General features: G+C 41.3%; 2 protein-coding genes across 4 annotated transcripts; one reads left to right on the plus strand and one right to left on the minus strand.

Annotated features, from left to right (window-relative positions):
• Positions 1-2,634: 2,634 nt before the first annotated feature.
• On the minus strand, positions 2,635-26,969 carry GEN1 (GEN1 structure-specific endonuclease). The gene is made up of 13 exons (XM_077811548.1): positions 26,809-26,969; positions 26,155-26,341; positions 22,530-22,706; positions 20,414-20,524; positions 13,422-13,495; positions 12,723-12,814; positions 9,369-9,519; positions 9,216-9,252; positions 9,040-9,120; positions 6,924-7,054; positions 5,155-5,216; positions 4,416-4,559; positions 2,635-4,137 (listed from the first exon to the last, which is right to left on the minus strand). Exons 1-13 carry the CDS (start codon positions 26,967-26,969, stop codon positions 2,696-2,698), a joined length of 2,850 nt encoding a protein of 949 aa, XP_077667674.1. The 3' UTR covers positions 2,635-2,695.
• A 6,870-nt stretch (positions 26,970-33,839) lies between these two features.
• On the plus strand, positions 33,840-117,624 carry SMC6 (structural maintenance of chromosomes 6). Of its 3 annotated transcripts, XM_077812499.1 has the most exons (28): positions 33,849-33,951; positions 37,842-37,876; positions 38,659-38,807; positions 40,693-40,810; positions 42,165-42,270; positions 43,241-43,377; positions 44,170-44,231; positions 45,745-45,825; positions 46,405-46,506; positions 46,760-46,879; positions 46,991-47,089; positions 50,285-50,431; positions 51,480-51,568; positions 58,011-58,175; positions 59,343-59,521; positions 61,163-61,364; positions 61,539-61,653; positions 66,863-67,023; positions 69,243-69,378; positions 72,239-72,319; positions 75,026-75,196; positions 80,600-80,737; positions 87,595-87,740; positions 95,727-95,852; positions 106,958-107,063; positions 108,667-108,819; positions 110,487-110,584; positions 114,351-117,624. In XM_077812499.1, exons 3-28 carry the CDS (start codon positions 38,664-38,666, stop codon positions 114,457-114,459), a joined length of 3,291 nt encoding a protein of 1,096 aa, XP_077668625.1. In that variant the 5' UTR covers positions 33,849-33,951; positions 37,842-37,876; positions 38,659-38,663; the 3' UTR covers positions 114,460-117,624. The 3 variants fall into 3 exon arrangements, with proteins under 3 accessions (XP_077668624.1, XP_077668626.1, XP_077668625.1); XM_077812498.1 differs by lacking the exon at positions 37,842-37,876 and having other exon boundaries at positions 33,840-33,951; XM_077812500.1 differs by lacking the exons at positions 37,842-37,876; positions 95,727-95,852 and having other exon boundaries at positions 33,840-33,951.
• The last annotated feature ends 9,314 nt before the right edge of the window (positions 117,625-126,938 follow it).

Below are 126,938 nucleotides of genomic sequence, written 5' to 3' on the forward strand. Positions count from 1 at the left end.
CTATATGGTCTGTGCCAACTCATTGCAAGGGTGAGCTGAACTGTCTTAGGATTATTTTCCTCTCACATTGGTGTATATCTTCACCAAAGTTGCTCCTGATAATGGAGTTACACAGGTGCAAAGCTTGTGAAAAGTAGAGATGAATCAGGCATTAGAAATCATATATTTCCTGTCTGTTTCACATGCCTGGACCTGAGCTGTAGGACTGAATGTGGCTCTTACAGGGATTCCAAGAATACACTGATTCCCAGCAGTGCTGGAATCTTTAATAGATATACTTTACATATCTGACCTCAATCAGCCAAGGAAGAGTGGGTTCAAATCTGAATCCTGACAAAATACTTACAAGGTATCATCCATCTATGCAGTTACAAAGGCCAAGCAAAATTCATGACTGTAGTGGAACATCCTCTGAGAACACCTCTAATGTCTAATAATCATCAGGCCCCATATTCCAAGAGGGAAAAATAGGAAAATGGTCACAAAATGGAGAGGACACTCATTTTAAATGCTTAATAATTCCAAATCTTATTCCATCAAAGCAAAAGAGTAGGAGCTGCATCTTTCTTGTTTTTCTAGGTAAAGAAAGTACAGTTCTTCTTCCAACATTCATTCAGTCTCCAAAATCAACGGGCAATTTTAAAAACAATACCTTCAAAAGATAAAATCATGACCAAGTAAAAAGATGACAGACAACCACACAGACAATTCTGTAAGTTACTTATAGCATTGGTCTCTCAAAATGTATTAGTCCTGACCTAGTCAACCACTGATCCCTACTCACATTTTCTAGTAACTGCATTTCATGATCACCTTTTCATATGTATACTAATGATTCTTTTGCTTCCTTCCTTTATGTAGCTAGAATAAATGCTATCATTTTCAGAAGTAGTTTTAATCACTTTCTCTTGCCACCTGGCTGGACCAAGGCTTGACCCTCCTAAAAAGTTACCGATCTTGAGTTTTCTGTTTAAATGTCTCTCTTTTCCATTCTATTTTATGTACTTATCACCTCCATTACTGTAGTATCTAAACATCTCACACTACTTAAATATTTTTACCTTCACAAACCCCTGTGAGGTAAGGAAATACTATTTCCCTCATTTTGGAGAAGAGGAACTCATGGAAAATTACTGTAAAGGAGCCATTTCTCCCCTTTCCTGGGAAATATATTGAAGGGAACTGTCCTGCAAGAGGGAAGGGGATTGATTAGTTGAGATCAGAGGTTTTTCTTCTAATTTCTACAAATTCTCTAAACCTGACATTATTCCTTCTTGATCAAAAAGTTTTCTTCATTGACTGCTAGCTATGATGAAGTCATGCATAACTTCATCTACCGCAGCAGTTCTCAAACATTTTGTATTGTGACCCCCTTCACACAGCAAGCCTCTGAATGTGACCCCCCCAAATTAAAAATAGGAGTGTGTGTTAATTTACTATTAAATTAATTTAACAGGGGCTCAGGCCTGTCAGTCCTGCCCATTGCCAAACCCCTACATGGGCTGACAGCTCGTGACCCCCACGTAACCACCTCATGACCCCCTAAGGGGTCACAACCTCCAGTTTGAGGGGTCATAACACCCAGTTTGAGAACCCCTGACCTACAGCCAATGGGGAATTCACTGGTGATCTGTGGGAATTTGTATTGTATTTTGGGATATGTAGTCCCATTGAGCTGTATCTCTGTATTAATGGATGAGAACTATTGTGTTGCTTTTTTGTTTTAAGTCTAATTTCAAGGCTCCTTTTACAATGATTTAAAATATGTCATGCTTGTAAATGAAGTTGCAATAACAAATTTAATTTTAGGTTTCCTATAATTTAACCTCTTCTCTGCTATTACCTAAAGGCAAGTCAAATCTTGCAGAGATTTCATGCTTCTTGTTCTGTAGCAAAAAAATGCCACCAGCTACAAACATTAATTTAATTCAATTACATTTAAATAAAAGTTTAGAGATAGCAATTACAGAAATAGAAAGCACCTAAAATACTCACTTTGAGTCCACTCAGCTGGCACTGATTCAAGTGGTTATTAATCCTTTTCTGGAACATGCATGTGTTCTAGCAGTTTATTACAGGACATGTCAGACAAATAAATTCAGCCACGCTGGACAAGCTCAACTGCTGAATTTATCTGGTCATTTATTTTAAAAATGCTCAACACCACTGGTAACCAAGTATTTGTAAGCCTGTTTTAAAGTTAACACCCGATCAAGAGAGTGGAGTACAATGGGGAATTTCAGTTACACAAAAGCTGTATCAGTTTGTCTTGCTGAGGACACCTGGTAGCAGCATAGCACACTGTAACTATATTATGAGTCTATCTTTACAAGCCGAAAGGCTAATTCTTCATTAAATAAACCTTACCCCCTTTGGAATAAAATATCAGTGTTGTATATTATATCCATGGCTATGGTGCTTATGGCAAGAAAACACTATACAGTCGTAAATGGATATCAGTGCATGTCAGCTGTACTCCAGGGACTGCATAATTTTGACAATGTTTACATTTCAAATTTCAGTACCAAGTAAGCAGGACTTCACAATGCTTTTTATTAATTAGGACTATGTCAACTTAGCAACACAGTGTCTCTTGAGCTTGCATATACCAATGCTATAAATATGAGGAGAGGAACTATGTAGGAGTTTTAGACACCAAGTTAACTGATTAGCATAATGTATTTTTTATGAAGTACTAATTGCTTTTGAGTCTTAGTTTAAGCCTTTCAGACAGAGGCAGGGGACTACCTACCCATACATCACAGTCGTCATTTTTGCTTTGTTGCAGAGAAGAACAGGAATCTAATCTTTTAAATGATAGTTCCCCAAGCCCAATACTGTTAGCTTCCACTACCGAGGCAGGTTTTGGAGATGCTTCCATTGACAAATTATTGCTAGTTATTTTTAAATTTGCCGCTTTCTCTCTCCGTTTAGTTGGAAGACTTGATCCCCCGTTACCCCTCTCTTTAGTGGTGTTTTCCTTCATCTGAGCTGGATTCGGTTGCCTCTGCTGTTTAATTCTATAAGTCTGATTTTTATCCATCATATTCCCATCATCACTGTCCTCACTAGAAGAAGGTCTCTCATGGCAAACACTCTTTTTAATGGAAGTTTTCCAAGTAGCTTGAGCAGAGAATTTTCTAATGTGACAGTTATCTGTGGCCTTTGCTAACTTCAGTGATTCACCTTTGGAGTGCAAAGGCTCTGCTGCTTGACTGCTCAAACCCACAGACTTTGAACAGTTTTGTTTGGGGTGTTTTTGCTCCATTTGTAGCAGATTGCCAGGTTTTTTGTACTGTTCCTGGTAATTTTGTATACTAGAGACCCTCAAATATTTTTCTGATAACATTTTGATTTTCTTTGTGGAGTCACTTAATTGAATTGAAGGATAAGTGGAAACAGTCTCAGGAATTGATGTTTCTTTCATTTGTTTCAACAACTGTAAAGGTTTTGGTTGCACTATGTTTAGAGACAGTGAAGTATCCTTCTGCACAGACGTCTTCAGAAATATTCGTTCTCTTAAAGGCAACTTCTGAAGCTGTCCTACCAGATCAGTAGGGGTAGGAACCAAATACTCTGCTCTGCTGCAAGGATCATCGGATTGTGTAGCACCAGAATATTTTGTGTTTTCTCTTGTTTTGTGCTGAAGTATACATGGTTGGCTTATACAATTATTAGATGCACCAAGCTCAGACACTGAACAACAGGCAGAATCAGCATGTGCTGGTGAAATACTGAAGGAGGTTCCTTCCCAATCAATGCCACTCAATTGTAGATCAGCTATTATACAGGAAACATAAGAGGATGATGCCTCAGGGAGTTGAGTAAACTGTGCTGCTGAAGTAAGAGAGTCATCTAAAACACTCTGATATTGAGTGTTGGGTGAAGCAGTTAGAGGAAGGGTAGATACTGGGTTTTGTAACTGCGCAATTACAGTGGAGAAATCTGCAGCTAAAAGGGAATCATTAGATTTGGAGACAATTTTCTGCTGCATTTGATTATCAGGAAAAGTTTTTAAATCTGACTTGCAATTCTGCTCAGGAAAGCTTTCACGTGTAGATTGCAAATTCATCAGAGACAGAAGATCAGTAACTTTACCATCGATATTTGAGTGTTCTTTTTCTTTATTTTTCTTACCTGAAAAGACAAAAAGACTATATATAAACAATAGGTGTTTCTTTGCTGTCAAAGTAAAAAACAAAAATTAACCTCAGCTGTTCAGAATTTATAATGCTAGCAGATGAAAAAGAGCAGGGTGAGAGAAGGAGATGGGATCTTGCTAGGGCCATAATCTTCCACTGAATATGATGTATAAACAGCTATGGAAGAGCTGATGCAGTCCTGAAAATATCTTTATTATTTGTGTTATGGCAGTACTCACAGAGTGCTAAGCACTAGTCAGCTTTCAAACTTACTTCTCTGTTTTTTTTCCAAAACTTCCAACTTTTCCACTTTATAGATGCCAACTATGTCAGGATAGGCAGACTGAAACAAAGATTCTTCCTCTACTGTAACCACAAAGGACTCTGTGGGCTGATCATCTGCTGTAACATAATGCTCTAGAAAATTAACAAAGGCACATTAGGGCTGAGGGCATGGAGAAAGGGAAAGGACCAAAGCAAGAACAATGCAGTTTCCTTGTCCTTACCTACAATTTTCAATATAAATGTCAGTAGCAGAAGATTACAGGCCAGACCCTGGTCATGCTAAGGCCCCTTTGCACCAGTCTGATGCGGGCAGTTGAGATTCTCCTATCCTGGGGGATTTTTTCATTTGAAGTAGTGCCACCATAATACAGGGGATATGCTGGGGCCAAGAAGAAATAAAACTGGAGTCCAATGTGCTGTCGTGATCCCCAAGCCAGTGTAAGGGGCATCTTTGCTCTCCTCCAACTGTGCACCAAGTGCTGCTCTGACACGCCTAAAGACTGCCACAGACAACTCCTCCCCCACCAAGGGTTCATTGTTTGCACTGTCAATCTGTTTGATTTTAAAAGTGTGTGTTTTCTGCATACATTCATAGAACAGTTGTCCAATCTGTACTACAGGTCACTTGTGCACATTGCGGGCTGCCCACTTCCTTTAAAGGCGATTTTTGTCCACTGTTTTTAGTTACATTACAGAATAACCCATGTGTTTACAAGACAGCACCAACCTGGTTTTTGCCATTCAATTTCAAAACAAGGAATTCCATTTTTAACACGTGTCTTGACTATCCTGTGAAACAAAAGCAGACATGGTACCAACTTCACTAAGTGATTTTGCTAAAGCAAGAAATATGAAAAATCACAAACCTATTGCAAAATTTTAATTTTATAATCCATGCAAATTAATCAGAGGGAAAAAAAAATCCTATTCCTCTATCAGTAGATTTAGTACAGATTCTAAAAATCAGAAAGATTTTCTTTTAAGATTGTAATTTTTTCTTTGGTGCGGGTAAATAATAAACTTCAGTTCTTGACTTTGAACATTTAAACAGACCATTAGTGAACGTAGAGGTCATAAACAGGTACCAGATGAGCATCACTGGAGAGCGAAGTCCCCTTCTCAAAAGAGATACAAAGGCAGTGATACTGAAAAACTTCCTCATACTGCCCTGCCTATCGCCATCAACCCTAGCATGTGGACGATCTGACACAGTAGTTGTGACTCAGTTCATTCACTTCTTGTGTCTCTTTGCTCAGACTGGAGAGTTTTGAGCCAGAGAGATATTGCTTGGGGGGCAATATTCATTTTATCTGCATTGTGCAGTTTATTTAGGGGTGGGTGTGTGTGTGTGTACATACGCTGCCGATGCTTTTTTGTTACACTGACAGTTGCAACTGAGCAGCCATCAGATGATCACTGCCAATAGCAAAATTAAGTTGATTTGAACCAGCAACTTAGAGGTTAAAAAGTTCCACATCCTACTAACACTCCTACAAACCACTCAGTCCCTGCTTCCAATATTTCTTTGGGACAGAATTCTGAATAACCACGACTGATCCTGCAAAAACTCACCTTACCGCTTGTGCTATTTCACATCTGTGAGCAGTCCCACTGAAATCAATGGAACTACTCACAATAAAGTAAAAATGGGTAAATGTGTGCTGAATCAGGTTTTAGGCACTAATCCTGCATATATGGAAACTGGATGTGCTACACAGAAGCAGAAAGGGAAATTACTATGCTATGTAGTAGGCATAACTCTGCTCAGTGGTGGCTTTGCACCCATGCAGGAAAGGAGAAGTGTAATCAGATGTGTTTGGGTATCCATGAGGGTGCAAGATTGGTGATGAGATTGTCACAGGTACATACTGGCAATGTGTGTGGGTATATCATCTAAGCAGTGCATAGCCTCTCTGCATCCCCTTTTTTGCTGAATTGGTACTAGAATTTGATGGTAATACTGAACTGAAAGTTTAACAAGAGTTAGACAATAATGATATTCGTTCTTGACAAGAAAGTATAGTAAAATTCAACAGCAAGACCATTCACTATTAGCCATAACAAGAGAAAAGCCAGTAGGTATGACAAGAACTTCAGCTCCCCAGCTGCAAACTGTTACCCACTAAGATTTATAGACCACAGGCCTGATTGTGCATGGACTTCAATGAGCAAAGACTCATGCCCATAGTGTGGTATCTCATGTATAGTCCCATTGAAGTTGAGGAGACTATGGCTAAAAGTGAAGAATCATGATCTATAAACTAGCATTAAAGAAACTTTTGTACACATTTTACTTTACACTTTACTTTTGTGTAGCAGCAATGACAGAAATGTGACACTGCATTAAGCTTTTACCATTTTCAAAAGGCAGCACATAACTTAAGGATGAGGTAAAAGGGGGAAGTAAATTTTACTTCATAAGTAATAAGATTTTCTCCAGCAACAAAAGTGAACAGAAATATGGAGTGAATTCAAAAACTTCACAGATTACGTTACCGTATTGCCTGCAGTTGCTCTGTATCTGTCTGACCAGACTTTCTTTTGATCATGTCATAGCGTGTCAACAGTGACAACAGTTTCTTGCATGCATAGTGTTTGGTCCATTCCATCTTCTCAAAAGCAAATCTCTGTTAAGAAACACAACCTTAACACCTTCTTACTTTGTTGTTACAGTGTCCTTAACAGTTATTTCAATGGACACTTTAAATATCTATTATGTTTTATACATCGGTTCAATACCCACCTTATGGTAAGACACTAATGACCTCTCAGTGCAAGATGGCAGAATAATGGACATCCATAAGAGGATAGATATAGCAGCCTGCTCATCTGAGAGTTAAGGGAGCAGTTGTATAGTAGCAGCAGGAGGAATGGGAAGGCCACATTGAAAGCTAAAAATTTTCTCATCAGATTCTGATAACGTATCTCTCCCATGCATGCACCCCCACAGATTTTTATCACATTCCACTAGAGTACTCATTAATGGTCCATTGTCTATACATCATTCTTGTAAACTCTGCCAGTAGTCTGAGAAGGTGGAACATCGAAACAGATCTTCTGCCCTGCCAGGAAAGGTGAGCCTTAACATTAGCCTTGGAGATGACCTAACCAAGAAGGGTATAGTTTCCAACTTCTGTACATCAGCCCCAAAACAAAATTCAGATGGATAGTTCTCTTTTATGCCACAAGAATCCACTTGATAAGATTGCACATTTATGTTGCTGGGTAGTCTGTAAGTCAATCTAGAAGAGTCATTGTCCCAATGGACACTGAGATCACCCGGCACAATAAACCAGGGAGAATTCTTTTCTGGGCACAAGAACATAATCACTCACTCAAGGCATAAAGGGCTGGCATATTTCTGTGATTAGCACTAAATGGCATCACCAATCTTTGCATTGTAAATATCAGTCTCAAATTTTATCTACAGACTTATAGACAAAGCTGTTCTACTGTAAGGTGACCTCTTCAACTGTGTTGATTAAATATAATTTCATGTATATATTTCAATCATGTGTCCTTTTGTATTGATAAGAGTACAACTAAAACACATCTTAGAGTTTGATTAAATGTATAAATGCAGAGTTCTCACTGGTAGGCTACTGGTAGTCAGCCTAGTTCAACAGCACAATGAAGGCATCATTTATAGCACTAATGCTTAGAAGAACAATATAACATCAATATCGAAACAGATTTCTTGAAAGAAGAGACCAGCGGTTCACTTTTTTTTTTTTAAATAATATATGATGCAGCTCTCTTTGCTACAGATTAGCAAATGGACATTACAATGTGTCCTTTTTACCAACCCATGACAGTTGCCACCAAATTCTCTTTTATTCTGTCCAGTTTCTCTCATGTGTTCTCTGCCCGCTCTCTCCCTTGCATGCTTTCCTTCTCTCTGTAGGGATGTTATTTTCAGGTATTTCCTGGCCCCCCATTATTTTCTTGTTTAATAGATCATCCTCCTCCTTTCCCACTAGGCAGAAAGCTACATTCTGCTCACTCCTATGGAGCTATCTATTAATGGTCCAGATCTGTAACTACTGTAAGTCATACTAGTTACACTGAAGACAGTTGTGCTGTGCTGTTTTACACCAGATGAGGATCTCACCCATTGTACTGGAAAACAGTGTTAATGATACATTGATCTCTCTCTCTCACGCACACTGTAGGCTGATAAAAATCTACATCCACTCACATAACCTCAGGGGAGCATGCCAGGGCAGATCTTTGAATTTTTGGGATGATGGACTGTCACCGAAAAGCCTTCAAATTTGGTAGGTGGCAATTCAGAACTGGTAAGTGAGGACCAGCTGCCATAACTCAACTATTCAGGACAGGATGTGAAAAGGAAATTCATATCTAGCTAAAGCTGCAGTAGTTGTGAGTGACCCTGTTTTCCTGTTTCTCTCACTACATTGTCCCCTTCTACAGCTATTCTAAGGCCTTAATTTCAGATTTCCAAACAAATATGTATATTAAGGTTGTAGCAAGGTTCTTTCATTCTTCCCACTAATAAAAGTTACTAATTAACATTAATATTCTCAAGTGCATTGCATACTAACAAATATAACATGTCAAAGAGCTGGATTCTCTATGTATCATTCTGTACCTGAAAGGACAATAAATTTGGCCTCTGGCACTCCATTATCCTGACCAGCTTGTTTTTGTTTACAAGAAATTCTTCAATAACCTTGAAATAAAGCAAAAAGAGAACACTTAGAAGAAAGTTAGCTGAAAATCCAATTCACTAATTCAAAATGAACCTTTAGCAGGCTTTTTAGTTACCTCAGAAAATGGAAAGCCCTCACAACCTCTAGCTTTTCTGCAAGTAAAACATACACATTAGGAATAGGATAGAAATGTGTGTGATGCAGGACTTGCATGCTCAACCTGCACCTGAAAGCAATGAGGAGCAGTTCATTTTGAAGACATTCCTACTTTCTGATATTGTCCTCCACTGCATTTGTCTGTTTCGCTCGCTCTGAACAATGCCACTCACAAGGGCAGCAGTATGGGTAGTCATGGGGTTCACAGTACTTAATACTTCCACACAGTTTACATCCACTGAGCTTATGGTCCTTACAAGAGCCTACAGAAAAAGGAAGAAAGAGAACGATATGAACCATGTTTCTCAAACTACACTAGTGTTTCATAAAGTTGAAAGAAAAGGATTACTTGTGGCACCTTAGAAACTAACAAATTTATTTGAGCATAAGCTTTTGTGAGCTACAGATCACTTCATCGGATGCATTCAGTGGAAAATACAGTGGGGAGATTTATTTACACAAAAAACATGAAACAATGGGTGTTACCATACACACTGTAACGAGAGCGATCAGGTAAGGTGTGGGGTGGGGGGGGGGAACCTTTTGTAGTGATAATCAAGGTGGGCCATTTCCAGCAGTTGACAAGAATGTCTGAGGAACGGAAAGGGGGGGGGGGGGCAGGAACAAACTTGGGGAAATAGTTTTACTTTGTGTAATGTGACACATCCACTCCCAGTCTTTATTCAAGCCTAAGTTAATTGTATCCAGTTTTCAAATTAATTCCAATTCAGCAGTCTCTCGTTGGAGTCTGTTTTTGAAGTTTTTTTGTTGAAGTATTGCCACTTTTAGGTCTGTAATTGAGTGACCAAAGAGACTGAAGGGTTCTCCGACTGGTTTTTGAATGTTATAATTCTTGACATCTGATTTGTGTCCATTTATTCTTTTACGTAGAGACTGTCCAGTCTGGCCAATGTACATGGCAGAGGGGCATTGCTGGCACATGATGGCATATATCACATTGGTAGATGTACAGTTGAATGAGCCTCTGATAGTGTGGCTGATGTGATTAGGCCCTATGATGGTGTCCCCTGAATAGATATGTGGACAGTTGGCAACAGGCTTTGTTGCAAGGATAGGTTCCTGGGTTAGTGGTTCTGTTGTGTGGTGTGTGGTTGCTGGTGAGTATTTGGGGGGCTGTCTGTAAGCAAGGACTGGTCTGTCTCCCAAGATCTGTGAGAGTGATGGGTCATCCTTCAGGATAGGTTGTAGATCCTTGATGATGCGTTGGAGAGGTTTTAGTTGGGGGCTGAAGGTGATGGCTAGTGGCATTCTGTTATTTTCTTTGTTGGGCCTGTCCTGTAGTAGGTAACTTCTGGGTACTCTTCTGGCTCTGTCAATCTGTTTCTTCACTTCAGCAGGTGGGTATTGTAGTTGTAAGAACACTTGATAGACAGAGACAAACACCTACAAGATCTCTGAGGGGTTGGAGCAAATGCCGTTGTATCGTAGAGCTTGGCTGTAGACAATGGATCGTGTGGTGTGGTCTGGATGAAAGTTGGAAGCATGTAGGTAGGAATAGCGGTCAGTAGCTTTCCGGTATAGGGTGGTGTTTATGTGACCATCGCTTATTAGCACCGTAGTGTCCAGGAAGTGGATCTCTTGTGCGGACTGGTCCAGGCTGAGGTTGATGGTGGGATGGAAATTGTTGAAATCAGGGTGGAATTCCTCAAGGGCTTCTTTTCCATGGGTCCAGATGATGAAGAGGTCATCAATATAGCGCAAGTAGAGTAGGGGCATTAGGGGACGAGAGCTGAGGAAGCGTTGTTCTAAGTCAGCCATAAAAATGTTGGCATACTGTGGGGCCATGCGGGTACTCATAGCAGTGCCGCTGACTTGAAGGTATACATTGTCCCCAAATGTGAAATAGTTATGGGTGAGGACAAAGTCATAAAGTTCAGCCACCAGGTTTGCCATGACATTATCGGGGATACTGTTCCTGATGGCTTGTAGTCCATCTCTGTGTGGAATGTTGGTGTAGAGGGCTTCTACATCCAGAGTGGCTAGGATGGTGTTTTCAGGAAGATCACCGATGGACTGTAGTTTCCTTAGGAAGTCAGTGGTGTCTCGAAGATAGCTGGGAGTGCTGGTAGCGTAGGGCCTGAGGAGGGAGTCTACATAGCCAGACAATCCTGCTGTCAGGGTGCCAATGCCTGAGATGATGGGGCGTCCAGGATTTCCAGGTTTATGGATCTTGGGTAGCAGTTAGAATACCCCTGGTCGGGGATCCAGGGGTGTGTCTGTGCGGATTTGTTTTTGTGCTTTTTCAGGGAGTTCCTTGAGCAAATGGTGTAGTTTCTTTAGGAAATGGCCCACCTTGATTATCACTGCAAAAGGTTTCCCCCGCCCCCGCTCTCCTGCTGGTAGTAGCTCACCTTACCTGATCACTCTGGTTACAGTGTGTATGGTAACACCCATTGTTTCACGTTCTCTGTGTATATAAATCTCCCCATTGTATTTTCCACTGAATGCATCCGATGAAGTGAGCTGTAGCTCACGAAAGCTTATGCTCAAATAAATTGGTTAGTCTCTAAGGTGCCACAAGTACTTCTTTTCTTTTTGCAGATACAGATGAACACGGCTGCTACCCTAAAACCTGTCATATACCCATATACATGGGTATATCACCAAAAGCTGCTGTATACAGAGCTAAGCACACTAGCAATACCAAGTAATAGTTACAATAAAAATCAGATTTTTCTTGTTAGTTCAAATGTTGCAGAATGTTATTCTGGAAAATTCTCTCTCTAAAGGCCCACAAACATCATGCATACGTGAGATAGTGACAAAACTGTGGAATGAAAGACTCTCTCTCTCTCTCTCTCTATCCCCTCCAAAAAAAAAATATTCTTGCTGTAAGCAGCATTGGGTTTGAACAGAGTCCTTGAGACTGAATGCCACTTTAAAAATAAAATCCAGATAGTGAGAGGAATAGCAATGCAAATCTTCTCTGCTAATATATCTCAATCCTGTCAATGGAGGGCCTGCCAGCATGAATGACTGAGCCGTTCAGTCTCAATGTCAGTTCAGTCTTTGCCCTCTTTCTTGACACTGCCAAAAAGGTACCAACTATGATGGCAGTTTGTGATGTATACACCTGCCCAAACTAGACCTACACCGCCTAACAGCAATTCACTGTTAACAACTTCTGCACACAACAGGGCCTAGGCTTGTACCAGTGGCCTGCCGGTTAAAAAAAATAAAAAAGTTCTTACTCCATCACCAATCCGCAAGAGAGACCTTTTATACTTTTTAAAGAAACATAATCCAGAAGTTGAGACCTACATAAAAAGCAATTTTTAATGCAAGTGATTTAAAATATTTTAAAGGGCATTATCCTTTTTAAAAAGGTATTATACTTATAAGGCTCCAGAATGCAGGGCAGCATCATTACCCAGGGGCGCTGGTTGGGGGAGCAAATAAAATGTATCTCAAATTAAAACAAAAATCTACCCCTTTTCATACTGACCTGGATGATGGCACACAGAATAATGAGTCATCTTGTTAACTGTTAGAGCAGATGCATTACCACATTGAAGCTGTCCTTTCCATTGATCAAACCTAAAATTATATTAGAAATGTTAATGTAATGCAATCCCATAGCTTATTCATGCAAATTCTACCACTTAAGTTAAATATGAGGGAAAAAAATCATACCATCTAATTCATCCTCTTAAAACTATCCAGTTTTCCATTACACAATTTGTTTGCAGTAAATGTACTTTTGAGTATGTACTATGGATTATTGGGATGTCTAGCTTTAAGACTCATTGGGGCAACAGGGCAAGTCATACCAGACAACATTAGGATCTAAAGCCCATTAAAGTCAACGAGAGTCTTTCCAAATTGCTTTTGTGGTCTTGGGATCAGGATCTACCTGCTCTGATCCTGCAAACATGTATACGTGTGTTGTTGTTTGCAAGAATAGGGACTAGGAGTTTATGCAATTTTAAGCAATAATTAACTTTAAAAAGATAGTTTGCCTGGCAGAATGTATTGTTTGAATACACAGCTGATCATCATGTAAGTAATTTAATATTTTGTTTCCTTAAAAATTAAAACATGAGTAGTGTAGACTCAGGTTCAAACTGCATCATAATACTGCCTTTCAATAAGATAATTTAAAACCCCGAAATATTTTAGGAGACAAGACAAACTTTAACTTTACCTCTGGAGTAAACTTTGACCTCGCAAAGTCTCAATTAACTTTAAAGCCTGTTCTTTTCCAACTCCTGGCACTCCCTTTTAGAGAGAGAGAGGGAAACATGGCACATATTAAAGTTTAAACTAATGTAAAACATTGATATCTGTTAGGTGTAATCTAACACGATTTTGTAGTCTTTCACACAAACTGCATCCCAAACGCTTTACAGAATCCATGCATTAAAAAAGAAAAAAAGAAAGAAATTCAGAGGTATGGGTGGGGGTACAAAAATTGGTTTTGACTAAGATTTGAAATGACCAATAAGACAGACACAAACAGGAAGGTAGTTTTAAATGACAGGAGCTGCAGAAGAGGGTCTTGCACTAACAGAAGAAGAGAGAGATGGTACCAGTATTAGATGACAGGAAAGTAAAGTAGAGAAAAAACATAGTGACAGACAGGAGCAATTTCAAGAAGGGTTGTGTAAACCAGGAGGGTAATTTTCAACTGTGTGTCTTGATGTGACTGGAAAGACAATCAAAAGAGAAGGTCACATTTGTTTACATGTCTCAGTAGTGGAATAACATTCTCATCAGCAGAGGTCTGAGAAGCTGGGACTTTGAGGAGTTCCACGGAGAAGGGAGCTTCTATTGTCTTGATAAAAAGAGATAAAGGCATGGGTTTGGATTTCAGAGAGACAGTACACACCATAATTTATTCACAATATTGTGGAAGGGGTGGAAGACAGGCTAGCAGAGAGGCAACGGAGGGAGCTGACAGCCCGGGCTCTCAACTCTGCTCCTTGTCGGGAGCCCAGCTGCACCGTGGGCTTCCAGCTACCTGCCAGAGCTCCTGCTTCTCCGTCAGGAATGGGGCAGCCACCTGGGCTCTGAGTGGGGAGCCCAGGCAGCCGGCAGCAGCCCAGCTGGGAGTGGGGAAGACTTTCTTGTCAATTTCATAGCTCCAGCAGGGAGCTATGAAATTGACAAGAATGACAGCCAACAGCCAATGTAAGTAAACCAGTGTCTACATGGACACCGTCACCCTAACTACACTGACATAAGCCCTACGTCTCTCAGGGAGGTGGAGTTATTATGTCGGTGTAGTAGGGCACTTACATGAGTGGGAGCAAGGCTGTAGTGTGTACAATAACATAGTTATGTCGATGTAAGCTACCTTATGTTGACCTAACTAACTGTGTAGCGTAGACCAGGGCTTAGAGGCATTATGCCATTGATTTACAAGCAGAATTCCACATTATTTTTTTAAGCACTGAAACCAATGGCATGATGTGGCCCTTAAACAGTCAAATGGCCAAAACAGAGTTGTTTTGAAATCATGCTAAAGCAGAGATTTACGTCCTGATTCACCCAAGCACTTTAAAAACACACTTAAGTGCTTTGTTGTATTGGAGACTTAGATGAGAAGACAACTCAAAAAATTAAAGTGAGGGGCCTATAAGAAAAAAAAATAGTTTGGTAAAAAAATGTTTGGAATCTTTGAAGAGTAAGGCCAGAGTGCAAAATGTTTGGATATTGGGAAATCCAAGGCAACAGAATGAGAATCAGCTTGTGTTAATGGAGAACTGAATTCCTGAACTCCTGACAAACTTGAGTTTGAGAGAGTTTAAAGACAGAAGGATTATCTAGTCTGACCTCCTGTATACCACAGGCCATTACATTTTCAGCTATATTAATCCCAATGACTTTAGACCAAAACATCCAATCTCTATCACATGGGATGATGATCTACTAACCAAACAGTTTTGTTTTAATAGTTTAACTCTACTGTCGCTCCCTCCATCCCCTTCCCCCAATTCCTAATTTGATAATGACTGCCCATGTATTGGGTAAAAGTAGTTACTGAAAAATTGTGTGTGGCAATAAAATGTATACATCTTATTAAATTAAGTAGCTAGTTGGTACTACACTGACATAAACTTAAGGGCCTTATGTTTGTATGACAGAAGTGTGTCCTATCAAATATTTTTGTATAGGTAAGAGCAACTGATCACTTCAGATAAGCTTAATGCATGTTAATTAAGGCTTTAAACAAAATAAAGACAATTTACAAAAATGGTAACTCAAATTGTTCATGCCATATATGAGCAAACAGTAGTCCCAAGAGCTCTACTATGGAGGCATTTACTGACAAAGTAAATGAAACAATGATTGCTACTTTAATTTTGATTTTTTATAATCCATTGTTCCTGTGGAACCACTGGCGTGCATGACTTTTTACAAAGTCCTTACTCCGAGGAGCTTACAGTTTACAGAGTACTGCTAAATTACATGGCTTGAATTTGCAGCACAAACATAGGTTATATCATTAGCATAATGAATAAATTGATAATTCAAGAGGACTGGGGAGCTGTAGAGTTGCAGCTGAATAAACTGGATACATAACTGTATAGCTTGAATACACATTTAAAAATCAATTAAAAGTTTGTCACTGGACTGTGGCCAGCTGCTTAGGCATCTAATTACAGCATGTCAATCTCCAACTACTTCTAAGGAATGTATCATTTCAGAGTAACTAACTACGAATATGGAAATAAATGGTTATAGTCAAAGTAGAATGAACCACCTCTTATTTCCTTTTAATACTACAGTTATCAGGAAGCCACTCCAGAAGATAACCAGTTACAACTTCTTGAGGTTTAGAAGCTTCCTCTGAGAAACTAAACAATACTCTTCAATGGCTAAGGACAACATGAATGAGATAGTCAGGTTAAATTTATTTTTGATCTGTATTAGGACTCTGGTATCTAATTAGTGCATCTCAGGTTTGGCCTTGAAGGATCTAGTTGTGCTTGGCTCTCAGTAGAGGTATAGTTTTGTCTCTGTTGAGGTTACCAGATCAGGCTTGTCCTATCTAGCTCTTTCTTCCTATGTCTGGTCATACAGTACTGGCACAGCTGGTCTTTAAAGTACAGATTGCTTCTCAAGTACTCTGGTCAGCATCTCTGGCCTATGTAGTCTCTGGCTCTTCACAAGCCTTTCATTAGGTTTTCTGACACCTTTATATCAATACATCTTTCCTGATCTATCATATATTAATGATTTGCGGTCTCTCAGGTACATTTGGTCTATAAAGTGCCAAACACTCTCATGATGCTTCAGAAATACCACCACCACAACAGCTGCCTCAGAAGAAGACTGGTAAATATCAATTCTGATCACAGCAACTTAGCTAAAAAGCTGTTGTACATAAGAATTGGGTGGTGTTGCTAGTCCCCGGCCCCTCCCTGGCTGTTCCCCCTCCCCCGTAGCCAGGCCGCTGCACGGACACTGCTCTGGCCCGCTGCTCCTACCAGGCAGCGTGGGAAGCACAGCTGGCTCCGGCTGGGCGGCGGGGTTGCGAGCTCCTGCTGCTCTGAGCAGCATGGTAAGGGGGTGGGGAGCAGTCAGGGAGCAGTTGGATGAGGCGAAGGTTCGGGGAGGGGGGCGTGGTCAGGGGATGGGGAACAGGGAGGGTTGGGAGTCCCGGTGGGGCCCGTCAGGGGGTGGGGGTGTGGGATTCTGGGGGGCAGTTAGGGGCGGGGGGTCCCGGGAGGGGGCAGTCAGGGGACAAGGAGCAGAGGGCGGTTGGATAGGGAGTGGGCGTCCGGGGGGGATGGGGGGTAGTCAGGGGCAGGTGTCCTAGGAGGGGGTAGTCAGGGGACAAGAAGCACGGTGGGTTGGATGGGTTGGGAGTTCTGAGGGGGGCAGTTGGGGGCAGGAAGTGTGGGGGGGAAACAGGCTGTTTGGGGAGGCACAGCCTTCCATACCCAGCCTTTCGTACAGTTTTGCAGCCCTTGCGCCAAAAGGTTTGCCCACCCCTGCTTTAGATAGTTTGTGAGGCGTTTAAAAGCCCTTACTGCTTTCTATGTTTTCAAAGCCATCAGAACCCTGCAAGGTGCATGTTGCATATAAATAGTACACATGGCTATTTGGACCCCACTGTGAATGTGGCTCCTTAATATTATGTTTCTTCACCTAATTATTTGGTTTACGTTTTAAAATAATAAAGACAGAAGCTGCTATATGGACTCACTCCCTTCCTCACGCCCTTCATTCTAGTCTTCACTCTGGAGGTTTACTTCTTTTCTGACTTCTGTTTCATTCTGTGGTTCTGCCATCTTTTTCTCAGAGATTTTTTCAAATTGTAGATGACTGTGCCTCCCTTATCCTATCAAAATTATCATCATCTACATCAGGTCAGAGCAAATAACTGGTGGAACGCAAGCAGAGCCAAGTAGAGTTGGTTCACAAGCCTTTCATTAGGTTTTCTGACACCTTTACAAGGCTAAAAGATGTACTTTCTTAATCCTGTTATGAAAAACATTAAATGCTAATCTTGCCCTGACAAGCCCTAACCTTCATAATTTTGCTATTTAACTCTCAGCTCCAGAATCAGAGCAATTCTTCCCAAATATGATTTTATATTTTCACGTTTCCTGACACTGAAAATAAAGTTAAGAACCCTACAATACATTGAAAACACAGGCTAAGTTCCTCAAAAGACTGATACCTGTGTTTTCAGAGGAGGATACAAATTCTCTCTCTATTGACAAATGTGATGTGTACAGCACAGATCAGTTACATAATTTGTTTTCAGATTTCTTTTCTTTGCATATTAGAAATATCTCTTGCAGAGATAACCAAAGTAATATGAGTATGAGCGAGCAAGCACACGTGTAGGAAAAAAGAGGAGTTGTGATTGCTTTTCTGCAAAGCCTTTTGGCTGACAACTCAAGATGTTCAGTCATAAGAAGCCAGCCAGAGAGAGACTGCAGAAAGAAAAGTGAGACCTTTTCTGGAATGGTGCAGTTTTCTGCTTAGCTCTTTTTTGATATTTCACCCAAAACCTATTCCCTCAGGTTTCTAAGTTAAGATTTCAGCAGTAGTAGCTAAGGGTCAGTAGTATAACTCTTTCTGGGAGGTCCTGTCTTCATTCACTTTTACTGAGCTGCAATACTTCTAGAGCCTTTTTGACTATTACATAGCCAACTCACTTCAGAACCACATAAGAACCCAGTATTTCAGAAGCTCCCAGTCCATTGTACTATTTATTAAATCAGAGGTTCTGTTTTTTCTTTGGTTTTCTTTTTGCCTACAAAGCACTTCATTAAGAAAAGGAAATCCTCTCCTGGATAGTCCCTTCCAAAAACACAAATGTCCACTGCTTGATTCTCAAATTCTTCGTTTGATTCCCATAACTTAATCTTGGTCTTTGCATACTATACACCAGTACATATAGCAGAATTGTTTGTTATTCATTGTGAGACAATTAAATTATTTTTTAAAAAAAAAAGTCAGAATTGTCTACCAAAGAGGTCCCACAGACGACTGATGCTCCATGATCCAAAGCAGAGGTTCTCAGGCAGGGTGTGAGGTATGTCAAAGTTTCTAGGGAGGGCAAAACAAGTCTTCTGATAATGCAATAAGTAAAGTAAAAGCGTGTGAGACACCCAAGCACCAGAGGTCATAATGCCACTTACTCAAATATGGCCTGTCTTGACAGAGGGGTGGCGGGACCAAATTTGAGTGAGTGGTGTTGCAACTTGTGGTGCTTGACCCCCCTAATCTGAACAAACAATGCCATCTAAACACTGAGTGCTAGGTGGCAGTACCTTCTCGCTATTTTGGGGAGAAGGGGCTCCAAGCTTTTTTTTAAAAAAAGGAGCTCAGGTGGGGTGATTCAAAAAAGTTTTTAAACACCTGATTTACAGACACCATCAACTTGAAACAAAAGTCATTTTCTTTTGGAAATTTTATAAGTTATTCCTGAGCCTTGGTCTAGAGTAGAAAGTAGTACCCGAAACACTTGCCTTTAAAAAAAAAAAAATTGCAGGAACATTACAGGGGAGGGAGAGAATCTCTCTATTTGAGTTTTTGTTCTGGAATTAATCCTGAGCCTCAGATGTCAATGGCAAATTTCCCAATGACTTTGTTAGAGTGAGATTAGTGAATATGTGCAAATTAAACTAAACAGATAGTGTAGGACATGTTACACCTCCCTGTTTGAATGATATGCCTCTGCCATGTAACTCAGTACATTCTAATCTGCAATGAGCTTCAGCTCTCAAAAGGATAATCTTGCATATTTGAGAGACTAGGGTTTAGCACAACTCAAGAGCCATTCTTGGTTGAGTGGAAGTGGCAGACACAAATGAGGTTTTAGTCTGGTAAACTGGATTTGGGATCACTGCACTTCACCTGGAATGAAGAAGCAGTTGGATAGACTAAACATCATAACAGCTTCATAATGAGGTGCTCATTGCCATAGTTTGCAAAGAGTAGTGCACATCAATCTTACTGGCAGCTTTCATTTCAGCTCATCTTTTTCTAGTCAAGAGCAGCAGTACTTACAAACTGAGACTATTATTTCCTCTCAACTTCCTCTGCATGCATTCAAGAAGCAGTTTCCAATGAAATGTCAGGATATGCAGTATCAGGCTGGTCTGGTCACACCAGACAAATGCATTCATTAGACATTTCTTTAAGCCCTGCAGCAGAAGTGGTTAACTCCCCAATTTCTAAACGTAGCCATGCTTTTTGGACACATCCACGGTGTCTAGAAAAGTCTACCAGCAATCACATTGGAAACTGTGCTTTCCATAAATGTACTGTAGACTACCCCATTTTCAAATATGCTTATTACTAGCATAGTTACAGCCACAATGTGGACAGACAGCATAATCTAATGGCTTAACTGTGGGAGTGGGAGCTCAAAGTTTTAATAGGCTTCTACTTTCCTATGCCAGCTCATCCACATATTTGTTGCATGCCAGCTAAACGTCTGTAAATGATAATACTTACCTATCTCACAGAGTTGCCAACATTAATCTTCAGTACAAAGTATTATGAAAATGCCTTTACAGTATGAGTTAAAGTACTTTCTTCAGCTAGAAGTCTGTAGTCTACCATGCATTTCATATGTTTTAATACATGCTCAAACCTTAATTGGTACTGTATGTTCTGAAAATAGAAGTCACAGGAACATGGTAAATAATTAGTTTGCAGGTTACTCACCTTCGGAAGATAATCACAACCGAGAAGAATTGCTAGCCCAATCAGAGACTCTCTGTCACAACACAGTTTCTCCTTAATAGAGGACATTGTATAGCAGTCAACATGTGGGTCCTACAAGAAAAATATTACAGCTGGGAATAGTGTAGGCAGGACCACAAGTGACTAGCAAATTGGCTTGTTGCTGACACAGGTTAACAACAATTTGGCCTACTGTTGTTCAATGGCTAGCATAGAAGAGACCAAGCCATTTGTCATTGCTACACAAAGTATGATTGACAAAAATATCATCCTATATCGAAGACTGACCACATGATTTTAAGAATTGCAGATTCCAAAATCTACATACAAATGTAACTGTATTTAAGTAAAATAATTAATCAAGGATTAGAAATTTAACCAACATCCTAGGCTTATAGAATTACAAAAGAACACTCTGAAGCTGCAAAGGATGAATGAACAGGAGGAAGTCAGGATTGACCTCTATCAAAGTATCTGAACTAAAAAAATATAAAAAATTATAACCCAATTTTCAAACTTTTTAGGCACCTCGACAGATTTTTAGACAACTACAGTAAATACCCATTTTAATGCTGATTTGAACACCTAATTTAGGGCATCCCACTTTGAAAACTGGGCTCTAGTTTACTCTGTACACATGTATAGCCAAATGAACACAAGCAAATTGCCCTACACCATTTTATTTTTTTAAATTATGTGCTCCCAGCTCTGCCTCTCTTTGTTCCATTAGTTCTCACAAAGATACAAGCACTTTTTTTTAGCTAAAAAACAGTTTCTCACACCAGGATACCTTTAGAACTCCCATCTTTACTCCATTTGCTACCGCACTTGCTTGATGCCTTAGACTTAGCATTCATCTCTCTGCATGCTATAGAAGAGTGCACAATGAAGTTATATGTTCTGTCTTCTCCAAGGGTGGTATCAAACTACATTCCTAATGTATCCATAATTTTAATCAGGTGGTCTGTTTTATTGGCATCATCAGTGCTTGATTTGAGGAGCAGCAGCCATTATCATGTGTGAAAGTGTTACACATTTTAATTTAATGTAAGATGCAAACAAGTGAATTTGCATTTATTTAACCCCATAGACCTGTTGCTCCTATAGGCACACAACTGTCACTGCAGGGCTGTGTCCTGTATAAAATTTACAGCTTTAAGTCACATAAGAATTCATGTAATAGAAAAGCTAAACAGACTGCAGATAATTTCATGTTTGTTATTCAACTCAGCTGTTTTTCTCATTCATTCAGTTCTTGAACACTAATGAATCAAGCAAAGAAAGTCTGCTGTGTGAAAACAGATTTTAAACAAGACCAAATACAGGAATACAAAAGTATGATACTGTTAGTGACGTTAATATAGTATTTAGGCCTGTATATTTGCCTGAAATAAAATTTTGGGTTTTGTTTGCCTGTTTGACTTTTGATATTTTTACCAACATGTGTGAACAAAGACACTGTGTTGCATTTGCCCACAACCAGATGGGGTTTATAGCACAATGAAAAAAGATAAGGAAGTGAGTTAAAGTGTTGCTGGCTTTGGTGGGAGTTTAGTATGTACAACTACCTCAACTCCTATCGCAAGGTAAGGTCAAGCGACCAGTTGGGAGGGGCAAGGAGGGGTGGCATAAGAAACACTAAAAAGAGAAAGAAATCATGATCCTAGCTGAAACAAAATTTCGCTCCCTACCCCTCCGATGAGGCACAAAAGAGGTGGTAGCAAAGCCCCAAGACTCATGACCCTCCAAAACGGAGCATGATCATAAATTGTAAGGGGTGGGACCAGTGGTGTGCACTACAGATATAATTAAGAAGGAGGAGGTGGGAAAAAGGAATGGGGAAAAGCTCTGCGGTGTACAGAGCTATGGATATACTTGCTTGATTAACCCCAATAACCATTACATTGCCTCCTCTTTGGATTCTGGTCTTCCGCTTTATGTCTGTCTGACAAGAATCAAGGGAGGGGTGAGGGAGAAGCCCTAACAGATACCTACTTAATTGTTCAAAATATTTATGGTGCTTCACATTTATTTGAGCAATATAATGAGAGTGAAGTAGTCTGAAGGAAAAAAGACTCCAAAAAACCTAACACAGTACCTTTGCATTCATGGTGAAATTTCTATAAACTGTTTGAGCTCCATACAAGAAAACATCTCCATCATTGGTAATGCAGCCATCCACATATCCATTTGCATTCAGGTAAGCACACATTGCCTCCGCTTCACCAGCTGCTTGAACCCAAGGTAATCCTAAACACTGCAACATTTCAAGGCACTAAAAAAACAAAAATATTCAAGAGACTGAATCTTCAATCATCCCTTTCTACAATTAACCATTTTTTTAAAATGGTCCTCAGGGTAATGTGTATGTCTGCAGTGGCCATCATTATTATTATTATCATCAACGTAGTACTATCAGTGTACGTGTCACTTTGCAATACATGTGGCATTGCAAACAAAGAATAGATCCTTGACTGAACTAAATTTATAGTGAGTAGGGACATGGTTATGTTCAGTTTCCCAGTACTAAACACACACTGAGTGATTAGTGCTCATTCCTGCCAGAACAATTCGCAGATCAGATAGGCTCATCAGATTTTTGAAGGAGAGAGGCTGGAGGATTGGCATACATTGCTTAGGAGGCTTCTGTGCAGAAAGGGGCACAGAAGTAGACAATGAGTGAAGCTTGGGTGGAGCATAGGCAAGACAAAGTATGAAACAGGACTTCTTAAACTTTCATCATGGATCGCATCTTAATGAAGTGCCTCAGGGATCCACGTCCCCTCCCATTCATGATCACATAACATCTCTGTGGTAATTACAGCGATAGCTTAAGTGGAAAAGTAATAGATGGGCATGTGCAGAGGAACAGAGGAGCCAATCCATAGATGCAAGAAAGTTGTGCATGTACATGAGTGAGGTAGGGGTCCAGCGGAAATCATGGTCAGAACAGCAGAAAAGGAAGGTTATCTTTGTAGAAGTGTTGTGTGCAAACTACCTGAAGTTACTGTACTGAATTATTATGGTGGCTTCTCTTCACAAGTCAGGATTTTTAACAAATCAAAACCACAAAAGTGACATTGTGAGTATAGCTCAGTCCAAGCAGCTTGACAATATTAATATATTTTATTCAGGTTATTCATCTGGTGCCAGAGCCAAAACCCACTGAAATCAAAGTGAATATTTCCACTGGCCTTTGGATCATGCCCTTGAAGAGCAAACAAACAAAGCAAATAAAACGTCTTCTCTCATTTCATTCCTGTTCTATAAGTACTTTTCCAACACTATCAAAAACTTTAAGTACAGTTTACTTCAATCACAAAAGAAATCTGGCAAACAAGTGAATCTCCCAATTAGTATCTCCCAAGTTACTAATTGCTCTACAATGTTACTTAAAAGGACAGTAGTAATTGTGGTCCAAGGCTCACAAATTCAACATGCAAATTGATATTGCCATGTATTTTTTCATGCCACAAGCAATCATGTAGTACATTATTTTGACATGAGAGCAAAGAGCTGAACATTAAGGAAATGAGGAATTAGTAACGAAAGATATCAATAAACAAAAACTTCCATACAGATTGACAGAGCTATTTGTGCTGCAACCTTGGTTCTTTCAACCTAGTTAAATACATTTCTCACTAAACATTTTCACAGCTAACTAAGTTGAACTCTAGGGTACAGATGTGGGGACCCGCATGAAGGACCCCCTAAGCTTCTCTCTACCAGCTTAAGTTAAAAACTTCCCCAAGGCACAAATTCTTCCTTGTCCCTGGAATGGTATCGCTGCCACCACCAAGTGAGTTAGACAAAGATTTAGGAAAAGGACCACTTGGAGTTTCTGTTTCCCCAAAATATCCCCCTCAAGACCCTTCACCCCCTTTCCTGGGGAGGCTTGAGAGTAAACAAGGTGAGCACAGACCAGCCCCTTGGGTTTTAGGACACTAAAAACCAATCAGGTTCTTAAAAGCAGAACTTTATAATAAAGAAAAACTAAAAGAAGCACCTCTGTAAAATCAGGATGGAAGGTAATTTTACAGGGTAATCAGATTCAAAACACAGAGGATTCCCCTATAGACAAAACTTTAAAGTTACAAAAAAACCAGGAATAAACCTCCCTCTTAGCCTAGGGAAAATTCACAAGCTAAAACAAAAGATAATCTAATGCATTTCCCTTCTATTACTTACAATTTGTAATCTTAGATGCTTAGTTCAGGTATGGCTTTAGGAGATGTATTTTCCCTGCCCTGGTTCCTCGCTGTCCAGGAGAGAACACAAAGAAACACAAAACAAAAACCTTCCCCCACAGATTTGAAAGTATCTTCTCCCCTTATTGGTCCTTTTGGTCAGGTGCCAACCAGGTTACCTGAGCTTCTTAACCCTTTACAGGTAAAGGAGGGATTTTATGCTACCCTTAGCTGTATGTTTATGACACATGGCTATTTGCCTGGTTCACAGATCTAGGCTAGAAAACAAGTCTATTGTGTTATTTATGTAATGACCAAAAGCGTGCTAGATGCTTTAGAGCAGTGGTTCTCAACCAGGGGTCCGCCAAGCAGGGCCGGCATTAGACTTGCTGGGTCCCAAGGCAGAAAGTCAAAGCCTCAGACCTGGGGCTGAAGCTGAAGCCTGAGCAACTTAGCTTCACAGGGCCCCCTGTCGCAAGGAGCCCTGAGCAGTTGCCCTGCTTGCTACCCACTAATGCTGGCCCTGGCTTTAAAATACATAAAAACAGTTCTTGCAGCACAGACAGGCTGTGGAATTTTTACAGCATGTTTGGGGTTCCTCAGAAAGAAAAAGGTTGAGAACTCCTGCTTTAGAGACATATACACAGGTCTATACAACACAAATATGTTTATTAGGTAAGTAATCAAAAATATAAAAGAAAAAAGGCTTTGAGGAATTAGATGGCTTGAGAAATTGGTAATGAGATACAAAGCCTTTTACCTCATAATCACTAGTCTGAATCCAGCACAGATCAATAATGACTGGAGCGACTTGTCATGCAACAGCTGTTAGAAGAAGTGCTAGAATTTCAATCTACTTTCAAATGGATGGGTGTCCTGATGCCAAAATCACCACAACAATAGTTCACCTTCTTACCAGGATCAGCAAAGAAATTAAGGAATGGAACAGAGTAAGTCAGGTTTAAGGCGCATCCAAGGAATGGTGAAGAGAGCTTGTGCCAACACTACCTGCATAATGCCTATTGTGTGCTTAGCTAGAGACGAGTCTCCAGCATTGTCAACCTAGAACTATTAACAGGCACTATATTTACTTAGGATTTACTGTCAATATGCATACCTTGGGGTTTAATGAAAATGTATTGAAATTTGCATAGTTAGGGGAGACTAAGTGTGTAGACTCCAGAGGGTGCATCATTATTTTTACATGTGCTAATTCAAATGATCATTCTGCAGTGAGTGACATCTTTGTGTTCAATGCTGTACAGTACATATGGGAACACACTGCCCCAAGAAGTTTATATGAACTTCACAAAAAAAGGGGGTTCATAAACTTTTAATTTAACAAATTAAAGGATTTATATCCAATCTCAAAGTGATGTAAATTTTGGGGGAAGGGGTAGAATCTCATTGAAAAATCTGTGTGGAGTCATTTCTCTGTCAGATTTATTGTAAATTCTTTCCTTTTTTTTTTTAAATGTTTTTTCCTCCATCTCCGTTCTCTAATACCACAAATAATGAAATTCCTCTATCACTCACCTCTTTTAAAATGGATTTAAAATAGGATCTCCCTGTTTTTGCAGCCCTAGGTTTTTTCGAAGACCCATAGCGCAGCTCATTCCTCTTACTGATTGTTTCTGCTTTCAGCTTTGGGGCATCCCCCTCCATCACAAACACCAATTTGATTTCCATTGAGGTTAAAGAAGAGATTCGAAAAAATAGATTCCTGTATTAACAAAGTAAATAATTTCACTGAAAAATTTAGTTACAAATTAAGCCTGATGACAACTGGTGTGTATACACTAAATGGAAATTTCATGTTGGTCAAAACTTCGTAATGAAACCTACACAGTTTCAAACCAAGGAAAAAAAACAACAAAAGAAACACCTTAAGGACAATTGGATTATAGCCCTACCCCAATGCTTCTCCATCCACCCAAAAAGATTCTATAGCTGCCATTTGGAAAACATACACAAAAATATCAGAAGAGATTTCATACCATTTTGTATTGCAAGTCTTTGTACAGGTACATAACTATATGGTAATATGGACTACCATGGATTTTGGAAGTACCTTGGCATAATTCTGGAAGCACAGCACCAAACGAGCAAACTATATCATACAGATTCAAACACTTACCGGTTACAGTTACCCACCCAAAAAAAGGGGGGGAAAAAAAAAAGATACTGTACCTAAGATGAGGCTTGGTGACTACTCCAATCATCTTTTTAACAGTCTGTGCCTCACACACCCACAGACTTAAATCAACAGCAAGGGTTTTTCCCCTGAGACTTCTCAGATGAACATGTTCTTTCACAGGCTCCAGGATCTGCCATAGATTAGTCACTCCCATTGTCCTGAATTCCTTCTTGCCAAAGTGAGGGCATCAGTTGTAAAGACTGATCAAAACAAAAGTTTACAGCTCATAATATGGAATGTGGTAATTTTTTTGGGGGGAGGGGGAGGGCAGAAGTAAGTGTTCTAAGTACTTCTAAAAATAACTGTTAATGACTAAGTCAGTGGTTCCCAAACTTGTTCCGCCGCTTGTGGTGGGCCGGCCAGTTTGTTTACCTGCCGCGTTCACAGGTTTGTCTGATCGCTGGCCGCGGTTCGCTGCTCCAGGCCAATGGGAGCTGCTGGAAGCGGGGCGGGCTGAGGGACATACTGGCCATCGCTTCCAGCAGCTCCCATTGGCCTGGAGCAGTGAACCGCAGCCACTGGGAGCCGCGATCGGCCAAACCTGTGGACATGGCAGGTAAACAAACTGGCCCGGCCTGTCAGGGGCTTTCCCTGCACAAGCAGCTGAACAAGTTTGGGAACCACTGGACTAAGTGAATGACACAATCAAGCCATCCAAATGTTTAGAGATTTCAGTTTATAAACCCCTTGTTTAATGGATGAGCTCCTTGTAGGACAACTTTTATTATAAACAGGCTACAGTGCTGTCTGAACAGAATAGTAAAGATGTCCAGTTTAAGAAATCATCTTCATCTACATCTGAAGTACCTCTTTCTCACTTTACATGATAACTGAACATCTACTGCCCCAATCATTTCTCACAGAAAATCTGGATTTCTATGGATAAACATAGACCTGTTTGACTACAAGAGAAGAGCACAGATACATGCCATTGTGTCTTTCTATTCCAAAACTGAGGGTGAGACTGTTTGAAATTCATGCTCCTTTATTTCTTCTTGAAGTTCCCACTTCCGTCGAACATCTGGGAATTACTTTTATGGAAATAATGCTTTTTGTCCACAACCAGAAAGACACTGGAACAGATCCTCAGGTGGTGGAAGTGATCACAGCTCCACACTGGAGCTATGATCATTTATACAAGCTGAGGATCTACCCCAGTATATTAAATGGGATACATTCCTTTTAACTCTCTCTGCTTATGACTCTAAATTCTTCCTTTCCTGAATCCCTCCCCCATTCCTTCCTGTAATCTGATTTCCTTTTATTTCTGTTTTCTCGTCCTCTTTCCCATCCCCTTCAGCCTTAACTGACCCTCCTTTCCAGTGCTCTTCTCACTTTCACCCCCTGCCACTCTTAAAATATCAACCTTTTACCTCTACCCTGCTTCTTTGCGAGTGTCCATTTCTTCACCGCAACACCAATCCATTCCTCTTGGAAGGAGAAGAAATACATTTTCCTTATGCTTATTTCTCTACATTTCAATATGAAATAGACTTAAATAGAAATTGGATTTTTTTTTTAAATCACTGTTGTTAATGGTTTATGAATGTGTCTATTTTACTTTTGAAATAAAGAAAATCTCTCATAGAAATGACACAGCAATCAGGTTACATTGTCACATTAAGAAAAAAAGATTGTTTGTGCTTAAAGAGTTTTGCACTACTTTCGAGAGCAAATCATGACCCTGTAGGTCAAAATTGTATCAAATAGGAAGACAACTGCAGAGAAGTTTGGATACAGATGAGGAATGCTGCCATCTAGTAGCCTCTTGAGCATGTGGCTTTCACAGAAAAGGGGTATCAGAGAAACAGTGTTAATGCAACACTAACAAAGAAGTATGAAGCCCTATATACCTGGGATTCAGCTAATTGATCAGTTATTTCTCTTGCTCTCATTGCAGGAATTACAAGTTGTTCTAATTGAAGGACTTCTCACTACTGATTTTCAGGGGTTACATTCTCCCAGTAGATGGTCCATGCCTCTGGAATTTGCAGGACCTAAATCTGTATTAATTCACTCAAATAAGTGGACTGATTTTCAGAAGTGCAGAGCACATACAGTTTCCTTTCCTTTCTAGGGAAACCACTCACTCTGGGTGGTTAAGCACCTTTGTTCCCTGGCCCCAATCAGGTCACTTAATTACGCTCCTACCTTTAAGAAGCCAAGCTTGGAAATGTTACCTTGTTTGACCTTTGAAAGATTTCTGCTTTAGTTTATTACTGGATATTGATATTTTTGCTGTTGAGCAAAGGGCTTCTCTGCTGGCTTTTGAAGCCCAAAGGCTGCTTTTTCTTTTCATAAACATAATGGTAAGGTGACCAGTTGCTTTGCGGTGGGAGCCAATATAATTTTTCAAACAGATAAATTTAACAAGAGAAAAAGCACATGCCTGCTAAATTGTAGTACTGCGTCTGGCAAGAAAACTATCCCCCTTAGCAACAATGTAGGCTTCCTTTCTCTAAGGACTTAAGAACTTCAGCTTCTAAATGCTGGGAAATCCCAGAAGTTAATTAATTGGCTAGTAAAGAGCTGATGACTTATATTAAGCATTTTTGTGCCCGATGGGCATTTGGAAAGTATCTAGTAATACAAGTCAAATACATTGGCATAGCTATGCTTCTGAAGTTTTATGTACCAGAACAGGCATTGTAAGAAATTAAGTGGCCCTGAGTGCAAATCTGTAAAAAAAAAAAAAAAAAAAAAAAAAAGTGTGTTGGGCTACCTCTTGCACTGTAAGAAATCTGATGTTGTGAACAGCACAGGCAAGAGAACAGAAACAGGAAACTGAGATTTTTCCCACTCTAGTTGCTGTGTTTCTGCTGACACCCGGGGCTGGCCTGTACCAGCCAACTGGGGCTGCAGAGCTGTTCCACTACTGTGTAGACTTCAGGGCTTGGACTGGAACCCAAGCTCTGGAACCCTCCCACCTTGCAAGGTCCTAGCATCAAGACTCCAGCCCAAGCCCAGAAGTCTACACAGCAATGAAAGAATCCTGCAGTCCAAGATTGAGTGGTTGGTACGGGGCAGTTGTGCGTGTCTAGTTGCTGTGTAGACATGACCACAGAGACACTCATTTGCTAAGTAGTAGCGTCAACAGTATATACTTACTCAGATAAAAGATGCTTTAAAACTACACAGAAGTATTCTTTTTTGCCACCATAATATTTTAATATTTCCAATAGTTACCTTTAAAAAATAGAAAGCCTTGAACAGAGCACTCTGCAGGGGGAAAATTAACCTTCTTACCACCTAACTGGGACTTCCAGCTTTTTGGGAGGTGAATGAGACAACACTTAGCAAAAAGCCCTTTTGATGTTACCATTTGTTGCCTATAAATCAGTCTACGTTTCTTATATAGCTTCCTATAACCTTTGTGTTAATTGGTTTATTAGTACTATGATGACATAGCACATCAGTATTAATGCAAAGGGAGGATAAATGCATCAAAAAGTATTTCTAATTCCATACACATGCAGAAGTAGCTATATAGACAAAAGTGTGGCTAAGGCAACTTACAAAATGAAAAATAAAACAAGACAATGTTTCTCAACATCATAGTAAAATATTAATTTATAACTAGGGATGTGATTTTTTCCTTTCCATGATTCAAAGTATATTAGTTGCTGAAGTAGCTAGACGTGCCATAATAAATTTTGGAGGTTCTTTTATTTTTGTCATTTAAATGATTTAGATGCTAACCATCTCGCAGAAAACTGTACTGTCTTGAATGGGGCTCTTTGCAAAAGACCCATCTAAACAGATTTTATTTCAGGGGCCTCAGTTATACCAAATCTCCCATCCCACCTTCTATACCTTAGAGAAGGTTACATCTTTACAGCAGGACCTTATTTTTCCTGTAAGTCTGTAAATCACCCTAAAACACTGTTGATGTTATAATAAAAACAACAACAAAATTTAGGGAGTTGGTCTGGCTTCCACAAAAGTGAATTGCAATACAGTCACTGACATCAGGTCCAGGATCTAGACTTGTAAACCAGCCTTTAAAAGTTTAGAGCCAGTAAGTCTTACAAACAATGAACATTTTACATGATTACAATTAACTCAACAAAAACAAAGGGAATACTTAAAATGAGTAAACGAATTTAAAGCTGATGACAATTAATGGTTTGCTTTAGACAGGTCATCTGACTATGCAAATTTATCCAAGAAATCTTGGCCAATGCCCCTCAATTCTGCCCTACAGTTCCCCTGCCCTTCCCATACTGAGATCTCCCCACACGGGTGGGGAGAGTTCTGCAATTACTTGTTTTGAACTACAATCCTCACCGGTATTCCAAGTCCTGAGATATCACCACACAGCTTTGCCAACACACCTAAGCTCCCAAAGTGCATCACCCACTGCTATTTCATTTGTGGGATATCCCCTTGTTTTCAGTAGGACAAAAGAGTGAAAAAGTTTTATGAAATGAAACGCAAAACACATTTGGTGCAATTTAGTCTTACTCTTCAAATATAAAAAGACATGTTGCACAAGATTAAACACTTGCAATTCTTTCTTCTGTAAGTAAAACACAAGAATAAAACCATTAAGTCCCCATGCTACTAGCTGCTTAGGCTGCATACAATGCTGCATCTGCCCTTAAAATACCAATACTTTTACCAATCCATGTGTATTCTCAGCATTAGTGGATTTTGGAGGGGGAAAGGGAAGAGAACCACTAAAATCCTGAACCCATTGGGGCATAGGCACTGAGTTTTTCTTTTCCCCCAGGGTGCTCCACCTCCACTCTGCTCTGAGGGCCACCCCCACTTCACCCCATTCCCTCAGGCCCCACCTTAACTCCGCTTCTTCCTGCCCCTGCTCTGCTCCCTCCCCAAGGCCCTCACCTGCTCACTGCCCTCCCCCAGCTTACAATCAGCTGTTTCAGGGTGCCACCAAACAGCTGGGGCTGGTGGTGCTGAGCACCCACTATTTTTTTTCTGTGGGTGCTCCAGCCCCAGAGCACCCATGGAGTCAGCACCTATGATTGTGGGTACTGGGACGGCCCACCCAGAACTAAAGGTCTATCCACTCACCCAGGCCATAACTGAAGTCTTGGGGCAACAAATGAACAAACAAGAATGGAGGGAGAGTCAAAAGTTAAAAAGCAGGGAACTAGAACAGGAAATAGACCAGAGAACACTCAACAGTGCACACTGCTCCTCAAAGGTGTCTAGGGAGCCAGTGGACACTGCCCAAGGAACTTTGCTTGGAGGTGTGAGACAAGGGACCAGAAATAAGCCCCACAGTCACAGAGATGCCAGTGCCAGGAGGCTGACAACGAGGTCTTGTGACTTTCTGAGGACATGGATGGGGTGTGTGTAAATGAGGTGTGGGGAGAAGTGCAGCCAGAACCTCAGTAGGAGGTTCATCAGATGGCAGCCCCTCAAGACCATTGGAGTAGAGTGTCCCAAACTTTTCAGGGTCTTGCCCCCCGTTACTGCTGTCTGTCCTCCACAGGAGGCTGTGGCTCCAGGGGCAGGGGGACATGGACGAGGTAAGGGGCCCAAGGCTGGGGCTGCAGCTGGACCATGGTGGGGGCCAGCAGCCGGGTGCAGAGCCGTGGCCAGGGCTGGGAGCAAAGCTGGGTGGTGCTCCTGCACAACCCCCTCCCCCCTCTGCGTGGGGGCTGGTCTGGGCCCTGCTGTGTCCCCCCAAATGTTCCTCTGCACACCCTAAGAGGGTGCACCCCACAGTTTGGGGACCTCTTCTCTATGCAAATGTGCAGCACAGTCTCCCTCTTGCTGCAGAAAGGACAGGTGTTAGGGAATTCTGCGAACTGCATCAGATACATATACCTGTGCTTCTGGCTCCCTGGAGGAACTGTCTACTAATATCCCTGGTGGGCCACCACTAAACTGCTGGTTTCAGCGTAACAGCCGTGTTAGTCTGTATTCGCAAAAAGAAAAGGAGTACTTGTGGCACCTTAGAGACTAACCAATTTATCTGAGCATAAGCTTTCGTGAGCTACAGCTCACGATGAAGTGAGCTGTAGCTCATGAAAGCTTATGCTCAGATAAATTGGTTAGTCTCTAAGGTGCCACAAGTACTCCTTTTCTTTTCACTAAACCGCTGCAGCTCACTCCTGATACTAGGTTCTTGGGGGACTATAGGCTACACTGCATCCAGGGCTCCTGCACTGTTTCTGGGGAGCCAGGGCAAGGCCAGGATTGGAGTTCAGGTCCCCACAGTGGGAAGCAGGTAACAGTCTTGATGGGGTCCGAATATAAACACACATCCCCAGGATGCTAAGCAGGAGCAACTGGGATGTAACACAGGGTTGGATATTTTAGGGAGACCAAGATGTGACCTGTGTGTCAGGAGAGTGAGTGTGGGAGGGGATCCGAGCCGGGGGGCGGGGGGAAGAAGGGGAGAACTAGTGTGGGATGGGACGCAGAGAGGAGGAAACAGCCCAGGCAGGGAGGGGACTGGGAACCGAACGCGGTTGTGTTTGTGGGGGGCGGGGGGGGGGTTGTGACAGGAGAGAACAGCCCAGGCGGGGTGGGGGCTGGGCACCGAACGCGGGTGTGGTGGGGGAGGGGGCTGAGAGGAGGGAACAGCCCAGGCGAGGTGGGGGCTGGGCACCGAACGCGGGTGTGGTGGGGGAGGGGGCTGAGAGGAGGGAACAGCCCAGGCGGGGTGGGGGCTGGGCACCGAACGCGGGTGTGGTGGGGGAGGGGGGTGAGAGGAGGGAACAGCCCAGGCGGGGTGGGGGCTGGGAAACGAACCAGTCTCCAGGGGGTCCCACCTGTGCGGCCGGCAGCGCCACGACGTCGCACTGTACAGACTGTATCACTCAGTCTCGGCCTCAGCGTCGGATTCGTATTTGGCGCGGGACCCTCCCACCTTCCCTCCCGGAAGCGGCTCCACCTCCGCAAGGTGGTGGGGCGCGGAAGTACTCGGGCCGCGCGTGCGCACTCAGGCGCGGGGACCGCTTTCCCTTTCCGGCCGGTGGTCGCAGGCTTGCAGCCTAGCTGGGGCTGGGGCTGCGGGTGGGGGCAGGGGCAGGGGCAGGGCAGGGCAGGGCAGGGCAGCGCGGGGTCGAACGCTGGGACTCGGAGCGGGTTTCAAATCTAAACGGATCCTAACGATACGCGCTGTTCCTTCTCCGCAGCCCCGCCCTCCTGCCCGCGAGGTAAGCCGGGCGCCTGGGGAGCCGCTTCTCCTCGCGATGAGCGCGGGGCTCTCCGGCACAGCCGCTGGCGCAGGCAAATCGCCCTACCCTCATGGAAGGGGGGGTCGCCTGAGCCCCCGCCCCCGCTCGCCGGGCCGGTGGAGCTGCTGGGCAGCGCGTTAGGATGGCGTCCTTGGTGGCCAGGCTGCCAAGTCCCTGGGTGGCCGTGGGAAACCTGTGGTCACACTAACGTGGCTCTTCCCAGTGTATCAAAAACTGTTGCGTTGTATTGTACAACGCAATTCTGCGGAAAAGGACCTAGGGGTGACAGTGGACGAGAAGCTGGATATGAGTCAGCAGTGTGCCCTTGTTGCCAAGAAGGCCAATGGCATTTTGGGATGTATACGTAGGGGCATAGCGAGCAGATCGAGGGATGTGATCGTCCCCCTCTATTCGACATTGGTGAGGCCTCATCTGGAGTACTGTGTCCAGTTTTGGGCCCCACACTACAAGAAGGATGTGGATAAATTGGAGAGAGTCCAGCGAAGGGCAACAAAAATGATTAGGGGTCTAGAACACATGACTTATGAGGAGAGGCTGAGGGAGCTGGGATTGTTTAGCCTGCAGAAGAGAAGAATGAGGGGGGATTTGATAGCTGCTTTCAACTACCTGAAAGGGGGTTCCAAAGAGGATGGCTCTAGACTGTTCTCAATGGTAGCAGATGACAGAATGAGGAGTAATGGCCTCAAGTTGCAGTGGGGGAGGTTTAGATTGGATATTAGGAAAAACTTTTTCACTAAGAGGGTGGTGAAACACTGGAATGCGTTGCCTAGGGAGGTGGTGGAATCTCCTTCCTTAGAAGTTTTTAAGGTCAGGCTTGACAAAGCCCTGGCTGGGATGATTTAACTGGGAATTGGTCCTGCTTCGAGCAGGGGGTTGGACTAGATGACCTTCAGGGGTCCCTTCCAACCCTGATATTCTATGATTCTATGATTCTATGACTCTATACCCCCAGGTGCCACTAGGCTACATCCTGGTTTTCGTGAGCACTGGGGGCCAGGGAGCCCATTGTGCTCGGCGCTGCCCAGACACAGAACACGATAGCCCCTGCCCAGAAGCGTTTACTAGGCAAAACAGACAGACTCGTCGCTTCCAAGGCCAGAAGTGACCCCTGTGATCATAACCCGGGACTGCCTAGAACTAATACCGGTATCCGTTAGAGCCTACCTTTAGAAAAAATCTAATCTTGATTTCAGACCTGTCAGTGATAGAGACTCCACCATGACACTGGTAAATTGTTCAGTGGTTAATTATGCTCACTGTTAAACATTTATGTTTTATTTCCATCTTAAATGTATCTGGCTTCAATTTCCACCCATTGGATTGTGTCCTATCTTTCTGTGCTAGACTGAAGAGCCCATTGTATATTTTTTCCCTATGTAGATACCCCTTAAATTCTGTCTTGTTAAGCTAAAGACAACGGAGTACGTGTAAACAGTGAGACAGTACTGGCCAGCATGATAAACTGTAGTCTCTGTACACTAGATCAGGCCAGTGGAAGTGGTCTGCAAAATCTGGAAACCATTCTGTAATTGGACAAAATATGGTACTTTGCAACAGAGGGATCTGTTAGCCTGGTCTTCAGATCTCTGTAGTATATTTTTGTGTGGGACAGTTTCAGGGACCAGGCAACCAGGGTTCACATGTTTGTTCGTTGTAGTGCTCTCAATGTGTTAGGTGCTTTCCAAATTGTCAATCCTAAAACTGTCACATATTGCCTATTACACAAGGTTAGAAGGAATGGGAAACTCTTCTAGTTGGAGCCAGAGTGTGGTTGAGAAGTGATGTGGGTTTATTTTTAGCATTAGGACAAAGAGTGGTTATTTCTTTCTGGTGCTCCATTTATAACTTTCCTTTAGGTTGAATTATTTCTAAAATCACTAGAAAAGGATGGAATAAGGGAGAAGCAACTGAAATCTTAGAGTTGCTGATGAAGGCGAATAGTCTATTGTTATACTTGGTGAAAGACCGCTACAGAAAAATATGGGAGGGGAGGGGAAGAAATATACTGTAGCAAGACAGCTATTGAATGTTCTGAGCCACGGAACAAATAATTCTGGTAGGAAAAGAGTGACTAGAGAGAATTTCCACTCTTTCCTCTGCCTCCCCAAGGAAAACCCACTCTAAATTGCTGTTCATCAATTATAGTGGCTGAAATGAAGAGTGTGATGATCATTCAGTCCATGTTGTTACAGTTTCATTTGGGATGTAAAGTATTCTACTATGTGAAGGAAAGATATAGTTTCTTTTTTAATATTTCCATATCTGCAGGAAAAATTTGGTCATGACGCTGGTTGATTAATCAGTGGACAACAATCAGAACTAATCTTCAGAATAGATGAGGCCTTAGTAATGAATATTAACCAATTTAGCTGTATTTTTTTTGTTTGTTTCCATTAATGTTAATCTTAAAAGTTTACTCACTGCTTATAATTTCCATAGGAAAACATCATAATTAAATTGTGACGCTTGTTTATTTGTCTTTTAGACACAGTGAGAGATTTTCAAAGGTGCCTAAAGGAATTCTTCAGCTCAGTTCCCATAAAAATTAATGGTAACTTTGAAAATCTCAGTCCTAATCTTTACTTGATTACAGCATGCTAGAATTATTATTACCCCAGCAGCTCCCCGCAGGTGGCAGGGGGATGCCCGCAGCCACCAGCCCCCTCAGGGGCAGGGGACACTTGGAGCTCCAAACCGCAGGTGGAGGGGGACCCTGGAGCTATGAGCCTCCATGAGTGGTAGGGGCCCCCGGAGCTCCCAACCATCCCCACCCTGTAGCTGCCCAGCGGCTTCCCATTTTGTAATGGATATTTTTCTTTATTGCCTGTGACCTGTCTGGGACTTTTACTGAAAATATCCATGACAAAATCTTGGCTTTAATTATTATTCGTGCAGTGTATTACCACAACACCAATTTAACCATAAATTCCTTTATATGCTCTAAACATGATTAAAAAGTCAAAATAATAAGTAATTTACTATGTCCAAACAGTAATATAAAACGTTTATAAACATTTGATGAAGATACTTACAAATGGGCTAAACCTAGGAATGCTTAGATCATCTTGGTCAGGCAGGTATTAGCAATGAACCCTTACTTTTTAATGCCCTTTAATGAACAAATGATGTCATTGCCAATTATCTACTTCACCTAAAAACAATTGAGACAATTCATCTTTATTTCCAGTCTTAATTCAGATAAGATTTACAATCTCCTGTCTTCCCAAGGCCTTTCCTCCCTATCTCTTCGCTCCTTGCTGAACAACAGTTTTTCCCTTGCATGTGGGTTAACCTCGGCCCTAATTTTTGAAATAACACTGGTTTGTGTTTTTCTTTACAACACGTATTTCTTTAACCAAACTTAAGTTAACTCTAATTCTTTAATATTATATTCTACACAACATCTAAAACCTGTGTTGGGTTCATTTCAGAAACATATGAAAGGGGGACTTTGTCTCGGCAATGACAAAGTAAGCCCAGCTTTCTTACTGACAGCAGGTGAGGTGATTTTACCCTGCTCTATCTTTATCTGTTTGTCTTTTCTCTCTTCAGTCAAACAGGAAGTAGGATGGAACAGATGTAACCCTGGTGTAAGGCCTCCTTGATACTGTTTTATTTTTCCTTAGGCTATGAGTGACTGGCTTTCAGCATAGGCTCTGCGCTGTCTGTAAACTTGTCAAGTGACAAGTGTCTTCATGGTCTAATGACAGAGCCACTTGTGTGCACTTGGGATTTATCTTTCTTGAGCCTCACCTGCTGAGTAACTTCACTTGCTCTGTTAACTTTGGATATGTTAAATTCTTTAAGACTGGTAATTCTTTATTTTTTTTTTTTAAATCTGAAACCAGTCCTCGTCTGCCAGCTAGTGCTTTATCTTGTAGAGGTGAGTACTGAGTTCTTAACACCTGTTGACTTCAGTGTTCAGGGCTTCTAAGCACCTTGCACAGGGTGTTTAGCAACTTGTAGAATTGTGCCCTTGCTGTATGTTCATGAAAGATATTTTTCAAGTAAATCCTGTGTCTCACAAAGTTGAGATCCTGAGTAGAAGAACTTAACCAGTTAGAAATCTTTTAACATTGGAGTAGTGTTTTGAAACTGTTGACATTTCTGGATCCTGCAAGGACTTCTGCACAGGCTTAGTTTTACTTACTGGGCAGACCCACTGAAGTTAGTGGGAATGCTTAGATACATAAAATTAAAATGTGAATGAGTGTTTGCATGATTGAAACTTTATTGTTCCTTTTTGATGGAGAAGTGTGCTTCCCCCCCATGCTTCCTGTAGTGCTAACCATACTTTGGTACTCTAGAAATAAATAAATTACAGTACAATGTGTACTTTGTTAGTGTCATAACTAAACCTCTAAGTTGAATAGGAGCTATCCATTTATAGTCCAATTGTCGTCATTACCATAATTGTACCAGCACTGATGCCTTTCTGTTGGGTTTGCTCAGCTTTAGGTTTTCAAAATTTTTTCTTTTTGTCCGACTTAATTTTCACTTTGTTTTACTGGGACTTGTCAATATTGCTTCAAAAGTGGTCAGATTCTGTCAGTTTGCTCTTTGTGATCATTCATATTTTTACGTCGATATAGACCTGTGTGTTACAATCTGAGATATTTTTCGTTTAGCTAACTGGAACTTACGATTTACCCTACTTTTTTTCAGTACTTATGGGTAAGAGAAAAGAGGAAAGCTTTTCAAAACCAGGATTACACAAAAGGCCAAGACAGGAATACACAGATGAATCTAATGATGAGCTTGATGAAGAAGAATGTTCACAGTTTCAGTCTGACAGTAATTCCAGTTCGCAGTCGGTAAGATGTGTGTCCTGTTAGAAATGGTAGTGTTAAAAAAGAGGAAATAAGCAAACTGGTATAAATATACTGCTGTTTGACTCGGGTTGATTGTAAAGCAGGAGGGTCTTGCATGTAGGCTGCAGAGGGAACAGTATGAAAATAAAGCTACCAGTGATGTTTCTATCTTGTCGTCTTCAGTTGTCCTCTGCTACATTTGAGGAAACATCTTTCCTCTGGAATAATTTTTTAGGGTGCTATCAACCATAATGATCTCTTCCTCAGATTCTTACGCACGTGTTACACAATTTCTTGAAGCATTCTGTTTTGATCCTTTTATAAATTTTACAGCCTGTTACAGTCCCGAGTTGTCCTTTGGAATAGACAGTAAAGATTACTTTTTTTAAATGCAACTTTAATAATTTGTGCAATACAGACTCATGGCAGCTAAGCATTGTTTAAAATTAAAATCATAAGTTGCATTGGCAACCACCGTCAGTTGCATTACTTCTGAGGGCAAAAAACATAGGCAACCAAGTTAAGGAAACAAAATGTTTGGTTAGTCATCCAAAAACGAACCAAATATGTTGTGCAAGTTGATTTTATGTTGCACAAAAATGCGGGGTGGGTGGGAAGTATTTAAAAGATAAATGAGTGACTTGAAAGGAGCAGTTGGAGCCACTGTAGCTTGTTAAACATATCCCAAATACTTTGTGACACCATCAAAATAGAATCATATTTTTGAAATTTTTTTTTTGTGTAAAGTGGTAATTTAAAATAAAATGAGGATGAATGTCATCGTTATTGCTCTCTAGAGTAGATGAGTCATAATGAGATAAATATTTTAAGAAAAAATGCTTTAAGAAGAAATGCTCTTCAAATGCAGTGTTGTGTTGTCTGATGTGAGAACTCAAGTTACAGGTGGCCTTTATATATGCTTTAAAACCGTTACTTGTTTCTAGGAAACAAAGTACAGAGAAATGTATTCCAAAAGCTTTAACTTTACCCTAAAAACTTTCTAACAAAATATATTTCAACATTTTGCCACTGGATTATCCCTTCTGCTTCTAAATTCAGCTCCTTCTTCCCAACTTTGAAAGTTGTTTAAAAAGAGTAAAGATTATTGTAAAAAAAAAAAAAAAACAAAAAAAATCTATATGGTGTATGAAGAAAATTATACCACATGGAAGCTAAATAATAAAAGCATGCTGTGTAAGATGTTCATGACTAGGTAACTTAAAGGGGAAAAACTAAGACTATATATACACGGCATACCTCTTGTGTACCTATACCCCACAGTGAAAGGCAGGCTGCATCCACACTGCTGTGTGTAGCTACATGTGTCCCCAGAAGCAGGGAGCTGCTGGAGCCTTTCCCTACTGCCTCCCTGCTGCAGGGGAAGACTCCAACAGCAGGACACTACACTGCTAAATATGGCAGCGTACATAGGGAGGCACTGTGTGGGCAAGTAGAGAGCCCTGTACGGTACATACCTGCAGGGTTCAGGAAGTGTCTTTATTAACCTACGCAGTGACTCATCATCTACACTGCTATTTATACCCATGCTGGAGGGGTGTCTGTGGTGTATATACTCTAATGCTATGGAAAGGAGTATGCCGTGTAGATGTACCCTAAAACTATCTTTGATAAATGAAGGATTTTGATAACTATTTGCATTTAATGCTACCTTATGACTGAATTACACCACCAACTATACATTTTCATATTGTTGTGTAATTTGTATGTCATCACCTAAAGCCCTTCCATCTGTTGTCCTGTTTTGGCTACAAAAGTATATGACTTTTGTTACCACTGCCATTTTATCACCAAGCTCTCATTTTAATTTCTCATTTTACGTGACTCAGTTTTGTATTTGATTTATGTCATTTTCATGATATTTCTGTAGACTTCAGGGGAAGTGGGGATAATTGAAAGCATCCAATTGAAGAACTTCATGTGCCATTCAATGTTGGGGCCCTTTCAGTTTGGATCCAATGTAAACTTTGTGGTTGGAAACAATGGAAGTAAGTATTAATTTTCTCATTTCTCTGTCAGGAGCATTTTTGGGGGACTTATCCAAAAACTAAACCAAATATGTTCCTAAATATTTAGAGCCAAAGTTCATTAAAAAGTCTTCCTTTTAACTACAGAAAAGGAAAATCATTATTTATACAAACTTCTGCTTTTTCATTAATGTTTGTCTCAGTGCTAAACAAGATAGAGGTTTCTGTATGTTGTGATTTTAATTTATACAATACAACATAGTCCTTAGTCTTGCCATGAGTGCAGGGGGCTGGACTAGATGAGCTCTCAAGGTCCCTTCCAGTCCTACGATTCTGTGAGTCTATGGAAGTTCATTACAAAAATCTGTAAAGTATGCCCCAAAGCAAGTGTTTATATATATATATATATATATATAAAATAAATATTCTTCAAGTGGAGAACAGAGTTGTGATAAGACAAGAAACCAAAAAGTCCAAAAGAAAAATACTACGCAACTGGTAGACTCACTACTTTCAGAATAGATCCAAAATGTACAGAAATTGAAAAAACTTTATCTGGTGCATGATTTGTCTTAATTCTTGTTCTCTGAAAATTATTTTGTGATTAGAGGTAAAAGGTCAGTATGAACTGAACTCTTGCACATTCAAGCTCTGGAAAATAACTCTTGTTAAACGCGTTGTTACCTTCAAGGGGCTAAAATGCATGACTTTTTGTTTAGTTTGGGTTCTTTTCAAGTCGGGTTTTTAGTAAGTTTATCGGTCCTTTATTCATAATTTAAAGGACGGGTGTTAGGTAAAACAAACCAATTTAAATTTTTCTTGTGCATTTCACCTGCTTGGACAATCAATAAATAGAAAAATAACTAGTCACCTCGGCTTGCATTTCTAATCACTTTTGCTCTTTGTGTGTTCTGTCCTAGTGGAGCACTGCAATGTTTGGATTGCAGACACTGGAGAAACTTATTATTTTCATACTTAAAATGGTGATCTTTGAATTTTTTGTTCTGTAAAATCTTTTAGTATGGCTTTGAAAAAACAAAATGCACAAACACTACTATTACTTCTCAAATTTGGACGTGAACTACTTGACCTATACTTGTTTATGTTAGGAGACAAAATTAGGGATATTCTTTTCAACTCAGTTTGAATACATTGAACTAAGAAAGCTTTTTGTGGAATAAAAACTGGAAAAGTGGTAATATTTTGCCAACATTGGAATGGTTGGTGTATGCGCCTATCAGATCTTTTACAATAGATATTCTTAAAGTCTATTTTCAATTTTATTAGTCTGACTTAGATGTGTACAGTTTTGGCTAAAATTATATACACTGTAATTGAATTGTATAAATAGAAGATTGCTTGTTTGCTTTTTCAGGTGGGAAGAGTGCTGTATTAACTGCTCTTATTGTTGGGCTTGGGGGAAAAGCTACCACAACTAACAGAGGATCCTCCTTGAAAGTATTTGTGAAAGATGGAGAGAAGTAAGCGAAACAGTGTATTTATTTGTTTGAGGTGGGCTGTTAGTTTGATGTTTAAAGTTAGTTTGGTCCATTGAGTTACAAAGTCCTTAGTTTTCCTTTTTGCTTTATTGGGCCTTTTATAGGATGAGAAACATTTTTAAAAATACAGGAACGTGTGGTTTTAAAATAATAAAAATTAGTAGGTTGGACTTCGGTGTGATATCTGAAACGACTAAATTTTTTAAATTAATCTGAAATTTAGTCACAGTCTTTAAACTGCTATATAAATAGAAATTTCATTTCCTCTCAGTAGTCAATTCTAAGATAACTTAAATATTTTAAAGAATGCCCATAAGTACTGAACTTTCTTTAAACTCTTTACTTTGAGCAGCCTATTTATCCCCTTCTGCCGTGGCAACCTTATTTTCGTCTGGAATGGGTTGTCCGATACCCAGAGCTGATTGTTAATGTTCCTCTCAGCCCCCAAAGTAGAAAGTTGACTTATGTACTAATTCAGTTATCTATTTGATTTATTACTTTTTCACTGAGTTGAGCAGAGACAAATGGAATGCCTTTTGCTCTAATATCAGAGCATCTAAAATTGTTGCAGCACAGCCAGTCTGCATCCTACCCTTTCAGATAGATTTAAACTTTCTGTTAACATGCTACTTAAAGCCTTTTTTACATGGAATTATAGCTGAGTGCCCATAAAAGTAAAGGTCTAGTATCATGGTTAGATCCAGACACATAGCTCAGACAGCTCTGACCATGTATCTCAGTTTGGCCTATAGAACTTTCTGCTTTGGAGCTCAAACTCTCCTATGTAAACACAGTGCCATGGTAGTTCTCTGTTGATCTACAATTAGGATGAAACAGACCCAACTAACTTCGGTTGTGGCCTAAACAGGAATTGAAAATCTATTGCGGGAAAGTCTATTTCTTTATCTTGAATGATTCAAACTCAGATATTTTAAGTTAATGTTTATTTTAGTTCTGCAGATGTTTCAATAACGTTAAGAAACCGAGGTAAAGATGCATTTAAACCAGAAGTATATGGCAGTTCTATTATTGTGACTCAACACATTAGCATGGATGGAAGTCGAAGTTATAAACTGAAAAGCAAAACAGGTTTGGCAGTACTTCATTTTCAATTTTAAAGCATTTGAAAAAAATATTTTCATTACTGTCTTTCGTATGTTCGTGGAGGATTAGGTATTTCCTGTGAGCCAGTGAACATTCAAAAGGATATGACAGCGTTAGCTAGTTTTTCTATACTGGCTCTGAGAGAGAGAGAGAGAGATGCTTGAATAATAAAATGAATAAACAAAAAATGTAACTTCCATTATTTTAAAAAGTAAAGCTTAATATCTTTCTAGTAGCATATTTGCATTTCTGTATTCTGACTTTAACAGTACTGTGAAATTATTAGCCATGTTCTTACAATTAATTAAGAAATACTAAGTAGTATTTGTCACATTCTGACTAGTGACAGGTTGGTTCACCCCTTGTTGCCAAAGAATGGTTACTTGACAGGTTATTGCCAATCAACTTTGACACCTGGCTAGAGGCATCAACTCGTCCTTTGTCTTTGAGAAACTGGTTTAGCCAGTCCCCAGACTTGTCTCCTAAACGTATTTCAGTCATAATTGCAGTTTGTTAATAACTTTGCATAATGTTATGTTAATAACTAAATAATGTTGCTGCATACATTTTACGATCATATTATTGACCAGTGAGCTATTAGTTTTCAAGTGATACCTCACAATGTATATTTTGTACAGAGATTATTAGAATAGTGTGTAGAGTGTGAATGCAGTGGTGCATTCAGTCACAGTATATCAAGCTATACATTTTTTGTACTTATCTATGATTTTGGATATAAACTGATACGGGTTTTTTCATTTTTTTTTATACTTTCAGGGACGTTAATTTCTTCTAAGAAAGAAGAACTTACTGCAATATTGGATCACTTTAATATACAGGTAATTGCTGAAATATTTGTTAGAGTTCTACGTTACTTGTAGAGGCAAACTGAACACTTTTGCTAAAGCATGCTGCATTTTGATGAACGAGGACACCAGTTCTTTCATACTAACACAGTGCTGCATCATTTACATTCAAAAGGTTATCTTTACAGGCAGTGGCTAGGAACTCAGGTTTGAAAAGGAAAAACAGAAAATTTACATTCTGCAGGATATGAATTTGCTATAGAGATTGGATAAACCAAATAAGCAAACCAGGTGTGACCTCATGTTTGGGATTCAGTCATGCTGTTCTGGGAATTCCCAGTTTATGTATTGATGCCTGTTGTTTCATCCATACAGTAGAACCTCAGAGTTACGAACACCAGAGGTGTGAACTGATCAGTCAACCACACACCTCATTTAGAACCTGAAGTACGCAATCAGGCAGTAACAGAGACCAAAAAATAAGCAAATACAGTACAGTAGTGTGTTAAATGTAAACTACTAAAAAAAATGAAGGGAAAGCAGCATTTTTCTTCTGCATCGTAAAGTTTCAAAGCTGTATTAAGTCAATATTCAGTTGACAGGTTTCAGAGTAACAGCTGTGTTAGTCTGTATTAGCAAAAAGAAAAGGAGTACTCGTGGCACCTTAGAGACTAACCAATTTATTTAGTACTCCTTTTCTTTTTGCGAATATTCAGTTGTAAACTTTTGAAAGAACAACCATAACATTTTGTTCAGAGTTATGAACAATCTCCATTCCTGAGGAATTCGTAACTCTGAAGTTCTACTGTAATTGGTATATATAGTATCTTATCTTATGTTACTCAGTTTCTGCAGACGGTCTGTAGATCAACCTGTTCTGGCAGAGACCTATTTGGTTAGTTTTCTTCCTGTTAAGTGATTCGGTGAAGAACAATATGTACTACTATTCAGAGCCCTATAAAATGTGTTACAGCAACACACATGCAACATATGCAGAGAAAATCTTTAATATGTTACAACTTAATGTAAATATTGTACTGCTTCTGTTGGAATTTCCATGCCAAGTATAATTTTTTGGGATGTGCTGAATGGTTTATGGAACTGAAGATGGATTCTTATCTTTATTTCACTTATATAGAATTGATTCCAGATCAATCGTGGAGAAAATCATGACACTCTATAGCTGTTCAGTGGTCTGTTTAACCATACCAAACCATACCTCCTCCATCCTCCTCCCCACATATATATTTTTACCTTCATTTCGCGTCCTAGTAACCAGTGTTCACGTCGTAAACACTACTCCCACGGTGTACCTCTCTTTTGCCTTAGCGTGTGCCTTCTTGGAAGACTCAGCAGTCAGTTTAATGAACAAGAAGACTGGACTAATGTCTTTCCTTGAGATGTGGCTCGTCCAGGTCATGACTTAGTCAAGTTGATAGAGGAATGTAGGAAAAATGGAAACCTCATTTCCCATTTCTGTCTTGTGCTTTCATTAATATTAACTCAGTTTAAAATACTTATATTGTTTGTAAATGTGGTGTTACAGGTAGATAATCCTGTGTCTGTTTTAACCCAAGAGATGAGCAAGCACTTCTTACAGTCTAAAAATGAAGGTGACAAATACAAGGTAAGCTAATCAAGATCAATGGCATTTAAATAAAATATTATAAAATACAGTTCCTGTTCAGTCATTTTTAATTTTTAAAACTTCTGTGAGGTTGTTGCATGCAGTCCAATGAAAGCAGAGTTATATTCAGAAAAATATGATGTAAATGGGAATATATTTGCTTCAAATTTGTGTAAAGAATTTACCAATGGCATTTGAAAAATAATTTTGAAAAAAAAAAAAAGTTAATTGTCTGAATTTGACAGTCTTCAAAGCACATTGCAAAGCTTACTTTTACTCCCTGGCCTGTGAGGAGATGGCTATTGGTAGGTTGGGATAATGGTGGTGTGGGACTATGGGGAATTGTATAGGGAGGTTAAGTACATATTGTAGTTCCGTTATTTGTTACGTTATTGCTGGGTTATTTGATTTTATGTGCTCTGCAGTGTCTGGTGCATTGGCTTAATGTTTTATAAGACTGTTTAGGGTGCTCAGAGTATTGGATGGGTGCACGTTTTCTAACAGTTTTTAAAATCCACTTAATTCCCTTTACAGTTTTACCAAAGCTGAAGTTTCGATCTCTCTCTTCTTTGGTTTTAGTTCTTTATGAAAGCAACCCAGCTGGAGCAGATGAAAGCTGATTATTCATACATTATGGAAACTAAGTCAAGAACTCATGACCAGATAGAACAAGGAGTAGGGGTATGTAAAGGTTACTGTGGTTAATTACTACACACATAGACACTGAAATAATATAAGAAATACAGATATTACCCATTATAAAATGCAGTTGCACCATAAATTAACTATCAACTTGTAATATAGTTTAGCTGGGTTGCTTAAGTTCATTAATCTGAGTCATTTTAAACTTTTAAAAAATTATCCTCCTACAATTCCATATTACACCAACAATCCTTTATGCTCATTAACATTTGAATCTTTTTACTTTTTTTAGCTTCTTCAAGACCTTAGGCAGCACTATTTTGAGAAAGAGGAGCACTACAAAAGTATTGCGTTCGTGAGCGAAATGCAAACCAATCTAGAGGCTTTGAAACATAAAATGGCCTGGGCAGTGGTAACTTTCTTGTTAGAATATCTTTTTCTTCAACTGAAGTTCATTTAATTTATCTTCAAATTACCTTGACTGGTCTGATGTATATTTCAGTCTTTCTTTTAAACATTTCAGGTGAATGAAACTGAAAAAGAAATGAAACCAATCAAAGATAGTATTGATACTGAGGAAGGACGTACTGAAAAGTATGATCAGAAGTTAAACGAATGGCAGGTAGGGTTGTCTTAAACAACATGTTAATTCTGAATTTAGTCTGGAAGCATAATGTAGTAAAATCTCATAGTAAACAAAGCTGATAATCAATACCACTGAACTGCTTCTTTTTTGCTGATGGTGGCAAATCAACTTGAAGAACTCCTTCCGTTTATAGTCATTTGTAACATTCAAAGAGTTAATCAGGTTTCATATTCTTAGTATTAACTGATAACACAGTACTATCAGTCAAGGCCACAATTTAACTTTGTGAGGGCAGCGTATTTGACATGCATATGTTAAATTATAATTTTAAAAAGTTAATTTTTAAACATTTTCTTGAATATATATCTATATAATTGTTCTAGGTTTGTTGTGTTTGGTAACATTATGTTTGTGGGAGAAAGGGCTTTCGAATTCCACTCCTCTCGACGCATTTCTGATGACATTTGATCAAAATTTCCACCAACAGGATACTTCAAGTTGGAAGGTGGGTGGGTGAACAGCGAGTGTCTCTTGCCATGTTACAAAGGGTGGCATCATTGAAATTCTGATTCTGTAGATTTTTTACAAGTCAAAAGACTCCTTCCTTACTTTGCTGTCATTAACTTGCCCTTGGAATTGCTCCCAGACTATATGGCTTTTTTGTTCTAGTGAGGCAGTGAAATTAGTTTAATTAAATTTCAGAGTAACAGCCGTGTTAATCTGTATTCGCAAAAAGAAAAGGAGTACTTGTGGCACCTTAGAGACTAACCAATTTGAGCATAAGCTTTCGTGAGCTACAGCTCACTTCATCGGATGCATACGGATGCATGTAGCTCATGAAAGCTTATGCTCAAATTGGTTAGTCTCTAAGGTGCCACAAGTACTCCTTTTCTTTTTAATTAAGTTTATAATTCTCCACTGTTAAGTAGATTATCAGAGCTATCTCCTCAGTTTCTTCCAGGTATAGCCTAAAGAGCCATATCTAAATAGCAGTCTTTATTTATGCACTGTTGATTAGCAGTCTGAACCTTCATGGTCAGATTAGTGCTCGTTCACCCCTCCAGTTCACTGGGGACCAACTCTAGGATGGGAAGATAGTTTGTTCTCTGTGCTTGCTGAGTCCTAGGTGTTTTGTTTCGTTGATTCACTCAATGACTATCTATGTGATCGTTATGTGATGTGGAATCACTCACTGAGAACTAAACTGAGATGACCAATTTTGCATAGACTAGTGAGTAGAATTTGAATGATGGTTACTTTTAGTTCTGTTATATATAGGTTCTTATACAGTGCTTCTCACAATAGTATTTGAATGCCTTTCAATAGTGTATTAAGCAACGTGACTAACATTTGTCATGTGTTATGTCAAGTCAGCACTGGCCATTTGAGAGCTGGAGACCGGTAGTGAAAGGCACAAGTATTCCGCAAAGAAATCATTCCCTGAGCCATATAGAGACTAAATTGACCTTTCATGGCACTGGAACTTTCAGATATGTTGAGAAGGACCTGGCGAATCAGATATTCGGGTGATATGTATAGAATTTGTTCAACACTGGATCTATAAAACATTACTGTTCTGTGTGTGTGGTTTTGAGTCCATTAAAATCCTTCAGTGTTTTGGTTTTTTTTTCAAACTTAGCGAAGCACTTGTTCATGATTGAAAATTACATATGAGCCAAATATACATGTTTAAAATGAAGCTGATTTTAGTTGCTTTTTTCAGTTGGAGTATTTCAGCAGTCTTAAAAATAGGCCATTAGTGTAATCTCTTTTACATACTGTTATCACAGTAATAGTTTACTTTGTGCCGTTGTCAGCACTTTGTGTTTGATCAGTTTAATTGACTTTCCTCTGTAGGGGTCATCTGTGCCTACAATAAAAATTAAATAAATTGTAAAACCACAAGAACAAAGAAAACAGAGAGAGATAGACTTGAAAACTACTTTTAATAAGGCAACCACCACCTGGAGCATCCTCTTGCTGTAGGCCACTGTGGCACAATCGGTGCACCCATCTCAGTTTCCCCTCTGTCTAGCCATGTAAAGAGAGCTCTCGCTGTCTAATTCAGACTCCCATCTCTGGGCATCATTTATTCATTCTTAGAATCCTCATAGTAAAACCGTTCTCCCAGTTCCCAGAGTAAAACAGAAAGAGACATGGATTTTCCATTCTTTCTAGAGATATCACTTCAAGGTCCACCCACCTGGTGAGTCTACGAGCAGTTAGTTTCTGCCCTTGTTCCAGAGCCCCACTCTCCAGGCCATCCATCTGAGAGAGTGACCAGTCTCATGACTCTTCTGCTCAAAACACAGTCCAACAACTCAGCCCTTTTCAATCCCTTGGCACTGGCTCTCTAGCTCAGGAAGGTCAGCAGGCTAGTCCCTTTCCTGACTGATCCTCAGGCAGCTCTCACCTGCACCTCTCCTTGCTCTTTCAGCTTGTTTTCTCAGGCATCTGTCCTCTGCATGTTTTCTTGATTTTTCCAGGCAGCTATCACATGCTTTTTCCTATCTTTCCTTTATATGGCCCAGGTGCCTTCTTTTAACGGCATTTTTTTTTTTCTTTTGACATGAATACAGTTTTGTTTTGTTTTTTTAAGGACTGAGAGCAATCTCAATGACAGCAACAGACCTATTATTTTAATACTGAAAGCTTTCCTCTTAAACTTAGCTTGTAACTTAAACCACGTTAAATATAGAAGTATTTTAAACAGTGTCTTAAGGTACATTGTAAAACACGGCAAACCTTAAATATATCAATTATAAACTCGGTATGCTGGGAGGCAGCCAGTTAGGCTCCAGAGCACCTGTGGCTGCTCCTCCTTAAAGGAGTTAGTCACACTGTGACACTACTCGTGAGACTTTTTTTCAGAGTTTCTGGTTTATATTGTTAAAATGTGCAGAACCAAATATCCTTTTACTTTCCCAGAAGCCACACATTTGGTAACTCAAATGTAGTAAATTTTGCCAGACAACAAAACAAACTCTTTGCATTCAATTTTTCAACTCAAAGGATAACTACTGGGTAACTTTTTATATGCTTCTTAAACCATGGACTGACTTACTCATATCTTCTAATGTCCCTGTGGAATATAATTTTGGGGAAAAAAATCACTTCAAATAGCTGGCTTCAGGTTTGTGTCCGAAAGATTTTCCTGGTTTAAAGAGTTGTGGAAATACAATATTTTGTTTCATTACGTGAACTCATGTATTCTCTATATTTTGTTGTAAGGTCAAAGTAAATGAAGCAGAAGAAAAGTACAAGGCCATCCAAGATAAGTTAGAGAAGATAAGTGAAGAAGCACAAGCATTGCAGCCTCAGTGTGTTTCTTTGAAAGCTGATGTACAAGCAAAAAGAAAAGCATACAACGAGGCTGAGGTTGGTGCAAAAACACATTTTCTAATCCTATAATGCTAATGGTGGTGTTCTGAAACATATGCTGTAGTTCAAATTACTTTGTGGAAGTTCTATGGCCTGTGTATATAGGCGGTCAGACTTGATGACTGCATTGATCCCTTCTGTTCTTTATGAAAAAGGCCCCAGTCGTGCTCTGAGCTCTGCCCAGGTGGACTCCTGCATCTATGTGGAGGCCCACTGAAATCATAGTGACTTAAGGCAAATGCAGTGTGAGAGAGTAGAGGGAGTGAGGGAGCTGCCTGCAGGAGACTTGAAGCCTGGAGCAGGCTTGCTAAATGAGCTAATCAGATACACCTTGCATGGAGAGGGAACCGCAAACAGCTGGTTTCTAATAAGATAGCTGAAGCAGTTGTTTGAGGGAGGTGATTCTAGGATGTCCGCTCTGAACAGGACAGTTGCAAGCCAAACCACAGGTTAGTGACCCCCTAAGAAGTCTGTGTTTTTTTTTTTTTTTAAAGGGACTTAGAGGAAAGCACCCTTTTTCTCACCAGTCTCTGCAGCAAGAGCCGTGCCTTGGGGCAGATTTTTGGGACTCTGCATTTTACTTTTGAGTTACTTTCTAACGCACACCCCTGTAAGTGGTGAATGGACCAGCAAATGTGTGGAGTCTCTGTAAAAAGGCCTAGAAGAGGCAGAATAAAGGGCAGAGTAGAGGTACCCCTGCCACAAGAGGGTGCACAAGGCCAAACAGCTCATCCACGTGGAGCTTCCACTTGAATGGAGCCAGTTGTGTGATCAGGACTATAGTGTGCACATCCTTTATAATGGTACTAAAGACTGGATGGCTATTGGGGGCACGTAAACATAATTAGAAAAGGAACTGATAAAATGATTAGCATGAAATTCAAGCTCTGATCTTCTGCTGCAGTATTGCAAAATGGTAAATCAAATAACATTAGTGTTTGTCTTCAGAAAAATAGTAGATGTGTTTAATTTATTCTTTGTGAAGACCAAGTAAGCGAAATCCAATAAGAATGAATATATTCAATGTGTCTAATTTTCTTGGTAGGCACATTATAATCGTTCGAGAACAGAATTAAAACGACTAGAAAAAGATGATGAACAGCTATGGAAACGAATTGAAGAACTGAAAAATAGGTAAATGCCCCACAGCATTTGTAATACACATTTGTGGTATGCGGAGAATGAGCTCTTCAGAATTGGATGATCCAATATCTTTATTAAAAAAACCTCTAGCTTCCAGCAGAATTTAAGGTTTTCACGACTCTATAATTTTGCTTAAAACGCAAAATATAAAAAGGTTGAAAATTCTGTCCTGGGACTGACGTACACACACAGCTGGCTTGTTTTTCTAATCCCTATTAATAGACACTTCAATTGAAAATAGTATGGTCTGTGAGAGAAGAAGTATAGTTCTGAGAAGTGTCGTCTTTAAATATACACTTTTGGTCCAATGTAACTTTTGACAGGTGAAGTTGGAAACAAAATAGAAAAATCTGGCTTTTTGACAGAGCAAGCCTTCCAGGTACGTTTCGCTATATGCAAGGCTGATTTAGCATTTTTACTATAAACTAATATCCAAGATTTCAGTGTCTCCATTACAAAAGCCTTTAGTGAACTGAAACTCGGAGTTCAAGTTGTTACTCTTTCCAGATGTTATATTTTTGAGTTTACTTCTCTTTAAAAAAAAACCAAAAGAACGCTCATAATTTGAGTATTCATTTAAATATCTAGAACCAGATAACATGGCTTCAAACACAGTTTAATTTTAGAGGACACTGACTAAAGCAGTGTTTTTCAAATGCAGCCACTGTGGGCGCATGCGGCCACCAGGGGCTTTTCTTGTGGCCACAGCCTTCTGGGAGCTGATTTCGGGGGGGGAGGGGCAAAGCAGCAGTCCGTCCTCTCCAGGGGCCACCAGCAGTGGTTGAGCCCTGCCCACCTCTGGGGAGACAAAAGCTGGAGGGAGCGGGCAGTCAGTGAGTTCCCCACGTTGCTGGAAGTGTTAGGGTTGGGCTTCAGCCCTGGGGTGGTGGGCGTCAGGCATCAGTCACGGGACTTCAGGCTCTGTCCCCAAGGTGTAGGGCTTTGGGTTCCATTCCCAAGCTGTGCGGTGGTGGGCTTCGGCCCTGAGCTCACCCACCCCATCATCTCTGGCACCCTCTGTCTTCCCCCAGTATCCCTGTAGCTGCGTGTACAGCTACCTCCCTATCCAGAGCTTAATTTGTTCACGGGCTTGCCGGGGTTGAGTAAGTCTGCTATGAAAAGTGCTATTAACAAACATACAAATACCACTTTTCACAGCAGACTTATAGCTAGCAAGTCTTAAAAAACAAAACAAAACCAAAAAGCAAAAGAAACAAAAATAAAAAAGACAAGAATGTTCAAAGCACCTTATTTGTGTTTCTATTTTGTGTAGGTCCAGTAAAGAATAGAGACAACTGTACATTATTTTTATTATTGGGTCTGCAAAAAACCAAACACCCCTATGTAGATAAATTACAATGATTTGGACATGTATATGTGCATATTTGTTTTTCCTAAAGTTAATTAAATATTTTAGGAAAAGTTGTCAGTGTGGCCACAGCAAGAGTTGGTGGCCGCACTCTGAGGCCACCAAAATTTTGTTGAGAACCCTTGGACTAAAGCATGTATTTAAAGCTTTTACCAGGAGCAGAAGTCTTTTAATGTGTACTGCTTTAGTAGTGGTTGTATTCTTGCTGTTTTCTGTCTTGTTTTTAGTGTGATTGGCACCTACTATATTCATCTGTGAGTTTATTTGACACACATTTCTGGTGAAGGAGTGAATTTTTTGGCTGGGGGTGGGGAATTGAGGTTTGATTTAAAAAAAAGAAGAGTTACATGCCCATTTATTGCTCTTAACGGGACTAAATCCTTTGACAGAAGAATTTGAAGCTGTACCATTCAGAAATCTGACCTAGATGCAGGAACAAACACACATATATATACGCTAAGGCAAATGATAAACAGTTGGACAAGAGAAATATAAAACACTTAGACAAGGGCTCAAAAAACCCCAAACTTCCACTTTTGTTCATATTTAACCATACATTAACTGCCATGATTGCCTGTTTCTTGTTCCTCATTTGATCTTTTAATTCTTACCTGTTTTCTTTAAAAGTAGAAAATGAGGATTAAAATAAATAGTTTGCCTTTTTGTTTGTCTCAATTTCAAGACTTCAAGTTACAGAGAATCGACCATTTACTGTAGTTCAGACCAGCAGAGGATGGCGAAAACCACCCCCAGGGTCTCTGCCAATCTGACCTGGGGGAAAATTCCTTCCGGACTCCAAATATGGTGATCAATTAGACCCTGAGCATATGGGCGAGACCCACTAGCAAGACACCTGGAAAAAAATTCTCCGTTGTCAGATTCCTTCCCATCTAGTGTCCCATCTCCAGACGTTAAAATATTTACTGATAGCACTCATGGATGGGACATAAGCCACTGTAGGCAGTCTCATCAAACCATCCCATCCATAAATTTAACAAGCTCAGTCTTGAAGCCAGTTAGGATTTTTGCCCCCACTACACTCCTTAAAGGCTATTCTAGAACTTCACTCCTTTGATGGTTAGAAACCTTTGTCTAATTTCAAGCCTAAATTTGTTGATGGCCAGTTTATATCTATTTGTTCTTGTGCTAACACTGGCTCTTAACTTAAATAACTCCTCTCTCTCCAGGGTGTTTATACCTCTGATGTATTTATAGAAAGCAACAATATCAGCCTTCATTTCATTAGATTAAACAAGCCAAGCTCCTTAATCTCCTCTCATAAAGTAGCAAGTATTAGGGGGTAGCCGTGTTAGTCTGTATCCACAAAAACAATAAGGAGTCTGGTGGCACCTTAAAGACTAACAGATTATCTAAACCTAATCTGTTAGTCTTTAAGGTGCCACCAGACTCCTTGTTGTTCTCATAAGGTAGGTTTTCCATTCCTCTAATCAGCTGAGTAGCTCTTTTCTGCATTTGTTCCAGTTTGAATTCATCTTTTTTGAACACAGGAGACCAGAATTGCACACACTATTCCAGAGGAGGTCTCACCAGTGCCTTCTACAATGGAAATATCACTTCCCTGTCTTTACTGGAAATACCTCGCTGGATGTATCCTAGGATTGCATTAGCCTTTTTCATGGCTGCATCACACTGATGGCTCTCAATGATCAACCAATACACCCAGGTCTTTCTCCTCCTCTGTCGCTTCCAACTGATATGTCCCCAGCTCATAGCAAAAATTCTTGTTCGTTCCTAAGTGTATGACCTTCAATTTGTCAGCTATCACATCCAGGAATATCTGGGCCCAGTTGGTATTAGTAACATTTGTGCTCATAGCTGGACCTGGTACTTTAAAATCTCCCATAATCACACAATTCCCAATAGTATTTGTGGATAGGGATATCTTTAATTAAATATCTCCCAAACGTCTCCCCCAGATTACTAGTTTAAAGCTATTTTAATCAGTTTTGCCAGCCTCCATCCCAGAAGTCTATACCCTCCCTATTCAGGTGGAGTCCCTCCCATAAGAACAGTCTTCAGTCCATGAATGCCTCCTGGTGGTCGAACAACCTCCTTATAGCACCATTTCCTGAGCCATCTGTTGATTATTATAATCTTGTCTCCTCTTCGCTTTCCTCCTTTAGGGACAGGTAGAATCCCACTGAAGATGACCTGAGTGTCTGTTTCTTTAATAATCTTCGCCATCCTGGCATAGTCTTCCTTGGTGTGTTCCATGAGAACCTAACAGCATTATTTGCTCCCATGTGAAGGGACACTTGGATTCCTTCCTGCTCCCATTATGATCTTCTTCAACCTCAGGTCCACATCCTATATCTTAGCTCCTGGCAGACAGCCCATCCTTCTGTTCTCTGGATCAGCTCTGGTGACAGGCCTGTTTGCTGTTCTTGGTAGGGAGTCTTCAGTCACATAGACCCCCTCTTTTCCTGGTGTAGGTGCAATTCTCTGGCCTGTCTCCTTCCTTCTGTTCTTTCTGGTTGCAAGTCATCTTGACTTTTGTTCTCATTTGAAATCTTCTGTGAGTCATTCTCTGTCCTCCTGGGGCTCTGAGCTTTGGCTGTCTTAGTAGACTTTCCCTCTTCCTGTAGGACTTAGCTGCTCTTTTGTTACTACTTGCCTCGCTCCTTCATTTTGCAACTCAGCAAACACATTCCTCTGCTCTCTTTTGCTAGCCTGTCCTTTTTTTTTCCCTGCCCTTTTCTCGTAGTCACATGCTGGATGAGGAAGGTGGCCCACGAAAGCAATCTACCTTCACAGTTATCTGGTCCAGCTTGTATCTGCAAGTCTTGAGTTTTCCCTTCAGCCTCCATCGTCTGCGAAATCGTCTCACACTCCGTTTTTCTGTAGAGCTTGCTGATTTTCAGTCAAATCAGGATCTACTGGGTTCTCCTCAGTAAATGGATAACAGAGTTATCTTTTTGCTTCAGGTTTCAGAGTAGCAGCCATGTTAGTCTGTATCCATAAAAAGAAAAGGAGTACTTGTGGCACCGTAGAGACTAACAAATTTATTAGAGCATAAGCTTTCGTGAGCTACAGTACACTTCATCGGATGCATACAGTGGAAAATATAGTAGGGAGATTTTATATACACAGAAAACATGAAACAATGGGTGTTACCATACAGACTGTAACAAGAGTGATCAGGAAAGGTGAGCTATTACCAGCAGGAGAGCAGGGGTGAGATGGGGAGGGAACACACCTTTTGTAGTGATAATCAAGGTGGGCCATTTCCAGCACTTTACAAGAACAGTAGGAGGGGAAATAAGGAGAAATAGTTTTATTTTGTGTAATGACACATCCACTCCCAGTCTTTATTCAAGCCTAATTTAATTGTATCCAGTTTTCAAATTAATTCCAATTCAGCACTCTCTCCCTGGAGTCTGTTTCTGAAGCTTTTTTGTTGAAGAATTGCCACTTTTTGGTCTCCTCCTCCCTCCCTCCCCCACCCCCCCCCACTCTCCTGCTGGTAATAGCTCACCTTTCTTGATCACTCTTGTTACAGTCTGTATGGTAACACCCATTGGTTCATGTTCTCTATGTATATAAAATCTCCCCACTATATTTTCCACTGTATGCATCCGATGAAGTGAGCTGTAGCTCACAAAAGCTTATGCTCTGATAAATTTGTTAGCCTCTAAGGTGCCACAAGTTTTTGCTTCAGGTATATTTCTCCAAAACTCAATTGTTTTGACCTTAGAGACCAGATAACCCCCTGTGGTCTTGGTCTCCCATGCTGATTACAACTCTCTTCTCTCCACTCCTCAGCCAGCATGTTTTCCTGTTGACTTGATATGTAAATGGGGCTTCCTTTGTGTTTGACTTATTCTGCATGGAAGATCTAGGGGCAGACAGGTAAATTAATGTAAAAGCTTTGTATGTCATCCCTGCTTACTTTAAACATATTTTTAGTATAAGTCACACAACTTGTTGTGTAACACCCATATATATCTCTCGAAAGCTTATGATGATCAGTATGATATAAGCTTTTGAGACTTTACACAACATTTCTTTATAGATGAATACTGTGACAGCAATGTGTGAGGTGTAGTGAGTTTGTCAGGTTTGATAGGAGTTGTTAGAGAACAGGGAACCGTTTACCAGGCATCCAGGGGCTCTTTAGGGTCATAGGCATAGTGTTGATTTCATGATCAAGCTGTGGCATAAGTTCCTGAAAGTAATGCCCTGCTGTACAGTAGGGAGACAAAGGGGAAACATATTTGTTTGATGCATCCACACCTTGCAATAGGACACAAACTTGTTTTGTAAAATGAATGCGACATGAGAAAATTGATAACATTTGTGCTTATATCATAAGGGACTGATTATTTGAGCAGTGTCAGGGAGAATAGATGACACTCAGGTCCTATAACTTGTAATACATCTGGTACAGGTTCTACACATATGGTACTTGTGGTGTTTGAAGGGGGGAGTGTTGGGCAAAACAAAAACAACCTTATTTTGTATTTATTTTTAGTTACAAAGTTTATTTCCATTTTTTCCTATGGGAACTACTTATTGTTATAGAGCACCTGTTACTCAAAGAAAGCATGATAGACGTTGGCATGATGTGCGTTTTAAAACAAACATGAAAAAACCTGATCAGTTTCTACAATATTAAAAATAGATAAATGCTTTGTTCTGCATTGTGCACCTGTGGTAGGTAACCATAATTACCCTTCTGTGTTTCTTAGACGTAGATCCTGCCTTAAGTTATCACACCTCCATATCTAATTTTATTCACTTATCTAATTGCCTGGATTTTTTAGTTTATTTTGGAAATGTTTAATTCTGTTTTTGGTAAGGGAAATTCATCGTTAACAGCCAGACTGTGTGTGGTCATGATCCCAAATAGACCTTGCATTTAGTTAGAAAGCGTCACATGCAGGCCAGACAACAAGACAGGTTTTTCTGCTGTTGAATAATGTTGGATATGCTTGCTTAATAAAACCTGTTAAGTGCTAAAATGTATGTTTTAAACGTTCTTTTCACGATCATCCATTGTGTGTGATTTTAAAATGTTGAATTGTGGTCTGTGTACTGTTACAGTGCTGATCAAGTTTCAGAGTCTGAAAAGCTGGAAACACAGAAAAAAATAGCCCAGTTGAAAGAGCAGTTGAAGATCCTCCATGATCAAGAGGTCATGATGGTTCAAGATATGGATCAATTTCAGCAGGCTGTCTACAAATCCAAGGAAGAACATGCTAGACTCAAGTAAGTTTACCTTTGTTTTTAATTATCCAAGTTTCTTTACAACAAGTGGCAATAGGTGTTCTGCTTCATTACCTGTATTTCAAAGTACTCCATGCAGCACTAGACTTAATTTATTTTTTAGTCCTAATTCTCCCAAAGCACCTTACGATCTGGTACTTCTTTGTCCATCATCCACAGTGAGTCTAAGTTTGAAAGTTCTCAGCACAAAATACAAAATGTGCTGGCATTTAAGGTGACATGCAGTGCTAAAATTAAAATCTGATTTAATCTAAGACAGGGTGGGTGAAACCTGTTTTTTTTTTTTTATTTAAAAAAATCTGACTCTTTTTTAAAAAAATCAAAGGCAGATAATGGTGGTTGTGACTGTAATATAATAAGGGACTTGACATATGTTGATGCTTACTCTTCTCATATTAGTCCTGTTAATCTTCCTTAATTCCCGCTATCTTACTTCTACATCAAAATTGTTTCTTATTGGTGTGTTGTTACCTAGAAGAACGTTTCTGGAAGATGCTGGACTTCTAATTACATTCATAACATGATTACCACTTGAATTCTACTGATATTTCCTGTATGTTTTGTATATCATTTGTTTGTGCAGACTATTTATGAAATGTTGATGATATCCATAAGATAAATGGTAGAACCATATTTATAAATTGCATTTATCAAGCCTCTTCTGGTAAGCTCACATGTACAATGGAACACATGTTCATATTCTAGCTTACACTTCCTTGAGCTCACTTAATATTATGTTACCATCTCTACCTTCACATTTCGGTTCTGAGCCTGTGTACACCTAACATCGAGTTAGTGAAATTCCTTTCTGTAGTCACACTTCTGATATTACTACTATGTACCTTTTGAAGTTATCTTGGAAATCTTTCTTTCTGTTTTTATTATTGATACTCTTGCTTGTGTTGTATTGTTGCTCTGTGCATGTCACCTTGGTACAAATGAAAATGTTTTTCAAATCCATGTACTCTAGAGCAATGAGGATAGTTCAGCATACTCTTCATTTTGAAGCCTAAATTCTTTTTCCAATTGTAACAAGCTTTGTTACGGCAACAAGAAAGTCTGACTGCTAAATTTGACAGCTGATAAAATTTTGTCAAAAGTTGTTATATTAATTAAAGTAAATGTTTCAGTAGCCTTTCCTTTTCTCAGGCGAGAAGAACTTGATGTGAAACAAGCATTGGATTCCAAGCAAAGACAGCTGAAGGAGCTGACAGACAGTAAAACAAATAGATTGAAAAGATTTGGACAACATGTGCCAGTCCTTCTTGAAGCAATTGAAGATGCCTATAGAAAAGGACATTTTAAACACAAACCTATTGGACCTCTAGGTAAGATAGCCCTTGCATAAAGGGAAGTAAAAAGTTTGCCTCTATAGAGTCCCACTGTACACTTGGTCATGTGAACACGGAGCCTTTTTGAAAAGTATTTGTCACTTAAGGGGCATGATGTCCAATTCTCTTAAGGTCTACATTTCCTAGACCAAATATATAAATACCCCAGCCCACTAACTGTCCCTCAGTTTCTCTCTTTTTCAATCTACTGGAGCAGTCACAGAACCATCCTCTACCAAGCTGGTTAGTTGAATGCAAATCGTTTTAAATAGTTTGAATAGGTCTGTGCGTAGACTCAGTCTAAATCTAATTGTAATTTTCATGTAGTTTCATTGTTGAGTTGAATTCTTGCTGTCTTTGGGTCACCCCAGGCCTTGCTGAAGATAGCAGTTATTTTTAGGAAAATGTAGTTTAGGAAATGATCTTGTTCTCCTCTATTCTGTGTATAGGTTTTTATACCATGCTCATCACCGTGATATAATCTGAGCACCTTGCGGTAGTGCATTTAGCAACATATAACTGCATTTAGCATGTGTTTCTTTGCTTACATCCTCTCTCCAGAGGGAGAAGCATGTATAGTGGAGTGTTTTGTTTTTGTAATGTCTTGTTTTTTTATTTTAACATAAATATAGCTGTTACTATGTCTTGTTAGAAAAGACAAGGTCAAAGAAATGTAGTTTCCACTTGGAGCAGAAAGCGGTGAGGTTTGTGATGGTCCTTAGTTCCTGGAGGAGTTCATTCCACCATCTCAGACAGCACCTGGAAAAAGTTCTGTCTCCTCCACAGACAAACTTTTCTCTTATTGTTAAGAGTGACATTGTGCCAGAGAAGCAAAGTTTGTCAACCATGGTCTTCATCCTGGAGCTTTTAGATGATCTCTTAGGTATCCTGGCTCCAGGTCATGGAGTGCTTTGAAGAGAAGGACTGAGACCTTGAACTTGATTTGAAATTCTATGGTAAGCCAGTGCAGAGAGCAGAGGACATGTTTGATATGTTTGTGGTAGCTTGTGTTGCTGCATTATTAACTAGTTGGAGTTTAAGTGGTGAAGGCTCCATGCCCAGGTATATTGCATAGCTGTAATCCAGCTGAAAGGTGATGAAAGCATGAATAATGTTTGTCCTCCGGAATGGGACAGTTTCCTAACCAAGAAGGTATGGTAGAAAGTATTATTTACAGATGCTGCTATGTGAGAGTTCTGTGCCAGCAAGAAATTCAAGAGTACTCCTACACTATAGACAGTATTGACCAATTGTGGGGGTGTATCCTTAACTGACATCTGACTTAGACTGCAGCATAGTTGCAAGCTCTTCATGGTAGAGAATGCTACCATGGAGATTCATGGATTTAGCCATGAACTACTTCCAGAGATTTCAGGGGAAAGGACCCACCCATTGTGAGGGTCTGCTTCTCAAAGTGTTTGTGAGAAGAGAAATTTGCATGTAAGAGAACAAATTATTTATTTGTATTTACATTATTGCTTAGAAAACCTAACCTGAGCTTAAAAAAATTAAATATATGTTCTCAAATGTTTTTTTAAACTAAAACAAAGAATAATGTAGTTACATTTTAATTGCACTTACATATTAAAATATATTTGATACTGTGCCTCTGAAGTCTTGACTTTTGTCTATATTTAGGTGCTTTCATTAGTCTCAAAGATGCTGAACTTACTTTGGCTGTTGAAACTTGTTTAAAAAGCCTACTGCAGGCATTTTGTTGTGATAATCATCATGATGAGAGAACACTTCAGACACTGATGTCAAAGTTTTATCCATCTGGATATCGGCCCCAAATAATTGTCAGTAGGTTTCGAAATGAAGTTTATGATGTCAGACCTAGGTGAGTTCCAAGTTTTGAATAAAATTGCTGCTTCAGAACCTTGATCCAAATGGCTTAATAGTAACCCCAATATATAATGCATTTTCTAATGTATGATCAGGTGAATTTTTAAAGCGGTTTGCACTGTTTAAATATGTACATTTTAGTTTTGTTTCTTTTCTTCTTTTCTCATAGGGCCGTTCACCATCCAGAATTCCCATCAGTCCTTACAGCTTTAGAAATCGATAATGCAGTTGTTGCTAATTGTTTGATTGACATGAGGGGTATAGAAACAATCCTGCTAATTAAGGTAGGACATAACTGCTGTATTTGTTTTTGCTATAAGTTTTAAAATGAATTTATATGCTAATGAGGCTTTTTGTAATTAAAAAAAGGCAACCTGATTGCTTCTTGCTGCCCAAGATACCTATAGAAATAAGGCATTCTTCTTTGAATGGTTGCAGATGTGTATTCTACACATGTGCACAGAGCCAGTGCACTGAAGCTGGAGAACTTTTCCTAGCAGTACCCATAAGGGTGGTGCTTCTGCACTCTGGCCCTAAGACCTTTCCATGGCTATTTATTTAAGGGCAGTGCAGCCCCAATCGTGCTTACATCCTTCATTCTAGAGTCAGAGCTTCCCATGTTGTTTTTTCCTCATTGGTTTTCGACATCAGTTATTTGTAAATAATTAGTAGTTAGTTAGTTAGCTTTCATTTGTGTTAGTGTTATATAGTGCTATGCCCTCGCCAGGGTTTGAGAACTGTCCTTCATGTGAGATGGCTATTCCCAATAACGACCCCCATATTTGCTGTTAGTTGTGCTGAGGAGAGGGGCACATTAGAGAGGTGCTTCATTAGCCACTCCTTTAAAAATAAGACTCAAGTGGTCCAAGACTTGTGCTTAAAACAGCACCTCACTTAATAGGATCAAAGGGCGTCCTGGATAACCCCCATCCAAGAATATTAATGGAACTGGCACATGAAACTGCAAGCCCAATTGCAAAGATTTTTAATGAATCCGTCAACTTTGGGGTCATACCCTATGACTGGAGAAATGTGGATATCCTACTTTAAGAAAAGAGGAAAAAGAGTGATCCAGGAAACTACAGACCCCTTAATTTGACCTAAATTTTGTGCAAGGTCTTAGAACAAATTTTGAAAGAGTAATTAGTTAAAGACATAGGGGTAAAAGGTAATTAAGATAAAATACAACACTATTTTACCAAAGGTAGATCGTGCTAGATCAGTGGTTCCCAAACTAGGAGTGTCGCTTGTTCAGGGAAAGCCCCTGGTGGATCGGGCCAGTTTGTTTACCTGCCGCGTCTGCAGGTTCGGCCAATTTGCGGTTCCCACTGGCCGCGGTTCATCGCTCCAGAACAATGGGGGCTGCGGGAAGGGCGGCCAGCACGTCCCTCGGCCCGCGCTGCTTCCCGCAGCCCCCACTGGCCGAGAATGGCGAATCGCGACCAGTGGGAGCTGTGATAGGCTGAACCTGCAGACGCAGCAGGTAAACAAACCGGCCTGCCCGGGGCTTTCCCTGAACAAATGGCGCCCCTAGTTTGGGAACCACCGTGCTAGGTCAACTTAATCTTTCTTTGAGAAGCTAACTGATTTTCTAGACAAAGGAAATGCACTAGATCTAATCTAGTTGGATTTTAGGAAAGCATTCATTACAATTCCACATGGTAAATTATTAGTTAAATTGGAGAAGATGTAGATTACTATGAGAATTGAAAGGTGGGTAAGGAATAGTTAAATGGGGGACTACAGCGGGTCATAGTGAAAGGTGTATTGTCAAGCACATGGAAGGTTACTAATGGAGTTCCCCATGGATGGTTCTTGGGACCAGTCTTATTTAAAAGTTTCATTCATGACATTGGCACAAAAAATGGGAGTATGCTAATAAAATTTGCGGATAACCTAGAGTTTGTGTGGTATTGCCAATACAGAAGAGGCCTGGAATATCTCACAAGAAAATTTGGATGAACTTTGAAATTGGAGTAATAGAAATGGGATGAAATGTAACTGCAATTTGCAAGGTTAATGGCTTACTTAAAAGCATTTTTGCTATAAGATGGGGACTTAGCAGTTGTTAAGCGAGAGGACGAGAAAGATCTGCGTGCATGGGTCGATTGCAGGATGACTGAGCTGCCAATGCGATGCAGCTGTGAAAAAGGCTAGCACAATCCTTTGCATCTGGTGCATCTGGCGAGGTATTTCCAGTAAAAATAGGGAAGTGATGTTTTCCGTTGTAGAAGACACTGGTGAGATCACATCTGGAATACTGTGTTCAAAAAAGATGTATTCAAACTGGAACAAATGCAGAGAAGGGCTAGTAGGATGATTAGAGGAATGGAGAACCTGTCTTATGAGAGGAGACTTAAGGAGCTTGGCTGTTTAGCCTAATAAAATGAAGGCTTTAGGGAGATATGATTGCCCTCTCTAAATATATCAGAGGGATAAACATCCCGGAGAGATAGGAGTTAAGGGCCAATGTTGGCACAAGAACAAATGGATATGAACTGGCCATCAACACATTTAGGCTTGAAATTAGACAAAGGTTTCTAACTGTTAGAGGACTGCAGTTCTAGAACAGCCTTCTAAGGGCAATAGTATAGGCAAAAAACCTAACTGGCGTCAAGAGTGAGCATGATAAGTTTTATGGAGGGGATATATGATGAGGTTGCCTACAGTGATGTATGGCCCATTTGTGACCGCATTTAACAAATACCTCCAATGGCTGGCGATGGGACACTAGTGGGGAGGGGTATGAGTTACTACAGAGAATTCTTTCCCAGGTGGTTCTCACCCACATGGTCAAGATCTAACTGATTACCATTTTTGGGGTCGAGAAGGAATTTTCCCCAGGTCATATTGGTGAGACCCTAAAGGTTTTTTGCCTTCTCTTGCTGCGTGGGATATGGGTCACTTGCTGGTTTGAACTAGAGTAAATCATGTGTTCTCTGTAATGTGAAGTTCTTAAATCAAAACTTCAGTAACTCAGCAAGAGGCTATGGGACTATTATAGGAGTGGAGGGTTGAGGTTCTCTGGCCTGCAATGGTGCAGGAAGTCCGACTATATAATTCGGATGGTCCCTTCTGCCCTTAAAGTCTATATCTAATATTAAGGACACACCAGAGAACCATCTACAGTTGGAAATTTAACCTGTTACTGATAGTAGTTGATGACAGCAAGTCCGCCTGAACCAGAGCTGAAAACTGTTTAACTGCCTTTGTCTGTTGGTCAAAGCTATTTTCAGCACCCTCAGAAAGCTGTGTTTCAAAAAGCTTTTCTTTAAATGAGTTAAATAATGTTGTTCTGATTTTGCTAGCAGTTAAAATAGTTCTTGTCACTGATTCAAAACAGGGTGGATTTGATTTAAATCAAATTAGTGATTTAAATCATGATTTAAATCACTAGTCAGGAAGACTCTATTTAATCATGGATTTCTACATAAAAGTTCATTCTTGTTGGTTGTTATAACCTTAATACATATTCTTCACAACTCAGAGATATGAGACCCAAACTGGGTCTCTTTTACGGCCTGCTGCCATTATAGGTTTTCCCTTCTAGTGAGAATGGTTTGGTAGATCTCAAATCAATGAAGGCTACACTGAGAGAGACCTCAAGATTTCTGGAATATGCTGCTCAGACTGTTTCACTTTTGTTTCTACTGCTTGTCCCTCCCGTCTCACATTTATCTCCAGAACTTCTTCTCCTTGTCCAGATCTATTCCGCTCCCAACAATCTTCTGTTCATTGAATTCTTTGAAACTTTGCACTTTTAGAGAGAGGTAAGGGATTGACTCTGTGTACACAAATTTGCAGAGGGAAAAAAGGGTTGAGGTCTGTTATTTCTCACCACTATATTTTATTTATTTATTTAGTTAGTTATTTAAAAACATTTTTGCTGTTAACAAGCATGTTCTCTGGAGACACAAATCCACAGTTTGAGAACTGCAAAACTAAACATCTCTGATGGTATCTTCTAGACTTAGCACTGAGTCCCATTGGGTAGCTAGAAAAATTAACCTAAATAATCTATACAGAAGCCTTTGGAACCCCATAAGATTGGGTCCCTAATCCATGAACTATTGGAACTCTTTTACAAAACTTTTCTTAAACATTACATGAATTTATTGTCTCATACTATAGAATTAGAATTTATAATCCCTATTCCATGATGAGATATCTTTGAGCTATAATGTATCTTAATTAAAACTATCTTTAGATTGTTTGTTTTTTCCTCAAAAAGCATTTTATCCAAAAAATCCGATTTAAATAAAATCCAATTTTTAATTTTTTTTTAATTTTTTTTAAAAATCGTTGATTTTTATCCACCCTGGTTCAGAGAGACCCATTGCTGGCAGTTGTTGTCTGTTTCCTAATGTAGACTAAGCTTTGAAAAGCAGTAATATCTGAGACCTTCTCTCCTGCTCCCCCCCCTCCCCCCGAAGTTCTGGTTCTCAGCAAAATAGATACAAGTTTACAATGTAATATGGCGGGGGGAACTAATGGGATTAGCTCTGTCCGGACTGCACTTAACATACTGCTCCCCGTTCAGGGCATCTTAATATCTGAAAGATATAGAAAATTGCAGGGAATGTGGAGAGGAGCAAGAAAACGGTTTACAGGGCAGGAAATAATCGCTTATGAGGAAAGAAACTAGTATTACAAGTTTTTGATTAATTTCTTTCTTCTGATAAGTATTGCTTGGGTAAGTAAAAGGATACAGTCCTCTAAGGGTTTGTCTACATTTAAAATGGTGTAGTGCTTCAGTGAAGTTACTGCCTGCACTGAGGGGTTCTCCCATTGGTGTAGGTAATCCATCTCCCCAAGAGGCAAATTCTCCCATCGACCTAGTACTGTCTACAGTGTGGGTTAGGTCGGCATAACAACATCTCTCAGGGATGTGGATTATTTACATCCCTGAGAGACGTAGTTGTGTTGATATAAGTCCCCAACGTAGCCCTAAGAGAAACTGGATGCCAAGCATACTGGGCTTGGCCTAAACAAAGCTGCATCAGTTTTACTGAAGATGTAATTTTTAAGGTGTTTTGATTAAACCAGTGCAACTTTCTGTATGTAGACAATCATTTAGTTGTGGAGTATTTTTCCAAAGGAAGCAGGGAAAGGTCATTTAATTGAGAGATTTAAAATGCAGCTGTACAAAGAAAACTGCCAGATGAATTCAGTAGATGATCTAAGGATGTATTCCATCTTGAATATCAATATTTTTGTCATCTTAAGACCCTTTAGTACACTCATTGGTCCAGGTAACTCTTAAGTGGGTGGTTTTTTTTATTCCAACTGTAAGGGGCTTAAACTTCTCTTAAATTTCAAATGAATTCTTATATTGTAAACTCAGTTTTATTACTGTTCTGAAAGCAAGAAATACCACGCCTGAGGTTGATAGAAGTCAGTGAGAACGTTGGGTGCTCTAAGGATCAGAAACATAGCATTTCAAATTGCTAGCCATTGTGAGTACTTTTTATGAGAAAATACATTGTTTTTCAGAGTAACCCAGAGGCTCGTGCGGTAATGCAGAGAAAGAGGCCTCCAAAAAACTGTAGAGAAGCTTTTACTGCGGAGGGTGATCAAGTGTTTGAGAGACGTTATTATTCATCTGATAATACCAGGCCAAAATTCCTAAGTAAAGACGTGGAAGCAGAAATAAGGTTAGTATCATGTATTGCTGAAGTATAAAGTATTCTCTCTCAAGGTGTTAGAAGTAACATCTTTTGCTCTTTGTCCTTCTACTCCTGTTTGAGGGGCTCAGGAGTGTTTTATAGCACAAAATCTAAAAAAACCCCTCCCCTCTGCATTGTAGAAAAAGGTACCCCTCTCTTCAATTAACCTATCTTTTCCTGTAGACTTAACTCCATGACAGTACCTGCGTCACACTTCTTTCTTGTGAAGTTTTTTTTCCTCATCCAGACTTATTAAAATCAAGTATATATTTTCCAGAAGTACCTTTTGTAATAGATGCACATTCTTGAGTTCCTTCTTAATTGTTTTGAGCTTGTGGCATGTGGATGTGGCCCAGAGACATGGGATTTGCAGTGGCAACGTACTCTGAAAAATCCAGTTACCTTCCTTTCATTTTTGTAGCCTTGGTCAAAGAGCAAGCCTGAAATGAAAGGTCTCTAAAAGTACTCTGAAAATGGAATAGTGCTTTGATTGAGAGTAAGATAACTTAGTTTTTCTATTCTAAATTAGCCTCACGCCAAATGCCCTTTGTTAAAAGATTTGTAGCTATTTTGTTAGGGCATGTCTGTGCTACAAAATTAAGTCAATCTAATTTACATCCTCATACAGCCACTGCAGTAATTACATTGCTTGTGCATGTTTACACTTTGTTCCGTGTGTCAGTGGTGTGCATCTTCACCAGGAGCACTTGTATCAATTATACTGTCAGTTTCAGGCATTGTGGGATGACTTTTGAAAGCCAATACATCTGTGTAAGCAGTGCAGCACTGTGTAAACTTAATTACCCCGACGTTGACTCTGTGCCTCTCATGGAGGTGGAGTTAAGTTGGCATAGCAGGGCAGTTACTTCGATGGGAGCAAAATTTTAGTTTAGACACTTACCTTGTTAGATCAGTGTAAGGTGCCTTGTGTTGATCTAACTCTGTAGTGTAGACCAGGCCGCAGTCCCAAACATTAGGCATAGCTACGTGCAGCTATATGTAGTCATCTTGATTATTCTGGTTACTTTTTCAAAACAGCAACTTTAAAAGAAAACCAGCATTTACTCTTGAGAGATTTCAGAGGTGGTGGTGGTAACTTCTTTGACCAACTCCAATTAGTACCATTAAAATACTTTATTTTGGGGACTGAGCTATAATGCAGTTGAAGTGAGAAAATACGGCACCGTTGAATTAAAAATGTATTGAAAAGAAATTTTCCTTAACTATTAATACCTAAGATGTTTTTTTTAAAATTCTGTGAGTTCTAATAACAACTTTTTGCTATTTAGGGTATGGTTTAGTATTTATATTTTTCTCCATTTAGATTATTGAAATAAACCAGTCAGCTTCTCTTACGTTCATAGCCAGTTTCTAGTCCACTTACTTTTTTCAAGTTTTTAGTTGTTACCAAAATGCTACAATATTTCTGTTGCAAATTCTGTGAGGGGAGGGAAGTGGGTTTTCTGTTTGTTTTTTAGTCTCTTGTATTATAAACATTATATTTTTATTAATTCTTATACTATAAAATATTATTAAACCTTATATTGGGATCCTGCTTAATCTGTTGTTCCTTTTTAAACACTAAAGCCTATATTGAATTATGCATGTTTTACTGCAAAAAGTGTTTTTTGCTATGGTCAGCTGAGATGCTGCCACTGCCATTTCCAGTTATGAAAGCTATATATGAGTATTTTGTCCACTATATATGAAGGTTAACTAGCGTGTCTGTTTTGCGTTTTAATTTACTGCTCACTAACAGTGCCATATTAACAGTCCTGAGGACTGAAATCCTTCTTAAAAAGAACAAGTGTGGGAGGTGGTAGGCCGAGTTTCTCCATACTGACTTAATTACTTTGCTCCAACCAAAGTTCTATCTGGTCTTAAAGTATACTAGCATTTTTAGAACTAATAACACAGTTTAGTTCAGGTACTTGGCCTTTCTGCTAAGGCTGCCAATAAGGGCTTTTAATGAGGTGGTGGTTTATTTGACATGAATGCAGTACCCAGTAGGGACTGAACAGAGACTACTAAATAGCTATCGGATGATAACCAATTATGAACTAGTGAGCTAATGATAAAGCGCTCAATCTCCCTATCAGTCATTAGAGCCTGTGTCAGAATTCTTGTTTTATAGCCATGGTTCAGTCCATTTGGTAGAATTTGTAGTTGGAGAGCATATAATCTTATAATAAATTGTATATGTTAAGTCACTTGCAGAAAGAAGTTGAAAACAAAATGGCACAGTTGTCAACATCTCAACATCGTTTACGTTCCACTGAAAATGAGACGAGAGAAAATGAAGATTATCTTAATCATCGTCGTAGACAACAAAAAGAATTACAGGTACAAATACGTAATAGACTGCTAAAGTCAAAAATGCATCTGTTTAACCTATTGTATTAGTCTTTTTTTAAACAGTACACTTTTAAACAAGTGATTTTCGCGCACATTTATTTTGGTGGCTTTTCTTTTGTTTAAAAATGTGCAGAGTCTCAGGCTCTAGTGTCATTAAGCGTCCTTGCATTATGCAGCTAGATTTATGCTAGCATGTTTCCCTTGTTGTTCTATGAATGCTCACTACAGCATATTTTTTATTGATTTTTTTCCCTTTTTATGTAAAATATTATTAAAAATTAGGGTTTTTGCTTTCCTTGGGAGACCAATATAATAAATACACCTCTACCCCAATATAATGCTGTCTTCAGGAGCCAAAAAATCTTACTGTGTTATAGGTGAAACCGCCTTATATTGAACTTGCTTTGATCCACCAGAGTGCGCAGCCCCGCCGGCCCCCCTCCACATCCGGGAGCGCTGCTTAACCGTGTTATATCCAAATCTGTGTTATATCAGGTTACGTTACATCGTGATAGAGGTGTACTGCTTTCTAGGATGTGTATTCCTGATCTTCAGTCTAATTTCTTTTTCTTAATTTTGTCCTATTAATCCTTGTATATGCTTTGTTCAAACATAATTAAGTTCTCTTCCTGTTTAGCATTTGCATCCTTCAGCTGTTTGTGTATTAATTTTGTGACACTTCCTAGGGGTATCCAGGGTAACAACTATTTTTAATGTGAGGAAGCCTTGTCTGTATCTTCCTCAGGTCAACTCCTTGACTCTCCAAGCCACAGGCCACACAAGCTCACAGGCTCTGCTGTCCCTTATGCAACTAGCTGTAGGCATACTCCAAACCCCAAATCCTCCGAGCAGTCCCCTGCAACGTTAAGCCCCTTATCCATTGGACATTCACAGAATTACCAGACCCACTGTTCCCAAAGGAACAGTACACCACAGCTTAACACAGAGCTGTGTAACAGACAATACTTAGATTCATTCATAGAGAAAATCAAGTGTAAATTTAGTTAATGAAGACTATAGATTCAAATGATAACAAACAGAAATACAGTATACCCCCGATTATTCTAATAGCATAGATTCTGATAATCAGGAGTTTGGATAATCAGGAGGGCAGGAGCCATTCATCCATTCAGCAGTAGGGTGGCCTTCGCCACAGCCATCTTCCTTGCAGTCTTGTCTGGGGGGTGGCTCTGCTCTGCCCCCACTTACTCAATCCCCTGACTGGGGCTGCAAAGGTCTCTCTGCAGGGCTGGTGACACCCGAGGGAGGCTGCAGTCCTGGTGAAGCAGAACAGAGACCCCCAGCCAGAACTCTACTCTGCCCCACCAGGAACACAGCCATCTTGTACCTTGCAACCTCCAGAGGGGAGTCACCAGTCCTGTGGCAGTACAGGGAGCCCTTTGAAGCTCTATTATTATGGTTCTGTTGCTTGCTTACTCCCATGACAGTAGCCTTGCTGGACCCATTCCCTGCTGCTGGGGACTTGTTGTCCTTCTCTCATTTCTGGCCAGGGTGCTCTGCTTTATTATCTGAACCTCCACATTATCTGAATTCCTTCCTTGTCCCCCAGCAGGATAAATGATACAGGCTGTATTTCGTGCTGGGGGACAAGGAAGGAATTCACATAATGTGGAGGTTCAGATAATAGGGTTTTGGATAAATGTAAATATATAGTATTGGAAACAAAGGGTTACAAATAAAATAAAATTGTACCACACGTACTAGTGTCTAAACTCAGCTAATAAAATGCCCTCTTGTCTTATAAAGTACTGCTTGCCCCAAAGACTGTCTCACAGCATTCTTCAACCAGGATGACTGAGATCTACCTTACATGAGACCAAGCCTGCTGGTAGCCTGTCTTCCCCCCAGATGAAGGATGCTAGGGCATCTTTGTGCACCGCTAGATATTGTAAGACCAGTCCTTTGTTCTTTACCTTTAAAACAGACACCCCACCTCCCACTGTTCCTGTTAAGTTTCCTCCTGAAGTCCCTACTGTCTCAGCATTGGCGTTTAATTTTTTATGCTAGTAGACTTCTGTTGTAAAAGACACAACAGAAAGCTAGGGAGATAATGGTATTCCTCCTCCTGTCTGGGAATCAGTCTCAGGGCATGCGACTGCTACAAGGCCTGAAGAACATAATTTCTTTATCTATATCTGTATATTTATAGATATTATTTGCATGTACGTTTCGCAGAGATTATGATGACCAGTGTGATAAAGGCTTTCAGCAGAAACCTTGAGAGACACTTTGGTAAACTAGAGTGTAAACACCTCATCAGGGGATCTCTGTAGCCCTTATGACCTCCTGTGCCCTCTGCCAATTGGCATCACAAATGGTCCTTGTTCACAGATATCTTTCCTTCCCTCCACATTCCCTTAGTTATTGCTTAATCGAGTTTTGCATATTTAGTTACTTTTACCTTTCCTTATAAATCTCTTTCCAATCAGTCATTTTTCTTGTTCTCAGAATACCTCTTTACAGTAGTAGGCTAGGTTCTACAGTTCACTTATATTGGCCAATGATGCTCAAATTATCAGGTAAACAATCGCCTAGTGTCCTATTATGGAAGTATGTGCACTGAAGTGCATATAAACAGTTGTACAGTATCAGCACATGGACCAAAATTTAACTACTGCAGAAAAATATTTTTGATGTTGTTTTTTTATGTAATATAGGAAAGTTTTACTTTCCATTATTTTGAGGAAAATGTAATTAATGAAAATGTAACTTTTAAAAATCACTTGTCTTTGGAGTGCCTGCACTTCTGGTTCAAAATGTCCTTGTTCTGGTATGATTTTGTGTTACCTGTTTAACTTTCTAAGGAAAAAATTGTTTCTTTTTTCAGATGAAAATAAGAAGAATAAACATAGAAATAGCAGATCTTGAGAACGTAGAAGAACACCAATCAGTAGACATCTCTACATTAGTAAGAATGATTGCTGTATTCTTTCTCACCTTCATGTATTTATTCTATTTTTTTAAATGCTAGTAATGAGAACTTTTTTGGCTAAAGCATGCCTTGATCTGAAGGCAGCCAATCTTGATCTGAAGACGACAACAAGACTATTGTTCCAGTAGTTAATCACCCTCACTTAAAAAGTAATAAATACAAAATATTGTGCCTTACTTCCAGATTGAATTTGTCAGGTTCAGCTTTCAGCCATTGGTTCTTGTCACTCCTTTCTGTGCTAGATTTAAAAGCCCTTTAGTACCCAATATTTTCTTTGCACTGTAATCAAGTCACCTCTCAATCATATTTCTGATAAACTATAAAAAGATTGAGTTCTTTAAGCCTCACACTATAAGGCATTTTCTCTTGTTCTCCAATCATCTTTGTGGCTCTTTTTTGTGTGCTCTCCAATTTTTCAATATCTTTCTTAAAATTGATACTTTGAGATCATTGATGACCGTGTTCAAGACAGACTTAGAATCTCCTGTGCATAGGGCAAATGAAGCAACCCATCTTTTCCAGTGCTGTCTGTCCAGGCCAAGATGTTTTACTCCACCTTAAGTCCATCTCCATAATGGCAGCATCCTTTTAAATTGTACTGTGATGGCATCGGGCCTAGTACCAATCTCTGCAGAGCCCCACTAGAAACACCCCTGTTTAATGATGACTCCCTATTGACATTAGTTTTGAGATCTGCCAGCCAGTCCTTAATCCATTTATCATGTAGTTTATAATTTTTGTGTGGTATTAAGTCAAATGCCTTGCATAAGTCTAAGTATATGACATCTACCCAGTTATCTTTATCAACTAAACTTTTGATCTCATTAAGGTTTGTTTGACCAGACCTATTTTCAGTAAAACCATGTTGACTGGCATTAATGATATTCTTATCCTTTAATTCTTTATTAATTGAATCCGTATAAGCTTTTCCATTGTTTTACCTGGGACTGAGGTCAGTCTAACCTGCCTGTAGTTAACTGAGTCATCCTACTTGCCCTTTTTCAGTATTGGCAAAACATTGGCATTCTTCCAGTCTTCTTGAATTTCCTTGGTATTCCATTAGAATATTTATTAAAATTTATTATTAAAAGTGAACATCAATGGGCCAGAAATCTCCTCAGCCAACTGTTTTTAGCACTGTTGGGTGCAAGTTCTTTGAGCCTGTTTTAAGTTATTTTTATCCCTAGTAGATATTCTTGTTAGCTAATGTACTGGAAAGAAGCTTAATCATCCTCATGTGGTACAAGTACATCATTCTGCTTCTTTCCAGTACAGCACTGAAATATTTAATGAATACTTCTGCCTTTTCCGCATTGTTATTAACAATTTTGCCATCTCCATCTAGTATTGTGCCTATAGTATTGCTGTAATTTCTTTTGCTATTAATACACCTAAACTCCTTATTGTTTCAACAGCTGCCAGTCATGATATTTTCCCTGATAATTTTAACTTCCTTATCAATTTTCTAATTTGTGTTGATTGCCATCATGGCTTTTTGGCCATCTAATAAACTCTTCTTAAAGAACTGTCAGTTCACATTCACATTTTTTTTCTCCTAATCAGTGTCTCAGCTTTGAGAAACTAGCCCTTTTTGAAGCTGTGTGTTTGTGTGTGTTGATATGATTGGTTGGGAACTGTCCTCTGTTTGCTCATATTGAATGTAATCAGTTCATGATCACTAAGGCTAAGATTTTTTTTAGTAAAAGTCCGGGACAGGTCATGGGTGAAAAAGAAAAATTTATGGAAGCTGTGACCTGTCAGTGACTTTTACTAAATATGTCCAGGACAGAATGGGGATCTGTGGATCCCCACACTACCTCAACGGGGGCAGCTTGGTGGGGGCTAGGAGCCACTTGCAGCAGCTGTGGGCTGTGGGGTACCCCTGCTGCCTGAAGCTCTGGGGTTCCCCGCTGCCAGTGGGGGCTGGGAGCTGTGGGGTGCCCCGGCTCCTGTGTCAGCCAGGAACTGCGGGGTACCCCTACTACCCACCGCTCTGGGGATCTGTGGCAGCCAGGAGCTTAGGGGTTCCCTCACCGCCGGCTGGGAGCTCGGGTTTTCCTCCGCTGTTTGTGGTGGCCGGGAACACCCCGCAGCTCCCAGCCTTGGGGGCGGCAGAGGACCCACCGCTGAAGTCACAGAGATCACTGGAAGTCATAGATTCTGTGACTTCCGCGATCTCTGTGACTAAATCGTAGCCTTAATGATCACTAGTTCCTAGGTGATAATCAGTGTTGAGTGATTAATGCATCTGTATGCAGAAAATGATGTTCAAAATAGTTATTTTATGTTGGGTGTAATACTTTCTGTCTTAAAACTATATAATCTAGGACTTTTGAAACTAATATTTTGCCACTCGCTGTATGAGACCTCCGCATATGTCTCCGAAATCAAAGTCCCTTGTAGCACAATTTTTCTTTCCACACCTTACAGACAAGTGCCTGAGGAGTAACTCATCCAGTTCTCTGGGTTGATTTGGTGGTCTGTAACAGCCCCCTGCAGTATCCCCCCTCCTGGGCTTGTTAGTTAGCCCATTGATTCATAGGCATTCTTATTAGAGAACTGAATACTCTGTTGCATGTAATCTCACAGCCATAAAAGTGACTCTGAAATTAATATCTTGTACAACAACCAAGGGTGGTGTTTTTTCTCTTAATTTTCAAACCTATGTTTATATGCTAATAGGAAGATGAAGCTCATGAAAACAAGCATAAGATGGAATCCGTTAAGCGGGATATGGAACAGCAAAGGGGAAAAATGGAGGAATTGAAAAATATTCTACGAGTGGCTGAACATAAACTTGAAGAAATTAAAGAAAAACTTCACCAAGTAGAAGAAATAGCCAGTCCAGTCAAGGTAGAAACCGTAGAAATATACAGCTTTTAAAAACATATTTGATTTTCATTTGTTGGCAAACGTCGTACTAATCTTTAAAGAGGGGAACAGAGGATCTGGGGAATTATTCAAGTCAGCCTGACTTTGATATCTGGAAAGATACTGGAACAAACTATTAAACAATCCGTTTGAAAGCACCTAGAGAATAATAGGGTGATAGGAAATAGCCAGTATGTCAAGAATAAATCATGCCAAACCAACTTAATTTCCTTCTTTGACAGGTTACTGGTTTAGTTGATGCAGGGGGAGCTGTAGATATGATGTATCTTGATTAGAGTAAGGCCTTTTGATACAGTCCTACATGTCATTCTCATAAGCAAACTAGGGAAATGTGAATCTAGATTAAGTTGCTATAAGGGCAATGGACATCTGGTTGACAGATCATACTCTCAATAATCAATGATTTGCTGTCAAACTGGGAGAATGTATTTAGTGGGCTCCAACAGGGGTCAGTCCTGGATCCAGTACTATTCAGTATTTTCATTAATGACTTGGATAATGGAATAGAGAGTATGCCCATAAAATTTGCAGGTGCTTTGGAGGACAGGATGAGAGTTCAAAACGACCTTGACAAATTCTCCAATTGGTCTGAAATCAACAGATGAAATTCAATGAAGACCAGTGCAAAGTGCTACCGTTAGGAAAGAAAAATTGAATGCATGTCTTCAAAATGGAGAATAGCAGGCTAGGCAGTAATACTGCTGAAAAGGGTCTGGGGTTCTGGTGTGTCAGATTGAACAGGAGCCAACAATATGATGAGGTCAAAAAGGCTAATATTCTGAGGTTTATTAACAGGAGCATTGTATGTAAGAAAGTAGAGGTTATCGTTTTTGTTTTACTTGGCCACCGGTAAGGCTTCAGCTGGAGTAGTGTGTCCAGTTTCAGCCACCACATTTTAAGAAAGGTGAGGGCAAACTGAAGATAATTTTTGCTGCTTATCTCTGGACTATCAAAGGTTTAGAAAAGCTTTCCTATGAGGAAAATGCTAAAAAACTGGTTATGTTCAGTTTTGAGAAAAGACGACTGAGCGGGAGCTGGTAACAATTTTCAAAATATGTTAAGGGCTGTTATAAAGAATATTGTGATCAATTGCCTTCCCTATCAGCTGAAGGTGGAGGCGCTGCCAGGTGGCTCTGCATGCTGCCTCCGCCCGCAGGAGCTGCCCCTGCAGCTCCAATTGGCACCATGGTCAATGCTCCTAAGTGGAGGAACAGCCACAGGGACTTCATGCTCTGTCCCTGCCCTGTCCCGAGCTGACTCCACAGCTCCCATTGGCTGGGGATCACGGACAGTGGGAGCTGCGGGGGCGGCACCTGCGGGCAGAGGCAGTGCACAGAGCTGCCTGACTGTGCCTCCACTTAGGAGCAACAGGGACATGTCTCCTATGGAGCAATCCTTTCCTTGAAATCAATGGCGAAACTTTGATGTTGAGAGAGTGGGTGGACAGAGGAATTATGACTGTCACAGCTAATTGACAATGATAAATTAAAAATATCTTTCACAACAATTTGGCTTCACCTACTCTAGAGCATGAAAATATCTCTAGTTAAAGCAGTGATACTCAGACTGAAGCTCATGAACTGCAAGTGGCTCTTCAGTGTTTCTCCTGTGGCTCTTTGCAGCACGTGATCTTAAAATACTATGTGATTTAATGATTAATCAGTCTAAATTATTAACCAATCAGAATGCTTTTACTATGTTGTTAAACCAATTATAGAATACTTGGTCAGTTATTTTGCTGTGAGAATATATATATGTATATTAAATGAAACCATGAATTCACACTACTGTGGATCTTTTGTGGTTTCTTGCTAACCTGGCTCCTGAACCACTGAGGTCTGAATATCACTGAGTTAAAGCATTTACTTATGAATGTATTTGGACCAGATGCATTGGGAACTCCAGAACCTCCAGAATTTATACTTTGGAGGAAACTTCTAGATCAGTGGTTCCCAAACTTTAACATTCCGCGAACCTTTGTCACTAAAATGTCCTCCTAAAAATGAATATTTCCCGGGATGGTCTCCCTTACCTGAGCATAAATTATAAAAGCAATGATCTTGGAAATATAAAATTTATTTTTATGACATGCTTATTACACACTTTTTATTATTATTCATAATTACAGTATTAATTTTATTACATTATGAAAATGGCAACACTCTTCCAAGATCTCACTTTTGTAGCTTGTGTCACTTTGATTAAGCCTGTTATAAGACAAGGCTCCTACGTTTCATCAAGGAGTATCAGATATAAAACAGCATAAAGGATGTAACCAACTCAAATAGAGTTCCTCCTGCCCAAGCATTCAGGTCTTGAGCAGTCCAGGCAAACACTGCACATTACAGCAAAGCTTAAACTTGTTCTTCATAATTTTAAAACCAACACTAGCAGCCTATTTAATTCTAAAAACAGAAAAAAATATCCACCTTCTTTTCCATTTCTTACAAGGAGTCTTAATGTTTAAATCTCCTCAGTGTGATGGATGAGTTTGCTTTGATCTGCATCGCTCTTGAAAACCCCTGGGACTCAGGGCTGCCCTAGGAACATCTTTATCTGCCATTAGGGAATTTTTTCCCGAGAACCCCCTGTAACATTTCGTGAACTCCCAGGGGTTCATGAACCCCAGTTTGGGAACCACTGTTCTAGATTTATTCGGAGAATAATATCCTTACTATGGTTTTCTGGTGCAAAAAAAACTCTGCCAAAAGATTGATAATCTGAGAGTTGCATTGGATACCCAACTATCTCCAACCCAATGGAATATAACTGTATCTACTGTTAAAAAAGCAACTACAGATCTGAGACTACTGCTTCTTCACCAAAAGCCACTTTTTCAAATATACTGGTCCCCACATTGGCTAATGGTAAAGGGCCTCATAAATGCTGACCGCTGTTGGAAATGTAACTCCCGGGTGCTACCTTCCAGCACAACCAGCTCTGAGCCCTCTCCTGCACCCAAACTCCTTCCTTCTTAGTTAATTGGAATTTTTGACTTACTGGCTGCACTGCGCAGGAGGAACAAGCTTTGCTGTTTGCCAGGCCCAGACATGCTGCAGGGTTGGGGAAGGATGGTGAGCATGATACAGAGTACTGTGAGAGAAACTATGTAGGAGAAATGCCCCAGCAAACACTCCCCCAGGGGGAGGAGAAGCGATTGTCACCCAGTTTGTTCATTAGCAATACTAATCGCTGCCTTGTGAAGGACACTGGCAGAGTTCCCAGCCCCAGATACAGCAGTGGGTTCCCAGGGAACTGCAGACCCACTGCTGTATCTGGGGTTGGGGACTCTGGATCCTTGCAGGGTTTTTTCTCCAGCTTTGTTGTGGAACTTAGCCCTTGAGTTGGCTGGATAGCTTATTCCTTGTCCTTAGACTCTCTCCCCAAAAACTCAGAAGTTCTGTGTTGAAGTTACAGCTCCTCAGGGCATAGTGGGCACCTGACATTCCGGTCTGACTAAGCCCTATGCCTTAGCAGTGCAAAGGTCTGCTGACTGGCAACAGGCAGGGCATAGTTCATCCTTTGTGGAGCCTGTAAGTGCACATTGGGGACACCACTTAGATTTAAGCCAGGTATTAACAGGACAGCTCTGCTGTGTGTGAATGGGAGCAGAGTAGTCTGGCAAGAAGGTACTGCGGTGGCAGATGAGTTGAAATCCCACTACTGTTTATCCTGTCCAGGGCAGGAAGAGGAGGAAGATTATATTCATAACTAAAGAGAGAAGAAAAAAATAGAGGTTTTAATAATGGTCAGGAAAAACTGAATCACCAACCTGTTCCACCAGTGGCAGGAAATGTGGTGGCCTGAGTCTGAGCTGAAAGGTGCAGCTTAGTCCTGGAGCCTCCAGCAACAACATTGGACCTCATCCTAATTCCACAGGTGGGGGGCACCACTAGCCCATGAGTAATGAATTAGGAGAGAAGGTGTGCAACAGAATGGAAGGGTCTCAGCCAGGTGAGAAAAGACAAGGTGTGTCTGCACTGAGATTAAAAACCCACAGCAGCAAGTCTCAAGGCCCAAGCCTACAGACTCAGGCTCACATTACAGTGCTAAAACCAGCTATGTAAGGCTTTGGGATCGGGGTGGAGCTTGGGCTCTGAAGCCTGGAGAGGGGGGTGGGTTTCAGAGCCTGAGCCCGAGCCCAAACTTCTACACAGCTGCTTTTAATGCTGTAGCTCGAGCCCAAGTCTGTAGACCCCCAGGCTCTGAGATTCACTGCCATGGGTTCTAAAGTATATATATACCCTAAGAGAGAGCGATAATTCTGTATGAGGAAATGTAAGAAAACTTGGGACTGTTTGGAGGAGAACCCTAAAAGGGAACATGATGGAGGTATACAAAATACTGAATGCTTTAGAAAGTGTAAACTGAGTACTGCCATTTACCTTTTTGCATAATATGAGAACAAGGAAACGTTCAATGGAACTGAAAGAATACATTTTTTAAATTCATAAAAAGACACATTTTTTCATATCATGTAAAATTAACCTGTGGAACTCTTTGCCAAATTATATAATAAAGCTCAAGAGCTTATGTAGGATTCCAGAAAGAATTAAACATTTATAGGAATGAGAAGATCCAAAGCTATATTAGATAGGCTAAAGATATGAACCCTCATTGTTCAGATCATAAGACAACCACTAACCTAATAGGGTTTAGGGAGGATTTTCCTTTTTGGCAGGTTATTCCATAATTGTCTACTACAGTTGATCCTTCTGAAACATGTAGTACTGGTCACTGTCAGAGATGGGAGGCTGGATCATTGGTCTGATCTGGGTATGGCATTTGCTATATTATGTATGTATTATAGTTGAAAACGGCATACGGTACAATTTGCAATCACTTTCTGACTGGGAAAATATTCCATTTTGTAACTGGGAAAAGACTTCGAATTTTCAAAGTTTTGAAAGCAGATGTGGTGTGTGTGTGTACAGTGTGCCTGTAAATGCTTACAGTACATTTTTATATCTTTTTATAACAGAAGTGTTCATTTAATGGGATTCTCTGTTCTCTTCCTCATTTTTCAGTGTCTGAGTTCTTCTTCCCAATGAGTAAAGAATACTACTCCTCATTTACAGACCACATACCACCCCTAAAAGTTACCAGTATGGCAGAAGAGCAACACAAGGCATTCTCTTACTATACTCTTTCTGCCAGAATTGAGTATGTGCGCTCACATAAATTGCTGTTACCGCCACTGGAGTTAAGAGGGAATGACATTATAAAATGTGAAAATCTATAAACTGTGTTTGTGGAGCAGTAATGACTGAACATACACCCTCATTTTAAGTCAGTAAATATTGGCAGGTGTTCACAAATCTGCCACTCCAGATTAAATGTGACATTTTGATTTGCTCCAAACAGGATGAATTAAACCAAGCTGACTTAGAAGTGGAAAAGAGTAAACACCACTGGCAGCACTACGAAGAAAAACAGAAAGAGCATTTGGCATCCATAAAAAAACTTAAAGGAGAACTAGCTGCTAAAGAAAAAGAATTAAAGGTATGAGGGTTTTTGACAATTTGTATGGGACAGAAGTTGGGTATTCAAGGTCCATTTATTACTTAGTCAGCTGTTCCCTCTCCTAAGTGAAGTTTCTGTTATTTTAAAATTAGTATCATAGTCCCTTGCTCTAACCCCAAGTACTCAAGAAATCTGTCCTGCATACTATTGTCGGTATTTTAGTTGTCTTTAAATATTGATTGCTAGGTCAGCTAAAAAGAACTTGAAGTGTATGGAGTGTAGTTTCCTTTTGATATATGTCTTAATGAAACATTATTGTGATTTTAAGCCTACCAGTTAACTTAAATCTTTCTGCAGCCCACCGTCTCCCACAATTCTGCACATCTGGGCTGTTCTCTCTCTGCCACTCATAGAAGTAGGTTCAGCATTTTGGCGCCACATGGTCTGGTCACGCCTACTCTGCTCTTGCATGCTGCCAGATTCTATACCTCCACGGCCACAGACAGTAGTAGTTTCTTTTGTTCCTGCCTTCCCTCCTTCTATTTTAACTTTTCTGCACATTTTTTGGCAGGGAGCAGTATTCTCCCTCCTTGGCATTCCTCCTCTTCCCTGATCAGTTAATCCTTCAGGGTTTAACCCTCCCTGAGCCTCCCCTATTGCATCTCCCTCATGGACAAAATCTTTTCTTCCCAAGAGAAATTCTTCCTTCCTTGCTTCCCAGGAGGTTGTGTTTCCTTCGTTCTGTTCAACTGCAAAGGTGTGACGCATCTTAGGTGTCATAAGTTTTGAAAGCATACAGAATCCACAAGAAGATTGGGCTCCTAATTAATTTCCTTCCACTCGAAATATCTTGGACTAAGAACTTCCAAGTCCTCCATCACTAGGTGGATAGACTATGTATTGTGGAAGCTTATAAATCAGAGATTCCTCTCCCAGAAGGGATCAAGGCTCACACTCTCATGAGTGGGGGAAAAAGCAAATGCATCCAGTTTGGGAAATTTTCAAAGTGACTATTTGGTCTACAGCTAACAACTTAAATACTACAAGGTGGACCTTCTGCAGACACCACCTATGGTAGGAAGGTGCTGCAGGCCATGGTCCAAAAATAATAGACTTTTGAGCAAACTCATGAATAGAGGAGGGTACTTCTTTCCTACCAAATTTCTTGTTTCACAACCCTTCCTATATCTGTTCATTGCTGACTACTTCCCAGACATCCACAATTGTGGGAGAATTGGGCTGCAGAGCAGAAAATTTCTTACCGCTTTTCTTTCAGCCTGTAGTGTCTCCCACAGTTTTACCCACCAAGGATTGTTAATGAGTAGAGTCAGCTATTAAGTGGAATCATTACCATATGACTGTCTTCCTTCATCTAATGTATATAGTTATTTCATTATCTCTGGTATGTGTTAACGATATTATGCAAGTTGTAAAGCTTGGGAATAACTCATCTGGCAGCAAGCAGGAGCAGATGGGCTATGGCCAGAGTGTGTGTCACCAGAACACTGAGCTGCAGAGAGAAGAGAGCAGTGCAGACATACAGAATTGTGGGAGACACTGCTAGCAGAAAGGAGATGATTGGTAAGAACTTTTCCATTCGATAACTCAGGCTTATCAAGCCAAGAGTGCTGCTTTTGTACCAGTGGGGAATATATGATGAAAATGTCTTCATTCAGTAAAATGTATACTTACTGTCTCCGATCTGAAAACAAATAGCAGTTTTTCTGAGCATTGCATTTGTTCAGGGTGGTGATAGTTTTTATAAAACCATCAATATGGAATTTAAACACAAATGTAATCATCAAGAGAGCTCTATGAAAGGATTCAAGACTGAGGACAAAAGAAAGGCTATTTAGATTCTAAACTTTATAGGAAAGTATCTAGCAAATGGCAGGGGACAGACACAAGCATTAGATTTTTGACCAGTGGCTGTAACTTTATTATAATTTAGAACAGCAAACAATTGCTAAAGGAGTCCTGTCCTATTGGTAGCCTGCAGGGGTGGGGCCTCCTTGTACAGTAACTTGCCAGGAGCCATAAGCTTTGGAATTGGATGCCTCATCTGGTCTGGTTAGTCTTGGGCAGTAAGTTTATGCCGAAGTCAAGCATCAACAAGTTAAGGTGCATGCTGCATCCCACATTTCCCCTTTTCACTGCTATCAGGTTGCCTTTAGAAGTTGATTTTAAGTTACAAGCATCAAGGAAAAATGACTAAAACAACACTAGATGGCTAAAGGAGTGCCGCTTCATTGTTTTGTTAATAAATGAATAGAAGGTAGGATATTAGAAACCTACTGATTTAGATCATGTATCTAAAATATAGTTTATTATAGATATAGATAAATTACTATCAATATATAGGCGCTTTCAGATAGATACTCCCTTTTCATATTGTAATAAATAAATTATTACTACTACACATTTCTATTAAAATAATGACGAAGAGCCCCAAGAGGAGATCCATTGTACTGAGTGCTATGTGCAAACAAGAGAGACACGCTTGCATTAGAGACTTCATTTCTTTTTGCACAGCTTCTCTCATAGATTACTAATAGGCTATTGCTCCTGTGGAATTTGGAGGCGGTCTAGTGTTGTTGCTGGAGACTCCAGGACTGAGCTCTTCCCTTCAGCTCAGACCACCAGATTTTCTGTGTCCAGAAAATGTTGTTGGAACAAGTTGGCGGTTCTGTTTTTCCTGACCATTTTGTTTTAAAATCTTTTATTTTTTTTATTCATTTTCATGCAGTTGCAACTTCCAATATTCTCATCCTTCTCTTCTCTTGGATTGGGTAAATAGCAGTGTTTGATTTCAACTGCATGGATCTGCCACTGCAGCATCTTCCTACCAGACTCCTGTGTCTCTGCTCAGGCATGGCAGAACTATCTTATAAAGCCCTAACTTAAATCTAAGCAGTTTTCCATATGTGAAGCTGTGTATACAGGTTCTACAGAAGGTGAATTATGCCCTGCCTGTTTCCAGCCAGCCAGCCCTTGCCTTGCTAGATTAAGGGGCTCAGTCAGATTAGCATGTCAGTTCCCCACCCTGCCTGAGGAGCTGTGATCTGAACACCGAAAAGTCCAATTAAGTGATTCTGGGCTTTTGAGAGAGAGTCTAAAGATGAGGAGGAAGCTATCTGGTCAGCTATGGGTAAATTCTTGCAACAGACCTGGGTTGGAGGGGAAAAAGCCTAAAAGGATTCAGAGTCCTCATCTTCTCTGTCTCTTCCCTTCCTCCCCCGAAGATACAAAAGTGAGTTCTCAGTTCCCTGGAGAAAGAACCAGGGCTCCAACACAGCTCCCTTTCCTCCCACTATGAATTGTATGATATCCATGCCAGGATGAATAATGTATTACCTCCCTTCTCTAAACAGCCAGGGAAAGAGGTACCATAAATACATCACACACAAAAAACAAAAACCAACCAACCAGCAAGATGTTTCCAAGAGTGGATCCCAATCAATGGCTTGCAAGGAACTCATTGATATTTATACAATATCTTCCCTTTCAAATATAATTAGATACATGTTTTCCCATTGATGAGAGCATCATAAAATTCAAATGGGGATATCTGATTAAGCAAAACGTTAAATTAAAATGCTTCTATAAAAGAAAAATTTAATACATTTTGGGAATAGGGTTGTCAATCACAGTTAACTCTCACGATTAACTCAAACAAATTAATCACACTGTTAAACAATAGAATACCAGTTTGAATTTATTTAATATTTTTGGATGTTTTCTACATTTTCAAATATATTGATTTCAATTACAACACAGAATACAAAGTATACAGTGCTCACTTTATATTTATTTTTGATTACAAATATTTGCACTGTAAAAAAAAATAGTATTTTTCAATTCATCCAATACAAGTACTGTGCAATTTCTTTTTCATGGAAGTTGAACTCAAAAATGTAGAGTTATGTACAAAAAAACCCTGCATTCAAAAATAAAACAATGTAGAATTTTAGAGCCCACAAGTCCACTCAATCCTACTTTAGCCAATTGCTCAGACAAACAAGTTTGGGTAAAATTTGCAGGAGATAACGCTGCCCGCTTCTTGTTTATAATGTCAACTGAAATTGAGAACAGGTGTTCGCATGGTACTTTTGTAGCTGGTGTTGCAAGGTATTTACATGTCAGATATGCTAAACATTCATATGCCCCTTCATTCTTCGGCCACCATTCCAGAGGACATGCTTCCATGTTGACGATGCGTTATTTACATTTGTGACTGACCTCCTTGGGGCAGAATTATGTCTCCTGTTCAGTTTTACCTGCATTCTGTCATAAATGTCATGTCATAGCAGTCTCGGATGATGACCCAGCACATGTTCATTTTAAGAACAGTTTCACAGCAGATTTGACAAACACAAAGAAGGTTCTAATGTGAGATTTCTAAAAATAGCTGCAACACTCCACCCAAAGTTTAAGAATCTGAAATGCTGTCCAAAATCTGAGAGGGATGAGGTGTGAAGCATGCTTTCAGAAAATTTAAAAGAGCAACACTCAGATACCGGAAACTACAGAACCCGAACCACCAAAAAAGAAAATCAACTTTCTGCTGGTGGCATTTGACTCAGATGATGAAAATGAACCTGCATTGATCCACTCCGCTTTGGATTGTTATTGAGCAGAACTTGTCATCAGCACAGATGCATGTCCTCTGGAATGGTGGTTGAAGCATGAAGGGACATATGAATCATTAGCACATCTGGCATGTAAATATCTTGCAACGCTGGCTACAACAGTGCCATGTGAACGCCTGTTCTCACTTTCAGGTGACATTGTAAACAAAAAGTGGGCAGCATTATCTCCTGCAAATAGTAATCAAACTTGTTTGTCTGAGCGACTGGCTGAAGTATGACTGAGTGTGCTTGCAGGTTCTAAAATTTTATATTGTTTTATTTTTGAACACAGTTTTTTTGGTACATAATTCTACATTTGTAAGTTCAACTTTCATGGTAAAAAGATTGCACTATAATACTTGTATTAGGTGAATTGAAAATACTATTTATTTTTTTACAGTGCAAATACTTGTAATCAAAAATAAATATGAAGTGAGCACTGTGCACTTTGTATTCTATGTTGTAATTGAAATCAATATATTTGAAAATGTAAAAAAAATCCAAAAATATTTAAATAAATGGTATTCTATTATTGTTCAGCAGTGCGATTAATCTCACGATTAATTTTTTTAATCTCTTGACAGCCTTATTTGGGAACCTACAGTTGATGCAGTAGTAGCTCTACCAGTGAAAGACAGTCAAACCTTCGTAAGGGGACTTCCTTCCAAAAAGACCCCATACACCATGAGAGGTTGGCTTACGATTGAGACATGAGTGTTTATATCCTTTTCCAAATCAGGAAATAAACAGCGGTCAAAAGCTTTTCCTTGATGATGGAAATAATGTCCTGAGTAGAGAAGAATTTGCTACTTTTCAAGATAGTTTACATAAAGGGTACAGAAAAGAGAAAGAGAGAGGGTTGTAGTGGTCCTCCTACAGAAGGCACTTTGGACTTGCTAGGTAGCCAAAGACCCCACATAATACTTACACAGAACACCAGACTTCTTGAAGCAGGGACTCCTTCAGTCAGACTGGGAACATCTACAGTTAACAAATTGGGCATGAGAAGAGAAGTGTAGTTTAGCATTAACCTCCAGTAAAGTTGATTTCCCAACAAAACTCAGTCAGGGTGTATCATCATTGGTTTAGTCGAATTTACTTTCCTGGTGTGAGGGGAAACGAAAAGCTCCTTGGGGCAAAGACTGCCTTTTTGTGCAGTCCCCAGCACACTGCGTCCCTGACCTCTAGATGATGATGTCATAGAAATGCAATAATAATCCCAAAGTTCTGATGTGATTTCAGGTACACTAGAGTTTCTTCAGGCGGCTTGGTTGGAGTCCTACAACCAAGCATGATAAAAATGTGGGTACCAGCCATAATGTTTTGTCATCAAGTACTTGGAGTATCAGGTACCATTTTTAATCACAGTGACAAATTAGACAAGTTTGCGGTTGGCCTTGCTAGTCATATTACGTGTGAAAGGCAAGTTTTGGAATTAGTTCCCATGTTCATACAAAAACCACACTGCCTTTGTCATGAGAGAAAGATTATGCTTATAGGTCCAAAAACCTTTCAATTCAAGATAAGTTCCCTTTTCCACAATTTCTGGAAAATAGTTCTCCCACCATTTTGTTCTAACCTGTGGAAGGTGTGTCATAAATGGGCATTCCTCGAGTACGAAAGATCTCTCTCAAGCATCTGAAGTACATATGTACCTTTTCATCTCATTCTGTCAAAAATGCCAAGGCCTCACAGTTTCAAGTTTGTTGCAAGGAGAAGGTAAAAATGGGGGGAACTTCCATCTAAATTATTCTGCTATAATAATTCAACTTATTCTTTCCCTCCCTACCTCTGGGATACACTGCTTATTACTTCCCATGAATAATTAAAGAGCAGAGAAGCTTTGCAACTGAATGATCAGTTTCTTACCTGATAATTTTCTTTCTTTTTAGCAGCTTCTCTCTGTATTCCATCCACCCTGGTAGTCTGGTAAATGATCAGAATATAAATTGAAATTTTTCTCTGAAGGGAGACTTAGGCATTGACAATTGACAGGTTGCCTTTATACTAATAATTGGTTGCTGGAGTGTTTATACAGCTGTGGAAATTTTTTTGGGTGGCCTGAGATGAAAGACAAAGCTTAGTCCTGGAGCCTCCAGCTACAACACCGGACTGTCTCTGAATTCCACAGGTGGGGAGAGCCCATTAGTAATGAACTCAGAATTTCTCTTTTACTGCTTTTCACCATACAAAATATTAACTATTTACAGGAAGATACATTATGGTTTATTTGTATAGCGTTTTTTAGCATTTCAAACTTCTCTTTAGGAAAAGATTGCACAGGCCACACAAATCTGCCCGCAACGGATAGAAGTCAACAGAACTGTCAAGAGTCTTGACACAGAAATGAATCGCTTAAGAGACAAGATCAATTCAGAAAGAGATCATCATGGAAACAGAGAAGAAATAATAAAGTAAACAGTGGCTACATATTTTGGGGTTGGGGGGCAGAATAGTTGCTTCATTGGGACAGTAGATTAGTTTTATTTTAATTATCTCTAAACTTTTTTTAAAAAACAAGTCTGATTAATGGTGACGGGTGCTCTTCTTGAACTAAGGAGTAGTCATAGCCTTAAATATGTTTGGCTGCTCATTGCATTATTTCTGTAGCACCCAAATGTGATGCTGTGTGCTCCAGAGAAACTGAATAAGACATGGTCCCTACCATAAACAGTTTACAATTTCTATTTTTATATACAATGTAACAAAAATAGGAAGAGTGGAGTAAGGACCTCTGTCCACCTATGTCTGTTGCTCTGGCATTAGGATGCTGACCACCTCACTTTGCATGACACTGTTTCCAAGGCAGGGTCCATCATACTCATCAAAGTAAGTGGTGCCAGCTGCTGTGGGCATTTGTATTTTTGGAGTTAGAGAATTCATAGATTTAAAGCCAGAAGGACCAGGATGATTATCTAGGTTGGTGTTTCTCAAATATATTTGATTGCCCCCCCCTTCTTGGTGTCTAGTTTGCGCACCGCCGTCCCTCCTCCCCCCTGAGTACATATACCACCACCCAGCTCTGAAGGCAGAGTGAAGAGCAGCGGCTGTTGTCTGGGCTCCCAGCTCTGAAGGCAGCGCTGTACCAGCAGCAGCACAGAAGTAAGGGCAACAATATGAAAAGTGATATTTGTCAATATCACTTTTCACAGCGGATTTAGCACTCCATTGCCACCCTTACTTCTACACTACTGCTGCCACCACGGGGCTGATAGCTAGACCCCTGCTGCTTCCAGGTGAGTAGTTTGGAAGGCCTCTGGCTGTTACCTATATCCCCATCTCCTGGGTGTGCATGGCCTTCTGCACATGTCCCAGCCCCTGGGACTGACAGCCAGAGTTCTTAAATAATGGCACACAGCTCGCACTTCCCTTGATGCATTCCCATGCCTCCCTTGTGAGGTTCGTCCCATAGTTTGAGAATCACTGATCTAGTCTGATTTCTTGCATGATACTGAACTTCGCTCTGTAATTCTTAAATCAAGTCCAAAAATTTGTATTGAACTAGAGCTGCCTTTTAGAAAAAAAAAATCTAGTCTTGATTTCATAAATTCTAAGGTTAGAAGTTACCATTGTGATCGTCTAGTCTGACTGCCTGTATAACACAGGTCATAGGACTTCCCCAAAGTAATTCCTAGAGCATATTATTTTAGAAAAACATCCATATTTTGGGTTTATTTACATTACCCTCCATTAGTTAATTATCAAGCCAATTTTTTTTGCGGGGAGGGGCGGGGGGACAGGGGGAGACACAATGTGGGTTTTCCTTACTAAACATATGAAAAATCTTTGGTCTGAATAGCTATAGGTGAGGCTTTGAATCTACTGTGCTGTGTGTCATAACTCCTATGGTTATCAAGTACCATATCAGCTGGTTCGATTATCTTGCCTGGGATTGATGTCAGGCTGACAGGCTTATAACTACCTGGGCCTTCCAGTTTACCCTTTTTTAAATTGGCATGTTCACTTCCTTCCAGTCTTCTGGAACTTCATGGTCCAGGATTTTTTTGAAATCAACATTGATGGTACAGTGAGCTCCTCAGCCAGCTTTTTAAAAAATTCTTGGATGCAGGTTATCTTGACTTGCTGATTAAAAATGTCTAAGTTTGGTAACTTATATTTAACATTCTCCAGAGATACTAGTGGAATGGAGTATTATCACCATGTGGTGAGTCTTCATTATGTGGGTTTTTTTACCCAAATACAAATATATTTGTCGAACACCTTTGCCTTTTGTGCATTGTTACAGATAATTCTACCATTTGCATCTAGCAGTGGACCAGTACCATTTTCAGGATTCTTTTTGTTCCTAATATAGTTAGGAAAAAAACAACTCCTTATTGTCCTTAACTTCATTGGCCCTAGATTTCTCCTTGTGTCCCTTGGCTTTCTTTATCAATTATGTACAGTTACTAACTTCTCATTTATAATCATTGCTATCAAGTTCCCCTTTCTTCCGTTTGTTATATGAGGATTCTTGGAATCTCTTTCGCCACTCTGTCTGGGTCTCATTCTGGGTGAGGAGGACTTCAGTCAGCAAGCCCATGGAGTAAATCCCAGGGCAGCACAGGACTGGAAAGAAGGAGGGGAAAAAAAACTTTTAGGGGCCTCCTGGTCCTAAAATGAGTTCTCTATTCCCTGGGGAGAGAAGCAGGGCTTTTATCTAGTTCCCCTTCTTCCTGGTTCAAACCAGGGAACTAGACCCCATCTCCTGAGCAGAGGCAGTGGGACCTTAGAGTGGGAGAACAATGAGGGAGGCATATCCAGAGGGCACAAGACTCTGTATTCAGCAAACTGCAAGAGACCATGCTCTGGCCACAGTTGGGCAGCAACATCTACAAAGCAGGACAAAAAAATCTCCAGAGCGCTAAAGAGGGTAAGGAAAGGTACAATGTCCTCTGTCTCAGGCAGGTCCTACTCTGCTGAGGTTCTGTTTCTGAGCAGGACATGGGAAAAATGCAGCCAAGGACTTCACCATGAGATGTTCAGAACCATGTGCAGAAAGGTTGCATCCATGATCCAGATCCAACCTGAAGAGGAACACTAAGACAAGCCTAAAAACAAATACTTGCCTTCCAAATCCTCACCTGAGGAAGCAATTCCCCTGTACCCATGCTTTGAGGATGTGATCCGAGAAGGATGGGAAACCTCAGACAAGGGTGAACATACAAACAGGCATGCACCTAAAATACTATAAATGTCAAGGGCCCAAAAAGTGTAATTTTGAAGTTCCAAATGTCAATGCTGCAGTGACATTACTAGCAAAAGATATGGTGATACCATCTGAAGGGGATTTCTTTCCCAAAGATCCAGCAAACAGAAAGGTGGAAGCCAGCCTTGGAAGGGACTTCGAAGCTTCCTTGTCTGCCCTTAGAGCATCCTTGGAAGTTACAAGAGTTACAGTATCCTGCCTGAAGAACGGAGACCACTTAGACTTCTGGCTTGCTAATTAAGAAAATTTTCCTAGCAACAGCCTTCATGGCAGGTGCCTTAATGCAAGTAATGAGATTTTCAGCAAGGGCCATGGAATCCAGGTCAGTAGCCAGATACAGTGTATGGCTTCTTCTGTGGAACAAAACAAACAAATCCCATGTTCATCTAAATTAACAGTCTCTCCTATTTGGGGAAAAATTGGATAAGATAGTGGCAGAAAGTGCTGCCAAATGGAAATAGTCCCTCCCTTCTCTATGCAATGCTCTGAAGAGTGATTAGAAACCTAGCAAGAGACAAATGCTCCTTTAATCCATCCTCACAAAAGTACCAGAGGAAGGACAACAGACATATCAGGGGAAAACCCTGGAACCAGGGCTTGGGTGGAAAATCCAGAGGAAGTCCCACTGCCTGTAAGAACCCACTATGACAAGGAACAAATGTGTGCCTGCCCAGATCCTATTTCTCAGAAGAATGGTACATATCAACCACAGGCAAGTGGTAAGAGGGGTAGTGAGTTACAGGTAAGTCCTTTGTACTAAAGGCCTCACCCCATCCTTCTATGCCTTCTATGACGAGATAACTGGTTCTCTGGATGAAGGGAAAGCAGTGGACGTGTTGTTCCTTGACTTTAGCAAAGCTTTTGACACTGTCTCCCACAGTATTCTTGCCAGCAAGTTAAAGAAGTATGGGCTAGATAAATGGACTATAAGGTGGATAGAAAGCTGGCTAGATTGTCAGGCTCAATGGGTAGTGATCAATGGCTCCATGTCTAGTTGGCAGCCGGTATCAAGTGGAGTGCCCCAAGGGTCGGTCCTGAGGCTGGTTTTGTTCAATATCTTCATAAATGATCTGGAGGATGGTGTGGATTGCACCCTCAGCAAGTTTGCAGATGACACTAAACTGGGAGGAGAGGTAGGTATGCTGGAGGGTAGGAATAGGATACAGAGGGCCCTAGACAAATTGGAGGATTGGGCCAAAAGAAATCTGATGAGGTTCAACAAGGACAAGTGCAGAGTCCTGCACTTAGGACGGAAGAATCCAATGCACCACCACAGACTAGGGACCGAACGGGTAGGCAGCAGTTCTGCAGAAAAGGACCTAGGGGTTACAGTGGACGAGAAGCTGGATATGAGTCAACAGTGTGCCCTTGTTGCCAAGAAAGCCAATGGCATTTTGGGCTGTATAAGTAGGGGCACTGCCAGCAGATCAAGGGACGTGATCGTTCCCCTCTATTCGACACTGGTGAGGCCTCATCTGGAGTACTGTGTCCAGTTTTGGGCCCCACACTACAAGAAGGATGTGGAAAAATTGGAAAGTATCCAGCGGAGGGCAACAAAAATGATTAGGGGACTGGAACACATGAGTTATGAGGAGAGGCTGAGGGAACTGGGACTGTTTAGTCTGCAGAAGAGAAGAATGAGGGGGGATTTGATAGCTGCTTTCAACTATCTGAAAGGGGGTTCCAAAGAGGATGGCTCTAGACTGTTCTCAGTGGTAGCAGATGACAGAACGAGGAGTAATGGTCTGAAGTTGCAGTGGGGAAGATTTAGGTTGGATATTAGGAAAACCTTTTTCACTATGAGGGTGGTGAAACGCTGGAATGCATTATCTAGGGAGGTGGTGGAATCTCCTTCCTTCTAAGTTATTAAGGTCAGGCTTGACAAAGCCCTGGCTGGGATGATTTAATTGGGGATTGGTCCTGCTTTGAGCAGGGTTGGACTAGATGACCTCCTGAGGTCCCTTCCAACCCTGATATTCTATGATTCTATGATTCAGTCCCAGAGAACATCCACAGGGGTCTTCTCATATGCTCTCTAGACCCACAGAAACTCTCAACCAATGCCAGCCTGATGGGGTGGAGAGCACGCGTCTGAGCCACAGAACAACACAAGATGCCTCAGACTCCTGGGAAAGGAACCAGAGAGTCAAACTAGCTCTGCTAAGGTTCTAGAGCTATCTAGAGGATGACCAGTTGGACAGGCCACATAAGTTTGTACTATCTCAACAACCAGGAAGAGAAAGGAGTTCAACTCTACATGTGGAAAAAATATCAGTATTGGAATGGGCAGAGAGGACCCTTCCTTCCGTTAGAGCGATACACACAAAAGGACAACTGAACCAAAAGACAGACTGGCTCAGCAGACAGTCATCAACTTAGAATGGTGCCTAAATCAAAAAGTCTTCACTCTGATCTTGTAGACATTTGGCCTCACTTCAGTCAACCTGTTTGACAATCACAAGAACCCAAAGCAGGGTTCTTCACCGGAGAAATACTTCACCAGGGAAAGAGATCCAGTGTCCATGGGGACAGATGCTCTTTCACATAGATGTGGCCACAAGGCCTGCTATATTCATTCATGCCCTTTACACATCTAGGAAAGGTGATCCAGGAGATAAAGTGAGAAGGCACAAAGGTGACAATGCCAACTTCGCAACAGCAAAGGAGATCATATTTCTCTGATCTGGTAGAATTGAAATTGGGACCACCATTGCAGCTACTAGTGAGAACAGAGACATCCTTCGCCAAAGCCCATTCCTCCAACCAGACCATCGATACAACTGGTAGCCTGGCTATTGAGAGGGAAGTGTTGGTCTATCCTCAAAGTGATCAGAACTCTGCTGTCCTCCAGAGGAGCTTCCACATTAAAGGCTTACTTCTCCATCTGGAGCAGGTTTCATGGTGTCAAGAATGCCAAGGATCCTAGAACTCCTGTTGTTCAGGACTTTCTTGAAGAGAAGGGACTTCAGTCCAGCACAGTAGCACTTCAGATGTCAGCCATAAGTAGCATACTATTTGTAGGATCCTCTGTTTCCTTAGTGGATAATCCTCAGGTATCCAGATTCCTCCAAGCAAAACCAGTATTCCCTAAGTGGGATTTACCCCTGGTATTGAAAGCCATAACCACTCACCCTTTTGAACCACTGACATAAATATCTGCCTTCTATCTGTTCATCAAAACCTGTTTTGTGGTGGCCATGATGTATGCCAGACAAGTTTCTGAACTGGTAGCCTATCCATGCAGGAACCCCACTGTGGGTTCCAAGATGACCAGGTGGTGTTAAGAACTCCAGAATTGTTCTTGCCTAAGGTGAATTCATCTTTCCATGCCTCACAAGAGATCATCCTCACTTCATTCGGTCCAAAGCCACAGTACCCGAGTGTAAAGCTGTGGCGTGCTATAGATGTTCAAAGAGCGCTAAAGATCTATGTCAAGTGCACAGAATGAACAAGAAGCTTGGGATCCTTGTTTGTCTCCATTCATCTGAAGTGCCAAGGGCTCAGAGTTTCCAAACTATCCCTCGTTAGATGGATCAAGCTCTGTATCTTAGGTATACATGGCATAAGAGGGGCTCCTATTCCAGGTGGAATCAAGGTACATTCTACAAGATCTGTGGCAACCTCATGGGGCAAAAGAGTTGTACTTCCACCATAGAGATCTGCAGGACAGCAACATGGTCTCAGGCTAACACCTTTTAGGCACTATAAACTGGACTTTCTGTCCTTAGCAGAGGCCTCCTGTGGTGAGATGGTGCTGCAGATGGTGGTCCATTAATAGTATTGTCGTTTAAGCAATCAACAATGCTGTTCCCTGCCCAATTTTGTTTTCTCTCTCCATCCATCCCTACTTCTGGTCACTGCTGGCTACTTCCTCTGTATATCAGAATTGTGGGAGACACTGGGCTGCAGAATGATAAATTTCTTACTGCTAGCAGAAAGCAGTTATCAAGTATCTCCCACAATTCTGCCCTCCTTGGATGTCTTAATAGCCAAGGGACAAAATTTTATTTTGATAGTTACCTTTGTAGACTGTAGCCTGCCGTACGCAATTAACTGGCTGTCACTGAAGTTACTGTTACTAATCACGTTCTATGAGTTTTTACTTTGAAATGACTCATCTGGCAGCAAACCAGAGAAGGGGTCCTGTCTAGCATAAGATGTGCTAAAGCTTTGTACTGGAAACTGAAGACAGGAGGGGAATAGTCCATATATATCAGAATGGAAGGGAAGCAGAAGAGCGGGAAATAGCCCAAACGTATCAGAATTGTGTGAGACACTGCTAGCAGAAAAGAAAGTACAGAAAAAGCTCTTTTATCCGGCACTTCACCAGCTGACAAGCTGTATAAACCAACATTTCTGATCTGCACTGAAAGTCTGGTTTATAGTACGGTTGTTCAGAGGCTGGCAGGGGGCTGGGGCATGGGCAGGGTTCAGGGTGCCAGATGGTGGGGGCGCTTACATCAGGTGGCTCCCCACAAGTGGCTCCCCGTCCCTGCTGTTGCTGGCAGAGGCACAGCCAGGCATGCTGCCTCTGTCCCCCACTCCCCGAGCACTGGCTCCATGGCTCCCGTCCCAGCCTGTTTGCCGGGAACCGCGGCCAATGGGAGCTGCGGAGGGGTTGGGGGGAGCGCCTACAGATGGAGGCAGCGTGCCTGCTTGCAGGGGCACCTGGCCACACCTCCACCTGGAGCAGCAGGGATGGAGAGCTGCCAGAGGTGAGCGCGTGCCACCCCCCACGGCACCCCAAGCCCCCTCCCAGACCCAAACTTCCTTCCAGAGCGTGCCTCGCAGCACGCCTCTGCCCCCGCCCCCCTCCAAACTCCTCCCTCTGAGTTAACTGGCATTTTTAATTTACCAGCATCCCCATTCTCCCAGCATGCCAGTTAAAAAGCTTTTACTGTATCAGCTAAGGAATTTACCATTCCTTTTCTCCCCCAACAAAGAACAATAATCTTTTTTATTAACAATGATTTTCCCTTCCCTGAGAAAATTCAGCTTATGTGCCCACATGATGTTAGTTTTAGAGTGATGGTTTAATAGATTGTAAGCATATGTTTGTTTTTGTTTTCTGAAAAGAGAATGTTGGTTGTCAGTATGGTTTTAAATTAAGCATCAAGAGTTTGCTTGGGTCCTAACAGCATCTTTTGAGTTTAACTAGATATTTATGAGAATCTTTTTGCTGATAAATCAGGCAGCTTCTTGACGCAAAGGACAAATATCAGGATGCAGAAGGTAAAGTGAAGAATTTGAAGAAGTTTATTAAATTGTTGGATCAAATAATGACACAGAGATACAAAATGTATCAACAGTTCAGAAGGTGAGTGTGATCTTCATTTTAGTGTTAGTGGTTCAAATACCTGTGATGAGGCAGATTAAAAATATTTGTCATAAAATTCTATTGATTGGGGAAATATAGGTATTTCCCAGGGCCACTCAGAAGAAATTTCTGTATTCAACACATTTAAAATTCCTATGTTAGGCCTCCATGCCATATGTACTTTTTTCAATAATTCTGACTGACCATTATCCTCTTCTTGCCCCTCTTTTAAAAATACTCAAACAAAATTGAAATTGGGAAAGGTATAACATAAAATATTTTAAGAGTTGCAACTAATTGCAGCTAAAAAAATCAAATCTTTGCATCGCTTAATTCCAGGAGAGAGTTCTATGTACTGGATGTTACCAAAAGGCTTTGCTTATATGTTGTTCAACTTGCAAATGGGTTCTTTATTGCTGAGAGTTCAGAAATAAAAATATGCTATTGAATGCGCACCTGGGGTTAGAATATGGCTTCAAAATTAGAAGCTACTGTTTTCTAGCAGCCCTCTCTTCTGTGTGGGATATTGTGGCATTGACTCATTCTTCTTAGAGTGATTGTCCACGTGGATTCCACTTTTTGTGTGCATATGCCCCATGCACGTGAGGTTGGATTCTTTTGGCCTGCGGTGTTGGTTGGGGATGTGCCTGTGCCATAAATGCTTTCGGGCATAAAGGGCAGAACGGGCCCAATCATCCCTCAGTTCCTTCTTACCACCCATGGCAGCAAGAGAGAACCTCTGCAGCGTCCATCTTCTTCTCTGACATGTGCTAGTACAGGGGCAGCCAACCTCTGGCTTCAGAAGTTACTATGCGGCTCCTTATATAGGCACCAACTCCAGGGTGGAGCTACAGGCTCCAACTTTCCAATGTGCCAGGGGGTGCTCACAGCTCAACTGAGATTTTTGTCAGTAGTGTCTGCAGATCCATGCCTGCGCCATAGACACCCTTGTGCTCTGGCATGAGAGTATATAGGGAGGGGACAGACCAGTTCCTTCTCAGACACCTGCAGCTTGAGACGGAGCATTGCTGTGTCATTGGCTATCTATGCAGCTTGCTACCTCTTTAGCTTAATCTTTTTTCTTTCTTGATACTTACTTTATTATTTTATTTAGAGCAGTCCTCTTCCGCTCTGTTTCAGATCATGATTGGATTCATGGTAGAGTAGGAACTGGAGAGGCAGTCAGTCCACACCCCACATTATATCCGCAGTGCTGAGCATTAGGAATTCCAGGGCAGAGGTACAAACTAATGGACACTACTTGCAAGATATTCCAGTTTCAGGCTCATGGTATGTGTTCCCACATGTAGAATACAGATAGGGACCACACATCAAAGAACTTAGAGTTAGAAGTAAGTAACCTCAATTTGGTTTTGTTTGTTTGTTTGTTTATTTATTTATTTATTTATTTATTGCATAACCATGGTTATGCAATTTACATTAATCACTCTGTAGGGATTCCTCAGGAAACCCACTTAACTCTTATTGTCTCAAAATCCAGGCCTGAATGGCACATTTTAATATAATCATTTGAACTCCTTGTACTTCCCAGGTCTCTCATTAGTCACATCTGTATTCAGGTTATTTTTCTGAGATAAATTTTCAGCTAGACTAAACTTGCTCTGCTGTACAGAGATGGTAACAGCATGGGAGAAGCTAAAGCTCCAGGATCTGCCCCTCATGTGAAGCTTTGCTAATTAATGACTGGCACTCCCCATGCCTGCTCTACCTAGGTGAGAGGGACTTATCCCCAAGTGAAGTTCCTTATGTCGCTCCTTCTTTAAATGAATTCAGAAAGCTAGAGAAGCATGCCTGAAGTTGTTTCTACAAAAAAGCTCAATGCAAGCCACAGACACAGAAGAATATCATTGCTGTACTACACTCATCTAGTCAGTCTCTCTCCATTAGTGTCCTGATGAGCCAATATTTCACCCCAAGATCTTGGACCAATTCCAAGAGGCCCTAGACATCCACAGCCGTTCCAGGGTCACTGTTCACTGATGGGCCAAATGGAACGTTGCTCTAGAGAGAATCATAGAATACCAGGGTTGGAAGGGACCTCAGGAGGTCATCTAGTCCAACCCCCTGCTCAAAGCAATACCAATCCCCAACTAAATCATCCCAGCCAGGGCTTTGTCAAGCCTGACCTTAATAACTTAGAAGGAAGGAGATTCCACCACCTCCCTAGATAACGCATTCCAGCGTTTCACCACCCTCCTAGTGAAAAAGGTTTTCCTAATATCCAACCTAAACCTCCCCAAGTGCAACTTGAAACCATTACTCCTCGTTCTGTCATCTGCTACCGTTGAGAACAGTCTAGAGCCATCCTCTTTGGAACCCCCTTTCAGGTAGTTGAAAGCAGCTATCAAATCCCCCCTCATTCTTCTCTTCTGCAGGCTAAACAATCCCAGCTCCCTCAGCCTCTCCTCATAAGTCATGTGTTCTAGACCCCTAATCATTTTTGTTGCCCTTCGCTGGACTCTCTCCAGTTTATCCACATCCTTCTTGTAGTGTGGGGCCCAAAACTGGACACAGTACTCCAGATGAGGCCTCACCAGTGTCGAATAGAGGGGAACGATCACGTCCCTCGATCTGCTCGCTATGCCCCTACTTATACATCCCAAAATGCCATTGGCCTTCTTGGCAACAAGGGCACACTGCTGACTCATATCCAGCTTCTTGTCCACTGTCACCCCTAGGTCCTTTTCCGCATAACTGCTGCCTAGCCATTCGGTCCCTAGTCTGTAGCGGTGCATTGGATTCTTCCATCCTAAGTGCAGGACCCTGCACTTATCCTTATTGAACCTCATCAGATTTCTTTTGGCCCAATCCTCCAATTTGTCTAGGTCCTTCTGTATCCTATCCCTCCCCTCCAGCGTATCTACCACTCCTCCCAGTTTAGTATCATCCGCAAATTTGCTGAGAGTGCAATCCACACCATCCTCCAGATCATTAATGAAGATATTGAACAAAACCGGCCTGAGGACCGACCCTTGGGGCACTCCACTTGATACCAGCTTCCAACTAGACATGGAGCCATTGATCGCTACCTGTTGAGCCTGACAATCTAGCCAGCTTTCTATCCACCTTATAGTCCATTCGTCCATCCCATACTACTTTAACTTGCTGACAAGAATACTGTGGGAGACCATGTCAAAAGCTTTGCTAAAGTCAAGGAACAACACGTCCACTGCTTGCCCCGCATCCACAGAGCCACTTATCTCGTTATAAAAGGCAATTAGATTAGTCAGGCATGACTTGCCCTTGGTGAATCCATGCTGACTTTGCCTGATCACTTTCCTCTCCTCCAAGTGCTTCAGAACTGATTCCTTGAGGACCTGCTCCATGATTTTTCAAGGGACTGAGGTGAGGCTGGCTGGCCTGTAGTTCCCAGGATCCTCCTTCTTCCCTTTTTTAAAGATGGGCACTACATTAGCCTTTTTCCTGTCGTCCGGGACTTCCCCGGATCGCCATGAGTTTTCAAAGATAATGGCCAATGGCTCTGCAATCACAGCTGCCAACTCCTTTAGCACTCTCGGATGCAGCACATCCAGCCCCATGGACTTGTGCTCGTCCAGCTTTTGTAAATAGTCCCGAACCACTTCTTTCTCCACAGAGGGCTGGTCACCTCCTCCCCATGCTGTGCTGCCCAGTGCAATAGTCTGGGAGCTGACCTTGTTTGTGAAGACAGAGGCAAAAAAAGCATTGAGTATATTAGCTTTTTCCAAATCCTCTGTCACTAGATTGCCTCCCTCATTCAGTAAGGGGCTCACATTTTCCTTGCCTTTCTTCCTGTTGTTAACATACCTGAAGAAACCCTTCTTGTTACTCTTAACACATCTTGCTAGCTGCACCTCCAAGTGTGATTTGGCCTTCCTGATTTCTCTCCTGCATGCCTGAGCAACATTTTTATACTCCTCCCGGATCATTTGTCCAATCTTCCACTTCTTGTAAGCTTCTTTTTTGTGTTTAAGATCAGCAAGGATTTCACTGTTTAGCCAAGCTGGTCGCCTGCCATATTTACTATTCTTTCTATGCATCAGGATGGTTTGTCCCTGTAATGTCAATAAAGGTTCTTTAAAATACAGCCAGCTCTCCTGGACTCCTTTTCCCCTTATGTTGTTCTCCCAGGGGATCCTGTCCATCAGTTTCCTGAGGTTGTCAAAGTCTGCTTTTCTGAAGTCCAGGGTCTGTATTCTGCTGCTTTCCTTTCTTCCCTGTGTCAGGATCCTTAACTTGACCATCTCATGGTCCCTCCCTCCCAGGTTCCCATCCACTTTTGTTTCCCCTACTAATTCTTCCCGGTTTGTGAGCAGCAGGTCAAGAAGAGCTCTGCCCCTGGTTGGTTCCTCCAGCACTTGCACCAGGAAATTGTCCCCTACACTTTCCAAAAGGTTCCTGGGTTGTCTGTGCACTGCTGTATTGCTCTCCCAGCAGATATCAGGGTGATTGAAGTCTCCCATGAGAACCAGGGCCTGCGATCTAGTAACTTCCATTAGTTGCTGAAAGAAAGCCTCGTCCACCTCATGCCCCTGGTCTGGTGGTTTATAGCAGACTCCCACCACGACATCACCCTTGTTGCTCACACTTCTAAACTTAATCCAGAGACACTCAGGTTTTTCTGCAGTTTCATACCGGAGCTCTGAGCAGTCCTACTGCTCTCTTACATACAGTGCAACTCTCCCACCTTTTCTGCCCTGCCTGTCCTCCCTGAACAGTTTTATATCCATCCATGACAGTACTCCAGTCATGTGAGTTATCCCACCAAGTCTCTTATTCCAACCACATCATAATTCCTTGACTGTGCCAGGACTTCCAGTTCTCCCTGCTTGTTTCCCAGGCTTCTTGCATTTGTGTATAGGCACTTGAGATAACTCGCTGATCATCTCTCTTTCTCAGTATGAGGCAGAAGCTCTCCTGTCTCGCGCTCTCTTGCTCATGCTTCCTCCCGGTATCCCACGTCCCCACTTACCTCAGGGCTTTGGTTTCCTTCCCCCTTTAAACCTAGTTTAAAGCCCTCCTCGATAGGTTAGCCAGCTTGCTTGCAAAGATGCTCTTCCCAGTCTTCGTTAGGTGGAGCCCATCTCTGCCTAGCATGCCTCCTTCTTGGAACACCATCCCATAGTCAAAGAATCCAAAGCCTTCTCTCCGACACCACCTGCGTAGCCATTCGTTGACTTCCACGATTCAACGGTCTCTACCCAGGCCTTTTCCTTCCACGGGGAGGATGGACGAGAACACCACTTGTGCCTCAGACTCGTTTATCCTTCTTCCCAGAGCCACGTAGTCTGCAGTGATCCGCTCAAGGTCATTCTTGGCAGTATTATTGGTGCCCACATGGAGAAGCAGGAAGGGGTAGCGATCCGAGGGCTTGATGAGTCTCGGCAGTCTCTCTGTCACATCGTCAATCCTAACTCCTGGCAAGCAGCAGACTTCTCGGTTTTCCCGGTTGGGACAGCAGATAGATGACTCACTCCCCCTGAGGAGAGAGTCCCCGACCACCACCACCCACCTCCTTCTCTTGGGAGCGGTGGCCGTGGAACCCCCATCCCTAGGACAGTGCATCTCATGCCTTCCAATTGGCGGAGTCTCCTTCTGTTCCCTTCCCTCAGATGTATCATCTAGTCCATTCTCCGCATTAGTACCTGTGGAGAGAACATGAAAACGGTTGCTTACCTGTATCTGCATTGCTGGTACATGGATGCTCCCCTTTCTTCTTCTGGAGGTCACATGCTGCCAAATTTCTTCACCGTCCTCCTGTCCCCGCTGCACAGCCTGCTCTGAATCTTCAGTATGTTGTGTCCGTAGAAGCATGTCCTGACGTCTGCCAGGAAATCTTCAGTTTCTCTTATGCAATGCAGGGTTGATACTTGTTTCTCCAGACCTTGAACCTTCTCTTCCAATATGGAGAAGTGGAGCAAGTGCATATCACATTGTCTAATGCCTAGTGAGCCAAGACAGAAGTCGTCAGACTTCTGACTTATCTTGGCCAAAAGCCTGACCAGACCTCTTCGGGAGCCCTGGTACTGATTAGTTAGAAAGTGCTTGTGGTACTCACTGAATGTGTGGACTTTCTTTCTTTTGGTTACTGTCCCTTCAGCACCAATCTCTGTACTGGGTGTCTCAGTACCCAGAGACCCAGTACCTACCATCTCTGTATTTGTAACCTTGGAACTATGTTCCTTGGTAGCGGCTATCTCAGTACAAAAATCATATAAACTTAACTGTGGGCCCAATAGAGAGAGAGGTTCAGAGTAGTGAGATCTAAGCCACTAATTACTGAATTATTGGTACTTCCTTAATTTGATATATCTCTGATATCCCCATAGAAGACTCTGAATAAAATGACTCCTCTCTTGGAGGAATTTACTCCTTTTCCTCATCTGAACACAGCAGAGAGCCATCACCCAACCCGCCTTCCCCTCCTTGGGTGGGTAGCACAATGGGAGTCAGAAATGAACTCCAGTGAGGATTCTGTCAGAGGTTGCACCGAAGATATCCCTAATTAATCTTCCACTCCACAGTCTGGATCTTCCACCAGACAGTAGGTTTGATGCAACTGAGAGCCTGACAGAATTGTATGAGAACCTTTCTCTTTCTGCCCTCCCTTTGGCACCCGCCTCTTATTTTCAGGAAGTCTGGACTTGGATCACCTGAGAGCAGTGGGTCCTGGAAACTATAAAGAAGGGGTATTCTATCCGATTCCATCCTTTTTCTTTTTTTTCTTTTTCTTTCTCTCTTTCTCTGACTCTTCTTGTGAGATACTACTAAAACAAGAAGATTCATTTCTACAACTTGGAGCAGTGGAGGAGGTGCCCTTAGAGTTCAGGGACAAGGGATTTTATTCCCATTGTTTTCTCATCCCCCAAAGAAGGTAGGGGTTTGGTTACCCACCCTGGACCTTTCCTATATCAATACATTCATCTGCTGTTTCAAGTTCAGAATGACAACTCTGACCTTCGTAATTCCTTTGTTAAAGCCTCAAGACTGGTTCATGGCTCTCAACCTGTAAGATGCATATTTCTACATGTCCGTTTATCCAACTCACAGGCAATAACTCCGATTCCTGGTGGGAACTTCTCACTATCAATAAGGCATCCTGCTCTTTGGACTTTCCACAGTACCACAGATATTCACAAAGTATTTGTTATATGTGGCAACTCATCTAAGGTGGCAAAGACATCAGGTCTACCCATACCTCAATGACTGGCTGATTTGGGGAGATCACCGTAACAGATGACCAACTCAGTACAATTATCTCTGGAGCCCTGCAACTTCCCAGCCTTCAGAACATCTTGGCAGATCAACTCGGCAGACGGCTCTCAGATAATCGCAAGAGGTCGGTTAAAATACGCAGTCTTGCAGAACATCTTTTGCAGGTGCGGAGTTCCCAGTTAAAGATCTGTTTGCCACAAGCCAAAACAAGTATCAAACTTTTTTTCCCACAAAGCGTTCCAGCCCAGGTTCCCTGATGGATGGCTTTCTCATCCCAGAAATCATGGATGCCATTCCACTGATCCTCATGATCCAGAGGGTTCTAAGAAAAATGAAGCAAGGTTCAGGGATGGTGGTGATGATAGCCTCAGCATGGGCCCAGACTGTTCTGGTATTCAGATCCGAGGAATGTTTCAGGAACCACCAATTACTTTACCTGCTGACCCTGACAGAAAAATGGTCAAATCCTGCACCTGAACCCAGCATTGCTTCATCTGGTAGCCTGAATGCTGGCTGGATGGTGCCCACTGAAAGAAGACTTTCGGCTGATGTTCAGTACATTCTGCTCCTAAGTAAGAGAGCCTCAACCAGACTGATTTATAAAGCAAAGTGGAAGAAGTTTTCTATTTGAGCTTTTCAGCAACAGTGGTCTCCCTTGACAATACCCATTTCAGTAGTGTTGGACTATCTAATAGCTCTGAAACTGGTGTGAGGCTCTGTCCCTGAGGTCTGATTGGCCTGCTGGCACTACGTAAGATACAGCAGCAGGAACTGGAAGCTGTCAAACAATGGGGCTCCATCCTGTTCTGGACTGTGTGCCTTGTACTTCCTGCTGCCCACTACTTATTCCTGTTCCTGCTTCTCTGGCTTGATTTCCTGGCATCTAAGATGTGGTTTCTGACCTCCAGTTTGTCTCCTGCCTCTGACCCACCGGTATCCCAACCCGACTCTGGTTCCAGACTTTTGGTTCTGATTTCTAGTTTGTCTCCTACTTCTGACCCAGCCAACTCTTGACTCCTGTCTCATGACTTTGGACTTTGGTTCGAACTACTAGATCTGGCTGCCCATGACCTGTCTGTGACACTGTGGTAAAATTCCCTAAACATTTTATTTTTAGTCTGGGAGCCCCCTCCCTCTTGGGACCTCAGTGTAGTATTTATGGCATTGTTGGGTCCTTCCTTTGCCACCTCTCAATGAAGCCTTCTGTGCTTCCTTAGCTCCAAGGGTAGGTGATATTCAGGCCTTCATGGCAGTTTTCACTGTGTTTGATAAGGAAAGTTTGATACTCTCAGCCCCCCTCATACCCAAAGTTGTTTCAGAAATCCCCATCAACCAATTCATATCTATCAGTTTTCTTCCCCAAGACTCCTTCGACCTTGGGAGAAACTAAACTTCATACACTTCTTGTTATCTGTTGTCTTTTTACACTGCCAGGACAAAACCATTCAAGAATGCACTAGACTGATTATGGCCTTTCCAAAGAGAGCTAAGGGGTCAGGAACTATCCTCTCCAAGATAATTCAAGTGGATCTCCGTTTGCATAAGGACATGTTATGAGTTACCCAGGTTAGATCCACCTTAGCCACATTAGAGCTCATTCCAGCAGCTTCTTCTGCCTGTGAAGAATGTTCCTATTCTGGAAATATATAGACTAGCTCTGTAAAGCTCAGTCTTCACGTTCACAGGAACCTATTCTTTGGTAAAGGCTTCCAAATCGGATGCCCAGTTTGGTAGGGCTTCCCTGCACTCATTGTTTAAGTAGGTTTCAACTACCTACCTCCAAGCAAATAGATAACTTATTCTTAGTCAAAGAGAGTGGAATCCATGTGGAAAATCACTTACACTTTCTACTGTACACTTCCTGTGTTTCTTAAAGATGTGTTGTGCAGATAGATTCCACAATGTGCCCTCCTTCCCTGCTTCTATGAAGTCCTACTTCTCTGGAATTCTGTATTGTGAGGGAACTGAGGGTCAGATGGGTCTGCTCTGTCCTTTATTCCCTGGGGTGAGAGCATTTAGTATGGAGGTCCAGCCCCAGCAGACACTGCTGGCCGAAAGAATATGATCTTCTGCACATGGGGTTCATGCACACCAAGAGTGGAATTCATGTGAACAACACATCTCAGAGAACCATACTTACTGTAAGGTAAATAACTGTTCTTTCTTGAAGGAATTGTGAAGTGGAGCTTTTGTAGAGTGGGGAGATAATATATTTTAACAAAAAAGCTGTAGATCCTTCCCCTTTCTACATCTCCAGTGGCTTTTGGGTATTGGCTGTAGAGTAACAAGTTAATTGCAGTATATAACTAAAATTTAAATTATTGCTTTTAAAAAACTAGCTTAAGATGCTGTGCAGTAAATACCTACTTGGTGTTGATCTCCAGAAGTGGATTTAACTTTTCTAATATATGTTATGGTGGAGCCATTGAGACATCACAGCTAAGGCTGCATTGTGTTGTGCTCTTAAAATGGGAGTTCAACCTCAAAGACAGTGCATCTGTCCCAAATTTTAGTGTATAATTTCTGATTAAAGCTTGCATTTTCTGAGGATTTTCAAGAAAATGAGTTAATTTTGTCCCCCAAATAAGTTCACATTCTCAATCTCATTTTTTGGCTTCAAAATGTCAAATTATAGAAAGTAAAAAAAATGTACATAGTGCTGGTTTGTTGGGTTCTCTGGAGTTGTTAAAATATTTTGTAAACACCCCCGCCCCCATGAGTGGTCTTTTGCGCAAGTTAGCCAGGGGGAGATCAAGATTTATAATTATCATGTAGCTGCTGGTTTCTCAAAGAAAGGCCCTCTTATGACACACTTATGGCTGAACAGCTTTCACGATGACCAGGATCCTCTGTGCAATAGCTGCTGGTTTATTGAAAACTAGGAGCTCCATAAAACTGCAGCAGCCTCTTTGATAAAGCAGTTAATACTGTGTCAAGGATCTCGTTCTTTGTGAAATCATGCAGCCAGCACAGGAGCTCCTGGACTGCATGAAAGCAACCACTATCAATTTCAAAGATCCTGTTCTTTGTCAAACTGTTCAGCTGGCTTAAGAGTTCCTCTCCTGAACCAACAGAAAATAGGATCTATGACAAAGCAACAGGAACTTTGACAAATACTAGGCTCTTCATGAAAGTGCCTTTCTGGGTCAGGAGCAGATATTGTTATTCATAAACGTAGCCATTGCTGCATTGGAGAGCCTTTCTTAATCTAAAATGTTAAAGTGGGAAATTAATAGACAAAAGCACTATGGTGTGTGTGAGTTAAAGTCGTAGATTTTACATCCAATGCAAAACCGCTAAAGCAAGCAATGAAAAGTTAAGGCCTCTAGCAGTTCATACTTTCTACTCCTCTATCCACACTTCACAACTAAAATAACCACTGTACCACACAAAGCATCTCAACTTCAACTTTGCCCCAATAGAAATGCCAACATTCCAGCAAACCTTTCTCCAAACATTGAGTGAATGTGTTTTTTCCCCCAGAACTGTGAAGAATGGAAAGTAGTGGGAGTAAGTCTGGGAAGTTGGTGCTAGATGGCTCCCATCCATACTAAAGTAAAACTAAGTTGTTGAGTGTTTTAGTAATGGGGTGTATGTGTGTCTGGGTAGAGGAGTAGAAGGGGTATGTGCTTTTAGATATTTTGATTTATTTCCTTGTTTTTGTGGTTCTATTAGGTATGTTATAGCTGCAACCTTAACACATAGAACAAAGGTATTGTTGTGTGTTATGTATTCTATTATTAAAATGAAGCAGTAATTAAATGTTGATTAAGATTCCACTCTTTCATTTTTGATGTGGGATCTTCGACTCTAAATCTGTTCACCTTTTTATGTATATTATTTTTAAAGATCACTGATCTGATGTTTATTTGCACAATTTATCCAAAAAGGTGCCTTACTTTACGATGCAAGTTCTATTTTGACTTCTTATTATGTCAGCGATCTTACTCTGGAAAAATGAGTTTTGACCACAAGAATGAAACACTTTCAATAACAGTAAGTCACTGTGTATTTTCTTTATTAATACCTTACCAAAAGTTATGTTTGATGTTAAACGTCGGTGGAATTTTAACCCTTAAAAAAATCTGTTCCGGTACCTTTTTGTATTCAGTTACTTGGCATTTACTAATGCAGATTTTTTGCATGAAAATAAAATATCTGGTTTCTGTCAACTTACTTTACTATTTTCTGTTCTCCATCTGACATTACAGTTAGTGTGAATTGATTATCCTGTCAGAGGATGGAGATGCAGGAAAAAAACAAGATGAACAGATGAGCTGTTACAAGAATAGATACCTAAATGTAAATTTAAAATGTGAAGATGTAGTAAATGTATAATTGGTCAGCATTGTTTCAGACTTGCATTCTAACTTTTCAAATAATGATTAGAAAATGAAAACAAGAGAAGTCATGGTGTCCAGTAAATTCCACCTGATATTTACAATTAGTAAATCATTTGATGTCCTCCCACCTTAGTGTGGTTAGTTTCTCTAACTAGACTTGCACAATTTTTCAGACCCTTGAACAGTTGAAGTCCAATTATAATTTTTTTAAAAAAATCATAGAAATTACTTGTGATCAAAATGTTTTTCTCTAGATGGGAGAAATATGAGATAAGGTACAAAACTTGCATAGCATTTTAAATTCTTGCAACATACAAACACTATCTTTAAACAAAACAAACAAACAAGGCAATTCATTATTTCTGAGGCTCAGATGCATCAAGTCCCTCTTTTGGGTCCATCTTGGCTTGATTTCTGTCCTGTTGACATATTGTGGAGTAAAAAAGGAAGAAACAAATTATACAATACACTTTGTTTAAAATTTTTACCAGCAAACAGATTTTATGTTTACCAGTATATTTTGTTACAATATCTTTAATTAAAACAACTTTTTTATTTTTTTTCAAGCACTTCAGAATACCAGTAAAAAAATATAGATAGATACCACAAGGTGTCACTGTAATCCAAGGAACACAGAACTGTTTACCCTGTTTCATGTATTCATACAGAGGGGCTATTCCTTGTTAAAACACCAGTAGTGATACAATTAGCTGCAGTTCTAAGATCATTGGGGTTTGACAGAAACATAACTACACTGGGTGATGAGGTTAACAGTTATAAAAATAGGTTTCAGAGTAACAGCCGTGTTAGTCTGTATTCGCAAAAAGAAAAGGAGGACTTGTGGCAACTTAGAGACTAACCAATTTATTTGAGCATAAGCTTTCGTGAGCTTGAGCTGTAGCTCACGAAAGCTTATGCTCAAATAAATTAGTTATAAAAATGGAGAATTAAACAAGTCACAGGCTGAGTTATTGGTTTAAATTAAATCTGTTCCATTTTTATTTGGGCAAAGCCGTGGGACAGTTGACTTGCAACTACCCCTTACAAAATTGTGTGTGATTGAACTATTTTAGTTTCATTGAGACACATTTACACTGAAGTATACAAACTTACTGTGTCGCTACATTTTATAGATAGATTTTCATGTTGTTTAATATTTGTAAACTTAAATCTTGTATGAAAAAATTACGCTATTCTTCTTATGCAAGTATCAATCATGATCTACTAATTAAATGAATGTCTTAACTTAATTCAAGGTCCAGCCTGGAGATATAAACAAGGCTGCTCTAAATGACATGAGATCTCTATCAGGAGGTGAACGTTCTTTTTCAACAGTTTGTTTCATTCTTTCTCTATGGTCCATTGCTGAATCTCCTTTCAGATGCTTGGATGAATTTGATGTCTTCATGGTAAGTGTAAATTTCAGCTACATCTTCCAGTTTTGCTGGATAAACTACCAAAGTAATTAAGTGGAGATCATTGGAAAGTTGAAAGACTGTGGTAGTTAATTTTGGTTGTGAACCTACTAACATTTTCCCTCCATAATGCTAATTAGAGAATACATTAACTTTACTCTCTCGTTTTCCAAGTTGGTAACCAGAAATAAGGCGCTTGTCTGTGTAAATAAGTCTGACTACTTTAAAATATATGTCGAGTTCATGAGATAACTCAGAAATATAACTTCCACATAACTTGCTTTTCTGGATCTTAACATTTTCCCCAGTCCATAACTGTCCACATAACATTGCTGAGTTTCCTCAGAGGTCTGCTAAGAAAACTCTGGTCCTAGCTCATGCCCTCACTTCATCAGTGTATAGTTTTGCCTTCACTGGTAGAAGAAGTGTAGCAGTTTAGCTCCGTGTTGCTTCTTGGAAACGTGAGGTAGGTTTACATCCCTCTCCACGCTTATACACCAGAGTTCTTCCAAAGCTATTGAAACACCGATGAATTAGTATCAAAATAGCAATACACACTCCTATCTTCTTACTTGATTTATAAAGAATGTATATAGGAAAACCCTGTACAGCATCTTCCTACCAAAGGATGTCTCTGTGGAGATCAGGCAGACGGCTTTGTAGTGTGTGTTCAATTTGTCAGTGGCGAGCCAAGTGGTTGCCATTCATCTTTCCTCTGTTATAGCTGATTACCTCTCTGACCAGAACATGATCATGGATTATGTTGAGGATGGGCATTTATGGCTTCAAGACCTTGCATGATAGATGCATTGTATACATTGGTTTTACAAAATATCATGAATCTGGACAGGGAGGATACAGACACTCTGCAGTGTATGTACCTCAAACATAAATGCCAACTTCCTACCCGATTTGGGGTTTTTGTGATGTAATTCAGTTGTTCTTTGAACATTGTCCTAAAAACAAACAAATCTAGAAAATTCCAGTGAGAAACTTTGTTGAGAGAACTTTTAAGGTTGCACGGTGAAGTGATCAGGACAGAATAGGTAACAACGCCACTGCGCATGTGCATTACAATACAGTCTTTAATTTCATGGTCATATTCTGGTTTTCAAATACGATATACATGCATGTTTTTCTACATCTTTGTATGGTCCATTTGTGTAATTGACAGCAAAGGGGAGGCAGGTCATTGTAGGAGTCTGTGCTTTGTACATTGTGCATGTTGTATATAAGTGACTACCAAGCACTCTTAAGCATATGCTGAGTGGTGTATGGTAACATAAGGGCTGCACGTATCCAAAGTAGTAGAAAAAGGTATGATGTATTAAGATATCGTATGTTGAGTATGTAATTGAAGGCTGTATCATAATACACATATGCAAAGGGATAGTGGTAATGACAGGCACACAGCCTCTATTCGCTTCTTGAATTTCAGTGCTTGACTGTAACCTTCATGTTCTCTTGATGTAGATTTTTTTTTTTGATGGAATTTCAATGTACATGTTTTAGTTAGTTAATTAAATAATTGTGTTAGCAAAATATCTCCAAACTTAATTAAGTTTTTGCAGATGTTTATATTAATAGCTTGTCTGTACAGAAATGCAAGACAATAAAAATATATTCTAAATATCAGTAACTGGTCAATCCTCTGTTCTTAGGACATGGTTAATAGAAGAATTGCAATGGACATGATGCTCAAGATGGCAGATTCTCAACGTCATCGACAATTCATTTTGCTCACCCCACAGAGCATGAGGTAATCATTTTTCCTGAAATTTCCTAGCTCAAAAAGTGCACTAGAAATGTTAAATAGATACGTAAGAAAGAAGGCAGTAGACTTTTTTCACAGTATATATGCCTAGGATATCAGCATCAAAAGCATTCTTAAATGGCCACCATGATGAATTGGGGATTTTTAGTATTTGTTCGCTTCCCTACTCCATTCTCCTTCAACGATTTCAAGTTTCAAGATATCTTATTTAAGGTACGTCTTCACTATGAGAGAGGGTGTGCTTCCCAGGTCACATAGACATACACGAACTCTCATCGGAGCCAGTACACTAAAAATAGCAGTGTAGCTGTGGTAGCATGGGTAGCAGCAGCAGCGGCACTGTGCTCGCTGCCCCGAGGGCAAACCCTGCGGGTACATAGCTGGAGCTGCCCGTCTGGGCTGGTGCTGCCTGTGCTACTACAGCTACGCTCCGACTTTAGCATGCAGGCTCAGCGGAGATCTAGCACTAGTATGTCTACACAAGCTGGGAATCAGGCCCCACGCTTATAGTGTAGATGTCGCCTTATTGTCTTCCCTACATTAGCTCTCTGAACCACTTCCCGTGTTACTTAAAATTAATTCAAAGTCATCTCTCCTCTGTTTGCTCCAGAAGAAACTATTCCAAGAAGTAATTTGCTTAAGATATCAGACTTTCTCCAAGCTGTTTTACTGTTACAGTAAACCATTTTATCTGGAGTAATTGTTCTCTATTGTTCTCTCTCATTATTTTAGTAGATTTTGTTGCTTTTCTCATCTCCTGCAACATTCTGACTCATTCAGAAGCTGTTAATTCGCCCCTACTATTGTTAATATTATGGACTGGATTTTGTAGCTACACATATTCTGTCCTTAGAAATTTTCATTTGATAGCCAGTGCAACTGTAGTATTCCTCCACCTTGGTGACCAGGTTTCTTCCCTATATTTACTCCCTGGGGAAATTCTGCGCCAATGCGCAATGCAGAATTTTGCAGAAATTAACATTGTGCGTGCACAAATTCCTTTCCCCCACAGAAATGGGCTGCGGTACTGCTTGCTGCCACTAGGGGCTGCTGGACCTGGCAGAGCCCAGCTCCCAGAAGACACTGCTGGGGGGAGGGAGCAGCTGCAATTCCCAGCATGCCCTGAGGAATACAGGAAACTGTGCAAGCCTGGCACTGAGCATCAGGCTGTTTCTCCCTCTGAATCCCTAGGCTCTGCGGGAGGGAGAGGGGTATCTGGGCAGGGGGGTCCCCAGGGCTGGGTTCTCACGGGGAGGGAGGGTGTGTGGGCAACAGGGGGCTCTGCAGCTCGGCTCTGGGGCGGAGGGTGTGTGGGTGTTGGGGGGGACGGGCTCTGTGGCTGGGCTTTGAGGGGGGGAAGGCGGTGTGGATATCAGGGGCAGGTCTGCAGCTGGCTCTGGGAGTGTAACGGGGTGTGGGTATCCGGGCCCTGGGGAGGCTCAGGCGTGGAGGGGGAAAGGTTGTTTGGATGTATTGGTTAGGGAGGCCCCCGTGGCTGGGTTCTGCCGGAGAAGGGTTGTGGATGTCTGGCCCCCCAGCTGAACTCTGGAGGGGTGGGGAAGGGACTAGAGAAACAGGAACTGGGTTGTCATAGGGGTTTCATTAACTCTCTACTACTGGGGGAATTTTTGTGTGTCTGTATTGTTACAGACATACTTGCTGACAGGTATTTTGGAACAAATTACCAAAATAATTGAAACTGGTGTAATTATGTAGTGTTATTTTGACAAATATTATGTGCAGAATTTTAAAATATTATGTGCAGAATTTTAAAATATTTTGGTGCAGAATTCCCCCAGGAGTACTATATAGTTTGATGGCCAGGAATTACTTATTATTTTTGTGCCATGGTGTCTCAGAAATGCTGTTATGTCTAAGTGAGTCGACAGGTTTGCTTTTCAGTGATCTGTTTTCATGCATCCTTATGTAAAATAGTTTAGGAAAGAATGGCTGTTGTATCTCCACCTCTGAGAGTCTGTAGGTTTGAGCTTGATGATCATTAAACATCTAGAAGTTCCTTTTGAGCTTTCTATTAGAGCACCCTCCTGGCTTCAATCAGATCAGTCAGGAGGGTAGATTGATTACAAGCCCCTCCTCATTTGATGTTTACTAGCTACACTGGTGCCAATAAAGATGTCTCTCCTTATGCTCATGAACCATGAGGATCTGGTTTTGTGCCTGGCCCTTTTGCAAGGACCCAAGAGACAGGTGTGGAATACTGCTTGCACCATCTCCCCTTAATCTATGCAGCTATGTGAGGTGAAGCACAATCTGTCCCTGAAGATGAGGATAGCATACTTAAGTTACTGGAAAACTAATGATTAAATATATACTGGACATGGTTATTAAAAAAAAAAAAAATTCCTACTTTGGAAAATGGAGAGTAGGATATGATATGAAATACAATTGATGCTAGTCTTAGTGTCTGTCGCTCTGAATAATGTGAGCAGAAATAAATGTTACATAACTTAAAAAACCAGGGAATGTTTTTATCACAAGAATGTGCCTGAGGTGGAACACAGAGCAAGTTTGCTATAGATGTATCATAGCTATTCTATCAAGCATTTGGGTTGGGTTTTTTTTTAAAGGCATTTAGGATTTAAGAGCACAATTAAAGTCCCCACAAACCCAGCTCAAGATAAGTTAGTGTAAGTCAACATGGTAATGTTATAACCCAGGAAAAGGAAATACGGTACTGTATATCTAAGGAGATCACAAACTTAATCTAATCAAACTAGGTAGCTATAAGAAAAATGTTGACATAACAGGGAAGGTTTGTGGTTGTTTTATGGGTTTTTTCCATAAATATAGGGGACTCTTTTTCCATGGATAATCAATATTTAGAATAAGTAAAATCACATCATAAAAAATCAAAGCTAGTATTAATAAAGGCATTAATGCTAATAACTTTTTTGAATATGGAATGTGAACCATCAAGAAGTCACCAGAAGATATGGATGGAATTAAAGCCTTTATGTTGAAATTTAGTTTTTTTATGAATGTCTTATTAATTTAGGAGCAGAATAGAATTATATTCTATCATAATATTTTTAAAAAGCTAATACCTTTCTGAATAATTTATGAAGCTATATTTAGTTAGGAATGTTGGACTTCACCATTTGATCGTATTCTAGCTATACGGTTTCATACATTTAAGTGAAGTATTATGAAGTCAAATTTTACATTTTGTTAAAGTATATGCATTTAATTGCAGTATTAATATGGAGGAACACTAATATAATGGAAACAAAAGTGCAAAGAAAGTACAGTTAAGCTATTTTGTTGCCACAATTTAAAGCCTGGATCCTGCATACACATATGTGCATAACTACACTTGGGTTGAGTGTGTGTTTGTCGCATCAGGATCTAAGGTAAATGTAAACTTTAAGGGGTGTTTGAGCACTAATTTTATTTCTCTTGGAGTTGGTGCTTTCAGTTTAAAACTCAATTTGTATAATTTATACAGTCTAGATTTTAAAATTTTGGGGTTGGAATAAAAGTGGTATTGTTGCATAAAATATATAGAGTTCACAGCTCGTAAAGGCCAGGGGTTAACATCCTGGACATATTGAAGTCAGTGGAAACTTCGCTATTCACTTCAGTAGCGCCAGTATTTCACTCCATTTTCTGTTTCATATGATCAAAGAAAAATTGCTGTCATGTAAGGCAAACAGGTAATGGAGAGTCAAATTGGCAGAAACATTAACTCATTCGCAAGGGTCATAATTTAAATTGTGTGTTTTGTTTCTAGTTCCCTACCTACAAGTGGCCTTATTCGGATCCTCCGAATGCAAGATCCTGAAAGAGGACAAACAACGCTGAATTTTCAACGTAGACATCAAGAAGAGGAAGAAGACTAAAATTAATAAATACTTTGACACATTAATATGCTATCCCTAATGTTCAGGTTTTTATAGTATAAATGTATATAATTTATATGTCTGTAAGATTACTAAGGGCTTTTTTACACACATGGTGCAGCAGTGTGCACTATGGGGGTAGGATTTCTAAAGCATACCAGCGTGTTGCACACTAATTGGTCTGTGTATACCCTGCTGGTACACATTAAAATTTCCCTAACGTAATTCACTCCACAGCCTGTGTAGACAAACCCATACTTGCTTCTTATTGCAGGTTAAGAGAATTCAGTTGAAGGATATTTCTAGTACAGGAGACAACTCCTTTATATTTATAGAGAAATAGTTTGTGTAATGAAAATGTAAATGAAGTGTGTAATTTTAGTAAAACTAGAATTTAGTTTAAAAAAAAATCAGTTTGGTTCACTGGAAAAAATTAAATGAAAATGTTCATTTTGATTAACTTTTTTTTAAACTGCCAACTGCTGGAGATTAAAACATAAAATATACTCTTTTGGTTTTTCTGAAAAATTGAAATATATTTTGTGTAATTATGCTGGAGAAAAATCATTTAAAAAACTTTAAAAACTGATATAAGTAGTAATGTTTTAAAAATAAAAAGTGTCCAAGTACACTTAAATTCTGCTAAGTTTATATTGTTCAGCACTGCTCAAGAAGGTTTTAAAATGTGACGTAAAATATACTAAATTTTCAAGACTGGATTTTGCTGTTCAGTCTATCCAGGACAGGATCATTTTGCTATCAGGCAGTATCTGAGATTTGTTTTGAGTATATTAACTGTGTTTACATATTTAGCTGTGGAAATATCACCTGCAGTATTTTGCCTTGATATATTTAAGAACAGAACCACTTATAAATGAAAGTGTAACAAAACAATAGGTTCTTCTTTGAGTGCTTGTTCATGTCAGTTCCAGTCAGGTGTGCACGTGCAAGTGCACAGCAGCCGGAATATTTTTCCCCAGCGGTATCCATCGAGTTGGTTCGGGCACCCCCTAGAATGGTGCCATCCTGGCGCTCAATATAGAGCCCTACCGACCGGCAACCCCCTCAGTTCCTTCTTACTGCCAGTGACAGTTAGGTGGAACTTCCCCTTGCTGTTGTCGTGACAAGCGCATTTGGCAGTCTGTATATAGTTCTCATTAGTTCTGTAGTTAGTGTTAAGTAGTTAGTAGGTACTTTACTTAGTTCTTAAGTTTCCTTTGGAGGGGTTTCCCCTCCAGTGCTATCCCAGTGCTAGGGATGCCGCGGTCTCCTAGGGATGCCGCGGTCTCCTGCCCAGAAGCAATCCTCACACTTCATGTTTGAAGTGTTTGGGGGAGAGCCATCAAAAGGATCGCTGCAGGAACTGCAGAGGGTTTTGCCCCAGGACACTGAAAGAGAGAGTTCAGCACCTGAAGATCCTACTAATGGAAGCGGCACTCCGGCCCTAGTCCAACCCTGAGTCGGCAGACTTGGTACCAAGTATCTCCTCCTCGGTAAGCAGTGCCCCGGCACTGTCGGAATGGGGATCAGTGCAGAGTAAAGACAAGGATTCTTGTCACCATCATGGCTCCACTCGCGGATCACATGCCGCAGGCAGGCACTGGTCTCAATTACTGGTTCTGCAGAAGAAAAGGAGGATGGAGAGGGCTCCATCAGATTCCCTGGTCGTGGGCATTACTAATCAACACGAGCGCTAGGGCTACCAAGGCCCCTCCCCAAAGAATCAGGAGGTGAAACGACTCGACTTTTTTGGTAGAAAGGTCTACTCCACTGGCGCTTGCAGCTTTGTGTTTCTAATCAGCAGGCCATTGTCAGCAGGTACTGCTACAGTACATGTGGGGGAATGGCAAAGTTCACAGAGCTGCTGCTGCAAGACTCCTGTGCTGAATTCTCAGCCCTGGTGGAGAAGAGCAAGCTCATTTCCCGAGCTTCATTGCAGGCCACTCTGGATGGGGCTGATGTGGCCACTTGGGTTATATCTACCAGGATTGCCAGAAAAGAGGATTCCTGGCTCCAGGTATCAGGTCTGCCATAGGAAGTCCAGCAGACCATTCAGGATCTCCCCTTTGAGGGTGTGACTCTATTTTCCAAAAAGATGGCTAAAAGGCTACATAGCCTAAAAGACTTGAAAGCCACCTTCAGATCGCTGGGCCTCCACATCCATGCCACTCAGCGGAGGCATTTTAGGCTGCAACCTCCTCCACGGTTCTACCAACGGAGGACGGCTCATAGAGAAGAAACAGGAGCAGCATGAAGAGGCTGCAGCTGTCCTCAGGCCAGGGCTCTGGCCCATCCAAACCAGAAGCAGGCCTTTTGAAGGTGCGAACGAGGATGATGCAACAGAACTTGGACTGAATCCAACTCACCTTACCTTTTTTGTCCTGACTATCTCCTTTCTACCCTGTGTGGGCCTGAATCAATTGGACATCTGGGTGCTCCGTATGGTAGAGAGGGGATACTCCCTCCAGTTCTCTGCACTCCCACCCTTCCACCCCCTTTCCCCATCCCTCTTCAGGGACCCTTTTCATGAGCAACTCCTGATACAGGAGGTACACTCGCTCCTGTCACTAGGAGCAGTGGAAGAGGTTCCTCAGGAGCTGAAGGCCAAGGGTTTCTATTCCTGGTATTTCCTAATACCATAAGCCAATGGCGGGCTCAGGCCCATCCTAGACCTGTGTCATAACCATACAGCTAAGGGTAGCCTTGAATTCCTCCTTACCTGTAAAGGGTTAAGAAGCTCAAATAATCTGGTTGGCACCTGACCAAAAGGACCAATGGGGAAGAAGATACTTTCAAATCTGGGGACGGGGGGAAGGCTTGCTTTGTGTTCTTTGTTTGTGTGTTCTCTGGGGAAGCAGAGAAGCATCAGGTCAGAAAACTCCTTCTAAAATCATCCTAAAATGAGTCTCAATATAGCAAAAAGAGTAATTAAATAAGGCAACTCGTGTTAAATTCTTTTGTTTTTAGCTTGTGAATTTTCCCTGTGCTAAGGGGGAGGTTCATCCCTGTTTTGTTTTTTTTTGGTAACTTTAAAGTTTTGCCTAGAGGGGAATCCTCTGTGTTTTGAATCTGATTACCCAGTAAAATTACCTTCCATCCTGATTTTACAGAGGTGCTTCTTTTACTTTTTTTCTTTATAATAAAGTTCTGTTTTTTAAGAATCTGGTTTACCTATTTGGTTGGTAGATTATTATCACGCCTCCCCTAGGAAAGGGGGTGATGGGGCTTGGGGGGATATTTTAGAGAAACAGGAACTCCAAGTGGTCCTTTTCCTGAATCTTTGTCTAACTCACTTGGTGGTGGCAGCAGTGCCCATCCAAGGACAAGGAAGGATTTGTGCCTTGGAGAAGTCTTTAACCTAAGTTGGTAGCAATAAGCTTAGGGGGTCTTTCATGCACTTTCATGTACCCTAGAGTTCAGAGTGGGGAGGGAACCCTGACAACCTGCAAGAGCTCAACAAGTTCATGAGCAAACTGATGTTCTGCATGGTCTCTTTGGCCTCCATAATCCCTTCCTTGGATCCAGGGGACTGGTATGCTGCCCTCAACTTGAAGGACGTGTACTTTCATATAGCAATTACACCATCACACAGAAGGTACCTCAGGTTTGTGGTGAGCAACAAACATACCAGTTCACAGTCCTCCCATTTGGCCTGTCAGCTGCGCCTTGTGTGTCATGGCCACATTCCTACATGGACGCCAGTTACAGGCATTCCTGTACCTCGACGACTGGCTGATCAATTGCCGCTCCAGGGCTCAAGTGGAGGCAAAAGTCAACTTCATAAGAATGACGTTCAGTGAACTGGGCCTTATCCTGAACGTGGGGAAATTGACTGTCCCCTGTTCAGCGGATAGGGTTCTTAGGGGTGGTGCTGGACTTGACACACACCAGGGCATATCTCCCGGAAGCGAGATTTGGGGCCCTGGGCAACATCATTTGAACTCTCAGGCAGTTTCCCACCACCACAACAAGGAATTGTCTGGTGCTTCTAGAACACATGACCTCTTGTATCTGTGTGGTGCAACACACCAGACTCAGACTCTGGCCTTTCCAATCATGGCTAGCTTCGGTATATTGGCTGGCTCAGGACAGTTTGGACAGAGTCGTGACTCTGCCTCACCCAGTCTTTTACTCCGTCAGTGGTTGCTCAACCCGTAGGTAGTGTGTGCAGGGGTCCCTTTCACCGGTCCTCAGCCATCCCTCTTGCTAGTGACGGATGTGTCAGTCTTGGGCTGGGGAGCCCATCGGGAGACCTCTGGAAACAAGGCCTCTGGTCTCACACATCAGTGTCAGAGAGCTGAGAGTGGTGCGTCTGGCATGCCAGACTTTCCAAGCCCATTTGACAGGGAGATGTGTATCAGTCATGACAGACAACACAACGGTGATGTTCTATATCAACAAACGGGGGTGCATGCTCCTCTTCCCTGTGCTTAGAAGCCTTCACGCTCTGGCACTTTTGTGTAGCTCATTCAATACACCTGCAAGCATCATACCACAGGAGTACAGAACAAATTGGCAAATCATCTCAGCAGGTCTTTTCACAGCCACAAGTGGTCCCTATGCCCAGATGTCGTGAACTCCATCTTCCAGCGTTGGGACTTTCCCCAAATAGATCTGTTCACCATGCGACGCAACAGGAAATGCCAATAGTTTTGTTCCTTCCTAAATCTCAGCCTGGGTTCCATTGCAGACGTGTTCTTCCTCCCATGGGGAGGCCGTCTTCTCTACGCATTCCCACCCATCCTTCTTATTCACAAGCTGCTCCTCAAGATACAGAGGGAAGAGGCTTCAGTGATATTGATAGCTCCAGCCTGGCCCCGCCAACACTGGTACACCTCTCTCCTGGAAATGTCCATGGAAGTTCCATTACCTTGCTGCTCTTCCTGGACTTAGTAACTCAGGATCACGGCCATCTCCAGCACCCAAACCGTGAGTTGTTGCACCTCCTGGTGTGGAAGCTCCATGGCTGAACCCCACAGAGCTCTCCTGCTTTGACCCGGTTAGACAAGTCCTCCTTGGCAGTAGGAAACCCACCACCAGGGCTGCCTACCTTGCCAAGTGGAAGAGAGTCTCATTCTGGTCGGCACAGCATCACTCATCCCTTCTATACTACTACTCATCCCCTCTATACTATATAATGTTCCCCTCTATACTACTCATAGTAGACTACCTTCTCCATCTCAAGCAGCAGGGACTGTTCATGTTGTCAATAAGGGTTCAGTTGGCCACCATCTCTTCCTTCCATCAAGGCTCAGAGGACCAGTCAGTGTTTGCCAACCCTGCAGTGCCATTTCCTGAAAGGTCTTGACAGGCTATATCTGCATGTCCAGCAACCAACCTGAGACCTCAGTCTGGTCCTTTCCAAATTGATGGGTCTGCCCTTTGAACCACTGGCGATGTGTTCTCTGCTCTACCTGTCATACAAGGCGGCGTTTCTAGTAGCGATAACCTCAGCCAGTAGGGTGTCTGAGCTCAAGGTCCTAACATCAGAGCCCCCTTACACCATGTTCTGTAAGGACAAGCTTCAGCTCAGGCCACATCCAACTTTTCTCCCGAAGGTTGTCTCCCAGTTTCACATCGACCAGGATATCTTCCTCCCCATGTCTTATCCTAAGCTGCACTCAAGTGGCAGAGAGCAGAGGCTTCACTCATCGGATGTCCACAGAGCGCTAACTTTTTACATTGAAAGAACGAAACCATTCCACTGTTTGTGACTGTGGCAGACAGGATGAAGGGTCGTCCAGTCTCCTTCCAACAAATTTCCTCGTGGATCACATCCTGCATCTGTGAATACCATAACCTGGCAGAGGTGCCTGCCCCTCTGCTCACAGCACACTCAACTACAGTGCAAGTGTAAGTCCTGCTATTGTGGGGAACTATCCTGGCTTCTGCACTACCCCAGTGAAGTGGGCTAGCGAAAGGATCTGAGTCCTCGCTCCCACTCCCTTTACCCAGTGGCCTCCCTGCCCTTGAGGACTCCCCTTCCACTCTCCTGTCTGGCAGAGTCCTCGTAACCCCAACAAGGCTGGGCCCAGGATTCCTGGGGGGCTTGACCCCCAACCCTGCTGTGGTCACCTAGGACATGGGCTAGGGTGTCCCCATTCCGGGATACTCTCTGCACTCGGCACTTAGAATCATAGAATATCAGGGTTGGAAGGGACCTCAGGAGATCATCTAGTCCAACTCCCTGCTCAAAGCAGGACCAATCCCCAATTAAATGATCCCAGCCAGGGCTTTGTCAAGCCTGACCTTAAAAACTTCTAAGGAAGGAGATTCTACCACCTCCCTTGGTAACGCATTCCAGTGTTTCACCACTCTCCTAGTGAAAATTTTTTTCCTAATATCCAACCTAAACCTCCCCCACTGCAACTTGAGACCATTACTCCTTGTCCTGTCCTCTTCTACCACTGAGAGTAGTCTAGAACCATCCTCTCTGGAACCACCTCTCAGGTAGTTGAAAGCAGCTATCAAATCCCCCCTCATTCTTCTCTTCTGCAGACTAAACAATCGCAGTTCCCTCAGCCTCTCCTCATAAGTCATGTGTTCCAGACCCCTGTCATTTTTGTTGCCCTTCGCTGGACTCTCTCCAATTTATCCACATCCTTCTTGTAGTGTGGGGTCCAAAACTGGACACAGTACTCCAGATGAGGCCTCACCAATGTCGAATAGAGGGGGACGATCACATCCCTCGATCTGCTCGCTATGCCCCTACTTATACATCCCAAAATGCCATTGGCCTTCTTGGCAACAAGGGCACACTGCTGACTCATATCCAGCTTCTCGTCCACTGTAACCCCTAGGTCCTTTTCCGCAGAACTGCTGCCTAGCCATTCGGTCCCTAGTCTGTAGCTGTGCATTGGGTTCTTCCGTCCTAAGTGCAGGACCTTGCACTTATCCTTATTGAACCTCATCAGATTTCTTTTGGCCCAATCCTCCAATTTGTCTAGGTCCCTCTGTATCCTATCCCTGCCCTCCAGCGTATCTACCACTCCTCCCAGTTTAGTATCATCCGCAAATTTGCTGAGAGTGCAATCCACACCATCCTCCAGATCATTTATGAAGATATTGAACAAAACCGGCCCCAGTACCGACCCCTGGGGCACTCCACTTGACACCGGCTGCCAACTAGACATGGAGCCATTGATCACTACCCGTTGAGCCCGACAATCTAGCCAACTTTCTATCCACCTTGTAGTGCATTCATCCAGCCCATACTTCTTTAACTTGCTGACAAGAATACTGTGGGAGACCGGGTCAAAAGCTTTGCTAAAGTCAAGAAGCAATACATCCACTGCTTTCCCTTCATCCACAGAACCAGTAATCTCATCATAGAAGGCGATTAGATTAGACAGGCATGACCTTCCCTTGGTGAATCCATGCTGACTGTTCCTGATCACTTTCCTCTCATGTAAGTGCTTCAGGATTGATTCTTTGAGGACCTGCTCCATGATTTTTCCGGGGACTGAGGTGAGGCTGGCTGGCCTGTAGTTCCCAGGATCCTCCTTCTTCCCTTTTTTAAAGATTGGCACTACATTAGCCTTTTTGCAGTCATCCCGGACTTCCCCCGTTCGCCACGAGTTTTCAAAGATAATGGCCAATGGCTCTGCAATCACAGCCGCCAATTCCTTTAGCACTCTCGGATGCAACTCGTCCGGCCCCATGGACTTGTGCACGTCCAGCTTTTCTAAATAGTCCCTAACCACCTCTTTCTCCACAGAGGGCTGGCCATCTATTCCCCATGTTGTGATTCCCAGAGCAGCAGTCTGGGAGCTGACCTTGTTCGTGAAGACAGAGGCAAAAAAAAGCCTCTGACCCACTGACCATTACATACATGTTAAAGCAAATGCAAGTTATTTAATCAACAATTAATTTTAAAAAGAATAAGGAAAAATGGGAAAGGTTCAAGGAAACACATCAACCCGCTCTGTGGCAGGAAACATCACAAACAGTGTCTCTGGAATGTCAGAGCAGTTCACAGTCTGTTCCTTGTAAGTCCCAGGCCTCCTTCTCAGGCCCTGGCTGTGCTGCAGGGATGCTGTGGGTTGGACATTTTCTCTGGTGGTGGCCACGCTCTCGGGCTCTAAGTGGTAGGACCCTTCTTCCCAGTGTTGCCTCTGCCCTGTCGGGGTTACGATCCAAGCCTGGCCTGCAGAGCCTCTTGGCTGAGGCGTCTCCCTTTGCTGGGCCTGCTGCCCAGGGTCCCCCTCGCTCTCCCCAGCTGCTCACTGCACCCAGCTCCGGACTGCTCCAGCCCCAGCTCCACCACTCTGCCTCAGCGCTGCTGCTGCTCTGCCTCCAGCTCCCTGGGCTGCTTCTCTGTCCCCTCTGGCTCTGGTTGCTACAGCTCTGTTTCCAGGACAGGGTCTGCTCTGCAGGCTGCTTCTGTGACTCTGCTCCCAGGACTGACCTGTTTCGTGGGCTGCTTTTCTGGCACCTCTGGCTCTGGTTGCTGCAGCTCTGCTCCCAGGACAGGTCTGCTCTCTCTGGGCTGCTTTTCTGGTCCCTCTGGATCTGGCACAGCTCTGCACCCCAGCTCAGCTTGGGCCCCTGCTTTCTCCTTAGCTTGGCCTCACTCTGTCGGACCCAGGCAATTCCAGCTCACACGGAGGACGGGACCTCCCCTCTGATTAGCCTGTCCACCCTGTCATTCAGGCTGACTTGGAGCATTGGCCTTTCCCCATTGTTCCTGGGGACTATCAGTCTCAGGATCCTGGTTTCCCATAGACCCTTCCCCTTTTAATACTGGGAGTTAGCCAACCAAAACACCCCCACTGAATGTTAGTAAGGGGTCAACCGTCCCCTTACACAAGCTTCTTCAGCAGTGTTCTTGGCACAAGTCCTGACTGAGGAAATATGTAGAGCGGCGACGTAGTCCTCCATACATACTTTCACCGTGCATTATGCGATTACCGAGCAGGCCGGAGACGATGCGGTTTTCAGTAGAGCAGTGCTCCAATCAGTGGACAGTTCTAAATCCACCTCCTGAACTTGGGCTTGGGAGTCACCTGATCGGAATTGACATGAACAAGCACTTGAAGAAGAAAAAAGTTACCTTCTCGTAACTGCTCTTCTTCGAGATTTGTTGGTCATGTCCATTCCAGTGCCCACCCTCCTACCCCTCTGTTGGAGTAGTCGGCAAGAAGGAACTGAGCGGGTGGCAGGTCCGTAGGGCCCTATGTTGAGCACTAGGATGGCACCACTCCAGGGGGCACCTGGACCGACCTGACGGATACTGCTAGGGAAAAACATCTTCCAGGTGTTGTGCACGCACGTGCGCGCACACCTGATTGGAATAGACATGAACAACGGTTACGAGGAGGCCAGTAACCGTTTTTTCTGAAACTTTTGCACAGTTCTTTTTAAAGCTGTTTTCTCACCCAACATCATGTAATGTTAGAGGAATTATTCGTTAATACATTCAATCTAAAAGTAAAATTTGCATGGTGCTATATTAGAAATACCTATACCAAAAAATCTAGCATTATAGGCAGGACAACCTGTGCTTGCTGATGGTGGGAGGCGGGGGGAGAAGGGAGGCAGAGGGACGGCTGCCAGCTTCAGCAGTGTTACTGAGCACGCATAGTCTGTGTAAGCGTGCTCAGTACAAGCCAAGTAGCAAATGGGGGGCGGGGGCAGGAGAGGGGGCAGGGGCACGTGACCCCTTGTTTCTCCATGCATAGTGTCTGACTAGATAGCTGTCATAATTCTAATCTTGGAGAGTTCTCTGCTGCTTTGTTTTTTTTTTACTTACGTTCTTGGTGCTACAGAATGGGAGAAAACATGTTCGTTTAATTCCTGTAAGGTCTCAGTTTCCTAAACCAGGCAAGTTGTTCCCCAAATGGAAGGAAACCAAGCTCTTCCTAACTTAACTGCCAAGTTTGTTTGAACACTTTTACTGTATTTGTCAACATCGCTTTAAACATACATGTTCAATTTTCCAATGGAACTGGAGTTGCTATGTGTATAACAAGATTCTTAATTTTCAGTATATGTTCTCACGACTAACAAGTGCAGAATTTGTTGGCAAAACTATCTTTGACTGGAAAACTACCCTCTCACGCTTCCCAAGTGGTTCTCTTTATAAGCCATTTGAGGCTCTTAGGACATAAGCATAATACAACTAGCAAATATTGCCTTTTAGGAAGTTAGATCCCTGATCCTATTTAAACAAAGCATGTATGTAATGTCTTGTGCAGATAGCATGCAGGCATGCATATCTAACAATTTCGATCTATAGTAAAACAAAAATAAAGGAAACAAGCATACCCCACACAGAGCTGCCAATACCAGGGAATAGACAACACTGGAAGACAGGGCACTCTGATAGTATGGTGATGGCCACCCTAGCTTAAGAGACATGAAACATCAGATATTTTTAAATGGCAATTGCAAGGTAGCATGTGCAAGAATATGTAAAACTAAATACAGTTATAACATGTTTACTGAAATGCATATTGGGGGTTAAGATCCGTGTGCAATAGCATGTATAGTAAATGTGACAGTAGTTTACTTCTGTTTTCTATTATACAGTTCTGCTTCTGATTTTGTACTATACCTAGGAACAGTAGTATAGTGTTAACACATGCAGGTATGTTATACAATAACCTAACTGCTTTGTTTTTGCTATTGTACAATGTAGTGGGAGGTGCTGCTTTAAAAATAAAAATGTTTTAATAGCTTTTGATCATGAAAAATAGGGGAAAGTCTATTTTTCTTTGTTTATTAATTGGATTTTTCAAATTATTCCAAGTAAACTCTCTGGCCCCTTGAAAATGTAAAGCTGTTAGGAGCTTTTCTGCAACTCAGTTTAAAATTCAGCCATTCTGCCTGCATCCTTTTGAAGTTGCTGTGGCTCAGGTATAACTCAATTCTTTCAAATAACCAGCTGTTTTAATTAAAAGGTGGGTTTTTTAACTTTTTGATGCCAAATTTTAAATTTGTCTAGAAAAGCTTCCTTTTCAATGTTACGATTTTAACTGACCTCAACGGTCCAAGTTTTCTTCAGTTGCAGGAGGGCGAGATGTCAATGGCTTAAGATAGAGATGAGCAAACTACAGCCCTGTGGGACTGTCCTGCCTGGCCCCCGAGCTCCCAGCTGGGGAGGCTCGTCCCCAGCCCCACCCCCCGCAGCCTCAGCATGCCGCGCTGCCAGCACTCTGCTTCTGCCGGGCGGCGTGGCTGGCTCCGTTCGAGCGGCGTGGTTGCGAGCTCATGCTGCTCCGAGCAGCATGGTAAGGGGGCGGGAGAGGAAGTTGGATAAGGGGCAGGGGGTTCCAGGGGCAGGCAGGGGACAGGGAGCGGGGAGGTTGGAGAGGAGGTGTGGTCCCTAGGGGGCCTGTCGGGGTGTGGGGGCAGTCAGGAGACATGGGGGGGGGTTGGATGGGGGTGGGGTCCCGGGGGGCGGTTAGGGGCAGGGGGTCCTGGGGGGAAGTGTTCAGGGGACAAAGGAACAGGGGGGTTGGATGGGTTGGGGGTTTTGAGGGGGGCAGTCAGAGGGCAGGAAGTGGGAGGGGCCAGATAGGGGGTAGGGGCCAGGCTGTTTGGGGAGGCACAGCCTTCCCTACCCGGCCCTCCATACAGTTTCGCAAAGCTGATGTGGTCCTCAGGCCAAAAAGTTTGCTCACCCCGGCTTAAGATGTCGATGCTCAGTGTTCACTTGTCTAGGTTCATGTGCATTGGGAGCACACAAACTCTGCATGCCTGATGCCAAGGACTATGGTTTTTCCTCTATAATACACCTGGTTCTTTTCTCTCTTGCATGAGCTAACCAGTAGCTTAGTTTTAGATTGGTGTGGAACCATGGTCTCACTACATGCTCTTAAACTACATGGTAAATTTATTAAGATTTACTTACTTCTGCTGCCACCAGGAAGAAGTCCTCTAAGGCCTTTGCTGGCAAAATGTGAACCAAAAGAATGACATGGCATTTGTTCCCAGTGACTTTCTTCAGGATCCAAGAGAATGAAGTGCATAGAAAGTGTGTATAGGCGAAAGGAAAAGTCTGCTTCATCTTAAATATATGCAGCCTTCATTACTGCCTTTTTAGATAACTGCTGGGAGGAAGAGGGCTAGAGAGTGAAATTACTGCAGCTCTCACTAAATATCCTTCTAGCTTTTATACTCGATCCCAACTTTTCTAGCAAATTCCAGAAATAGGTAGACTTTAAGAAACTATTCAAAGCAACAGCAAACATTTCTTCGGGCTTTCTATTGAAATCACATGATGTATTTCTTCTGAATATATCAGTTCCTGTAATGTATAAAAATGTGGGACTGACAGGATTTCATAGGCATCTGTTCTCTTTTGAAGTTGATTTCCCCTGAATAAATCAGTTAATGCAATTGCTGAATCACCTTGTTCTTGTAATGCTTTTCAGTGGAGACTTCTTGGTTCTCAAGTTCTCCTATTCTTGGTACTTTTTAGATAAGGATTTACTTATGCCCGTGATACGGCTGTTGGACTACCAAAAGACAATCGT

Source organism: Eretmochelys imbricata, chromosome 3 (genome assembly GCF_965152235.1).
Source record: "Eretmochelys imbricata isolate rEreImb1 chromosome 3, rEreImb1.hap1, whole genome shotgun sequence".
NCBI lineage: Eukaryota > Metazoa > Chordata > Testudines > Cheloniidae > Eretmochelys > Eretmochelys imbricata.

Coding starts and splice junctions, on each gene's coding strand:
- GEN1 (XM_077811548.1), bottom strand. CDS start 26,969: ATGGGAGTGACTAATCTATGGCAGATCCTGGAGCCTGTGAAAGAACAT. Junction 22,707..26,154: donor TTAAATCCATTTTAAAAGAG/GTGAGTGATAGA, acceptor TTGTTTTTTTAG/TGCCTTGAAATGTTGCAGTG. Junction 9,253..9,368: donor GTGGAGGACAATATCAGAAA/GTAGGAATGTCT, acceptor TTTTACTTGCAG/AAAAGCTAGAGGTTGTGAGG.
- SMC6 (XM_077812498.1), top strand. CDS start 38,664: ATGGGTAAGAGAAAAGAGGAAAGCTTTTCAAAACCAGGATTACACAAA. Junction 44,232..45,744: donor TGGATCACTTTAATATACAG/GTAATTGCTGAA, acceptor GTGGTGTTACAG/GTAGATAATCCTGTGTCTGT. Junction 87,741..95,726: donor AACAGAGAAGAAATAATAAA/GTAAACAGTGGC, acceptor CTGATAAATCAG/GCAGCTTCTTGACGCAAAGG.